A 136206-nucleotide genomic window follows, 5' to 3' on the forward strand; every position below is an offset into this window, starting at 1 on the left:
AAATGGTTTAAATTTATGTATTCTAATTTAAATCAACACTTACATTTTTGTTTGTTTTACATCTCTCAATTTTTTTACAGTATTATATCTTGCATATTAAAATTTAGTTCGTTTTTGAGGTGTTTTCGAGAAATGGTAACTTAGATATAATTAATGATTTGAGCATTTAAAGAGTATTTCTACTCTCTGATTATATATTTGACCAACAATATATATAAAGCAAGAGATATCTATAGTTAATTGTTTAAATTTGTATTTTAATTTAAATTAATGGTACTTACATTTTTATATATAGTTTCATTTTAACAACTCTTGTCACTAGGTATCTCTAAAAAGTGGCGTTTTAAATATAACTAATGATTAAAGTATTTAAGATGTGCATGTTATGAGATTATATATTCAATTACCGTTATTATCTAAATTCCGAATCTTATAGAAGCATTTAATTGTTTGTGTTGTGTGTGGAACTCCTTGCCCAACTGATTGAGCATGAGGTGAGAAAAATGAGCAGGCGACTTGTTAAATTAAGTAGAGATGGTCCTCAAATTTCTTATTTATTTTTTGCAGATGATTTGTTATTATTTGCTAGAGCAAGTGGAGACCAAGTTGAAGTTGTTTTGGAATGTCTTGATGTCTTTTGCCACTCCTCAGGCCAAAAGGTTTCAACTGCTAAAACTCGTATGATTGTGTCTCGAAATATTAATCATCATCATGTCATGTATTTAAGCCCAGTGGCTAGGTTTGGATTGACAAGTGACCTTAGGAAATATCTAGGTGTACTTATTCATTGAAGGAAGAAGTGCTTGTATGATTCTTTATTGCAGAAGACTCAGCAAAGGTTAAGTAGTTGGTGAACTGGCTCTTTATTCTTTGTTGAAAGTGTAATCTAGCTAAAACTGTCATCCCAACTTTACCAACATATACGATGCAGACTGTGTTTCTATCAAAGCAAGCTTGTTATAAGTTGGAACATTTGAATAGGAACTTTGTTTGGGGTGGTGTTGATATTACTAGAAAGTGCCACTCAATTGCTTGGGATAAATTTTGTATGCCTAAGAAGGAGGGTGGGTTGGGTTTTAGAGACTTATATCAATTTAATAAAGCCTTCATTATGAAATTGGGATGGGGTATTATTCATGACCTTGATGCTTTCAAGTTTTAAGGAGTAAATATAAATGTTCTGACCTAGTCATCCCCTCCTTACATGTTCCTAACAAAGCTTTTGATTTATGGCGAAGTATTGGTAAGGTTTGGGACTCGGTGGAAAATAATTGTAGTTGGCTTTTGGGAGATGGACGTTATGTGAAATTTTGGTGGGATCGCTAGTTAATTACCTTCTGGTCTTGTTATTGACAGGTGAAATGTTGGTATAGTTGATTATGTGACTAATGAAGGAACTTGGCAAACACAAATTTTTTAGAATTTGATCCCTTGCTAGTTGTTTATGAAGATCATGAGTATTCATCCACTTCACCAAGATTCGGAAGAAGACAAAGTTATTTGGAGATTCACCAATGATGTTATGTTTTCTACCAAATTTGCGTAAGATTTTTACAAAAGGTACGAATGATATGTCCAGTCACTCTATTTGAAATACCATTTGACAACTCATCCTTGTATCCTAGAGAAAAAATGTTCTTATGTAAATATGTTCATGATTGATTACTAATTCGTTTAGATATGAGAGGTACATGGTAGATTGTGAGTTATGTCCTTTATGCAATCAAATGAAGGAAGTGGAGTTACATGTTCTTAGAGATTGCCCAAAGGTGGTTCAAGTGTGGGTGGGTATTTATGTGAATTTGCCATACTCAATTTTCCAGCAAGACTTATCATAGTGGCTTGATTCAAATATCCATGACTCTTGTTTAAAAGTCAATGGTGTGACATAGAATTTGCTTTTTTCAATTACGTTTACTAACATTTGGAAAGTAAGGAATGACCTTGTTTTTTATTCTACAAAATTTAATTTCGAGGAAGTGGATCGCATGTCAATACAAAAGTATGTACAAGCTTTGCATGATAAGAATGTTTTTATTCCAAGGACAATATTCCCTCTGTTTTTCTTTTCATTTTCTTTAAGGTTATGCATAAGAATTAAGATAATTATTGATATTTTAATTTTTTAAAATATTTATTACATATTTTTTTGTTATACCTTTTAGGTAGTTGGAGAATAAATAATATTAGAAAATGAATAGACACATTGTTTAATAAACATGCATTAATTATCAAGGGTAAAAATGAAAAAGAAAATTAATAAGTCATTGATTTTAGGAAAGTGACAATGAAAAAAAAATAACAAAATCTGACAAAACGACTATAGAAAAAAAAATGGAGGGAGTAATTGATAAATATTAGAGCTGTTAAAATATGTTAGTTTGACTCGGTCCACCTTAATCCACTTTTTATGTGGGTTGATCCGATCCAACTCACCAATCTTAATGTTCAAAAAATTTAAATCTGGTTCGATCCATCATGGGTTGGTGGGTTAAACGAGTTGATCCACCAATTCACCTAATTTTTTTAAAAAAATTAATTTAAAATAAATTTTGATATAAAATAATCTATAATCTAAAGTAAAAATTATCAAACTAAATATCATGTATATAACAATAAACTTAATACAACTTTAAATAATCAAAACAAAAAAATGAAAATCCTTTTATAAGAGTGATTATTAATCAATATTAAACTTCATTATAGGTTTGAGTAAATAAATTTATAGTAATTTCATGTTGTTTAACATTAACTTTATCTTTATCGACAAAAAAATGACAGCTTGTTAAAATAATCCATATATAATAATAAATGGGTTAAGTGGGTTGGGTTGATGGGAGTGTAAGTAAGTTAGGTGGACATTCCGACTCATCACGGGTTCAACCCGGATGGGCTAGGTTACATTTTTTGACCCATTACTAAAATTTTCATTTTTTTGGCCCACCTCGACCCGTTTTCAAGGTGGGCCGAAATAGACCAGAACCTATATTAACAACTCTAATAAATATGCCTATCAAAATGTGAAATGGTTTCCTCCTTAACCTAGATGGTCTAATGCTAATTGTGATAGCTCAGTTAGACAAGGTGAGAACCGTGCTTCTTGTGCTAGGTTGTAAGGGAAGAGAATGACAATCGGAAAGGTGGATTTTGATGATTTTAGGATCTACTAATGTTATTATGGCTAAGTTATGGGATATAACTTATATTTTTCATGTAGCTTGGAGTAAAAGGATAACATAGCTTATTATGGGTGTGATTCTAAAACTGTTATTCACTTTTTCAATCATATGTGGGAAGATTGCATCCCTATTGGTATTTAGTTTAATTTATCAAAAGCTAAACACAAAGACAATTGGAAGTTCAATATATTCATGCTTTTAGGAAGGCTAATTTAGTGGCTAATAACATGACTTCTTTGGCTTATTTTTATGATGTAAGATTTCATTTGTTAGATAATCTTTTTGTGGGATCTTTGCATTTCTAATGAGAGATGTAATGGGTCTTACTATGAATCTTTGTATTCTAGTATAACTTTTCCTGAGTCTTGGCCTTCCTTAGTATGAAAAAAAAATAATTCTACGTACATTTATAATCTCATTGTATAACTCTTCACATTAAAAAATTGGTCAAATTAGTTATAAGGTATATCTAAATAGTGGCAACTTAGATATAGCAAATTATTAGAGCATTTAAGGTGTGTCTATGCTATGGAATTATATATTCAACTAATATTATTATCTCAATTCCGAATCTTATAGAGATATTTAACTTTATGTATTGTAGTTTAAATTACTTGTACCTTTATTTTTATTGATTCACTCTATAGCTCTCCACGTATTAAAAATTATACCAATCATGAAGTATCTCTAAAAAGTGACAACTTAGATACAACTAATGATTAAAGCATTTGAGGTGTATTGGGTTATATATTTGACAACTATTATTATCTCGATTCTGAATCATGTAAGCATATTTAAATTTATGTATTTTAATATAAATTAATGGTATTTAATTTTTTATGGTTTCATTTAATAACTCTTTATATTAAAAATTGTCTCAATCATGAGGTGTCTATAAAAAAATGATAGTTTAAATATCGCTATTGATTAGAGCATTTAAGGTGTGTTTATGTTATGGGATTATATATTCAACTAACATTATTATCTCAATTTTGGATCTTGCAAGATATTTAAATTTATGTATTTTAATTTAAATTAATGATACTTACATTTTGTAAAAATATGAGAGCATGGCACCCAATCTAACATAAACAAAAGGCAAGCTCTAATATTACATTCTACCAGAGTATAGTACCCAAGCTTTTGCAAAAGAAAGCTTAAGTCTCTCCACCAACACCAACATCTAGTTGATTTTTACTTGAAAGATGACATTCAGTTCAAATACAAACAAAATATATAAAGAAAAGGAAGTTAAGTACACCTCACTCATATTTCAGGTGTGAAACAAAGACCAGATAACCTTAAATATAACAATTAAAGTAAGCACAACATATAATACATTTCAAATGCAATACAAAAAAAGAATCATGTTATGACATGGTCTCGTGTCATAATGTAATTTATGCACATGGAACTACGTTTGAAATTTCATCTCAAAGAGTGTACCTTAGGAGTGCATGTAGGTAGATGGAGCCATTCGACCCAAGTGTTCGATAGCAAACACTCTCACTAGGAAGAAGATACATTGATGACTCATCAATATTACAATCTTACGCTCAATTGACCCATACTCATCATAAAGTGTGATTGGGTTTCCAAACCAAGTTGACCCCGAGGTTCAAATTCGAAAAACCTTTATGTGACCTCACTTACATATATAGGATTCCACATTGATACCTCAAAAACTCAAGTTTAATTATTCATGCATGTCACATGTCAAATATGACTCATACAATTCTCATTATCTCATTACTTGATTCAATTGTTCTCATGACAAATTTCATTCATCTAGAATGGTTCTGCTTACGACACACCTCATGGTGCCTCAAAATTCTCATAAAGAATCATTCATATCTTATAGCACAAAGTACTTAAGACATGTTCATATTCAATAGATAAATATTTTAAACCCAAAGTTATGCAATATAATGTTAAAAATAAGCAATCATAAAAATAGTGACCAAATTACAATATATAAGATCATTATTGTCATTACATTTTTTGCTTAGTGAAAAAGGTCTCTCCCAACTAAACCTTTTTATTTCGCTCAACCAAAAGTTTTTGTCCAACCAAAAGGTTTCACTCATCTAAACATCTCTATTTCACTTAGTCAAATGATTTCACTCAGTAAAAATTGATTCATATGGGTCTCATGATTCTATAATGACAATTCACTAGTTAACATGATTTAAGCAAATATTCCTCAATTTGCCTAATTTAATTCATATGGTATAATATGATTCTGTAATGACAATACACTAATTAACAAGGATTTAACCACACATTCCATAATTTGCCTAGATCATCATCAATTTGATCAAGCATTCAAGTATTCCTAAAATACAATTTAAAAAGCAACAAAAAAATAAGAAACATAACATACTAAACATTTAAAAGTAGGGATTATGACAGAAATTGAGAGCTTCAGGGTATCCACAATCCTTTTTAAAGGAATTAAAACAAGAGCAAAAAAATTAAATGAAAACCTATGAGGTTGGGGTCAAACCCCGCTAGCTACAATTTGATTTACACCCATTAGTGAGACAACTCTTAATACTTTTTTTTGGAGAAATCTCTTGAAGGTAAAGGAGCAACAAGGTTATCCTCCCCTTGAGTTGCGTGCTCCTCCACATGTGCTTTTGATGACAATGATGTTTCAAGAGACAATAAGAAACCAAAAAACATTATGTTAGATCTAATATACTTTTTCAATTGAATAAAAAAAACTTATTGAACCAATGAGGACAAAAGTCCAAAAACTTTAAAATATATTTTCTTTTAATAAAAGTCTTTTTCTTATTTTTCTAAAATCTTTTTATTTAAAACCCATTTAAGACAACTCAAAAGTTTTATCGATAATTAATCTCTATTAAAGAATTTGACTAATCACCTTTAGTAAGATCTTCTTTCTTGACTATATTTTTTTCATACATAAAACTCAAATTCGAGATCTTAGTTAATAATAATAATTGTCTAATACTAGTTAGAATAAAGACTTGCTAGTATTATAAATGATAAATTAATAATCATGTATTGTTAATATTCATTTTAAAATTAATATTTTAGATATATTGAGTTTCATTTTTATTCTCTAGAATTTGTTTATTGTTATGATTGATACACTCTATTTTATTTCTATTATTGTATGTCATATTTTGTTATTTTATAGTATAATTGAGAACGTATATTTTTATTTTAGTTTATAGTATTTAAAATAATTTATTATTGTATTATATAAAAGTTAGTATGCTTTAATAATTGTTATGCTTTATATTTTACAAAGTTAGTAGCTCGTGACTTACCTATTATGCCCTCCACTCACCTAATATTAAATTGGCCCATCTAACCTAACCAAAAAATATGTTTGGTTGTGATGGGCTACCCAAATGGACTAGGTTATGCTCATTGACAACTCTTAAATTGATCCGTAATTTTGACTTAATTACTAGAGTCAAAACAATACAAAGCTCATGTGAACTTGAGAAGTAAAATAATAATAAAAAAATATAATAATAATATTTAATATATTATTTTTTCTCCATCACACCATACTAGTTTAAAGGCTTAATTTTTTTTCTCTCAAATATAATAATTATGTAATTTTAGTCTCTTAAATTTTAATTGAATAATTTTAGTCTCTTAATAATTACAATCATACAATTTTAGTCCTTAATTTTTAATTGAATAATTTTAGTCCTTAAAGTATTACAATTGTATGATTTTAGTTTTCAAGTATCACAATTATACATTTTTATTACCAATTTAAATTACATATATTAATAATTTTAATAATAATAACTATATATCATTTAATATCCAAATGAAAATTAATATATATATATATATATATATATATATATATAATTCAAATAGGTCAAAAAATTTATAAATGAAACAAAATTGTATAATTATAATATTTGAGAAATTAAAATTGTTTATTAAAATTTGGAAAATCAAAATCGCATGATTACTACAATTGAGAGACTAAAATTGTTTTTTAAAATCTTAGGTACCAAAAACCCACTATTGTAATATTAGAAGGATAAAAATATAATTGTATATATCCTTAAAAGATTTTTTTTTATAATTTTATTAAAAATTATAGTATGCTTTTAACTTGTTGCTTTATTTATGGATTAAATCTCCAGTAAATATAAAGTTTTAGGTCTTTAATTTAAAAGTGAAAAGTGCTAGAAAACATATTTTTAATATAATTTATTATTGGTTAAAATTTATTAAAATTAAAAAATTATGAGTGAAAAATAAGCAAATAAGAAATGAAATTCACCAAAATTTAAGATTTTAATAAATTTCAATTAATAATATAAAGTGTTCCTAAAACCATCATTTCTTTTTTATCTATTATGATTGACCAATTAATAAAAGTTTAGAGAGTTCGTACAATGTCATGAGTTAAAATTTTGTTGATATTATTATATACCAAAAATATAATTAAGGGTCTCTTTGGAAAGATTTTTCAATTTCAAGTTTTAAAAAATTAAAAAATTATAACTAGTTTTAGTATATTTTGAGTTTATTTTTTTTTAAAAAAATTATATTCAATTAAGACTAATTTAAGAGTATGTTTGTAAGATAGTGTCAATAACAACGATAATACTAATAATAATGACAATAACAATAATGATAATAAATATGTTGGTTGCAATAGCAACCACAGTGTTATTATTAGTGGTAATAATGATGATAACACTATTAATAATAATGGTGTTGATGTTAATAATGGTGATGTTGATGATAATTATATCTCTTATATTCATAATAATCATAACAACAATTTTGATATAAGGTAATAATGTCAATTGTATCTATTATATTCACAATGGTGATAACATATTGACATTGGGTAGTGATGTGAATGTAGATGATGACAATAATAGTGATTGTAATAAGGATTATAGTCAAATGTTGCAAAAATTATTTTTTTAAAACAAAAAACTGAATTTGCAATTTTTTCTTGGTTAAAAATGAATATAATAGTATTTTAAAATTGACTTCATTTTAGCTAAAGATAATTTATTTTAAAAATTATATCAAAATAAATATAAAAAACTAGCATCTACTTTGTACGAGTCCTATGTTTCTATGACCAAACATAATAATAATAATAATAAGCATAAAATAAGTAAAGAATTTACATGATCGTTTCAGAATCTATTTAATTATTTTAAGCATAAATTTTTTGAGTAAATAACATTATACTCTCCTAATATATATAGGAGTGTTATACGGCATTCACCTATCCTCTAATTATATTAAAATTTATAATTTAATATATATATATATATATATATATATATATTTTTTTTTTTACTTCAGTTAAGTAAATTATTCTTACTATCTTCTATGAGTTAAAACGTAAAAAAAAGTATTTTTTTTTTCTTGAGATATGCGAGCATTATACTAACATTATTTTATTATATTAAAATATATAATTTTGTGTATTTAACATACGGTATTTAAAGAATATTTATTATAAGATTTTAAAATATAATTTTAATTAAAATATATACTAAAATATTTTAGTTTATTAAGTTGTAATTCACTCACTTGATATATTTTTTTTTGTAAAATATATAATTAAATTTAAAACAATTTATTAAAAAAATTTAAAAGTACAAATTACGAAATAATATATGTACTGTCCGTACTGCAAAGCCGAGCTCCGAACTCGGCATCACAACGCAAGATGACCTCAAGCACGCGCTACGCGACGTCAGCTCGACATTTAAGTAGATCATAACTGATCTCAAGGGATCTCGCTCCAGATGAGATCCCTTATCTAATCTTATCATATCTTTTCTCAAGATCTTATCATATCTTATCTCAAGATCTTATCATATCTTATCTCAAGATCTTATCATATCTTATCTCAGGCCCAAGGCCCAAAGCAACCCTAATTCACACTAAGGAACGTGCATTACTTATACGAGATTCATACTCCCACAAACACTAACTTTGGCATCGGAGTCTCTTTTGCAGGTACCTCCCCCATCTTGGAGCACCAATACATTAAGCAAAGGAGGCTCACCGATCTTACTGGACGGGTCACCTCTACGACCAAATTCCGGTAAGAACATTTGGCGCCCACCGTGGGGCCGATCAAGACCAGCTCTTATCGGCCATTCTTACGGTTTTCACTAGAAGCCATAGCAGACACGTAACAGACGACCTAGATCGCTCAACTACCATGGATAGCGATGCAGCAACATTGAGGAGGCTGATCGACCAGGTCGAACAGATGCGGCAACAACACGCCGCCGACCTACAAAGCATGCGTGCCAAGCACGAAACTGATCTAGCGGCAATGTGTACCGCTAATGAAGTCGGCCTAGCGCGTCGAGAACGAGCGCATTCACGCCCAACTCCCTCGGCGTCCCTCAGATCAATCCCCTCCGCAGAGTAACCTGAATAAGGACGCAGGGCACTCGGTTTCACAATCGCCAACAGCGGCTAGGGCACCGACTCCCAAGCCTCCCACACATCGGTCTCATGCGCCGACGAATAGGTCGGCGCACGACGTCAGCAATGCCCCCGCCCACGGCACGGGGAATCAGACGACCTCTCGCCGCCGTCCTTTCGTGGACGGTATCATGGAGACACCTCTCCCCTTTGGGTGGAAGCCTTTCCACCTCGATCGCTACGACGGCACAATCGACCTGGACGAGCATATCGATCTATACACCACCCAGGTAAACCTCTATACTAATGAGGATGCTATACTGTGCAGGTTTTTCCAACCTCGCTCAAGGGGGCTCCACTCAACTGGTATACCCAGCTACCCGCCGAGTCAATTAACAGCTTCGGCACCCTGGTCAGATAGTTCACAGCACAGTATGCGACAAGTCGGCCTCATCACATAACGTCAGCTGCTCTGGCCAGCCCCAGACAGAGCGATGATGAACCACTACGGACGTTCATGGAACGCTTTGTCAGCATCTCGGTGAAAACTCAAAATTTGAATCCTGAGGTCGCCCTACACGCCATGCTCATGGCACTCAAGCCCGGACCGTTTGTCGACAGCCTATGTCGTGAAGCTCCTCCCGACATGGATGAGCTACGCACCCGTGCTGCTGGATACATCCAGATGGAAGAATACTCCGCCTTCCGCGACCAGGTTTGCGGAAAACCACAAGGAAAGCAAGACCAAGGTCAGGCCACAAACATTTAAAGTTGGCGACCTTGTTTAGTGGGGTGAGAGAGGCAAGAATAGATCCCTCCGAAAAGAAATTCGGAACTTGGAATGTCACTCACCTCAATTTTTATTTCTCTTAACTTGTAAATTCAGGTGATGTACTCTTTTTCCTCCTCAGCCTTTTTCCCACTCAAGAAAAGGGTTCTTGGCCAAGGAAGGTTTTAACGAGGCACACCTCCGAAATAATCAACAAAACAACTCCATTCCCATACATTTTCTTAAATCAAGGTCAAATTCGAACCTTGACACTTCCGTTAAAGGTCGAGTCTGAACCTTAACCAAAACAATTTGCCTAAATCCGAGGTCGAATTCGAACCTCGACACTTTCGTTAAAGGTCGAGTCCGAACCTTAACCAAAACAATTTGCCTAAATCCGAGGTCAAATACGAACCTCGACACTTCCGTTAAAGGTCGAGTCCGAACCTTAACCAAAACAATTTGCCTAAATCCGAGGTCGAATTCGAACCTCGACACTTCCGTTAAAGGTCGAGTCCGAACCTTAACCAAAACAATTTGCCTAAATCCGAGGTTCAATTCGAACCTCGACTCTTCCGTTAAAGGTCGAGTCCGAACCTTAACCAAATCAATTTGCCTAAATCTAAGGTCGAATACGAACCTCGACGAGTTCGAACCTTGTCATCTACGAACCTCAACACTTCCGTTATGGGTCGAGTCCGAACCTTAACCACATCAATTCACCCAAAATCGAGGTCGAATACGAATCTCGGCAAAAATATAAGGTCGAGTACGAACCTTAACATCCGAGGTCGAGTACGAACCTCGCTAAAATTCGTTTCACTCCAAATTGAGGTCGAGTACGAACCTCGCCAAAATTCGCCTTACTCTAAATTGAGGTCGAGTACGAACCTCGCCGAAATTCGTTTTACTCCAAATTGAGGTCGAGTACGAACCTCGCCGAAATTCGTTTCACTCCAAATTGAGGTCGAGTACGAACCTCGCCGAAATTCGTCTTACTCCAAATTGAGGTCGAGTACGAACCTCGCCAAAATTCGCCTTACTCTAAATTGAGGTCGAGTACGAAACTCGCCGAAATTCGTTTCACTCCAAATTGAGGTCGAGTACGAACCTCGCCAAGATTCTCCTTACTCCAAATTGAGGTCGAGTACGAACCTCACCGAAATTTGTTTTACTCCAAATTGAGGTCGAGTACGAACCTTGCCGAAATTCGTTTCACTCCAAATTGAGGTCGAGTACAAACCTCGCCGAAATTCGTCTTACTCCAAATTGAGGTCGAGTACGAACCTCGCCAAAATTCGCCTTACTCCAAATTGAGGTCGAGTACGAACCTCGCCGAAATTCGTTTCACTACAAATTGAGGTCGAGTACGAACCTCGCCAAGATTCGCCTTACTCCAAATTGAGGTCGAGTACGAACCTCGCCGAAATTCGTTTCACTCCAAATTGAGGTCGAATACGAACCTCGCCGAAATTCTTCTTACTCTAAATTGAGGTCGAGTACGAACCTCGCCAAAATTCGCCTTACTCCAAATTGAGGTCGAGTACGAACGCCGAAATTCGTTTCACTCCAAATTGAGGTCGAGTACGAACCTCGCCAAGATTCGCCTTACTCCAAATTGAGGTCGAGTACGAACCTCGCCGAAATTCGTTTCACTCCAAATTGAGGTCGAGTACGAACCTCGCCGAAATTCGTCTTACTCCAAATTGAGGTTGAGTACGAGCCTCGCCAAAATTCGCCTTACTCCAAATTGAGGTCGAGTACGAACCTCGCCGAAATTCGTCTTACTCCAAATTGAGGTCGAGTACGAACCTCGCCAAAATTCGCCTTACTCCAAATTGAGGTCGGGTACGAACCTCGCCGAAATTCGTTTTACTCCAAATTGAGGTCGAGTACGAACCTCGCCGGAATTCGTTTCACTCCAAATTGAGGTCGAGTACGAACCTCGCCGAAATTCGTCTTACTCCAAATTGAGGTCGAGTACGAACCTCGCCGAAATTCGCCTTACTCCAAATTAAGGTCGAGTACGAACCTCGCCGAAATTCGTTTCACTCCAAATTGAGGTCGAGTACGAACCTCGCCGAAATTCGTTTCACTCCAAATTGAGGTCGAGTACGAACCTCGCCAAAATTCATTTCACTCCAAATTGAGGTCGAGTACGAACCTCGCCGAAATTCGTCTTACTCCAAATTGAGGTCGAGTACGAACCTCGCCAAAATTTGCCTTACTCCAAATTGAGGTCGAGTACGAACCTCGCCGAAATTCGTTTTACTCCAAATTGAGGTCGAGTACAAACCTCGCCGAAATTCGTCTTACCCCAAATTGAGGTCGAGTACGAACCTCGCCAAGATTCGCCTTACTCCAAATTAAGGTCGAGTACGAACCTCGCCGAAATTCGTTTCACTCCAAATTGAGGTCGAGTACGAACCTCGCCGAAATTCGTCTTACTCCAAATTGAGGTCGAGTACGAACCTCGCCAAAATTCGCCTTACTCCAAATTGAGGTCGAGTACGAACCTCGCCGAAATTCGTTTCACTCCAAATTGAGGTCGAGTACGAACCTCGCCGAAATTCGTCTTACCCCAAATTGAAGTCGAGTACGAACCTCGCCGAAATTCGTCTTACCCCAAATTGAGGTCGAGTACGAACCTCAGCACTAATAAACCAAGGTCGAACCCGAACCTTCACGGAAACACTTACTCAACGGAAAACCAGGGTCGAGTTCGAACCCTGACTTGGCCAACACAAGGCAAAGGCATCACCACATACAAAATAAACAACAGACATCAAACGACCGCCTCAAAATGGGCAAAAGGCAAGAATCAAGAGCAAACAAACGAAGCAAGGTCGAGTTCGAACCTTGATATGCCAAGGTCGAGTTCGAACCTTGTTACGCCAAGGTCGAGTCCGAACCTTGAGACTACATTTTCTTAACTAAGGTCGAGTTCGAACCTTGTTATGCCAAGGTCGAGTCCGAACCTTGAGATCACATTTTCTTAATCAAGGTCGAATTCGAACCTTGATATGCCAAGGTCGAGTCCGAACCTTGAGATCATATTTTCTTAACCAAGGTCGAGTTCGAACCTTGTTATGCCAAGGTCGAGTCTGAACCTTGAGACTACATTTTCTTAACCAAGGTCGAATTCGAACCTTGATATGCCAAGGTCGAGTCCGAACCTTGAGATCATATTTTCCTAACCAAGGTTGAGTTCGAACCTTGATATGCTAAGGTCGAGTCTGAACCTTGAGATCATATTTTCTTAATCAAGGTCGAATTCGAACCTTGATATGCCAATGTCAAGTCCGAGCCTTGAGATCATATTTTCTTAACCAAGGTCGAATTCGAACCTTGATATGCCAAGGTCGAGTCCGAACCTTGAGATCATATTTTCTTAACCAAGGTCGAGTTCGAACCTTGTTATGCCAAGGTCGAGTCCGAACCTTGAGATCACATTTTCTTAATCAAGGTCGAATTCGAACCTTGATATGCCAAGGTCGAGTCCGAACCTTGAGATCATATTTTCTTAACCAAGGTCGAGTTCGAACCTTGTTATGCCAAGATCGAGTCCGAACCTTGAGACTACATTTTCTTAACCAAGGTCGAATTCGAACCTTGATATGCCAAGGTCGAGTCCGAACCTTGAGATCATATTTTCTTAACCAAGGTCGAATTCGAACCTTGATATGCCAAGGTCGAGTCCGAACCTTGAGATCATATTTTCTTAACCAAGGTCGAGTTCAAACCTTGTTATGCCAAGGTCGAGTCCGAACCTTGAGATCACATTTTCTTAATCAAGGTCGAATTCGAACCTTGATATGCCAACGTCGAGTCCGAACCTTGAGATCATATTTTCTTAACCAAGGTCGAGTTCAAACCTTGTTATGCCAAGGTCGAGTCCGAACCTTGAGACTACATTTTCTTAACCAAGGTCGAATTCGAACCTTGTATGCCAAGGTCAAGTCCGAACCTTGAGATCATATTTTCTTAACCAAGGTCGACCTCGAACCTTCAAATTTGGGAGCTCCTCAGAAGCCCCTTCGCTCTTACATCACTCGGGGCTTGGGGGGGCAAGTGTACTGGCCAGCCAAGTTGCCGACTTGTCCCTCACCAACCCATTGACTCAATCAAAGGTTTACCAGCCTGACCAAACAGTAAACTCATCATTGCCGAGTTCCTCAGCTCGGCCATGAAACATGGACATCGAAATACCACATCGGCCCAAAGAGGCCACGTCATCAAACAGATAAAAATACAATCTTGTTACCACGCCGCCTGCACGTTCTCGAGAACGAGGCGACAGTTGCAACACATGGCATCTTGACAGGTAAGCATGCGCGAAAGGTCACTCCCCTCCAGCGAGCTCGGTCTTAACTCCTCGACCTACGGTCTTCGGAGCTCAGGGGGCTAGTGTATTGTCCGTACTGCAAAGCCGAGCTCCGAGCTCGGCATCACAACGCAAGATGACCTCGAGCACGCGCTACGCGACGTCAGCTCGGCATTTAAGTAGATCATAACTGATCTCAAGGGATCTCGCTCCAGACGAGATCCCTTATCTAATCTTATCATATCTTATCTCAAGATCTTATCATATCTTATCTCAGGCCCAAGGCACAAAGCAACCCTAATTCACACTAAGGTACGTGCATTACTTATACGAGATCCATACTCCCACAAACACTAACTTTGGCATCAGAGTCTCTTTTGCAGGTACCTCCCCCATCTTGGAGCACCAATACATCAAGCAAAGGAGGCTCACCGATCTTACTGGACGGGTCACCTCTACGACCAAATTCCGGTAAGAACAATATATATATATATATAAGTATTAAATTCTTCAATAGTTTTTTTTTCGAGGGGAATTCTTCAATAGTTATATTTTATTTAATAATACATTTTTAATATAAATGAAATAATTTAAAAGGATATATGTTTAATTAATGTACATGTATCAACAATATATTTATTAAATTAATAAAATTTATATTTAACAAATATAATAATTAACACTATATAAGAAAAATGAAAGTCTACTTAAATATTTATAATCATACTATATTAATAACATCAATTAAATACTACTTTAACACTTAGATTTGATTTTTCCAAAAAAAAATATGTTTGATTTTATTTTACTCATATATATACATTTTTTAAAAAAAAATTTGATTTTTAAAATATGTTTTGTGAAAATAATTTTTTAAAATTTATTATTAAATTTATAAGAACTCATAATAGTTAATGAATTAATCACCTATACAGTGTCAGTGTAAATTTTTTTTTTACACTGGTAACCAATCAGATCTGTTAATAGTGCTATGTCATTTGCTCATTTAATTAAATTAAAATAAAAAATATACAATTAACAGATCTGATTGGTTGCCGGTGTAAAAAAAGTATATAGATGATTAGTCATAGTTAATTGTATAAGTAAAGTGACAAATCATTAAAATGTAAAATATTTGCATTTACTAAAAAGAGGAGATCATGTGAGTTTTAATGCAGTTAGGAGAAGTCCTGTAAAAAAAAAAAAAAAAAACTAAAGCACATTTAGGAGAAGTAGTGTAATGTTTGCATCAGAAATGTAGTATGAAAGGTGTTATGGTAATAATTTATTTTTAATGGAATCTAACCGAACTTTAACGATTTTTTATTTGTATTTTAAAAAGAGTAAAATGTAATATGTGAATTTAATATAAAAGATAAGAACAATGTATTTTAGTAAAATTTAATAATCGTACAGAGTAATTTAGTTTTTGAAAAGAAAACATAATTGAAGTTGATGGCCATGAGTCACATAATTGTGACCTATCATAGGACTTTATTTGCTTCACAAAGTTATATCGTCCCTGACCCTGGCCCAACATGCACGTTGCCATTCATTTTCTGCAACCACACCTCAGTCCTAGGAATCCTATGCCTACCCTCTCTTAGTTCTTACTCACTCCTCTTCCCTTCAAACTTCCACTATGCCACGTTCTATTCTATTGCATTACTGGATCATCATATTATAAACACCAACAACATATATAACATATTATATAAACATTGTACATATTTAGATTGTTAAAATATCCATCCTAATATGAAAAGGAAAAAAGAAAGAAAACATGTTTGATGTTTCTTTCCATGCCTTCTTGGCATTGAATTTAATTCATGATACCATATGACAACAAATTTAGGAATGCTATTATAACATGATATCGTAAACATGACATATATGTAGATTGCGTTAAAATATGAATCATATATGAAAAGGAAAACAAAAAGAAAGAAAATATCTTTCTTACCTGGCCACGCCTTCTTTATATTAAATTTAGTTCGTGATTAGATCACACACAAATTTGGAAGAAAAAAAAAATCAATATATCATTCGTGTGTTACGCGGTAAAATTAAATTAGAAATAATTAAAAATCTAAAATATGTTAAATTATTTTTGAATTCTATGAAGAAAATATTATAAAATTAATAAATAAAAAATAAAACATATTTATAAATTATAATACTTTTTAAAATATGATCATCTAAAGGAGATTATGTAATATATTTCAAGACAACAAATTCCGGCATTGAAGCCTATAAAGTTTCAATCGAAGAGAATTGTTCTGGTAGGTCAGTAGGGTTGGTTCGAGTAAGACAAGAAATGGGGCCAATGGTGGTTTAAAAAACAAATGGCGTAGCATTAATTGTATGATATTTCAAACAATTGTGTGCAAGTAATCAATTAATAATAGCAATTAAGCTGTCAAGGTTAATAGCAACTATTTCTCTCTTCTTCTTTTTTTTTATCCTCTGTATCGGAAAATTATACTATACCTTTAAAACCTTTGAATTGAATTAGTATATATATTTTTTTATCTACAAAAATTACAATAATCAGAATTCGACTATGCATATTACTAGAGTTTTAACGATTCATTATGTCAATTCTAGTGATTTTATTTAGTAGATTTATTAGTATATTGATGATTAATAGTAGTGATCACTTAATTTGTTCCCTTCATTATTTGATATTTTTTACGTGCTAAGGGTAGAAGAGGGGTTGAAGCTGGACTTGCTAGTTTTGGAGGTTGTTGGAAAGATATTTTCCATTTTTCCTTGCTTGCCGGTGAATGTCAATTACCAAGTAAAACTTTGAGATAGACATATATGTAAGTGTGTGTTCATATATAAAACTAATACTTAAAGTTAACATGTCGTTTAAGAGATGAATTCCACTGGAAGCAATTTTGTGTTGTTATTATGGTTTGTAACTGGGTATTTTATATAAGCGTGAAACATGAGGGTGATTGGTTTGAAATAGTGTACGTGATCATGATCTGGTGCCATTGAGGCATTGACCCACATTGTTCATTGGGATACCCTCTCTTTGCCTTCTTCTCTGTTACGGATTGAAGCGAATCCATCTCCACGCACCCTTATTGGAGCGTGCATGACTGCTTCAGCATGTTAATGATTGCTTTGCCATTTTAATTACCATTCTCTAGCTCACAACTCTCATAGTCACATCACATAAGGAAAGGCCTCTTTAATTTGCCTTCTGCTCTTAAATATGTAGTCAAGATTTTATGTGCTTTCATATCTTTCTTTCACTCTCCATTGGAATATTATTTATCTTAAGTAAGAAAATGCTTTAATTTCTATGTATTTTTATTATAAAAATTTTAAACAGTTAATTAATAAAAAAAAGTTACATAATATCCCTTTTAAAATGATTACTGATTAGTATAATAATTCATTAGTCACATTTTTTGTAACGAGACTTTTACTGTATTACTCTATAATTTATTTATCAATTATTTTTTTGAGTAAAAATCCTACTACCATCCAAATTCCAAACAAAAATCAATATATATGATCAGTTTTTTTTTTTTTTTTTTTTTAGATTAAGGGTAAATAAGCTATCTAATCACAAAATTATCACAAACTCTACAACGAAAATTATCTCATACTCTTAACTTTACCATAGCCATCTTTGCCAACATTTGTTAAGGAAAACATACATACAATGATACAAAACTTCATATGCAGCAGAAGTCAACAAAACAACAATCAAAACTCACCCTTGAGAGAGATAGATGGATTGAGAGACACCCTTTAATGCTTGCTTTTACTACTGAGACACCGAAGGTGGCCCTCCATCTATATTTCTAGTTTTTGTACCTTTCCTTCTTCCATTACTATTCTCTCTCTTCTTTTTCTTCTTCTTTTTTTTTTTTTTTTTTCAAACATAAGTGAGCTGATTCTGTGTTTTTCTAATAGGATCTTTGAGGCCAAACCCCATTTCAATCAACCCTGTATTCTCTCTTACTACCTTGAATTTTCTCTATTCTTTCTGTGCAATACTGCAACCTTTATTCTTATAGAATTGATGTCTGGTTTGTACAATCAAATATCTTCACCTTCAACTAGGGCCAATTCACCAAACATAAACATGAGAAGCAATTTTGATGTTGAAAGGTAAACGGATTGGGGTGATTATTCTGTAATTTGTTGTGAAACCGAAAATTTTGATTTTTTAGGTACCTATGTTATATGTATACCTATATGTTTGAGGTCAGGACTTGAATTAACTTTTTTCTGGGTGGGTGTTTGTTCTTATTCATGTTTTTTATAGTCAGTACTTAACGGAGCTGCTAGCAGAACACCAGAAGCTTGGACCTTTCATGCAAGTCTTACCCTTGTGTACTAGGCTCTTAAATCAAGGTTGGTTATTATAAATCTATGTATCATAAAGTTTTAAATTGTGGTTGCGATTGCGATTTTTCCATGATCCTTGACATTGCGGGAAATTATGGAGAAATACAGCTGATACAGTCACAACTGCAGCCAGGAGAGTAAAAAATAGTTTTGATGTTGCTGTCTAAATCGCAGTCGCTGGCCAATTTTAAAACCTTCCAAGGTTTCTGTAGTTGAGAATTTCCTCTTTTTGTTGTTCTATTGGTTTCAACTTATCTCACCTCATTTCAAGTGAATTTGGCCTAGTCATTAACCCAGTTTTCTGGCTACTTGGACTAGTATATCTCATTTTCCTTTTGTTTTGAGGATTATTATCTACTTCAAATTGCAATGAATTGTCAAGTTATGATCTTGTCACCTGGTTGAAGTATAGTAAATTTACTGGTTGATGCTAAACTCTGTCATCGCTGATAAAATAATAATTGCTAAAGGAATTAGAAATCTATATTGTTGAACAAAATACATGTGAGTGGAAACCAGATTGGTCTCCTGTATGTGACCAAAGCAAACTTCAACATGGTTCTATAGAATTTCTATCTGTTGATAAATTCATGAAAGGGAATCAATCATATTAGTTGGTGAGTTTCAGATAATCGAAAAGAAAGAATGAACAAAATGCAGGGAGGAAAACAATCCTTAAAGGGTCCTAAATGATGGTCTCCACATCAATATGTGTCTATATAATTATCTCTGTTCATTTTCAAACAAATAACAGAATGTTTAGTTTGATTGAAGATATACTCCACTACAGTAAAACTGTAAAAGAAATAAAGTATGCATCTTCTTTTGGATGGATAGAGCAAACTTTAACCGATCAGCTTTACTATTAAATATTAATGCTTGATAGAACCTTTTGTTTCATTTTCATGGTTTGAATTGTAAGTGTTTGCAGTTTGCTAGTACCCCTTCATGTTCATATTTGACACCTTACAATAGGAAGGTATCTTCCTTTATACTCGTTCTTACATTCAGTGTTACTTTATTATCAGAGATTTTAAGGGTTTCTGGAAAGAATGGATTGATGCAGAACCAAGGGTTTGGTGACTACGACAGAGTGCAGTTCGGAAGCCCCAAACCCAATCTCATGCCTTCTTTAGACATACAACCAAATTTTACAGGCTGGAACAGCTTATCACATGAAGTAAGTATTTTACTTTTCTGTTCTATACTGTTTTATAGATCATTCTCCAGCACTCATCCATGTTTAGTTTCTACTTTTTCTTGCTTCATTGTTAATCCATAAGCCATCCAATATTGTTCTAATTCATAGCTTATCACAACTTCAGGTACTTAGATGACTAGATTATCTGTTTTCCACTATGTATGGGCTGACAATAGTTAGAAATATAATATAAAAAACATTCATTTGTTTTCACTCTTCATGTAACAGTTAAGCTTTTGGAATCCTTTAATCATGACATATTATTAAAGCCTTTATAACCAAGTGGTTTAGAGTTTAATCATTCCTACTCCACTCTTTAAATAAGAAGTTTAATTTCGGTACAAGGTAGGTGAACCTTATGCATTATCTGTGCTCTCTTGTGTAAAGAGGCATGTGTCTTCATCTAACTGCTTAAACTTTTGGAATTGTTAGTTTATGACACTGATATTATCTATATTTGTGAAATTTCCATCGGTTCCTTTAATCTGCTTCTCTTGAAACAGAGCAACTACAACTTGATTTCTTTGTATCATGTATCACTATTCCTCTCCCACTTTATTTCATCCTTTAGTCATTTCATCTGCTAAGAGGTTAAGTCCATTCTTGCATCAGGGGTTAACTGGAGTACAGGGACTACACGTGGATTGGCAAACAGCACCTAGTGTCCCCAACTCTCACATTGTGAAGAAGATATTGCGCTTGGATATTGCTAATGATAGCTATCCAAATGTAAGAACTTATGTATAACTTTATAATGAATTTTGCTGTAACCTTATGCAGGTTCATACCATGTATTGTTCTAATACTTTTATGGTGTTCTTCTGAGCTTTGAGTTACTAAGCCTAGCTTAAATTTCAGTTCAATTTTGTTGGACGGCTTCTTGGCCCTAGGGGTAATTCATTAAAGCGAGTGGAGGCTACCACAGGTTGCCGTGTATATATAAGAGGAAAAGGTTCAATAAAAGAACTTGATAAGGTATCATCTCTTCCAAAGTGGATTTTCTTTCAAGTTGCAACTCCTCAGAACCTTATTTAATGTCATAGTTGCTTCTCCTTTCAATTTGTTGAAAGAGTTATGTTTTTTCCTGGCTACCTTTTAATCTTGACTGTCTACCTTTTATGATCTAAAGGAAGAGCTGTTAAGGGGAAGGCCAGGGTATGAGCACCTGAATGAGCCATTGCATGTTTTGATTGAGGCTGAATTACCTGTCAATGTTGTTGATATAAGGCTGAGGCAAGCACAAGAAATCATAGAAGAGCTACTTAAACCCATGGTATCTCTTTATAGTTTTAACTCTGATGCTGAAATCAGAATACTACTTACCAATGACATATTGTGGGTCTACTTTTCTCCCTAGACATTTTACACAAGGTGTTGTCAATTATTACATTGTTTTCCTTTAGTTAACTGGAAGCTTTTTATTGGGAAACTCCAACAGCTTTGGAGATTTTGGTAGTTACTCTGATTTAAAAATTAAGAAAAGCATTGTCAGGTTATCAGAAAACTGTTTTCCTTCCCACTCTTCTGCTGTTTCTTTACTTCACTATTCTTTTCTTCACAACACTTGAGATAATCAATTAACTAAAGTGTTTACTTTCTTTGATATGCTAATAAATTAGCTGCATCATGACAGAAAGTGGGTTTTCTATGGAGCAAAATGTTCCACGAGTCAAGTTGTAAATCACTAAGCAAACTGACTTTAAGGGTAAAGTCTTGTGTAAAAGTATTTCTCATTCTCCTCCATTTCATGCACAGGATGAGTCACAAGACCTCTACAAAAGGCAACAACTAAGAGAACTTGCTATGCTGAATTCCAATTTTAGAGAAGAGAGCCCTCAACTCAGTGGTAGTCCCTCTACATTCACCTCCAATGAAATAAAACGGGCCAAAACTGACCAATAGTGTTTTTACATTGCAAATTGTAGCATTTGATGTCAGTTCCTACATGTAAATTCTGTGAAGCAGCAATTGTGGGAGAGGGAGGTACATATTTATTGTCACAATCAATTGCATCAATACAGTTGTAAAACTAGGACAATTTCATTATTATATTTTGACCGGTTGATTGGTATATACATCTGTAATGTCCGTAAATACGACACTGCTGGGACTTATAAGCTGATTATTATTGTTGGTTCATGATTGCATGGAAAGAAGAGTTTGATATAAGAATGTGTACTTTACTGAGCACAATAACACCACGCTTTGTTATGAATTATGATGGCCATATCTTAAGGATAATGTCTAATGTTCGTAGGGCCACTGAGGTTAATGCTGACGTGGATGTTGTTGTCCGTAGCTCTACTGAGCCAAGCTAATCTTCTTTTGGCTTGACTAATTAACGCATGTCTTTGTAAAGTGGGACCATTCTAGATTTCTACAAGTCCATCATGGGGCCACCATGTCCCTAGCTATCACTAGATTCTCGATTTCTCTGCCAAACCCCATTTACACCTTATAAAGATGAGCTTAAAGTCTTATTTATAACTGAGAGGAGTTAGATAGTGTGTTTAGTCGAACATGTTAAATATGTGTTGTTAAATCAATATTTGGTTGATTTGAGTAGAGCTAATTTTTTATTAAAGAAGTTTCTGATTAAATTTTGTAGATGAAAAAAATATAATTAAGAAAAAAAATTATTAGAAGTTTTTGTTGATCAAGTTTTTCTCCAAAGAGTAGTGATCTAAAATAAAAATATTTACAAATATGATAGTTACTCGAAGAAAAGAATATCACTAGTATACTCTATAGCTAAATAGGCTCAATAATTAAGGTGAGTTGATGTATCATCATTATATTAGTATTCTCTTAGTTGTCCCTGACGATGACAGCATAATAATACACTGTATATCTAATTATCTGAATACGTACGCTAGCTACTTTATTTCTATGGATTTTATTTTATTTTAGTTGTTTCATAAATGAATTTATTATTTAAAAGAAAGACCAATAATTGAATTGAGGGCAATGTTATTAATTTAATTATGGTTGAGTCGTAATTAAATTGAATATATATATAAATAAATCAATAAGAAAACATAAAATGATAAAAGTTAAAAAATATTTTTAGTTGAATAAAAAATGAAAAACAAAAATTTAAGACAACTGGGTTAAACGTGTTTGTATGTTTGGTTTACATCATTTTCTTTTAGAAGTTCTTTTAAGAAGTTGAAAGAAAATAATTTCCTAAAATGTTGAACCAAACATGAGTAAATAAGTTGAACAATTTTTTTTTTATTCGTATTGACCTTCAAATTAACCACTTATGATTTCTATAGGAGAATTAATTATTTATATTAGATGGACATGTATATATCAAATTATTCAATCTTGTTGAACTCTTTACCAATTTTCTGATTAAATCAACCAGTCCATTTTTTTTACTATGACACAAATCATTGTGATTCTCAAACTAACTATACAAGTGACTCGTTGCTTCATCATAACTTTTGTCTAAAGCCAGCCAATGGAGCAATAAAATTCTAGTCATTGTTTTTTTTTTTTTCAATGAAAACCCAATCCTTACACTCGGCTTATATCAAGAGCAAAAATTGGATATAAAATAAGAATAATATATATTATTTTCTATTTGGTTGATATTTATATATTTTTTTCAATAAATATTTATAGGGAAAATAAAACAAAAAAAATTTCTCTTGTACACTAAAATTATCTTATGTATAAATTAAAATTATCTTATGAAAAAGGTGAATGAGAAAATTTTTACATAAATCACTTTCATTTATAAAAGAACCTTATTTCATTTTACAATATTATTTTCTTCTTTTATGTGTTTTTATTGATAAGTTTATTCAAACAAGAGTTAAATTAGGAAAGAGAAAAAAAAAGTGAAATCACGTAAAAGTTTTTTTTTTTTTTTCAAGTACAGGGAAACTTCATTTTTTTTAAAATATTATTACTATGTATCTGTTTAAGGGCATACTAATAATTTTCTCGTAATCTGAAGGTCGAACGAGAGCTCCGAACAAATATTCCGATAGAGGAAGGTACTTGCAGAAGACACTCTGACACTCAAGTCAGGACAAACACAAATATTGATAATAATAAATGAACAGTAACTTTATCTCGAGATATAAACTATTTATACTGACATTAATGGACTTAATTTTCAATGGCCCAGTACCGAGGTTACCAAATTAGGTAATGCGCTTGGCAATTTACTATGTCTGTTGATTAGCTATTATCCACCAATTAAGGCTTACAGGGAGCCCAACCTCTTCACCTAATCGGTTATCGAAGGTGCCAAAAGGATTTCAGCTACCGAGAGTGTCAAAAGGGTTTCGGCTACCAAGGGTGTCGAATGGGTTTTGCCTACCGAGGGTGCCGAGTGGGTTTCGGCTACCGAGGGTGTCGAAGGAGGTTGCATGTCCTTGGAAGGTTTTCGGCCATTGGAGGTGCCAAATGCAACTAGGCCATCGGGGGGCCCGATCGAAATCGACTGCATTTATGCCGAGGGGTATGCCCGAAAGGCCTTCCTCGTACAATATATTTATTGAAATTCTCTTTTAATGCGAAACTCACTTGATTCTTCTCATTTTATTAATGATAAAAATGAATTATATCAATTACTCATTTTTTTATTTCATTGTTTTAAATTAAAAATAATCATAGAATAATTAGTAACAAGTGATACTGTACTTGAATCATTTAAGTAAGATTTCAAATTTGAATCATTGTAATCGTGGATAAAAAAATGTGGTTGGAAAAAAACCTAATGAAGATAACTACTCAAATTCTGTGATAAAAATTAGTCGTTGATAATATTAATTTATACTTATAATTATTAGTCATTTTACATTAATAACATCAACGTTTCTTTAACTTTTAGCTAACTTAGCCTTATTTGTAATTAAGTGGAATGTAATTACTATTACTTAATTATACCACTAATCCCTATTTGTCGGCTAACATTTGATTAGAAAGTGGATTTGGAGCAAGCCAAGTAAGAGGAGGCTTTTAAGATTTTGAGGCAAGTGAACCAAGTCTTTGTAATATAGGAAAAATACAGGTTGCCAAACCTCAAGAACTTGAAAAATAACTACGATTTCTCTTATCATTGCTAATACTTGTTTAAGTAAAATTTGCAATAACTTGAGTCATAAACTTTGCATACAACAAAAGTAATTCAAACACTAAGAAACACATAAAGATCCTTAAAACAAAGAAATATCAATATATTAAGTCGTTGGAATTAAGTTTCATAGATCTCACTCTTATGCATTCCTACAATTCTTTTATATCTAAATTCTGTTATTTGATACCCTTGAATTCATTAAGTTCATTCTACATCAATTCTTTGAATTTAGAAATTTTAAGAAGTCAAACTTAATAAATGATTTCTCACTTTATTAAGTCAAAGATCTTGTATTAAGAGTAAGAACTATTTCAATTGAAGTTCTAAATCTATTCCCAACCCTTGAAACTATTAGGTAATTTGATTCACAATTAGATTCATAAATTTTTTTTCCAACCAAAATCTTAATTAAGGATCAAAGATAAGTGATCAATTTATCTCAGCAATAAGAACATAATCAAAATTACTAATACTAAATAACAAATCATTATATATATGAATCAAAAGGACTACATAAGAGTTTCATGATTACATTTAATCTCAACTAAAAAAGAAGATCAGATCCTCATGATCAAGAAAACTAATCTATAAAGTATAGAGAATGTGTGTAGAAGAAGAAAGGGAACCCTTAGAACCCCTGTTCCCATTTGGCTTTTAGACCTCAGACACGTTCTTCAACTCTATTGATTTGTTCTCTACGTTCTTTATTTTCTCCCTTTTGTTTCCCCCTCAAAATTTTTATATATGTGTTGAAAATTAAAAGAAAGCATGGAGGAGAAAGAGGGAACCACTTAGCCCTTTGAAAACGGTTGAGCGATTGAGAGAATGCTTCAAAATGAAGTAACTCCAAGAGCTGAGCCCTTATGAAACCGTTGAGTGCCTTGGACCTCGTATCTGAAATGCACCCCTAGGATAAATCCGCTTAGCCCTTTCCAACGACTAAGTTATTTGGCCCCCTTGCTCCAAAGATGCTTGCGGCCATGAAAGCACTCAACCCTTTTCAAAGGGCTGAGCCATTTGACTCTTGAGTTCTTCAAACTCTTAACTTCCAAGGCTTGAAAATAAGGAACAAAGATCTCTAATGAAAACCATCAAGTCCCAACAAAATAGCTTAATCACAATACAATAAGTGTTACAACCAAGATGAATAAAATTAGGGGATAAGTTGAAGATTTTTTGTTAAAACCAAGATGAATAAGTGTTGAGTTAAACATGATATTCAAGTAAAATCCACACTTATCAAGGGCACATGAAAGTGAAAAATAAAGATTTTTGAAGACCATCTTGAAGATTCTACGGCGTCGAATGTCACTTTACACACGTTCGACACAATTTTGGCAATAAGTCTCTATCTTGTTTGCGTTGAGTGCCACTCTACTCATGCTTAGCATGATTTTGGCAAAATGATCCTTTTCTTATTTGCATGCTTGTGCTCAACGCGAGTTAGCCTATGACGACACCATTTTAATTACATGACATATTTAGTTCATTTTATATTTTTCTTTAAGACTTTGGACATCATTTCATCAAGGATGAGTTTAAGGTCTTCTAAGGACTGTTAGGACTTCCTTCATCACTTTGAAGCTTCTCCTTACCTCACAACCTTCCATGAATTAGTTGTTGACAAAATCAATGAATATTTCACACCAATATTATAATGATAATATATAAATAAAAATAGAGAACAACTCAACTTTTCATTTTTATACTACTTTCTTCTATAAGTATAGAGAACTTAAGTAGGGAGAAGAAACTAACAAACATGAAGGAACTTCTTACCCTAAATCATAAACATTGATATTTTGGAGATTTAGAAGGAGGAGCACAAATATTTAAATAAAAATTATTAAAAAATTAAATTAAAAAGTTGTTATAAGCTAAATTAACAACTAAGTATTATTTAAGTAAAAAAATAACTAAGCATTTTTTTTTTGGGTTTATGGTCATGATTTTAAAGTTGACAATTAAAAATTTAATTTATACTTGTGAGTTATTAAATGACATGAAAAAAAATACATATTTTTATATATTATTGAATAATAAGTGAGAGGACATTGAAACATGTTAACTATACCATGTATAAAAGGAAAAAAGAAAAACCATTATACATGTATCAGTAGGGATGAGAATAAATCAGGTTAGATCATACTTTAAATATATAGGTTGAACTTGTTCTACAAAAGTAAAGCCTAAGGCTGACCTATTATCTATCATAGATTTTTTTTAGATTTGACCTAACCTTTTTAAAGTTTGGTATGACCTATTAGCCTATTTAAAAGTCTATTTATATTAATAATATTAATTAGACTAATAAACTTAATTTTTAAAAAACCAATTTTTTTTAAAAAAATATAATTTATTCAATATTATTAAAATTTAAAAATTTAAAAGAAATATAGGAAAAAAGTGATCATTTTCTGTTAAAAGGACAATTCATGTGTAACTATGTATATTGATATACACTCACGCATATATCGTGAGAAATCATAAGCTTATAAACCTATAATTTAAAAAAAAATAATTATATAAAAAATATTTTAAATATTGATAATTTATTTTTATTTTATAAATTTATTTGTTTATTTATATTTTAATAATATATGTATATTAGTTTTTATTATATTATATAAATAAATTTATTTTAAAATATTATTTACTCAATAGTAATAAAATTTAAATTTTAAATGAAATATAAGAAAAAAAATGAATCATTTTCTATTGGAAGGACAACTCATACTTAATCATGTATGATGATGAATAGAAAGATAATTCATGCATAGATTATAAGTTTATAAACCTATAATAAAAAAAGAAAATTGTATAAAAAATATTTTAAATATGATTAATTTGTTTTTTTTATAAATTTATTTATTTATTTATATTTTTAATAATATATGTATATTATTTTTTTTATTATATCATACAAATAAATAGGCTGACTTATTAGATCTAATATATTTTTTATAAGATCAAACCTAACCTTTTTATACAAATAAATTTTTTTAAAAATCTAAATTTAACTTTTTTATTAAATAGACTAGACCAAACTTTAAAGAGGTTAAATCATAAGTTTTGTATTTAAGATTTGAACTATTCTCATTTTTATGTATTAGTATATGTTCCCAAATATCTATATGAAATAAAATAAAATAAAAAAATAAATAACTTTTAAATTTTAATAATTATGATTGATAAAATTTTTAAGAAGTTATTGTTAACATTTTTTTTATTACTCATGATTTTTAGCAATTTAAGGGTGATGTACAGCTGTTTATAATGTTAATAGATAATTTAATTTTTATAAATTAATGAAATACTTTTTTTAGTTATTAAATTAATAACATATTTTTGAATTGTATTATATATTTTATAAAATAAATCATTTAAATATTTTATTTTACATTACAAAAGGAAAAAAAAAACACACTTGTAAATGACACTTCCATATTTTTCTAGATAAACCGTGACGTGGAGCGTCTGGGAGACAGGTAATTGCTATACGCAGTCGTATTGGACTGGACTCGGCACAGAAGGAAGATCCAATTCCAACGGAGGAAGTGTGGACGCAAATTAAAATTTAGGGTTCCGATTACATTTCAGATTCGCATTCGTTTGTTTGTGTGGCGTCGTTGTGCGGTAGCGAAGAAGATGGGGAAACAGATTGTGCCGGTGAAATCAGTTGTCTACGCTCTCTCCCCTTTCCAGCAGAAGATAATGACCGGTCTCTGGAAGGATTTGCCTACCAAGATTCACCACAAGGTCTCCGAGAATTGGATCAGCGCCACTCTCTTGCTCGCTCCTCTCGTTGGCACCTACACGTAAGTCTCTCTCGATTAGGGTTTCCCTCTATCTGTTTTACGGAGCACGTGATTATTGTGTCTGCTTGTGGTCGGAAAATCAAACGAACAACGATGAACAAATAAGTGTTTTATTGTTGATTTGGTAATAAAGTTGACCGGAACTGATCTGAAGATGTGTCGAAAGAGGGCTTTGTGTTCTGATCTGTTTGAGAAAATGGAATGGATCTGTTTAATAAATACCGAATTAGTTTGTGATTCTGTTTCCTTTGATATGCTTTTCAATGGGTTGGTGAATTTTTTTTCCCTCTTAATTTTTATATGTGAGAGGAAATATTAGGTCCTTCTTCAGTTTGTTCTTGTCGATGAAGTTTCTTGTTGGAATCTTCCTACAAGGCTTGGTTTGGATAAACTTTTCTATACGCACTTATGAGTTTCTCACATTAGCTAAAAACTTTTATAGAAGCTTTTGTAGAAGCGCGTTCTTCTAACCTTTCAAAAAAAAAAAAATGAAGTGCACTAGTTGGTTTTAGCTTAAAGAAGAAAATTCAATTCATTTTATCTTATTTTCTTCTCAAGTATTTATGGAGAAATTTATCTAAATGGGCTTGACAAGCCTGTTTTGGCATGTGTCTTGGCATATTTTATCTGTCCTTGTGTTCGTGTGTGTCAATAAGAGTGTGATGCGCTGGTCTGTCGAATTGGCCCTGTATAATCATGTTAAATTATTTGCTTATAATTAATTTCTCTCTGTGTGCTTTCCTCCATGTTTTTGTTGGTGTTGTTTTGAAATTAGTGACTTTGGTTGTTGCAGAAACCAATTTTCAATATCACAATACAAGGTTATGAGGTTGAGATCGGAAGTGAGGATAAACACATAATCAAATCATAAGATTCTACCTTAATAAATTCAAACATGCACACAAATACAAATGATGTACAGTAATTAAGTTAAATATCCTTAAAATTGCAACTAAACTTTAATTAAACTCAATTTATCATCTAATAAAATTTATAATCAATAAAATAGAAGATATGAAAAGTTTTTTACACAAAAAAACTAGAATGCACAGCCAAAATATCCACAAAACACAATCAAGACTTGTGGGTGCTTTCCCGAGGGTTAAAGATTGTAATTATATTGTAGTTTTTGAGCATTGACCCTTATGTTAGTTGAAAACAAAACTGTGGGTGTTTCAACAGAATCTAAAGACAGTCACACCCCCTCCTCAATGAAACATCCACCCACCAGCCACAAGTCAACAGTTTTGATGCATAATAGTTCACTGAAATACATTGGCAGGGAGTGTTCCACTAACAGAGTCATGGAAATACTTGGTGTCGCAGCACCACTAGTGCAGCGGATCAGTGTTCTAGAATCTCAAGGGTAGAAGTTGACTAAAAATCCTTTTATCAATCTTCCATCTAATCTATCTATAGGAGAAAATCCATTCAATCCATCTATTACAATAAAAATAAACATTGGATCGGATTCAATCCATTAATTTAATTTTATGGATGGTTAAAGATTTATTCACTTTTTTTATTTTTATAATCTATTGGATTACAATATGTGATGTTTATTAGATTAAAATTTTAAAAGACTATTTTGACTTAAAAAAGTCTTGTAAATTTTAAAGGACTATATATGAAAATAATGATTTATAAAGAAAGAATAGATCAAAAAAAATATTTCAAAAAAAAATATTTTTTTTTTAATTTTCAAAACATTATTTTCATGAATGGATTGAATATCCTTCCATTAAAAAATTGTTAATAGATGGAAATAATTTTAGTTGGTGGTAATAATTGAATTGATGCTCGCACACAAAAGTGCATTCCTTTTAGGAAGATTGTGATCTTAACAATGGTGCTATATGTTACTATTCACTATGCAATAGCGGGATTTTTGTGGTAATGAAGACAAAAATCGAGGAAGGAAAAAAAAAAAAAGTTTTGGGTGGAACGAATGGGTTCATTCCATTTCATCCTATATTAAACAATTATAACTAGTGTACTGTATGTCATTCTATTCCACTGCATTACATCCCCTTCTCTCAATCTGATGTACCCTCAGCAGCCATCGTTGTAATTTCTATCTATTAGAAGATCAAAGAAGACGAAAAAAAAAATAATTTAGCTAGATATTTGATTTGGTATTTATTTTCTTGAAATAAGTATGTCAGTTTAGCACTAGTTGGTAAGTAAAATAGGCACTGGAATTGAACTGAAATTAGCTACATTAGTTCTCTGGAGAGGTTGAGTTGAAGCTGAGAAAATAAATGCCGGATTTGTTTATTTATAATATAATATATCCTGCCATGTATCTCAAAGTGCATCTGACGGTGAGAAGTTCAACGCCACTCGAGTGATTCACCTCTGGATAGAAATACACATTAGCTAAGTAACTTTGACTGAGCAATCTCTCTTTCTGGGTGGTTAAATTGTATGTCTGATTTGGCTTTTGATGAATGCAGCTATGTTCAGAACTACCTGGAAAAGGAGAAGCTGGCCCACAGGTACTAAGCTCATTCTAGAGTTGATTGGATAGCCTTCAAGTTTGTTGCCTTGCTCATGTTTAGCCAGCCAATAATGTGACACTGTTGAAACTTGCTCTTACCCTTTGGTTTTGAGATATTTTAAGGTTTTTCAACTTTGATAGTCTTCTTCATTTTCCCAATCGTTATTACTTTATATTATAAAAGACAGCTTATGAGTTGTCAATAATGCCAAAATGAGTTTGTCATAATGAGTTACAAAATGAGTTGTCACGTAACTCAAGGTTGGTTGATTACTTGTTTAAATTCAAACAATCATTCTTACATACTCGCAAAATTTTGACGAATTTTATATGCTTCGTATCTCTACAAATATATATATATATATATATATATATATATATATATATATAGAGAGAGAGAGAGAGAGAGAGAGAGAGAGAGAGATTCAATGTATAAAATGATTTTATGATTATGATTATGTGTTAATTTGAATTAATGAAATGAAATATTAAATTATTTTTAAGTTTTTTAAAAATTTGTAGACTTGAGCAATGGATTTAAATTCAAGAGTTGGTTTGTTGAAATTTAATATAGAATATAAGTTATTAAATAGAATAATTTTAGATAAATTTATTCTTGGAGTAAAGGATTTTTCTTTTAATATATATTTTCAATGTAGTATTTTATTGCTTCTTATAAAATCAGTCGTCGAATCCTCACTTAAAAGGTAGTTAAATCTCAACGGGCATTATTATTTATTATTTAGACGACTGATAGTTAACACACCCTAAAAAGTTAGTGCAAGTGATCTTTCATATCCTCCGTTCTTTTATTCAGAAACCGTTTAAGATATTTGTGCGTTTACCGAATTAGCTAATTAGAATTGTTGAATGAACAATTGATTATGGGATAGTCGTATTTTATATCCGTAAACTAGACTTAAAATTAATATTAAAGATTTGAGTCATCTATTCTTCATCTAATAGTTCCCACTTGTTTATAGGGTGAATGCATGGAAATCTGACTTTTTTATGCCATTCAATCTTGAAAATGGGATAGCTGGTATAACAAGCAGGCTTTTCAAACAAGCCCGTCGAATGTAAAGATTTAGATGGGTAAATGATAAAATTTATACTTAATTGCTATTTCATTTTAAATTAGAGAACTATTTAGCTATTTTAAATAATTATCAAATGCCTTAGCCAAGATAAGATTTTATTGAATAATAACATTTTTATTTTAATTTCTCTAATTTGTAATCTATACTTTACCCTTACAAAGCTTTACACTTGTTAGCAAATATTACACTGTTTTTATTGATAAGTGCCCAATCTTCATCGGTGGGTAAATACAAGATTATGTTCAATAATAGTGATGAGAAAAGTGCGAAAAATTATGTTATCAGCACTTCTATCAGATACAAGCCTTTTTTGTTTTAGCCAATGAAATTTGAACCTAAAGGAAAAGGACAGTCTCTTTAGCGAATGGATGCACTTAAAAAGTGAGTACAATTATAGTTGTTGATTTAAAATTGATGATTAATATTATAATAAAAAAAAAACGCAAGTATAACGATTTATGAAGTTGTTAATAAAAGGAGCTTGAGTTTAGAAAAAGGGGGAGCTATTTCCATACAACATGGTAAGTTGACGTTCAAATTAGAAGATATGTCCATTATTCAGTATATTTTGAATATTAATTTAAAACTATATTTAACAGAAAAATACGTGTTCCAATAATTTTTTTCTGTGAGTGTAGTTTTTTTTTTTTTTCCAACTTCAACTGAGTTTAATTAAATTGATTTTTAAACACATCCATAATGTCTATTAAATTAATGTCTTTGAAAATTGTTGTAATCTCAATTGTTATTTTTAATCAATATTTATAATTAAATATTATTTTCTAAAATGCTTCTCGTAACTTTAAAGAACCTAAGTTTAAGAAGGAAAATAGAATAAGTTAACTTCTAACCTCAAATTTATAAAGTGCATGTGAAATTAAATTGAGCTGGCACATTTGAAATTAAAAAATTTTAAAATAAAGGAAAATATATTGTCGTTTTGGTTTTTGAAAAATTAGAATTGATACTACGCTAGCGTCTGCAAAGTGCTGACAACTTAGTTTTTTCAAGAAATTACATATATTTAGTATTCAAAATGAGAATCTATTGAACGACAGATTGATAATTTTATTTTTATTTTTATTTTTTATCATGGGAATCAAATTCAGGACAAAGAGAGTTTATAATAACTTACATTACTCAATCCCCTTAGTTGGACATCTTGGTTAAAGAACGATCATTCTGATGTCAATTTTTTTATAATTAAGAGATTAAATTGATGTCACTTATATAGTGAATCAAAGTTATGTTAGCCTAATCTTTTGGAGACTAAATAGATGTTTATTTAAGCGAGAAAGTTTACTTGGTCATCCGTTGTTAGGTTCAACTGCAACTAATAAAAGCTCATGTGAGAACAAATTACAAGTCAAACCTTCAAGTTTTAGTAGTTTACAACCTTGCAGTGCATTGACTCAGTTTGGATAAACTTTTCAAGCTTTAATAAACAGCAGCAAGAAGCAAGATGGGTGGTTTCTTTAAGGGCTGTGGTAACGTTAGTTACTTTACAGAACAAAATCTAAAGACTACATCAAGTGTTCAATTTAATAGCAGTAACCTTGTTTAATGTTTAGTCATTTATGAGTTGCAATGTTGCATTATATTATGCCAGGACAACTATCAACGAGAAAGTTCTCTTCTGAATATTTAACAGAAATATATATTCAAGACTTAAAATTGATACTTAACATAAATATATATTCGAGACTTAAAATTGATACTACTGAATAAATTGGAAAAGTTTCATACTAGTTAATCTACACAGTCGAGCGTTGCATATGTATTATTGGTGCATGGTTGGCCACTACTAGGTAGCACTAGTACTAGCTGTGATTGCAATGAATGGGAATTCAGGTTCAATGCCATTACTGGGGAACCAGAACCATGACGGGAACTCTTTTAACACGCTAGAACAGATTTCTTGTCCAAGCTTCCTGATAAGGTCCGTTTTGGCTTCGACTCTGAGTCTCCTTTTGAGTTTGATCACCATTTTTCCACTACCAGCAACTTAAGTCAAGGTATCTCTCTCTCTCTCTCTTAAAGTTAAAGTTGTATGGAACTATGGCTTAGTGTTTTAACCATACAATGGAAAAAACCTCTCAGTAGATTCAATGTTGCATGACTAAGTTGGATTATGAAATGTACTTTTATATCATGATAATAAAATTAATCACATCAATTCAAGATTGTTTTATATTTTCATCACATGGTTTTCTATCAGTGTCACTCAACCTCCGCATCTTCATTGGTGCTAATAGAACGAAGTCGCACACAAACGTATATAATTAACTTGAAAATTTGAAAATTATGGTTTTCTTCCTTGAAAAACTGCTTATATTCGTGCTAAGACTTGAGTCATTTCAAGTTAGTATCGAAATTATGAAAACTTTAGGAACAAGCTTCCAAAATAAAAAAAATTGAAAGCCATAACAATTAGTCAACAAGTTTCATTAGATATTGTGGACCTTGTGGTAAAAATCAAACATAAAGGAATTTCAAGGGAGTGTCTGATGCTAGACAAATGCAATACTTGGTGAAATTGAACCAAAACCCTATTACTATCAACTAATCATACTAATGTTTAATTTTGGTGCACTTTTTACATTTTTCTTTTACTATCAACTAATCAAAAATCACAATTGATATGACTTCTAAGATAGTTATTATAAATGTTTATAGTGATGATTGTGACTGTATGACTGTAAGTGCATACGATTTTTAAAACTCAATTTACTGCTTTGTTTGAATACTTGATACAATACTTTGAAAATGTTCAATACACATGGAAGGAGTTGTTTCATTATTTTTTTACTTTTTAGGGTGCTTGATTCTTTATTCCTGTCATAGAACCCTGATCTGTGTCCAAAGCAAAAACTTTTTTCTTATTTGAAGTGACATGTTTCAATATTTATAGGAGAGATAAAATACTATGAAAGACAATTTGCTACTCTGAAATCATTTGAAGAAGTTGACTCCATAGTAACATCGGACTGCACTGATGTAGAAGACATTGAAAAACAAGCTCAACATGAACGAGCAATGAAGATTTCAAATTTTGCAAATGCAGCTTTATTGGCATTGAAGGTGATATTCATAAGATGTATATATTATTTATTCGTGGAACTTCGACTAGTAGTTCTAAATAGCAGAGCATTTTATGAATTTCTTGAAGTAGCCACTAAGTTCAGGTATTAGTTATAAACCTATCTATCAAGTATTAATAGAATTCAGTTCATGCTAGTGAAACTTCATATGAAGCAGTTTCCAACAATAGATCACTTAAGCATTTTTTATTTTTAGTATAGGCTCCCTTAATGTTTGTACTTGTATGTATCTAGACTTAAATATGGCTATATACTTTCTCAGTTAAATAACAACATTCATGTATATCTAGATTTATGTGACTATAAGGAGTGGGTCAATAGCTGTTGCAGCATCAACATTGGATTCTTTGCTTGACTTCATGGCTGGTGGCATACTTTGGTTCACCCACCTTGCAATGAAGGATATAAATATGTACAAATACCCAATTGGAAAGTTGAGGGTGCAGCCAGTGGGTATAATTATCTTTGCAGCTGTCATGGCAACACTTGGTAAGTTGAATTAGCCTATTTCCATGATTTCAAACTGTTCATTTATAGTTACTTATTCAATGCCATTATCGAAAATATTTTCCTTCTCCTGGGAGGTGCACGCAACAAAGTTTGTTTCATTTATATTATGTTTTCAATTTTTCATCAAAATTTCATTTTTTTTTTTCTGTTTCCTTTGATGAGTATGCCTGATGCAGATTACAATGATGAAATTATGCCAATTTTTCTTATGTTGTAACTTCAAAATTCAATTTTCATATGCATATACCTTAAGATTAATGCAAATATTTACAAAGAAACATTATATGCCTCAAATTTCAAAGCTATTGCTGCTGTGCGTAGAATCTCACTAGTTGAAAGTTCTAATGTGGTTAATAAACTCAAAGAGCGTATTCTTTTGTCAACATGTTCATTTTGCTTCATAGAATTACACTATACATCTTTTCATTAAACTAGAATCTAATTTTGTAAGATATTCAAGAATAGATTATATTAGAGGACAGCACATATTCATTTGGAAATATGGATAAAAAGATTTGATATAATCCATTTTGATACAGGCTTTCAGGTATTTATCACGGCTGTGCAACAACTAATACTAATAGAAAACAATCCTTCTGAGAAGATGTCTTATGATCAACTAGCATGGTTGTACTCCATCATGATATTTGCAACATTGGTGAAGCTCAGGAAACAAAATTGTCCGTGCATATGCAGATGTATGTGTCCTTCTTTGATAATAACTACCTTATGAATTGAGTCGAGAGACTGTCGCAACATCTTACAAATGCCAACTTGCAGGATCATCACTTTGATGTTGTAACAAATGTGATTGGATTAGTTGCGGCTGTTCTTGGTGATAAATTTTACTGGTGGATTGATCCAGTTGGTGCCATTTTACTTTCAATTTACACTATTACAAATTGGTCTGGCACTGTAATGGAAAATGCAGGTAATTCAGATACTATATCCGTGTCAAAATTCCCATTAGTTATGCACTTTGAGACTGTTTGGATAAACTTCTCTTGAAATATTTCTGAGAGGAAAAAATTGAAAGAATGAATGAAATAAACTTCTCCATAAACTATAATTAACTTATGCATAAATTAGTTTGTGTATAAACTAGTTTTAACTTATGGAGAAACTTTTTATTTTCCGCTGGAAGTATTTTTTGAGAAGTTTATTCGAACAGTTTCTTCCGCTATTATCTGCTATACCTTTCATTACCTTATATTTGAATGGATGCGGAGATTTTTATTTTTATAAATTTGCAGTTTCCCACAGTGGGACAATCTGCACCTCCCGAAGTTCTGCAGAAGCTGACATATCTTGTCGTAGTGCACTCTCAAATTAAGCGCATTGACTGTTGGGATTCATCCCAAGTCCCACATCGGTAAAATGAAAGAACATTGATTACAGGTGGACTAGCGGGCCCTACAATTGACACTGTCCGTGCCTACACATTTGACTTTCTATACTTTGTAGAGATATGTATATATTTGTTGGGATATATACTTTTTATGATTGAGAGACCTTTTAAGTGATGACTAAAAGTAAAATCGTGAGAATTTAGGCACAAAACAGACAATATCTTAATATTGTGGAGGCACAAAGCAGACAATATCTTAACATTGTGGAGTTGTGTATGAAATAATTTTATAAAAATAACTCTTATAAAATATTCCCTTAGACAAATATCATTAAATAATTCCATCAATATTAAAGTTACATTCTAGCAGCATTAACTATTATTAAACTGCTATATTAATATTTTGGTTATTTAATTTGACCTTGTAATGATAGATTACTTATGTAAGACTAATCTTAATTCCCCATCCACTCTCCTTTTTGTATTTCTGTTAACTTTTCATAAAACATTCTCCCTGAGAAATACATTGCAGTTCTTCCCAGGGCTATGTTTCTCTAAGTTTTTTTAGCTAAGTCTATGTACATAATACAAGGGGGTGTGCAAATTAAAACTTAAGGCATAGATTTTAGTATAATGAAACGGGTTTTTCTTCATTAATTTTGAAGGGCAGGGCCTCATGCCATGACAAAGAAAAGATGTTATAATTTTGGTTCTATTGGTAACAGGTTGACATTGAACTACAAGAGGATTTACCCTTAAAAGAAGCAAATGCCATTGGAGAGAGCCTACAAATAAAGCTAGAAAAACTTGCAGAAGTTGAGCGAGCATTTGTTCATCTAGACTTCGAATGTGATCACAAACCAGAGCACTCAGTTCTTAGCAAACTGCCAGACAGTCACCCTTAACAACATGTACAACGAGTGTAAAATTCTCTAGTTTAACTTTCATTTTTGACTTGAACAAAAAGAATAAAAGATCATTACAAACTTGTATGCTTCTATTGAAATGTCAAATTATATTTCTTACATAAGCGTAAAACAGGACAAACATATTATTGACAATCTATTATCTATATCTATCTGTCATATAAAGTAAAACTGGGAGTAGTGAAGTCTATACTCTTATTAGTTTTTTATTTTTATTTTTTATAGATAAACTATACTGTCATGGGTTTATTTTGGAATGAAAGATTATTAAATAGTTATCACTACAAACATAAATAAGAAAAACATACATTCTTCGAAATTTATCAATCAAAAAATTCTCCAAATTTTTAAAACTTTAAAATGTTAAAATTAAAGAAATATTTTAAATAAAATTGTTGACAAGTGTGGATTGTTGAATGGTTCAAAGATGAGTTTCGGAGCATAAGCATTTCTCATGTCATAACTTTTGGCGGATAGCGAAAAAGATGAACTCATTGAATTTTGTATGAGTTTAGTACTTCTTGTATATGAAAGGTATAATAAACATATAAATAAAAAATTAAAAAATAATTAAATACTAAAAGGAAAACAAACCATTTATAATATAGGAAGAGAGAGGTTAAATAAATTTAAGTGAAATAGTTTTGTATTTTTTAAAGTTTTATAATTAATTAGATAATGAAAATACTTTGAAAATAGATAATGCTCCTTAACGTGTATAAAGTTGCACAGGATAAAAAAGAAAACAATTATATAAATTAATAACTTTAGTAAATTTTCACCTTATATATTGATATTATTTTTTGGTATATCTTGCTTTTTGTCATAATTATTATAGACGTGTTTGAATATCCATTTTAAGGTATTGAAATATATGTTTTCCCTTTCTAAAATTAAGTTATTGCTTTAAAGTAAAAATAAATTAAGTAGAACTTAACTTTTAAATATATACTATATTAAATACCTAATCGTGATTATAATCAAGTTCAACTATATGTTTGAGATTTCAACAAAATTATGTATAAAAGTTTTCTTATAAAAGTCAGATATGATTTTCATTAAGTCTTACTTATATGTCTAGCTTATATAAAAGAGACAGATTTTTATGTGAGATTAAATTTAACGATCTAAATTAAAAGATTAAAAAAATTTATTTGAGAGAATAATTTACACTAGAGCTATCAACGTGGGCTCCAGCCCGTGGTTCAACGCAGCTCACCTTGAAAGCGGGTCTAGCCGGGCCAAAAAAAATGGAAAAATTTATGATGGGTCAAAAAATGTGACCTACTTTCGACTTGGCTCACCCGGGTTGAACCCGTGGTAGGCCGGACCCACTTATCAACCCATTAACCTAACCCACTAACAACCCACTAAAAACTCATTTAACTATCTTTTATTATTATTATTATAATATATATATACATATATTATTTTAATAAGATATTATCTTTTTATAGATAAAGATAAAATTAATGTTAAACAATATGAAATTGCTATAAATTTATCTACCTAAACTTTCAATAAAATTTAATATTGATGAATAACCACTCTCATGAAAGAATTTTTATTTTTTTTTTGTTTTGATTGTTTAAAATTGTACACTTTTTAATTTAAGTTTAATGTTGTATCCATGATACTTAGTTTGATAATTTTTACTTTAGATTAGAGATCATTTTATATTAAAATTTGTTTTAAATTATAAATTTTTTTAAAAAAATTAAGTGGGTTGGTGGGCCAGCCTGTTTAGCCCACCAACTCGTGATGAGCCGGGCCGGACTAAAAAAATTTGCATAATAAATTTGATAGATCAGGCTGGATCAATCGACTTAAAAAATGGGTTGAGGTGGATCAGGTCAAACAGGCCGGACTAACTCGTTTTGACAACTCTAATTTGCACCAAATAGTTCGGTTCATTTATTTGCACCGAATAGTTATTAAAAGATTAATAACTAGATTGATTTATCCTCGGTTAGAATAAATCTGAAAAACTTGAGGGAAGTTATTTATTTACGTTAAATTAAGCTTTTAAAAATAGTTTTATTTTTCAGTAAAAAAAAATACGGCTAGTTTATTTTATATTTTTGTTAGGGTTTGCAACTTGACATTGTAACGATGGGAAACTAGTTCAACAGAACGGTAACCCGATATTTGAAAATCAAATTGGCACTTTCACACACTTCCCGAAAGCTAGTTCATTTCACTTCACTGCACCTTCCTCTCATTTCAGGTAATAAACATTTTCTGTCTTTTCTTTCTCCATTTTCTGTTGCTGCGATTCTTCAACTTTGTGCTGTGTCGGGTGAGCAAAGTTGCACTCTTTCATACATTTCACAACCTCCCAAGATATCAAAAACTGACATTGTCCAACTTAGAACATGAAAAAGTTTCTCTTCGCAACACTAATTTGTGCTGCACCCATTTTAGTCACACTACTGTTAAAAAGGCTTTTATTATTTTTTTATAAAAAAATAAAAGGAAAAACTGAAAAAGTTTTTAACGTCTTTTAAGACCTGCCATTGAAAAACATTTCACATTTTTTATTTATTTATTTATGTGAGATAGTAGACTAAATAGTTGCTGAAGTATTTGGTGGCATTTTCTGTAAGTTATTGTATTTTCTGTCAAGGATGGTGTTCTTTTCTTTTTCTTGTTTCCCCTTCCTTGTGAGCATATAAGGGAAATTTGATATGATATCACATCATGACATGCTTGAATCCATCTGTCCACTAGCAGATGGCAAAGGGTTGCTCCAACAACGAGTACGAAAAGGCTAGAAAACAAAGACTTGAAGAAAACAAGAAGAGGTTTGAGGTAATCACCATTTTGTTATAGATGATATACTATGTTAGAATTAATTAGAGAAAAAATAAGGATTCATAAAACACATATACTCCATTGGTTAGAAACTTTTTGGATGATAACTAAAAGCAAAGGTTTAGGTCCAAAATGGACCATATCTTCTTGTGGAGGTGTGTGCAAGTGCTCTAAAATAATAAATAAACATAAGAAAGATATAATCCTCATCTCGATAAATATATCTCAACAAACATATACCGTAACAAACCTATTAGTGGTATCGGAGTTGTTGGTTGGATTTGGTGACAATTAATAACTCAGGTTCCACGTCATTAGAACAAGAGGATAAATAAGGGTTTATAAACCTATTATACCGTTTTATCAAAAGTAAAATCATGAGAATTTAAGTTCAAAGCAGATAATATTTTACGAGTTTGTGTGTGCAAATAGTAAATAACAATATATAAACTCGTCTTGATAAAGAAATATATCTATAACCCAAAATACAATGACCAAATAACCATATCACTTTTTTGTTTGTTTATAAAATCTTATACTTTGTGAGCAACATATATGCATGTGTTGATGGGGTTATTTTATGGTATTTGTTTGAGGGGATATTTTATGAAGGTTATTTTTATAAGATTATTTCACGTAACTCCACAATGATGATGGGCCTCTCAATCAATGGAGTATGAGTGTATTTTATAAGTTGTTATTTTTTCTCTTATTTTATTGATGTGTGATTTATTTGTATCCCAGCATGTGTAAATACTTTCGTCTTGTTTGAAATGAAATGCCTAACTTTTTCTCTTACAAATGTTGGTCAATATGATGTTCTATTCTGTTTCGAATTTTGATGACCAATCAATTTACTTGGTTTCACCTTTTGCCTTCAAGGATTTGGGAATTTCAAGGATATCAAAAAATTTGACTGAAATCACAAGTTCTGCAAAGAAGACACTGGTAAACTTGTATATATTTGGTTTCTCTCAGCTAAGAATAGAGATTGACTTGATTCATTTCTGCATCTTGCCTTGTGTAGCATCATCTTCCTAAACTGAAACCAAAGAAGACAAATGGTGAAGTGGAACCTAGGCGATCTTCTCGTGTGCGAAACCCAGTTCCTTCATACCGTGAAGATGTAAGTAATATTGTCTTTCAAACTACCATAATGCAGGATCAAACAACAAGCATGTGACTCACGAAAGATAAAGAATCAACTTGGGTTGGATAATGGATTATCTAAAGCTAGTATCATAGAATATAATAGAAATATGCATACTAGGAATACGTGCTTGAATTGATTTGTTCTGTTGGCAACATATAGTTGATAATGGGAATACATAAAAGCCACAAAGAAAATAATGGTTGACGCATGGTAAATGGTGGTTTGTGAAAACTTAAAAATCTCACTACTCTCTAGGTGACTATTAATGCTTGGAGATTGAGTTGGATGGGTTGGATTCTTCAACACTTTAACAAGCTCTCTCTATAATGGTGGTGTGATTTCTTGCAAAATATAAATTACTCTTCAAAAATTGGCTCCATATTCTTTCAAAGGTGAATGTAGATTTTCTTTAGAGTCAAATTTAACTTTCATTTATTAAGCACCTACTATATAGGAAATAGAGTTAACAATAAATTAAAGGTATAAAAGAAATTTATCCCTAAATAACTTAAAAAAATGATTGATTATTGCTTATAATTAGGACAAAAATGTGTTGCTTATATTTAGGACCACAGGTTGTATAAAATAACGTGTCCTTTTATGTTTTTTATTTCTTTGTGATTTCAGTTGCATCTATTTTGTTAGAAAGCCACTTAGTGCATCTTTTTAGCACAATCCAGCACTGAAGCTGAATATTGGAGTTTGGCAAACACAGCTGCATAAATACTTTGAATTCCACCTCTTCTCACTGAACTAAAAGTTCCCTTTACCATTCCTGTTATTCTGTGTCAACCTAAACACTGTTTCCCTATCTCACAATCCTGTTTTGCATGTCAAAACAAAACACATGGAGCTTGATATCTTCTTATTCCTTACAGAGAAGGTTCTAAACAGAAGCCTCATTCTCCAGCCCATTGCCGCTCTTCAGCGGAGTGCTTATATTCTCAATAAACTGCTTTAGTCTCTTCAGTTCTTGACTTTGCGAGACAAGCTCAGAGTAGTTGACAAGTTCTCACTTACTCAACCACCCTGAGTTTGAGTGGGGAATGGTAGAGATAAACAATGTGTCCTTTTATGTTTTGTATTTCACTGTAATTTCAATTGCATCTATTCTGTTAGATAGTCAGTTAGTGCATCTGTTAGTTAGTAGTTGATGACTCAACAGTGAGTCATGGGGCTCTTCTATGTAAGATTTACCCCCTTTACTGATTCTCTTAATGATAATCTCATAGTTTAGTTTCTCTCTAATACTTTTTTATGTATTCTATCATTTATGAATGATTAGGTGTGATAATAAGTACCCAAAACAAAATATATCTCTATCTTTTTTTTCAATGCGTTAGTCTAGTAGAAATTTGTAGTTGACAGTATATTTTTCTTTCTATCACAGGTGAGCATAGATCTTCCACCTTTGCGGAAGAGGTCGAGGTCAAATTCTTCAACATGGGGAAGGTTGTTAACTGTTTAATGAATTTTCTATATTGCTCATGAAATAATAATAACACAGTTATGGGACTCTCAGTTACGTTGCCAGACCACTAGATGAAATCAAAGAAGCAACAGAAGAGGAAAGACTTCGTGCTCTGCAGGCTGCAGAGGCACTCCAAATCAATTTGAACTCTTCAAACCCATCATTTATCAAGTCAATGGTTCGGTCTCACGTTTATAGCTGCTTTTGGTTGGTAGGTTGTAGGTCTCACGTACTTAAGTTGCTGCTGGCTCTTTTTGTTTAGATTATGCAACACAAGTTATTCTTCCTGCTATATTATTTTATCTTTGTTCTGCCAGGGTCTTCCTTCTAAATTTTGTGAGGAACATCTTCCAAGAACCGTATATGGCATGGTTTTAGAAGATGAAAATGGCTCAGAATACGAGGCTGTTTACATTGGCAACAGAAGTGGGATTAGTGGTGGCTGGAGAGCATTTGCATTGGATCATAAACTGGATGATGGTGATGCCCTTGTTTTTGAATTGATTGAAGGTTCAAGATTTAAGGTAATTTATGTTACCATCCCTGTTACCCTCTTTTAACTTCTAAGCTCTAAAATTGTTATACTTGCTCTAATATCATTATTTCATTTATTTGAAGAATAACCAAGGGTATGTTTGGGTAAACAACTTATTAAAGTGTTTATTCAATAAACTTCGAACATGACAGTTTATGCCATAAGTTTTACGTAGAAACTTATTGAAATAAATGCAAGTTATTTTCATAAAGCCCAAATAAGCCATGTAGAAGCTCTTCCACCCCTAAAACTAGCTCGGTAAAAATGTCGGTTGATGACAAAAAAATTGTTGGGATAAAATCTAAGTCCTACATCATTATAATAAGAGAAAAGATAAAAATTTATAAAATACATACATATTCTATTGGAAAGAGGTCTTTTGAGTGATGATTAAAAACAAAACTATGAAGATGTAAGCGTAAAGTGGACAATATCTTACTATTATTGGGTTGTATGTGCAAATACCCCGATAAACAACTCAAGATATAAAACTCCTTGATAAAAATATATATCCAGACAAACAAATACCATATAAGGTTTTATTATATTTTTAGTCCTTCAAATTTGAGTAATATATTTTTTTTGTCCTTAAAATTTAAAACTTGTGTTTTTAGTCCCTAAAATATATAAAAAAAAAAAATTATTTTGATCCCTCAAATTTAAAACATTTGTTTTTAATCCACAAAATATATACAAAAAAATATTTTAGTCCTCTGCTCAAATGCCATTATTTGTAAATCTATTGCACAAAACTATTCTACTAGTGTCATTGTTAGTGAAAACATCACGTTAAATCAATTGATATCACAAAATTTTTTTAATCTGTCGTTGTCAATTATGTTATTAGTAATCATGAGAGACTAAAATAATATTTTGAAATTATAGGGACATAAGATAAATTTAAAATTTGAGAGACTAAAATAATAATTTTTATATTTTGGGGACTAAACACGTTTTAAATTTGAGGGACAAAAAAAGTATATACAAGGGTTAAAACAATATTTTTTGAAATTATAGAGACTAAAATCACAAATTTGAAATTTGGGAGACCAAGAAAATAATTACTCCAAATTTGGAGGGCTAAAAACATAATTAAGCACACACATACTCCATTGGAAAGAGGTTTTTTGAGTGATGACCATAAGTAAAACTATGAGGATGTAAATGCAAAGTGAAACTATCTTACTATTGTATAGTTGTGTGCAAATACCTTCATAAACAACTAAAGATATAAAACTCCTTGATAAAAATATATATTCTGACAAATAAATATCATAAAATAACCCTAATAGGTGGAAACAAAGTTGCTGGTTGGATTTGATGACAATCACTAACCCATAACCCATACAAACAAACAACAATAAGGATCCAAAAGGCCTTTCAAACATTGAAGTATGTGTGTGCTTTATAAATTGTTATTTCTTTTTTGATTTTATTAATGTAGGATTTGTTTGTATTCCAATAAAACTAAGTCTCACTTTAGAAAAAAGTAAATTTTAAGTTTTGATTGTTGGTTAGAGGAAGATGAATACTTTGAAATGGACTACCACTAATGAACTCCTAATTAAATATTTCTTGAATTATTTACAACTCTCACCTTTAATTTGTTCTTGACACCAAGGTTTCTTCCCAATGTTATAAAAAAAATCTTAAAATCTTAAAATTTTAAAAATCTTAAAATTTTAATTTTTTTAATTATCTACAAGTTGATCTTAAGCCTTGCAATGTGTTAGAATCCAATCCAATTACAATTTAGTGTGGGGTTTATAAGGATCCATTCAAGCCTTGATCATACTTCTTTTCTACTAGTTTTGACCTCTCAATTAAATTTTATTGATTTGAGAATCTAATAAACATTGATTATCAATTTACGAACACTATTTGTCTTAACTTAGTAATTAGATTTCTGAAATCAGCTTTTGGGCTTTATTTGGTAAATATTGTATGTGATGTGAACTGAAATGTGTCACAATTCTGCTAATTGTTTCTATAGATAATATATTAGCAGTAAATAATGAATCTAACATGTTATCACCACAGATTTATATTGTTAGAGCATTTCCAGATTCAGTTGAAGAAAAAGGAATGGATATTTTAGAGGAAGAAGGAAATATGCATGAAACCAAAGTATCAAAAGCTGCCTGTAATATTGAATCAGAATCCAAGACAAAAAAACCAAAACAGGCAGCTGTGTATAAAACTACGGAACCAGAGTTTTCTCAGGAGCATCTGCCAGATGGGGTAAATCCAACTAAGAAATCTAAATCTTCCCAGAAAGAAATGCAAAAGACATCAAAAGGGAAAGTGCAAATTAAAACCGACAAATCCAAGGCGGCTGTAAAGCTTTCAAACAAGACAAGGAAGCGAAGACAAGGTATTACAAATGAAATTGGTGACTTAGGCAAGTTAGAGAAGAATGGGTTTGTTCAGGATGCAGCTGATTGCAAATTGGAGAAACTTGAACTAATTCAAGAAGCAACCAAATGTGTGTCACAAAAAGCAAGAAAAAAACCAGCTCCAAAATATTTCAGAAAGAAAGCATAATCTTGGAGCTGATGAGTGGTAAACTATTGTTATGAAATGAATGACTATATTATGGTAGTTGACAATATTTTTCTGTTATGGATTAATGGATAATATGCTGTTGTAAAACATCTAAAAGTAAGGTGTATGTTTCTTTAATCCAATTTTTGACTTATATTGTGATTTGATATCTATCGGTGGGTATGTTATCTAGTTATAAACATAAAAATAAATGTATTGTTAAGGTGTAATTTTGATGCTTTCATCTATAAATACTGCAAGTTGATTGAATTTACATTATGGTTTTATTGTTCAAGGGTTTTAAAAAATGTTGATTTTAATATTTTTATGATAAATAAAGCAAATAATCCATGCTTAACCTTCAATCCAAACACAACATTCAATTGAAAGTAACTGGTTTGCATTAACTACACGACTGTGTTACAAAAATAACAAGCGAGTTACGAGGAATTTGTACTTGGAAACAAACTTCAACATGCCTTTAGCTTTCAACAACGTGCAAAACAAGTGACACACTGAAGCTGTTTTCTGGATCAAGCCCTTGCAATAACAAATCAGGGAGTGAGTTGCAGTTGAAGTCGCCAATTTAAATGTGTAGGGAGTTTACAAACATGTCACCTATCAGTTGTGCCTAGAAAGAGCAATTGAAAATAACAAGAGTAGCAAATTAGAATATTTATAGTAGTTCCATTCTTGAAGCTTTATGAAAAGATTTTGTCATCGAGCAAAGCTTAACAACTTCATAATAAAGTAAAGATGTGAGAATTTTACCTGGGTATAGATATAAACTTGGAGAATATTTAGGACAATCCTTTATGGTTTGATTAACATCATCTTTTAACTTAAATTCTTGGTGAATGTCTTTGAAGTTTGGCAAACTTGCAAGCTTTATATCTCTCAGGTTTTGTAGTAGTACATGTTCTCCTTCTTGACCATCATCATCAGTTTCACGTTCAAAAGCAAAAGCCTTGTCTAACTGAGAGCACTCTTTTATTTCCAAAGTGGTCAAAATGGGAAAATCACTTGCCACAAAATTATAAAAAAGGCATCTCAACTTGTTACATTTTTGAACTTCAATGTTCTTGAGTTTTGGGAAGCACACTTTTTGGGAACAAGTATGTAGGACTTTTTGTTCTTGTGCATCACCTAAATCAAATATTTGCTCCAATTTCTCACAGTCAAATATTCTGAGGTCGGTTAGCACTGGAAAGCTTCTAACAATGGTAGGGGAGAAGATGGTTTTCAATTTAGGACATGCGCTCAGATAAAAATATTGAAGCACTTGGAGGCTTAGAAAATTTGTCGGGCCCTTCCATATAAAGTTGAGCTCAAGTAGATCTGTCAAGCTGATATGTTCTAGATCCATGTTCAAGGGAACTAGTTCTATGTTGCTCCTAGGTTCTTCGATTTGGAATTGAAAAACACCTTTTATTCCAATACAATCAAGGAAGACAACTTTAAGTTCGAAGGAAAACATCTGATCGCGCAATTGGTTGAACCCAATGGTAATCGGCCATAGTATCTCCTTCTCCTATTTAGAAAACAGAATTAATTGTAGTTAATCTGTTACATGCAATAATTCAATATAATGAAGTTTTCGATCTAAAGAAAGAAAACACCAATAAAATGAAGTTATTTTTAGTACAAGGATATACACTTTTTTTTTTAATTCTGTTTGTTGAAATACATATGCACTGATCACCTATTATATTAAATATAAATGGAGATCTTTTATATATTTATTTTTATAAAAAAAAATATTTTTATATATTGCTAAATTACACATCACTTAAGTAATGATAAGTTGGTGTAAAAAAAGTAGTGATAAGTCATACGTCAACATTATAATTTATCAGTTGATGGATTTCAAATTAACAATAAATTAAAATTCATATTTTTAATATTAAGAAATTAAATGTTTTTATTCTAAAAACAAGTGATCAAAATAGCGAATTGTAAAAATAGGAATAATAAAAGTGTAATTAAGCCAAATTATTTTTATTTTATTCGTATGTGTCACATCTTTAAAAATTATATAATTATATGATAATTGTGACTATAAAAATTATGATAAAAGATTAATACAATGTTATATTTGTTCTTGGTGCATCTAGACACCAATTAAGATTTTTTTATCTTCTTCCTAAAACATGTAGTGTAACTTATTAGTAGAGAACATTGGTGATTAATACAATGATTCAAAATAGTACTCGAAGCAAATGACTTTTTTTTTTTTTTTTACAGCTCAAAGCAAATAACTTCAGCAATTAACTTATTAAGGTTGTAATATTATCTGCACATTTTTGCATACTTATGATAAGCATAAAATAGAGTGAATACAGAAGACTTGAGAATACCAATTTCAAGTATTATTCTAACAAAATATCTAAATAATTAATATATATTATAAATATCACTAAACCAAATTTAAATGAACAAGAAAAATAATTATTTCAAAATTGTATAATTTTTAATATTATATTATTATTAATTTATTTATTAAAAGAAAACTAAATACATGCACGACACACAAGTTTATATATATTATTTAACTATTCCTCACTTATCTTGCTTTGTAAGGAATCTTTTTCTGAAACTAAGGAGTGGGAGAAATGAAAGTTTGTACGTTAATGATAAACCACGATTCTTTTTCGTAACAAACATCTTAGACCATAGTGCATAAAACTGCCACTTTAATTCTTCGGAAAGAGGTAGAAAGAAAATTCAAATTAATTAAAGTGAGCATATATAGAGTAGTTAGGACTCTAATCATATATAGCTAAACTGACACAGTTTAGCTAAACCTCCCAAAATGCAACAAATTAATAAATAATAATATTTTAAAAAAATCATCTAAGAATGAGCTATTAAAGAATAAAGAAATAATCATTTTTGAGCAATATATTACCATTGTAGTTGTGTCTCGGTGCAAAGCTGAATCATTCGCCAACTTACGCACAGTAGAGTCAAACAATTTTGGACACGCAAAACATTGTAACCTTTTCGTATTTGGTAAACGTGAATGGTAGTAATCAGGCCAAATGTCAATGAGATTTGGTAAGTTACTCAACTCGAGATAATCCAAATCAATAAGATTTATGTCAATATCAGTTTGATGGCTACTTTGGTGCTGGTTCACTGAAGCATGATGTTCCCTTTCACTTCCAAATACATACTTCAAGTTGCAGTTGTTTATGATCACCAAATTTTCCAAGCTTGCTAGCCCTGTACTGAAACACGCATGGAATATATATTCCAACCTGTGGCAGTTATCAACATTAAGATACCTTAACTTTGGGAGCGTCCAAGAGGTATGATTTTGATTTCTAAAGTAATCAACATCCCCTTCTTCTATTATGTGCTTCAATTCACTACATCCAGATATCTCTAGATGTTCCAATAGCACTAGAGTTTGGATAATGGATGGCATAAAGAGAGAAGCTAGCATTGGGCATGAATCTATTCTTAATTCTTTAAGATTGCATAGCTTTGAGTTCCTTGGAAAGGATATGTTGTACAATTGTGGACAATGACTTATGTATAACTCTTCTAAATTTTTGAGAGAGCATCGATCATGAAAAACTTTATAAAGACTATCCAAAAAATATAGATATATGATAACTAGGCTGGAGAACACAACTTCAGTCTGAAGCATATAAACATTGGTGTCTGTAGTGATAGTACTTTCAAAGAGACATTCTATGTCTCGACAACGACTTAGCATTAGGAGAATCAACTGATTCATGCCTTGCGAATCCATAGATGGGATTACATTTTTGTAACCTCCCTCAAGGTTGCTCAAACAAAGGATATTTGCTCTTACAAACAAATCATTGATTGGAAGTGATATAAAACTTTGAGCAGGAGCATTAAAACCATCTATGCATAAAGCTCTAGATGGTCTGTGCTCTTCCAAATAGTAAAGTAGCTGAGAGAGAATATCTGTATAATTGTGTACTACAACATACTTCCGCAATCTACAGAAGAAAGAGACATCGTGTGGAAAGTCCTCTTGAGGTGACACTAACCACAAATACAATTCCTCTAGCTGCAAACATTCTCTTATAACCTTATAAGAATTATTTTTCTTAACCAAACAACCGTACAAATCCAAAAGCCTCAAGTTCTTTAATGCTACAATTCCATTAGGTAATTCTTCTAAATAAGAACCACGCAAGTCAAGAATCTCAAGTGCTTGTAGGCTTTCCAAAATGGAGATGTCACCTAATTCAAATCCTCTCAAGCACAAAGTCCGGAGATTTTTTAGTGCCTTCATTGATTGCGGTAGTGATAACGAAAAAAAACCGAAAGAAAAAAAATAACATTTATAGCCAAATTGTAAGAGTGCTAGGATTTTAAGCATTTTCGACCTTTCAAGACAAGCATTTGATACTTCAAAGCCAACCCTTTGAGAATGAAGCAAGATAATTTCAGTTGTTGGACAATTCAATTGATCATTAAGAAGCAGACCATTTTCTAAATCCCACAAGGATATTGCTTTTTTATCTTTTATGGTTTCATCCTCTACCAACTTACTTGGATCCATTGTATTACTTGCCAAAATTGCTTGACCTTTTTCAGATGCTATCCACAAGGCTACATCACGAACCATGTCATGCATTTTCACCTTTTCTTTTTTATTGGCACGCAGCAACAAACAAGAATCCCTCAGGATATTAACAGCTACATGAATCTCTATCCTTGCTTTTTCCATTGTTCCAAAAATTCCATTTAGGCCCAGTCCCCTTCCAAAACGAAATAAATCCTCCAAATCAATTTCATGATCCTCTGGAAATATAGAACACAACAGTAACAAGGACTTGGCTAATTCATTTTTCAAATTATCATAACTTAATTTGAGACATGCATGAGTAGTTCTTAAGCCATCAGGAATATCTAGTGGAATGGAATCTTCTAGTCTTGATAATGCTGACTTCCACTCTTGAAAAGTTTTCCCCTTTAGCGTGCTTCCCACTGTAACAATTGCGATAGGCAATCCCTTGCATTCATCGGCAATTTTTCTTGCCACATCTTTCAAAACATCTAGAGAGTCATCAGTTAAGTTTGCATACTTTTTGAACAAAGTCCAAGATTCCTCATCAGTCAAGAGATCGAGCTCAATTATGCTTTGGCATTGCATAGACATGCATACTTCTCTTTTCCGAGTTGTTAGGAGTACTCGACAACCCTTGCTGTTCTCATTATTAAATGGAATACCTATAGCTTCAAAGTCTAGCTTTTCCCATACATCATCCAAGATTACAAGAGTTGTTCTTTCCCTTATTCTTTTTGATAGTCTTTGTGCTCTACCTTCCTCTGATTCTTCTTTAAATTCTAGGCACAACTTATCAGCAATTTGAGCTTGGATGCCTCTGATATTTGGAGTTTGAGAGATTGTTGCCATGACAACCTCCTCAAAAAGTTTTAACTCCTCAACTTTCTTCCCAACCTCTTTTGCCAAACTAGTTTTTCCTGAACCTCCCATTCCAAATAGTCCAATCATGCAAACGCTTTCATCCTTTAATGCTTCCAAAAGCTTGTTGTAAGTTGATTTTGTTGAGCTGAAATAAACAAAATCTTTGGAAGAATAGTACTTCATGCCTGGAAGTTCAGTAATTGAAGAAAATGGCTCAAACCGACTATTACGATTCAGTTGAGTCATTATTTCTAATTTTCTTGCTATTTCTTTTGCAAGAAAATATTGACACCGCCTTCTAAAATAGATTTTGCTTGCTTCCAAAATTCTTCCTTCAAGTAGTTGCACTTCTTCTAAGACTTTCTCAACATCTTTCAGCCACTTTTCAACACTTGGTTCAATTTTTTCAGTCCTATTAGTGGCTTGTCTAACTCGTTCCTTCACGCTGTCTCGAGTCAATTCCAATTCTTCTTTAGCAATTGGAAGATTCCCAACAAAGTTGTGGAAACAACACAGGTATCGACCATGGTGTATAATCGAACCCACTGTATATTCTGCAATCTTTGCTGCAATGGAAAGACAAATCTCCATTTTGAAATGACACAATCCTGATATGAATGAGTTCATCAATTTTTGGACAAAAAATATTATGTTATGTAAACTAGGATCGTGCTGGTGCAATTAAAGGAAACAAAAACATAATAATGTCTTTTACATACCTTTGATGGGTGTCCTTGTTGTTGCAAGTTGAACGCTTTTTCGAAATTTGAGAAAAAGTAGCATTAGAATTGCAATGACAACAGAGAATTGCAATGATATGTGATATTTGTACACAGCACTGAATATTTGTAGTAAAACATAAATTGCTTTATGAATTCATTAACAATATGTTTTAATATCTAAAGAATAATTAAGTTGTACAAGTATGCTAGGAAATGATTTTTGAAATTATATATCTTGTGTATTTTGGCCTTTCAAAAAGTGAAATATGAAAATACATGAAAAATATGTATATAATAACATTTTTTCATATTTCGTTAATAGAATTGCTTATCTTCCTTTTTCAAAAACAATTAACACTTTAGCCCTAACAAATTGTATGAGATAAATAGTATATATATATAATCATTTATTTATGTAAATTAAATTATTTTATTACGTTTTTTCAACTATTCAAATTAATATAAAAATATTTAATATAATTTAAATTTAAATATAATAGCATAATTATAACATTGATATTTTGAAAATGATAGAATTTAAAGTAAATTAAGATTTAAATTAAATTTAAAAATAATGTCCAACGCAAGCCACATTTTGCAAGCATAGATTAATCATTAATTATCAGTTTTGATAAATTGGTTGAACATGTCGATGGACCAATTTTTATTTTTAAAAAAAAAATAGCATGCTTTATAACAACAATAATTAGTATAGTTAAATTTAAGTTTAATTCCTTATTAAGCTGACCATGTGTATCCATTCAAATGGCCAGCTAAATTACTCATTATGTAACACATAATATGCCAACTAATGAGTTAACTAGTAGCGTTAACATTCTATTGACAACATGGTCCAACTTAAGAAGTGATAAAAATAAAAGTTGAGGATTAGCGTTCCCTCCTTAATTTGGAGACTACTTTAAGAGCATCCCACAAAATTAGAGGTCAAAGTGGTACTATATGTAACACCCTAGGATTTCTCTAATTATTAATTTGAGGAGTAATAATTATTTTATTTTATTTATGATTAATAGTTTTATTTTATTCATTTTTAATAGATTTAATTATTCAAGGGAGTATTAGAAATAATGAAGATAAGAGGGGTTTAGAGAAATATGAGTTATATATTAGAAGAGAAGGGAGAAAAGAGATATTATTATTCATTTGTTTCATTTCATGTTCTCTGACACTCAAATGCTCTTAAGAAAATACATCTCGAGAGTAAGGGGAAGGGATCGTCGTAGAAGAGGAAGAAGATTAGATTTGTACATTGCATCACTCCAGGTAAGGGGGAGTGAGAACACTCATTTCTGGGGATTGGGTGTATGCATGAAGGGTAGAGAGATTGATCCCTAATCCCATAAGTTTTCTGTTTGATGAAATGATATGTGCATTTAATGTGATTAGTCGAGTCGATTCTGAATATGTGATTGATTTGATGATCAAATGTTTTATAGTAATTAATTGAGTATTTTGTAGAAAGAGGTTAGAACCCTAAGACGAGAAATTCAATGAAATTAAGGAATAAAAGTTGTAGATGCTAAATTGATAAATTTCCTGGATGAAAAATGAATTTCTGGTTGATATAAATTGGATAAATGATTTGGGTGACATTTGTTTCAAGATCTTACTCTATATTGATGTGTTTGGCTGTCAAAACGCACGCGGTGCCGAGCTTGGATGCTTGATGTCGGGCATGCATTCATGTGCATGAAGGCATTGCCTAAATGTGTTAGCGTCAGGCATGGAGATGTCCACATTAGGCGCGAAGTGACTAATGTGCTCTTTATTATGGCTTAGCACCAGGCGTAGAGATGTCCACACTGGACGCAAAAATCATATGGTGCTATCTGTTGTGGCTTAATGCTGGGCGCGAGGTGTGACACCAAGCATGATAGGATTTTGGTGCTCTCTACGATGGCTTAAAGTTAGCACAACTTGGGAAAACCAAGCACGAGAGACAACAAGTGCTCTTTGTCGTAGCTTAAGGCCAAGCGTGGGTTTCCAAACTCGACATGGATGGTTAGAAGACTTATTATGATGTTTCAAATGATGTTTTTGATTGTTTATATGATGAAGAATGTATATACATACTTAATGAATGATGATTATTATTGTGATGGATAACCTTGATGTGGATGGATATAAATGTCAACAAACGATGAATTAGACGATGATCATGATGTATTAGTATAGAAGCATTTGACATGGTTTTAGCATGCATGATACTTGCATGTTTTGTGGTTCTGGTGGGAACCTATTTTGTGGTTCTAGTGGGAACTTGTTAGTGTTCTGGTGGGAACACTTTTGTGTTGGTAGCCTAAGGTTCACTTGGGACTTAGGCACCAACTGTATATTCTTGATGATGATGATGGTCGAGTACCTCATGCATTTAGATGTAGGTGCATGTTGCATTGCATTTCTAAGTATGTGTTTGTGGATGGTTGATGTTTTTATTATAGTTTGAAGTATTGTATTGTTATTATTATATTTCTAAGTATCAATTATTATTAATATATTATTTATCGTGAAAGGATGGGATGCCAAGGGTCGTAACTCATTCCTATAGGGTGAGATTATTCTCACTTCCTGTTTGTTTTTGGTGTCTCTCTCATATGTTTTGTAGATGAGGATCCCCAATCTTGGGAGGAGTAAGGAAAAATCTAAGTGGGTGTGAACTTTGATGCCAATGTGACATTGAGGGTTTAGAGTAATTTAGAAAATTACAATACTTCTTTGTCATCTCAATATTTTTGAATTCACAAATTGTCTACTACTACTCGGTTACTTATGTCTCAAATGATCTGAATTATTTTATTTATAAATTGGTACGAGGATACACTACACCAAAATTAATTTTTTGTGGCAATTAATTTATTATTTAGCGGCTATATAAATGGTCATTATTCTTTTTACCAGCATTTAAATAAAGGTTGGTGTATCCAGTGTTGCTAATACTATTACCGACATTTATATAAAATGCTGGTAAAGATCTACTAAATTGTCGGAAAAACTTATTTTTTTTTGTGACAATTCTAGTAGCCACTTTAAAGGCTATTAAAAGTTATTTTTTTCAATTGTCTCATTTACTTTAAATAATTTATTCCTATAATTTCCTTTTCTAAATTCATAACTTATATACTTTTTTTTATCTCTACTCGATGTGGAATTTGTAAGATGATGGTTATTTTTTATTTATATATTTTTAATTGTCTTGTCTCTTAAGAAATGTGAGATTTATAAGGTGAAAGTTGTTTTCTAATTATTTTATAACACTATTGAATTTGGTAATAATGTGTGATTTGATACTAATTTAGAATAGTGAATTAGGAGTTAACCCTATAAAATGAATCTGTAAGGTGATAGTTATTACTCACTTATATACTATTTAATTATCTTATCTCTAATCGATGTGGGACTTAAGTTTTTTCTAATAAATAATTGTCGCTAATAATAAACTTTAGTGTAATATAAATACATTTTTAGTGGCTATTATATATTAGTCATTAATGTTTTTATATATGGTGGCAATTAAATTATTGTCATTAAATAATTGTCGTTAATAACAAATTTTGTTGTAGTGATATAATTGAGATTTTATGCATTTGATTGGTACTATACTTGGAAGTAGATGGGTGTCACTCTTTACTCATAAAAAAATATATATTTTGGTGACAACACAATAAAAAGATTATGTATTTAATTTTTTTTAATTCTAAATGTTGAACTTTAAATCATTATGAATTGAAAAAAAGTATATTAAACTTGATTTATTTTAAAAAAATAAAGATGTTGCAAGATATCCATACGGAAGAAATTCATAGTCTACTATACGTATTGCATTATATCAAAAGATTATACTTTTTTTTTCCAGTTTTGGTGCATTGTTATTAAAATATTAATGACAATGCTTGTAATTTTTGTTGTCGTTTAAAATTAGTTTTTGAAATTAAAACCATGTCAAAGATTATCTATATGTCAAAGAATAAGTTGAAACAAATTATCATTTTTATATTTTAAAATTAAAATGTTAGAAATGCTTAATTATAAAAAAAAATACATTAGTAAATTGACAATAAAATAAATTATAAAAAATTATGTTAAATTAATATTTAAATATAAATTTTGTTTGAGGAATTTTCTAAGCACAATTTTACCAGTCAGACTTTTTAAGATATAAACTAATTTAAAAACTTTATAAAAGCCTATTTGATTAAAAAAAAATAGAAGACAAATTTTAGGTATTTAAAAAGATTTTTAGACTAAATAGATTGACTAACTTATGTAAATGAAAAATAATAATATTTTTTTAGTATTATTATTACATTAATATTTATAAAGTATTTAAGATGATATTTTTTGGAATTTTTTTGAATAGTTGGGACAAATTTTGACTAGCCAAGCTTATAATCTTATTGGGGAAAAAATTTATATCCTATTAGAGGTATTTTTAATAATAATTTTTTAAAAAAATTATTATAAAATTTATATTAAACCTTATAAAAAAAACTTATCATAAAATAAATTATTAGATTAACCCCTTATGAAGTATAACCTATTTGACCTGTTTGTTGATCAGACTATTTAAAGTTACATCGACATACCTATTTAAAAAAATTAAAAATGAATTAAACTTTTAAATAAATTAATAATTAAGTTAGACTAAAAAAAAAAAAGTATTTCCGGTCTATAATGTGTATCAAGTTAAGCTCAAGTCTCGATCAATTTTAAGCAAAGTCTTGTTCAACTTGACTTATTTTCAGTCTTAGGTTATAAGAGCAGAATTCCAAATTCTTTTATGCATTTTAGAAAATTAAATTTAGAATCTCAAGCCTGATTTCATAAGAAGCAAACCAAACATATTCTCCCAGAATACAGGATTTGGATAGGCGTTCTCACAAATTATAACTGACATGAAAAACATACACGCAAATGCCATCATTAATATGATATGCAATCATATATTTTTTTATTTATATATAAAAGACACAGATAAATAACATATTTTCAATAAAAGTTGATAATATATTTAAAAGTGCAACTGTATCGATATAATTCTATACGATCAACAACTTTGGGATTTGTTGTATATATGATTGACATGGATGTAAAACATGAGTTGTAGAAGCTAAACAAAATCTAAACTAATTTGGAGATTTGAATTGTGATGCGTACCTCAAAATACGTGTACAGCAATAATGTCAATAAGAAGAACAGTGAAGAAACAACCTTATTGTGAATCACAATATTGGTTGAATGATTGTAACAAGTCTCGCATCGAGGAGGTCTCCTCACCAAGAAGTCTTTATAAGGCGGGAGGTTCTCCAACTTCTTGGGCCGGTTTTTGAGGGATGGTTCCCCTCGTTAGCCTTGTGCTCGTTACAATGATGTAGAGTTGCAATTCTAGGGAATGAAAATGATTGACTTCAGAGAGTATAAAAACATGTATTGTTAACTGAGAATAAAAGTTCATCCTTCCTCAGTTCCCAAGTAAGGTATTGAATTGATAATAGATGCACGTTATTCCATAACTTTTTGGGAGTTCATGAATAAGAAGCAATTATTCTCAATTTTGTCGTGTTTGTGCTTTGCATTGTGCACAAGTTAGTATGTGCGAAACAGATACAAGAAATGAGGACATTAAATATCCCTATTTGACCTCACATATATATATATATATAGGAAATCTATATGGTAAAAAAATTGAAAAATAAATACTAACATGCACCAAGAAATAATTTTTCCTGATCACTATTTAGAATACCATGCATGGTTTGATTATTTGTGTGTTTTGCTGTGCATATTCTATCTTAACCGCTGAATTGTGGCCTTGTGGGGGCATCTTTCATGGTTTCAGGGTAGAAGCTTTCGAAGAATTCAGATGCATTGAGATTCTCAAGAAGTTATTAATCTCATGATTAAGGATTTTAAGTATTCACAATACTTGTTATAATTTGGTGTGTTTGGATGAAGAATTTTATAAATTCAAGGAATTTTAAATTCTTGGTATTTGAATTACTTTGATTTCATTTTTTATCATTCTTAAAATATTTTGTTTGGATAAGTCAATTCAAATTTATCAAATTTTAAATTATTAAGTTGGATATGATAATTTGATCCCACCATAGTAAAATTAATTTTAAAAATATATTTATATGTTGAGAATTTTAAATTAAATTTTATAAAAATAAATATTAACAAATTTTTAAATATTTAATAATTTTAAAAAAAATTAATATTATATAATATTTAATAATCTTAAAAATATTTTTGAATATTTAATAATTAAAAATATGAAAAGATAAGAGATAAGATAAAATATATAAATGAAATAAAAAGAAGAAAAAATATGAGGAATTTCAAATTCTTACTTTTTCGGGAGAATTTAAAATTCTACTATTTCAAAGAATTTCACAAATACTTGAATTTCAAATTCCTTATAAATTCTTCATCCAAACAAAGTATTTCACCTCAAAGAATTTGAAATTCTTCAAATAAATAAATTACTCCATTTAAATTCTCCATCCAAACACACTATAAATGTTATTCAAGAAATTCATAACTATGACAGACGCATTGCTTGGATGCATGTTCAGAAGCTAATAAAGGGGCACACCGTGCTGTATCTTCTAAAATTTTAAAAATAAATATAAAAGAAATTTTTAGTGAGGTGTGATATTTTTATTTTTATTTTAATCCTTAAAAAGACTACAAGAAGAATTTGATTAAGGTGGCTAGCTTTGGTTCTAAAAAATTTAGTGACTACCAACCCAATTCATTTAATTAATATATAATTGACTTAAATTGTTTTTAAGTATATCTTTAATTTAAAATTATATACTAAACTACTAATCACTTCATGTAGTTTATCCAATATTTTAATTGAGTCTAGCCTGAGTTTTAAAACACTATGTCAGAGTATTAGGTAGCATTAGGAAATATATATTTTTCACAAAAAGAAAAACCTTATATTTGATCTTATTTTTCAATTAATCTTATTATTTCATTTATTTTAGCTAAGTAATTTGAATTTAAATTGATTAGGGAATCTTCCTTCTTTATACTATCATCAACACTGAGATATTATAAGGGTATAATCATTATTATCGTAGTCACCATATTGTAATATTATTATTATTATTTTGTTATTTTTTATCAAACAAGACATAAGATTAAGAAGATTAGTGTTAGATAATGTTGAAGAAAAAGCCCTCTGTACTAGGGGTGTATATATATATATATATATTGAGCATGGTGCCCTACAAGTTTATTGGCAAGCTTCCTTACAAATGGCTCATACCCAAGCCTCAATTGCAATAAGCCCTGCAAGTGGCTATTGCATCAATGGTGCATTTGCACATAGTCTATTCTCTTCCAAGTTCCCTATGAACTTCAATTAAAAGGGTTCAGGAATTCCAATTAGTCAAATCCATTGATTCATATCATGACAAGAAATTATTAGCCTAAATTAATAACACTTAATTATATGTTATATACAAACAATTAAAGATACTGTGGTTTAAAACCATAATAATTTATCCATCACTATCTTTGCCAATTGCCATCTGTCTAGGATTCTCATTGATATTATGGAGATCAGAGAAACAAACTACAGTGTCCCAAAAGTCTTTGCGATGAACCATGCCCTAGCAACAACAACTTGCATGAGAAATCCAATGGCTAACCTACCTCCTTTATGATTTGAGAGTTGCTCTCAAACAGCTACCTCTTCTCTGCATTTGGTTTCCAACTCCATTTTCCATGAATTAACAAAACACATTAAATTGATTGTCATATTTTCGTGGGAAAGCGCAATAATCGGTGAATTGGATAACCTTGGTCTTTCTCTTTTTCGAATCATAAATTCCAGAATTTAAGCAAATCCTCAAAAGAACCGCAAAAATCAAGAACCTCAAATCCTTAATTATGGCCTCAAAACACGTGATTTGTACTTCAAAAGTGGTTGGAATGCACCATTATTCATAAGTAACCTACTCTCTGTCAGTGTTACAAAATGAATATATTAATTACAACCAGCAAGCCAGTCCTCTGTCAATTTATCTTACAAATAGTAGTACAAAAAGAATTAATGAAAATTAGTAAATATGGTTTCATTCTTCAATTCACAGGTACTAACATTCTCAGATTCGATCAACCATAATTTCTAATGCAGGTATATTTTTCAACTTCTATCTTGGCTTGATGGTTGGTATACTTCCACTAACAAGATCACTACCCGACACATCTCCTGAAATGAAAGGAGTCTTTATAGTAGATGATGAAGGTTGTGAACTGAATATTGTACCAGAAGAATCACTTGTACCATATTCAGTTCCCTTGGTATCTGACTCAGGTAACATAGAACAAATGTATTCAAGCTCTCTAGCTACTTCTGCCATTTTAGGCCTCTCATGTGGTGAATCTTTGCAACATTTTAAGGCCAAAGTCAAAAATTTCTCTGCATACTCAATAGGGTAAGACTCAATGCGTTTATCAACAACCAAAGATATCCCACCAGATTGGTATGCCATATTAACCTGTAAAAAAATAAAAAATAAAAATATTTACGTACTGTTTGGATAAAACTTCTAAATAAGAATTTTTAGAAAAAGAAGATACGGTGAAATAATGAATTAAACTTCACTTACAAGTTAAAATTATTTTATGCATAAGTTAAAATCAGTTTTTATAAAAACTAAATAAGTGAGCTTTTTAAATTAATTTATGCATAAGTAATTTTAACTTATGAGAGATGTTTAATTCATTTTACCTTTCCATTCTCTTCTCATATAAGTACATGTCGAGAAGTTTATGCAAACAAGGTCTTAAAAAATGTTGTGTATTCTTTTATCTTCATATCTTAGAGATAAGGGACGATTAAGGAACATATTAACAAATTATTTGGACATTATTGATGTTAGAATATTTAGTATACTATATTTATGTTGATCAGGCAACAAGTTAGCTACTAATTACAAGTTTGTGCTTAGCTTCTAATTAACCCCTTGATTGCTACATTATTTGGTTGTAATCAAGTAATAAATAACAGATTAAATGTGCAGCCCATTAACACAATTTCTCAGAATAACTGTCTCTTTCAATCGAATTTGACTCAACCTGTGTCAAATACTAAGTTCTGTTTAGACCAAAACCTTAGATTAATAAGATAATGTCTGAAAACTACAGCTGCAAACACTGTTTCTAACCAAACTCAAAGTATATGGATGAGAACAATGACAGGAAGACATAAATGCTTAGCCTCAGTCTGCAAATTTGTCGAAAATAGCAAAAATGAAAAACTACACTCACTTTCCTAATGACAACCCGGGTAAGATTTCATCATAAACACAATACCAGTGTTGAAAATGAAAAGCTAAACAATCTGAACACAATTGTTACCCCGGTTCGATCAAATCACAATTGTCAAGAAGAGAAACCAAACGATACCTGTCTAATAATATTTTCGCCATGGAAGATTGGTGGCCTCCCAGTCACAAGTTCCAGAAACACAACACCAAGACTATAAACATCACTCTTGTCGGTCAAATTGCGAGTTAAGAAGTACTCTGGATCAAGATAACCCTGCATGTTTTAAACAAACAATAGAGAAATTAAATCGATGAACAGATAAAATTAACCTTAACCAATATATAAAAATAATTTCCAATCAATTAGTAAGACACTTTCTATTTCGGTTTTGGAAATCCAGAAGTCATATTTTTAAATTCTCTCTCGAAGTATAGTATATGACTTAATCCAGGTATACTAGTAGACTGGTGATAAGCCTAAACAAGATGAAAGTCATTGATTGCTATAAAGTTCTAATACCATGCTATCCTTTACTAAACAATACAACAAAAAATTTCCAAGAGGAACATAAACCTCAAAATCTAGTCATAGAAACCTTATCTTTTAAGTCTTTAGGTTTGAATTTTGATAGGGAAATATTGAACCTTGAAAAATTGAACCTTGATTTGGTGAAATTGTTCTACAGTAATAATTAATTGGTATTTTCAAATTCACATCCTCAGTCCACCAATCTTTAGGTCATAAAAAATTGAAAGTAAAAAATTTTAGCCTTAAACATAACCACTAATTGACCTAAATAACTAGATTAGAGCCAAGGTCACAGTTAAGTGCATGCACAAATACATGAAATATGTTTTCATAGACTAGGTCCTTTCTTTCTAGTGTGGAATTAAATACAAAATTTCTGGGGTACCTAAAAGAGACCGATCATCACTCCTAGCTCTAATCCCACAAAATGGTCAGTGCAAAAAATTACAGTCATACAGAGATTTCACAACATTATGAACACATGCTGATTCAAACACGCCTTGGAAGATAAAGATCAATCATTTTTTTCCATTAACTATTAACCATTGTTTATATTATTCTGTATTAAAGAAAAGTAGATCACACTCCATTTGTTTCAAATGTGTTTGCAGTATACTTGAGTGTATGGATACAAGCAACCACCACTACCTTCAGAGATGGAACTTTAAATTTAAGACATGGAAGTATTTGTCAAATATGGAGTATGCAGTTTTTTTTTTTGCTAGGCAAAATGAAATATATTAAAAGGGAGTACAAGGGGTACTCCAACTCATAAACAGTTACAAAAAATAACCAAAACTAGATAGACAAATCCAGTTTCTTAAGTAACCTACAAGGTATAACTAAGAAAACTATACCAAAAGTAATCCAAAACAAACAAAGTCAACCAAAATCACTAAGAAAACCAAAAATCTAATACTCCAAGACCTCACCATCCAACTACCGAGCATAATTGTTGCCCTCATTCCCCCACAAACCAAATAATAAAAACTAAAAAGTCATCAGGCTGCACAACAGTTGAGATTTATGTGTATCAAATGATGGCATCCTAATTCTTTTCCTATTTTTCACAACTGAAGGGTACAATTAATGCATTGTTCAACATTTTCCTTCTGAAATTTTGTAGAATGGTGTCTCATATCTATTACTATTAATAATAAAAAATTAATAAGATTTCTAAGCTTATCCTGAATGTACACGTGCTCAATTTTAGCAAAAGTAATTCCAGTTATGAAAACCATACCGGGGTTCCCTTTACCACTGTTGATACATGACCAGGTACATTTCCTTCAGTATCAGGAACTGGGGCAAGCCGTGAAAGTCCAAAATCAGCAACTTTTGCTGTGTACCTAGAGTCCAATAATATATTACTGGCCTTGACATCTCGGTGGAATATTGGAGGATTAGCTTCTGTGTGTAGATATAAAAGACCTTTGGCTGATCCTAGAGCAATCCTCAACCTCATGGAAAAACTAAGAGGTTCTTTTGAATAAGCTGTCATAGTACATAGTTATAAGTTAAAACAAACAACAGAGTCCTCAACCTTATGGGAACATTAAAGTATATAGAATCCTATTGAAAGTAAAAAGATACTCGGATATTTTAATTTTTTTGATAAAACAAATGTACTTATTATACAGGCAAAACAATATTTTTTGTTTCATCATTCATGACTGAGTCAATGGTAAAATGCAATGGAGTATGGACACTATTTAGCTAATAGACAATGTAGGAAATTAGATATCAAGAGCTCAAGATATACCAGAAAGGTGATCCCTTAGTGTTCCTTGTGGCATATATTCATAAACCAACATCTGCAAGCACAAATAAACAAACCAGCTTACATCCTCATTTTAAAGGAATATTTTCATAGACATATTAGTAACACACTCTTTTAAACACCCTTATTATTGAATAAAACTTCTAGAAAATAACAAAATTTTGTCTCACTTCTTATTTAAATGAGTTCTATGGATGATTTTGTAGTTTTCAATAAATTCTAACTAATAGTAGAGAGTGTGTTAAAGATTGTGTTGTTTTGCTAACTAGCACTCCTCGTAATTTTATTATCAGCTTTAATCAATATCCAATCTTAGTACATCATGTCCCCGTGGAATGAATCAATCAACATGAGACAGCAAGGTAATGAAACTTGTGGAAAATAAAAATTCCAAAAATAAATCAAATTGAAGATAACTGACAATTATACTATAACAAATTCTTTTGAGTCTAGATTTTTGAACTTCAAACCAAAAGTTACCTGTTCACCCTCTTCATCACAGAATCCTATCAGCGAGACAAGGTTGCGATGATGTAACCTGGATAGCAATTCTATTTCTGTAAGGAACTCCCTCTGACCTTGCAGTGAACCCTCCTGTGCACGTTTTATGGCAACAACAGTGCCATCAGAAAGATGACCTTTATAAACCTTTCCATAGCCCCCTTCTCCAATTTGAGCAGACTCACTAAAATTGTTTGTAGCCAAGGCCATTTCTTTGAAATCCAATGATCTCACACCATCAACTTTTATCAATATCCTAGATGCTGTGAAAAATATAGAAGCCTTTGCTTAAGATATATTTTAACCAGTTCATTCTTGACAAGTTCACAACCAATCAGATATGGTTAGCATCAATGAATTTATTGTTCCATATAAGCAACAAAATGGACTTTCTTTCAATGAAAATCCTATTGATTGACAAAAAGAATAAACTAAAAGGCCAAATGTAATGGTTTGAGTAGAAAGCTCACATCTTCAGGGTTCTTTATTGAATAGGGATGTTATCACTTATCAGAGTTCATGGATGTTTCAATTTTTGAGTTCTATTTCTTGATGTGTAGAGACTAGAAAGCCTTGTTTATGGTTCTTTCATGCTCCTTGTAACTAGAATTTTCTGTTTTTTTAGGATATGTTATCTTCCCCATAGCTGTAATTACCATTTTTTTTCTAATAAAGTATCTACCTAAGGAGGGGGGGGGGGGGTGGCAAAGGGACATAAAACAGAGAATATCATAAGGTACTTACCATTACGCCGTTTGGAAAGTGTACGATAATCTCTCAATCGTATTCTCAAAATAAGAATGGAAACAATTGCAGATAATGTAACTGCACAGGCAATTGCACCTAAGATTATTCCAGCCAGTGCACCTTTGCTTATCCCTGAACTTGGAGAGCGGGTAATCACTGAAACAATAAGCAGTATATGAAAAAAAACAAGAACAACCATACATCCTTTAGCAAATATAACATTCATGCATGAATGACTGTGATTTATAATATTATACAGCAGCATGTTCATTTATCAGTCCTAGTGACATTAATCCAGCTTAGAGTTGCTCTTGACTTGACAGTTGACACCAACATATAGCATATAATCCTGAACATATAGCAACTCATCTAACATAATATAAATAGATAAATGTTGACAAAATGTCCAAGTATTTCTAGACAGTAGACACTAGACACACTAGCATATCATAAGAAGTTTCTGTAACTTACCATCCCTGTAAGGATCCAGTAGAATGAAGTTCAGAAGTTCATAAGGCCCAAACAAGTCATTGTCATCAATGTTCCATTCTCTGAACAAGTCTCTGATCCGAACAACCTCACTTGTGTTGAACACATGAGAACTTCTATTGTCAATATATTCAGGAAAAAGCTTCAAGTTCATTCTCAACCGCCCTTCCTCCCAAGCAAAACGCTCAATGAACAGCTGATTACTATGCACATTAAGACCATCTGACAAGAAGCTCTCAAATGAACTCATGTATGCGTTGAAATCTGAAAATCCTGGACTCTTCAACCGATAATGAACAACCAACGGGGCAGCACAGAAACACTGCACAGTGTATTCATAAGGAGGGGGGCATGCTTGACTGGGACAGTCAACATTGGAGCCTCCATTCAAGCCATTGTCACTTTCAGGTCCACAGAACGCAACTAAGGAGTTATTATTTTTGCATACAGGATTTCCCTCAAGCCTGAAAAAAGTAATTTCCAATAATGATGTGACAAGTTATCTAATGCTCAACAAGCTTTGACCTTTGTCATAAGGGTCGGTATTATTATTTGAACATGCATGAAAAGAAGAAAAAAGATGGAACTCTCCACTACACTGGCTTTAGTACATCTTCAAAATCAGTTTAGAAGCTTACATGAGTGTGACATTTGGAGGAAGATTTGTAGTGCCTGATATGCCTGTAAGTTGATTATTTTGCATGTCCCTGCAAGATCACCAACACATGCTGAGCAAATGAAAACAGCTAAATTAAATATCATCTACGCATAACAAAACACTTATACAAATACAGGATGCCTCAGAGAATATACAGACATATGCATGTCACACACATGGTATCAGATAATTCAGATGAAAATGCTCCCAAATACAAATCTATGTGAGAAAAATAGTGCAGTTATCATATCAAGTCTTACAAGATAAGTTGTTCTCTTCCATTTAAAGTCCTCTCCTGCCAAATGGTAGAAGGAACGATGCCACTCAATGAATTGTTTGCAATTGACCTGTCATAGGGAAAGATATGTCTTGAAAAATCGTTGATTTTATAACATATTTAATAAAATTAAAAATTAAGGGGGGTGTATTGGTTTAGGATTTCGTAGGATTTTAAAAGACTTTTTTTGAGTAAAAAAATTCATTGGTATTCAATCGGGATTTTATGTCACTTAAAAACAATCCAGTGGTATTCAATCTGGATTTTCAAGATTTTTTAAAGAGTCTATTAAAATCCATTAGTATTCATTTGAGATTTTTTACGACTTAAAAACAATTCATTGGTATTCAAAAATATAAGGATTTTAAAGGATTGTTGTGTGAGAGGGATTTTGAAGGACTTTCTAGTGTTATCTATAAATACCAAATTCATAAAACAATCTCATCTAAACCCATCGGATTTTGAAGGATTGTTTGTCATCTTTTTTTTTCTATGCTCCTGTCTTTTCCATTTTTTCTCTGCTAATAATACTGCACTATTGTTCATTGCTCATATATAATATTGTAGTACTGTTCTCATCGCATTTCCTTATTTTGTAAAACTCCGATATGTAAATGATAGTTTCATTAATTTGCTCTATTTTTTTGTTCGTTCTCTTTAATTGACTTATTTTATTTTATTCTATGTAGTTGAATTTGTCCATTTATATAACACAAAAAAATGCTTGAAATTTTAACTTTTAAGTGGTAATTTTTTTTATAACACACGTCAAAAAAAAGGTGAAAGATGAAATTGATATCATAATCTCTACAATATATATATATATATATATATATATATATATATATATAAGATGAATTTGTTAGGATTTCTGTTAGTAGAATGAGATGAAAATGGATCTTAGTTGGAGGAAGAACTCTCTCAGCATAAAAACTGTGATTTATCTCCTTCCTTTAAGTTTGTTACTCTTATCCCCTCTTTTTACGACTCAACAATTATTTTATTTTTTTTACTATGAATTTTTCTTTTTATTTTTATATTGTGAAATTTGGACTTTTTTATATTTTAAAAAAAGAAAATTAACATAAGACATTGCAGTATCTAATTTTTTAGGGTTTAGGATTTATGTCTTCTTTAGCTTATTTTTTAAAAGAAGAAATATTGTTAAAATATTTGTTAGAATAATTTACATTTATAAATATCATTAAAAATTATCATATAATATATAACTAAAATAATATATATATATATATATATATATATTCTATATATCTAAATGCTTATTCTTTAAATAATAATAATAATTATAATAATTATTATTATTATTATACTAATATTATATATATTGCATATGTAATTAGGTAAATATTTTTTTGGTAGATTGTGGATTTCCTAATCGACTCCAATTTTTAGCTCCATTTCGAGGTGTAAGATATCATCTACAAGATTTTGCAGGTCAGGGTAATGACCCTGAAATTGAGAAAAAATTGTTCAATCTTCGTCATGCGTCTTTAAGGAATGTGATCGAGAAAATATTTGGTATTTTTAAATCAAGGTTCACAATTTTTAAGTCAGCACCTTCATTTTTATTTAAGACACAAGTAGAACTTGTGTTAGTATGTGCAACACTACTTAACTTTCTACATAAAGAATGTCATTCTGATGAATTTTCAATTGAAGCAGTGGATGAACCTTCATCTTCAACGTTACCAATTAATGAAGATCATACTTTTGAACCTATTATTCAAACCTAGGAGCAAGAGCGAAAAGACGCTAATGCTTGAAGGACTAGTATAGCTATGGATATGTGGGTGAATACTATTTAAGAGAATAAGATATTATAGAGAATTATTATTATTATTATTATTTATCTATACATTATTATTTTTTATTATTTTTGTCTTTAACTTTTTTTAAATTTGAATGTATGAAATTTTTTTTGAAATCTTATCAAATGTCAAAAATTCACGAAAATTCTACAAAATCCCACAGAATCCATTAAAATCCTGATTTAAAAGTCTTACAGAATCTATTAAAATTCTGATTTTAAGTATTGTAGAATCGTGTAAAATCTTAAAAGTCATGAAAGGATTTTTTTTAACTAAAAAATTCCTTTAAAATCCTAATCCAATACACCCCCTAAGAATATGTATTATTGATAAAGTAATACACCAAAATACAATTCACAAGTAAGATATATTAGGGGGATGTTATGGTTTGTATTTGTCTAAAAGGGATATATTTTTATCAAGAGGAGTGATATTATGTCTTATTGTTCTTATTGGTTATTTAGAACATTGACACACACATCTCCATAATGGTAAGATATTTACCACTTTGGGTCTAATCCCTCAGTTTTGGATTTAATCATCACCTAAAAGGCCTCTAACCAATAGAGTATGTGTGTGTTTTATAAATCTTTATTTCTCCTCTTGTTCTAGTGATGTGGGATTTGGTTTGCATCCCAACAAAAGGTGATAGACTTTAATGTTGTTTGATTTACACTTGCAGTATACACTACAGTTTGATGTGGAAGAAGAAAGGGAGAAACAAAAGACTACTTACAATTTCTGAAGCCGTGGAAGACCAGAAAAGTTGGATGGAATTGTTCCATTAAGATTGTTCTTTGATAAGTCACTGCACACATCCCCGTAGGTAAAACAAGAAGAGCATATGTAGTCCATATAATATCCATAACGGCAAATATCCATAACGGCAATCCAATGATTGAATGCAAGACCAATAAATTTGTACATTATTTAAGTAATAGAGGTTCTTACATGGTTGTGATATTGTCTGACAGTTTATTGGTCGGAATTGATTCATTCAAATGATTCAAACTGAGGTCACTGGAAGTGGAATATAAACAAACAGAAATTAGTTGAAACAGTTGCAAACAGTCTTAGACCATCTTTTAAACATGTACATGACATCTAAGTTAGATGTACTATTCTCTTGAATCTTGATATACAATCCAAAAAAATCAATGCGTAAACTGATGGAAAGAAAATGAGATAACTAAACTTACAGATAAGAAAGGTGTGGTATCTTACTGAAATCAGGAATTGGTCCTTGTAAGTTGCAGTTCCTAAGACTCCTGATAAAACCAAGTAACCGATAACAACATATAGATGGCCAAACTAATACTCCTAACATTTATCCTCTCGAAACTAAATTTGTTTGAGACAAGAAGTTTTGTTAATTAAGTAGAGTAAAGTGGAAAATACTAGGATTGATAATGTGGTATCCTCCAAAGTACAAATAAAGAAAAAAATAAAATAGAGGAAATAATAAAAAAATTCCAAAACAATTTGGACACCAGGCAAATGCAACTTTAACAGTTAATGTTGACAATAACTGTACACTCATTGAATTTGATGGGATTATTTTTATGGTGTTTGTCTGGGGAGATATTTTATGAGGGTTGTTTTCATAAGGTTATTACACAAGCATATTCTACAATGATGAGATATTGTCCGTTTTGGACCTTAGTCCTCACGATTTTATTTTTGGTCATCACCCAAAAGGCCTCTCGATCATTGAAGTATGTTTGTGCTATATAAATTGTTATTTGTTGTCTTATTTTATCGATGTGAGACTTGTTTGTATTCCAACAGAATTTTCTGAAATACTCATTTGAAGAGAGCAAGAAAACCATGTTATACTAACTGAACCAAACAACCATGTCTGTGTATGGCATTCTTTTCATTGATGTTTTACAAAGGGGCGAACTGTCTAAATATCATTTCCATGAAACAATATTTATAATTGTATTTTTTAAATGTTTTGACCTTTATTTTTAAGCTCCTTGCAATGTTTTCTCCAATTGAAAACTCTATATACGAGAAATCACAAAGGGCTTTATATCTTAAATTGATATTCCACACCATACCCTAAAATATAAGCTGAAGCAGCTCAGTTCCACTCCTTGTAAAGGTAACATACTTGCAAGTTACAAACACGGATCACAAAATGTACTTACAATTTCACCAATCCTGACATGTTGCCATAAGATTCTGGAATGCTATTTCCACTGAAGTTATTGTTATCAAGTTGACTGCAAGAACAAAATCCAAAAATTACTTTTAAAATCTATTTATCAAGCAAGGTGCAAAAAAAATTTATTGATTCAGTTAAAATTATAGAAACAAAAGCATTAATATAAAGAGAAAAATGATCCAAAAGCTCTACAATGACAAAAACAATAACTTTTCAATATCATGATATATGACACACCTTTGGCAAAGCATTCACTTCTTAGTTTTTTAATAATCAACTTTAGAAATTCTCTTCTCGCAATACTTATTTGTAATGGAAACAATAAATGGCCACACTTCACATAGGCTTTTGTTGTTGTAGTCTGCCAACCCACAGCTTTACAGATCTTAATTACATTCCACTTAATTCAATTGCATGATTTAAACTTGTATAAATCCGTAGTTTTCTCTTTTTTTCTTGGATCCAAAGGAGGTCTAAAAACAGGTGTGAGGAGGCCAGAGCCCAGAGGGAGAGGGCAACCTAAAGTGGTGGCTAGGCGATCTAAGTACAAACTGATCCCAGATTCCCCATCTATGTACTTTCTGACTCACTCTCTCTTATCCCCCAACAAACAAAACATATATTGCCACTTTGTTAACACTTTTCAAATTTTCCTTCACCAATTTTTCTTCCTTTTATACATCACCACATCATATTTTATTAATCACACACTGTCCATGCTTCTTTTATTTAACAATCTCTAAGTAAATCAGTTCTCCTTGTGTTGAATTGAAGCACACTTCAGTTAAATAACCAATGGCCAAACTGTTTAAAGATGGCATGGGTGCATCATAACATAAATTTGTTCTAATTTCTAAATATTGCATTTGTTAAAATTTTCCATGGACAAGCATATCTGAAGAATAAATTTAAAACAAAGTAATGAATTCTAATGGTACCTTACGTTTGAAATATGAATATAACTAATTTATTATACAGCCTAATGTGCAAATAAGCTAATTTAATCACATAAGGAAGAATCTCAATATAAGGGAAAAGAAAGGACAGAGGAAACAAAAAACCAACTCAAGTATTTTGATATTTAAGAATAGACCCTCTCATGTCAGCTTTTCACATGACAAATCAAAAGTGAAGAGAGATACACAAAACAATCCTAAATAGGACTCCACAAAAGTGAAGAGAGCCCCAACGGCAGTGGATTCCTATAAAGGTTTATTGTGTTTACCTCTCTCTTCACACCTTATCATGTAAAATCCAAATGAAAAGATCATTTCAGTCAAAATCATTCATGTTATAATAAAGAACGAAAATGTCATAAAAACCTAGAGGAAGAGAAGTGAAATGTCACGAACATGTATAAAGAATACGTGTTCTATTCATCAAAAACAAAATGAAAACTAAATGAGCTTATAGACATGCATATAAGCATATTTAAGACAGAATAATAAATCATACAGTATCATTAAGCTTGGCATCTCAGAGAGCTCGGATGGGAGATATCCTGTTAAGTTATTGCTGTCAAGAAGACTGCATGTCCAAAGGTACCGCTTGTTAACAAAATATAAACATGACAATGAAAGATTAAAAAAAGCCAGAAAAATATGGCAATGACTGCAATCATGTCCCCAATAACTAACTTACAGGTGCATAAGGCTTCCTAATTGGGAAAGCTGTGGTGGGATTTGTCCAGTAAGTGAATTGTTGTTCATGTGACTGCTCCATTGGGGGAAAAGATGAAACATTATTTCTTTCATTTTCATGGTAAGAAAGTCTAAGGTACAGAAATAAAACAATTCAAGTAAAGTAGCAAGAGTGGTAAGGGCATGTTTGGATAAACCATGTAGGAAAGAAAAACGAAATAAGTTTTTCAATTTATTAAAATTAGCTTATTTATAAGTTATTTTGTAAAAGCTCTCTCGAATTAATTTTTTCAAAATCTTAGTTTTAGTTCATGCATAAGCTAATTTTATCTTATAAAAAAACTTATTTAAATTTTCTTTACTATTTTTTTTCTATTAGAAGTGTTTCTGAAGAAATTTATCCAACCAGACTAAATTTTTAGACTTTAGTAATCACCATAAAGAACCTTACAAGTGTTTTGTGCTGTTCAGGTTTGCAAATGATAATGGTATGGGTCCTGTTATTTGGTTCTCGTCAATTTGTATTCTGTCCAACACCGGAAGATGGCCAAGCTCTTCTGGCAGATGACCAATTAGTTTATTTCCATTCAGGAGTCTGCAAAAAAGCAAAAACAATCATGTCAAAATACCAACCGATTATTTAAGCAACCATTTGAATTCCTTTTTCAATCCTACGGAAACAAGTATTTAACTTCAACTTCCTTAGAAAACACATTCTGATTTATTGAGATACAAACAAGTCCCACATTGATAAAATAAGACAAGAAATAATAACTTATATAGCACAAACATACTTCAATGACAAAGAGCCTTTTTGGGCAATGACCAAAAGCGGACAATATCTCATCATTATGGAGTATGTTTGTGTAATAACCTCATAAAATATTCCCTCAGACAAATAACCTCATCATGATTTTATGCATTGATGTGTTTGTTCTTGTACTAATATGTATAAATGACTCGAAAATCAGAATATATCAGGGTGATAAAACTACTAAATATATTCGACCACATGCCTGGTATACTGACCAAGATAGGTAATTCGACTTACAAAAGTTCCAAAGTTTTGATATTACCAATCTCCTTTGGTATACTCCCACTTATGTTATTCCACATAAAGTCCCTTTCAAGAATGCAAATTAAAAGCATTATTAGAGGAAGAAAACAATTGCAAGCTGCTACAGAATGTAAATATTCAAATGAAGCAAATCTGCTATATTCTTGAGCAAAAGTGGAATCTAGCTAGCAATTGCAAAATTGGAAACCGTTCATGTGTAACAGGTTTGCATTAGGAACATCAATGCAGCTACAGCCTTACAATATTTTTAGGTGAGATAAGTTGCCAATCTCTGGTGCCAAAGTTCCAGACAAGTTCAAATTCAGTAGTTGCCTACAGACAAAAATAAAAGGTTCCCAAACAGTCAAAATAAGTATTTAGGGAAAGAAGTATTCCCCAGTTATTTGTAAAAATGCAGTCAGGACTCATCTGAATTTGAAGCTTACTTGTTTATACTACTTGACATTGGATTATTATGCAATGCATTAAGTAGCATTGACTATAATAGTAAATTAAAGATAGTTGATGAACAAGGTAGATAATGTTGGGATTCATCCCAAGTCCCACATCGGTAAAATGAAGGAACATTGGCTAGTTTATAAGTGTCCACCATTCCACATAGTATGAGGCCTTTTGGGAAGGAGCCCAAAAACAAAACCGTGCGGGCTTGGGCCCAAAGCGGACAATATCATACTATGATGGTGGAACAGGTGGACTATCGGGCCCAACAAGTGGTATCAGAGCCAACGGTTCGTCTGGGTTTGATGCGGGAAGACCCTCAGTGTTGTGCCTCGCGATGGAGATTCGAACTTGGTGCCTTGTGTCAAAAGTCTTCCTGATATTGTGGTGTTCAGGCGGCGTGTCCCGTAGAGTTAACGGCGGTACAAGATGGTGTTTGTTGGGATTCATCCCAAGTCCCACATCGGTAAAATGATCGGGCCCAACAGATAAGTAGTTAGTTAAATAGAGATTATGCTTCAACTTCATGATTTCTGGATTTGTCAACATACAATGAAAAATATCATCATACATCATTCTGTAATAACTTTTCTAATATTAATATAATCAACTTCTGCTTAAGAAAGTTTGGGCTGACAACAACCATTGGAATCTATTTAAACCTTGAAAGATTAAAGGGAGAAAAAAAATAAAAAAGGTACCAAGAATACAGGCAATGTTGCCTATAAAAAAATGTGGAGTGCAAGATTAAAAGTCATACAATTGTAGAACATGCAGGTAGCGATTGTCTAATGTTGTATTGGAGCACATAACCCCTGTCCAGTTAGATGTACATGGGTCTCCACGATCCCAGCTGCTCAAATTTCCATTAATATCAATCAAACTGCTCTTTATGGCTCTCAATGCGTCAACTGCATGTTAATGCAAATATAATGATCACACTATACATAGTACCGAATGAAAACAACATCACATTATAAGCATATTATTTTGACAAAATGAAAACAATATTGCGTATTCCAATTTCTAAGATAAAATAATATTATTTGACTACAATACCCTCATTCCATATAAATGATTAACCACACTTTTGCAGCTAAAAATCTACTTGGTGCATTTATTTCTTGAGGGTATTATTGAAAAAAACATATATTTTTTCTTGATATTCTAGAGTGACATAATTTGAGACAGAAATATTCTAGAGTGACATAATTTGAGACAGAAATATTCCAAAAATAACAAATGAAATAAGACTGGAGGAGTATTATTTTACTAAAGACAAATACAATGTTTTCATATTTTGCTAGATTTATTATTTATTGATAATATATGCATAATTATATGTATAGAAACAAGTCAATATATTGATAAAACCTATTTGGTTCTCATCATATAGACAAAAAATTATTGATACCAAGTTCGATTCCGATAAACATTTGGTAATACATATCTATGAGATCTAACACAAAGAATTCCATAATAGAATAAGAGTCATAAAAAAAGTGCAGCAGCCACTATACCTACTATACCACAGGGGAAGAGGAATATACCTTCTGTGGGGTCAGTGACCTGACCGGCAGCCAATAGGAAATAGCAGCAAAACCACAAGCAGAGAACAACTTCACACCTACAAACCTTTGAAAGATACATCCCAGGAACACAGAACTCACCAAGCCTCTTGATTGTCTCTCCTTAACTGAGAAGGGTTTTACTTTTCTTGCCCTGATAACAACAAAACCGGTTAGAGAAAACCATAACACTTACATGCAATATCATATATATTATTTGTATTGTATTCTCTAATCAGAATTTGAGATCAAATAGCTTCGAAAAATTCTCTGTTTGCACTCAAAACCACCACCCCCATATATGCTTCTAACTCAAAAAACAAAGATAGCTATCAAACTAAAGTAGAATATAAGAATACCCTTTTGAAAAGCAACCTCGTGTATGCATATATATCCAAGTGCAAAATATCCCAGAAAGCTATCAAACCATAAAAGAATACCCTTTTTACTAAAACTTCTAGGAGAAGCGAAAGAATTCCACTTGATGGAAGAACACAACAGAACCCATCCCAAAATGCAAAAAGATTGTATATATAGTAAACTGCAAGCAAATATTATATGAGAGAAGCAACACGTGGGTTAAACTTAAACTTTGTACGCCGAGTAACAAAGAAGATTTATTAGCTAGCATTGAATAAACTTTGTATATAGGAAGTGTGGTAAATGCAAAATTCTGACCAAGTCACCAATGCAACGTGGAATTGCAGGTGTAGTTTAGGAATGATGACTAGGGCCATCACTTTCATGTTTCATCACTGTGGCTAATGTATAATTATCAACGTAGGTGCATGCGTAAATAGCAACATTAAACTAATTATAGGGAGAGAACTTTTCTTCAATGGAGTTAGTCATTTTAACTTGTGGAATCAAACATAAATGGATTCATATTATAATTAATTACATTTATTTATGTAGTAGGTCGTTTTGACTTTCTGAATCAAATGGGAAATGGTTAATAATATAGAATAGGTCGTTTGTTTTAAAATTACTTTTTCAATAGGTATTGTATAAAGATACGTAAATAATTTTATACTTAATTTAAACTGTTTGATGGATGAACTGGACAAGAGCAAAGCAACCACTAAGGCAATAGAAAAAGAGCTTGAATGAGCAAGGGCAACCTCTTCATGAGGACGTGAGAGGGGGACCCACTTATATGCTTGAATTAATGTTCAAACTTCAAAGAATAATTGCTGAATTGTACCTTTTTTCTCTCATATTTCACATTTTTACAATTTTTTCAAACTTTTAAACTTACATATTTTGTCATTTAATTTTTAAAAATTTATGCATTTATCTTGTTATATAATGAGTATTCATATGTCTTTACATTAGTTTGATAATGTGTACTTTATACCTAAATTTATATATTTTTATCATCACTCAAAAGGTATTATACCAATAGAGACTTTATATCTGCTTGTAAATTGATGCTTATTCTCTTGTTATATAATAACTAGACATTAACTAGTGCATTGTACAAGTTAAAAAAAGTGTAAGTTATATTATGAAGAGAATGAATTATATAAATAATTTAATATTATATTAAAATTTGTAAAATATTTATGTGTAAAATATTCACATAAAAAGATTAATTTAATTCAAAAAAAAATAATAATAACATTTTGTTACACATTGTTTAAGACTATTTTGAGTAGAGAAAATTAACACCCTAATAAACATAAGATGCAATATATAAGTGTGTTCAATAACGTTTATGAATAGGTGATAAGAGACGATTAGAAGGGGTCAAGATAGTTGGAGAAGAAATATTTTGTTTCACATTGTGATATGGTTGATGATGTAACCTTTTGCAATACGATTTGAAAATTTGTTTTCTAGCCAATATAGTAAGAACGAAGGGAAGTCTTATGCAAAAATTATAAGACCTTGTTTGCTGTAAGCATTCTTTTTTTCATTTTTATAAAAATTAGAAGGAAAAAATAACGAAAATATGTATGATTACATTTTAGAAAATATTTCTTTTAATAATCAACTAAAATCTAAACTTAGAATAAAGTTGTTTTCAATTTTTGAACGAAAAAAGAAAACACGGTAGCATGTGATATTATTTTATTAATATTTACTTGTTCTTTTCTTTTCAAAATATGTTTCGTTTTTATAGTAGAACAATTTTACTTGTGATTTGGGTGTTCTTGTTGTTCTTGCCCTATTTTTTTTGTAACTTTTTAATTTATATCATGCAAGTTATTTGCATAGATTTTATTTTTGGTTTGTAATGTTATTTTCTCCTTCTTTTTTTTACCATTAATAGATGTAGCACATGAGACACCAGTTTCTCTCTTTTTTCTTCAATTTGAAACATGTTCCACAGATATTTCCTTTTCCAATTTTAGCTTATTCCAATGTGATGTAAAATTAATTTCTTGAGTAGGTCAAATCTGATAAAAAAAGGTTAAAAAAAATAAATCTAAAATATTTACTTCGTCCGATTCTAAAACTAAAAGAATATAAAGTTAATTAAAAGATATGCAATTTTTAATATTAATATATATATATATATATATATATATATATATATATATTTCAATCATAATCATAAATATTATAATTATAATATGAATATGGAATACAACCATCTATAGTTGTTTTCATTTTGATATTCTTCTATTATTTTTAATTATTTTTTAAGTCAACTATTAAGAAAATACATTATTTTAAAAAGTTTATTAAAAAAATATTTTATAGTTAAACCAAATACGTTTTTAAATATTTTTTTCATTTTCTAAAATTAAATATTGAGAAATTAAACTATTTTCTTAATTTTAAAATTAAAACTAAAAAATACTTTGTAAAATAAAACAATCCTTAATTTTCCTGTATCCAATGTTTAATTCATAAGGTGAATGCTAATAATTAACACTAATCATAAAGATGCGCGTTACAAAAGTTTTAATATAATTATAATGATATTTTATTTGATTCCTTAATTTTAGTTTCTGTGAGTATATTGTGTGAAGAATAATGTACTAATTACATATAGATGATCAGAAATATGAGATAAAGGACGACACATTAGATTATAATTTATATATACATGTTTTTTAAATAGATGTTGTTTATATGATCTTTAACATTATTTTTAACAAATCATGCAAATCTTAAAAACATATATCAAATTATCATCATCACAAATTTGGGAATGTCCTAATTACAAATAGTTCATTAATCTATGCATTCATAACTGGTGAAGGATTTTCACAATTAGAAAATGGACCAAACTTTTTGTAGTAATTTAAGATATTGGGGTTTAGAGATATTATGTAATTTTTTTCCTAGTTCAATTTGTATAAATAACCATACGTAATTATATTGAGCAAATCATGCAAATATGATAAGTTGCAAATGAGATGTTTAACAAAATATTGATTCAAGAAGTGATTTCTAAGCAAGAGAGAGATTGGAGTTAAATGTACTTTCACAACACTTATGTTTTCCAATGAATCTTCTATATGAATTCAAGTTTTTGTATTTCCACATTCATATAGTCACTCAAACTGATTCCTCAAGCTTGAATATATCTAAGGGTTAAACCTTGAAACATGATTTATCAATGATAAAGATTAAATCCTTGCATTAAGAATAAAGATGAAAATGGCTAACAAATCCAAGTCTATTCCAAGCACAAGTCATTGTTAAGTGAAATGATCCAAACCAAGTTTAGAAAATATTTTCCAACAAGATTCAAAACTATAGGTTAAATAATGAGTTATCAAATCGACTTAACACTACAAGAAAAATGTAAATTATCGACGAATAATTTTCGACGGATACAAATCCATTGAAACATTTATATTTCCGACAAATTTTACTGCGATGGAAAAAAATTTAGTAGGAAAAGTTATATTATTAACGAATAATTTCCGAAACGGATACAAATATGTCAAAAAATTTATATTTCTTACGGATATGAATCTATCAAAAAATTTATATTTCCAATGGGAAAAAAATTCATAGGAAAATTTATATTATTAATGAAATATTTCTGAAAATTTTATATTTATTGAAAATGTAATAATTTTTGACAAAAATTGACTATCATATATTAAAAAAGATCAATAAAATTTTAAATGTCTATATATATATATATATAGAGAGAGAGAGAGAGAGGAGGAGGAGGAGGAGTGATCAAATAACTCACAAAGTAACTCTTGGTAAAGTTACTTCGTTCAATAACTTATGGTGTATGTTGAATTTCATCGATCCAATTGTTAAATTAAAAGTTATTAAATTTTACTAATAATTAATATAGAAAAAAATTAATTAGCTTTGGAATAAATTATTTGCTAACAATATAGTTGAAAAATTAATTATTTTAAATTATTTAACTAGAATCTTATTGACAATTTACTATATCATCTTGATAATTTTGTATAATTAATATTTGATTTTAAAACTTGATATAAAAATATTATGATATAATTAGATAAGATTTTAAATTAGTATTTTATTAATTTTTTATAATTAGAAAGTAAAACAAGGATAAATACATTTTTTAAATTTTATATCTTAGATTTAAGATAAATAAATATATTAAGTTAATTAATAATTTATTTAAAATATTCAAATTTAATTTATAAGTATGTAATCAATAAATATTTATAATTTTATAAATTATATTACCATTATAAATTATAAAATTAATATTTTAAAATATATAAATTATTATTTAAACTTTTAAATTTATAATAAATAATTTAAATTGTATTATATTATTAATTTTAAATAGAAATAAGTAGATTGTTATAAAAGTAAGTATATATATAAATAAAGATTAATTAAATATAATATAATTATTATTATTAGTAATATAATTATTAGTAATATAATTATTATATATATTATTATATTTTTATAACGGTCCGGATACACCAGAATGAGAAGGATCCAGAGATAGTACAAGTATGAAATTGTATAGTTGATGATGACTTAAATGAATTAATTTATACTACCTATACTAACAACATACATCTACTTTTAAAATGGAGTAATATAGGGATAGGTAACTTTTTGGGAAGTTTCCTAAAAATTGTGCAAGTAAAGACAAAACATGTTAAAAAGTGAAGAGTCGTGAAATAAAACCCTTGAAAGGTCAAATATGAGGAGTGTTACATTAATAAATTTATTAAAATTAAATAAAAAAATTTCGACGAATTTATCCTTCGGAATCACATAAAGATTTTCAAACAATTTATGACAGATATATTCGTCAGAAATTTTTGACGAATTAAATTATTTTTGACGAATTTTTTTCCAACGCCCTTTTTTTGACGGATATTCCTTTATATTGACGAATTATGTCCATCAGAAATTTACGTTTTTCTTGTAGTGTTAAAATTAAGATCAGAATCACAATACCAATATTATAAATTGAATATATATATATACATACATATATATATATATATATATATATATATATATATATATATATATATATATATATATATACGTGTGTGTGTGTGTGTATATGTGTGTGTGAGAGAGAGAGAGAGATTCAAAAGATTACACAAATGTTTGTAGTTACATTCAAACTCAATATTCCAAGCTCATGATGAGGACTCTAGCTGATACAAAGATGAAGAATACAAGAAGAAAGAAGAAGAAAATGGAGAAGCTAACACCATTGTTCCCAATGGATATCAACCTTCCAAAACCTCCTTCAAAGCTCCTTTCTTTCTCTTAGAATTTTTCTCTTTATCTTATGTTTTTCATCCTAATTTTCTCCCCCTTTGTTTGTTATTTATATGATCTTTAATAAGGAAAAGCTAGAAATTTTAACTCCATCACTACATCTATGGATCACCACTATAGTAGTGAGAAGTCCTTTAGAGTGAAAAAAGCTCCCATAACTTGGGTGTTAATTAAGCATTACAACATTGAGATCCCATGTTCTTGGCCTTTAGATTCTCACTGCTATAGTTGTAGACCAACATTATAGTGTTGATTCTCTAACTTGTTCATTCCTTCTCCATTCTTCTCAACTACAACCATGAGTGAGTATCATAGCGCTAGATCTTTGACTTTGTTATTTTTGCTACACAAAAGGAAAAAAAATTAATTAAAAATTCATCAAACACATTTTAACATTTTCCTTTGTTACTAATAAAATTATAGGAGAATTGTACTTAAATGTAACCAATAATGTTATAAAGAGCGCTAAATGTCCAATAAAATCACATATTTCATGCACTCATCAATAACCAAAAAAAACACTCCAATATACAATATTTTTCATCAAGATAATAGTAATTTACAATAATAATTAAGATTTGAGAATGTGCTAATTACAACATTTATACTCACTACAAAAAAAATAATTTAACTATTTATACACAATAATATATCAATTCTTTGGTGAAGCATATCACCATCAGAAATACAATCCAAACATATTATTTTTCAATTGCTATGTTAATTTGTAATCAAATAAATAACAAGAAAACAAAGGGGAATTAAAAACATAGATTTGCTAAAAAAATAGCTAACACCAAAAAAGTATATTAACAGCTAACTAGTGTTAGATATTTTAATGGGTTCGAAGAATGGGTAGGGGAAGGGAGGTGACAAGGGATATTACAAGCGAGGGAAGACTGGTTGTCATGCTAGCTGAGGAAGACGAAATAGAATGGACCATCGAGCATAGTGAAGAGGTCACAATGATGATGGGGAGGATGTTGACACAAAAGAAGAGACAATATTAGAGTAAACGAGCTTAAGTGCGGTCTTGGTGTGGACCACAAGGTCCAAGGTGTCATTTGAGAATGAGAGGTTGATGACAGTGTCACCTTGAAAGAGATGAAGGCAGTGGAAGAAAGGAGGATGGGTGTGTCATAATCAATATATTAAATCCACACTCAACAACAGTGATAGGCTAACAATAGTGCTAGACAATGAAAGACGTGAAGGCAGTGGAAGAGAGGAGGATGGGTGTGTTTTAAAGGTGTAGGTTAAAAATTTGTTTTCCTGATAGGCTTGAGTTTTAAAAAAGGAAATTCAATGTTTGGCTCAAGGGGATAACAAGTGTTAAAAACAACAAAAAATTTTAGGTTGGCTTTTTGACTAGTGGCTTAAGCAAAAATTTAAAATTGCCTTGATTATATCTTAACACACAGATAACTTCATACAATTATAAGATTTAAGCAAAATTAATTAAACAGAATAGAACGCGGACACTTGTTGAGATTTCCGTTGAAGTACTTTTGTTATAATTGAAATTTAGTTTAATTCTATCAACGGTCTCAAACACGGCAAGTATACCGGCCGTTCAAGTAGTAAAAATATCGTATCCACAGGGATTAGAAGGTAAAATAAGCATTTATTGACTATTCGTGACTAAAGAATAATTCCAATTTCATAGTTTGTGCAGTGAATTCAAAGTTGTGACTATTGGAATGAAAGCTGTAAATAAATATTGTTTTGTGAGTGGAAAAGGTAAGGAATGGTATTGTGGTATTGTGAGGTTGTGGGGGTCAGATTTCACCAAACGTAACACTAATGTATCTTTAATCTCTTGTTGAATTCATTGCTTAGTCAACCCAAGAGTTTACTCAAACCTAATCCCTTAGAGAAAGAGCCTAGGTGCGGATATTGAATATCAATCCCTTGAGTACCCAATATCTACATCCGCATTACGGGCTAGGGTTTAAGACTACTAATGGGCTAAGCTCCATTCCTAGATACATTTCCCACTAGGCATTTGTTTCAGAGCTAGTTTCAAGGGTTATTTTCCAATACCCAATGGAACCTATATCATGCAATGAGATTAAATCCAAAGCAAGCATTAAGAATAGAAACATAAACAACAATGAATGAAACAACATGTATATATATCATAAAAACCGTAAGGATTACAATAGAATTCGTTGGTTACATCTAACCCCACAAAAATGGGTGAAACCACTCAACAAAGAGGGTAAATACAAAATAGAGATGAAGGGAGAAATGAAGAACCGAAGGAAAGACCCACACACGAACGGCTCCAAGCTCCGGGAATCCCTTCCACAGCTCCCAAAACGCGCCCAATGTGTGAATGGGGGTTTCTCCCCCGAAAATGGCTTCAAATACGAGCTTGGGGAGTCAGATTAGGGTTTCGCGCCCGGCGCATAAGTTTTCGCGCCCGGCGCGGGGCCTTCCAGATACTCTCTGCCTTAGGACAAGCCCAGCGCAATTCACATTACGCCCGGCGCAATGGCTCCCAGAGGTGAGATACTCTGTTTTGCTCGCCTGGCGCGGATCACCTTGCGCCCGGCGCAGAACCTCTTCTCTGCTCCTTAGCTTCTTAGATTTCCAATCCTAAGAGTCTTCAACTTTCCACTCTTCCTCAATACCTGCACAAAAAATGAGGTGGATTAAGGTATTGTTAGATGAATTTGGGTTAGTTATATCTGCACACAAAATGAACCAAAAAGAGAACAATTATATTGCAATGGTTCAAAGGATGAGTGGAATTTGTTCAATAAGTCTCATCCAAAAAGAGGTAAAATTGAGACTTAACAACTCCCCCAAACTTAGAACCTTGCTTGTCCTCAAGGAAAAGGTAATTAATCTAGCAGATAACAAGCAATGCAAGTGAGTCAATTTCTACATCCTAGTTCACTTGTATCTTCTTTTCGCAAGCATGAACCTCAGATGAATTTCCAATCACAATTATTGCAATAGAACATGACAAGGTGCAAACAAAGGTTTCAAAAGAGATCAAAGAGCTGAGAAGAGTAATGACTATCTGTGTATGCATCCTCACTAGGAAATTGTTTCTCTCTATGCACACTAGTGTATCAGGGTGAGTGTTTCTCTCTAGTCTACTACTCACGCCACATAATTCAACTTTGCTCTTCGTTTCCAAATGAAACCAGTGGTAAAACAAATGCAGACACTTATCACAAGGTCTTTATTAGGGCAATCTGGGTCAAGCAGGGTCAAGCGGTAGCAGTTTTATGGTTTTTCAAAGATTGAAGGTGCTATAGCTTAAGAGAGAGCAAATAAGATTTTACAATGATGTCCCTCTCCATACCCCATTACAACAATTAAGCACATGCCCCTAACCGGATCCAAGCCATTAGCCTTTATGAGATGCATATTTACATTTTTGCATCTTAATATTTTTGTTTTTGTTTTGCTTTGTTTTTCTCTTTTTTTTTTTCTTTTTTTTTTTTTTTGTTTTGTAATGGCTGACCACATACTTTCTTCTTCCCAAAATTTCCCATTCTTCAACTCCCCCAAACTTATTTGATGTCATCAGTTTGCTCTCTTAACCAAAGCAAGGGTTATGGTTAATTTTTCATGGTTTGGGACAAGTGGAAGGTGTGGTGTTTAGGCTTAGAAAGGTATGGGTCAAGTGAAGAGTGGAGATGGCTTTTTGGCTTAGATGGTTAACAAAAGATGGAAATGTGAATGCCTTGATCATATAAGTGCACAACATAAGCACACCACCAGGGAAACTCAAGCAAAGTCTATCATGCAACCTAAGCGTAGTTCACTCATAGGTATTTAGGCTCAAACCTCACCCGGCTATGCATCCACAAACTATCAAACTCAGCTCAGTTCTATGATCAACATTGAAACCCGTATGCAACTAGTCATGAACTAAAGATCTAATGTGACTTGAAAATGTCTAAGGTACACACACCATAAACATCAAGCAAACTATAATCCAGAATCGACCACAAGCAAAACAAGTATCAACAAGATTAAAAACCATGCTAAGGCAGACTATTCACAAAAAGAACCAACAGAGTAATCACCAAAAGAGATAGATATAAAAATAGTTAAAATACTGAAAATAAAAGACAGAAAAATAAATTGCAAGAAACAAAGGCAAACTAAGGTGAGCTCCATCTGCTTCCATCTATGGGGTCTGGTCATCATCATCTTTAGGGGCTGCTCCACCATCAACGGCTCCGTCTGCATCAGCAGCTCCACTCCCCCAAACTTAGGAGCCTGGTCCCCAGGCCAACCAGTATATGCCTGAAAGTCCTAGAAACCAAGAGTGGTCGCGGAGTATAAGCATGAAAAAGAATGGTGAGCACAAAAATGTATACATAGTGATGACCAAGCAACTATAACACAATGGAGAATATCCTTAGACCAAAATTAAGCACAAAATGCATGCACACGGAAATGAACTATAACAATGCAACATAAAGCACACAAACATACAACATACAACAGAACATAAAGAAACATGATTGAAAACAGATAAATATAGGCTGTCAGGAATGTGGTGCGCTGGGCTTAACACAGATGCGCCGGGCTTAATATCAGTAAAAATCAACGAGGTTTCAAAATCTGATATCGCGCCGGGCGTGCGCTAAACGCGCCCAATGTGTGAATGGGGGTTTCTCCCCCGAAAATGGCTTCAAATACGAGCTTGGGGAGTCAGATTAGGGTTTCGCGCCCGGCGCATAAGTCTTCGCGCCCGGCGCGGGGCCTTCCAGATACTCTCTGCCTTAGGACAAGCCCGGCGCAATTCACATTACGCCCGGCGCAATGGCTCCCAGAGGTGAGATACTCTGTTTTGCTCGCCTGGCGCGGATCACCTTGCGCCCGGCGCAGAACCTCTTCTCTGCTCCTTAGCTTCTTAGATTTCCAATCCTAAGAGTCTTCAACTTTCCACTCTTCCTCAATACCTGCACAAAAAATGAGGTGGATTAAGGTATTGTTAGATGAATTTGGGTTAGTTATATCTGCACACAAAATGAACCAAAAAGAGAACAATTATATTGCAATGGTTCAAAGGATGAGTGGAATTTGTTCAATAAGTCTCATCCAAAAAGAGGTAAAATTGAGACTTAACAACACTCAATACTCATTTTTTTTTATCTCTCACTCATTAGTTAGCCTTTTTTTAAAATATAAACGCTTTTGTCAAATTTTCTTGTCTTAAAGGAATAAACACAAACATTCAAGTAATTTCACACCCACTATTACCACAGAAAACTTTACTTTTAATGATTAAACAAATAATTATTCATTTTATCAAATATGAAATTAAAATGCTAGAAGAAAAAAAAAAGATAGATAGAAACACTTAGCCTCTTAAACAAGCATACTTTATTAAATGAAAAGCAAGGAGAAAATTACACAATTCAAGTAGCTACCTCAATCTTCAACAATAAAGAACTTAGTCACTCATGATTAAGGATTAAGACACTAAAAGAACCTTCAAACGATGTGATTACAATAATGATCTCACATAAACTTTTTCTAATCTCTTTAAAATTGTGCTAAGAAAAATGTTTTACTACTGGAAAATTGATATAAAGACCTCTAAAAATCCTAAATTTATAATAATTTATAATGGGCTTTTGGGTTTGATCCAAACGTTCAAAGTGCCTATGTAACTTGTTCTGAGTGACCATGTATGTGCGTTTAGGGGTGTTATCTTCCTTCATTTGCTCAAAGCAAATTTGTGGTAGCTTCAAGCTAATTCATCTCATTCAAAGTGTCATTGTATCTCGCTTTAAGTGACCATGTATATGCTTTTAGGATTGTTCTCTATCTTTACTCGTTCAGAGCACATTTCTAGGTAGTTCTAATGAAATAGTTTGGGTGATAATTCTTTTTTAGACTTGTAACTTTCTAAATTGTGTTCTTCCTATGATATTTCAACAAATAAAAATATCACAAATACCTAATATTTAAAAAATTAAATTCTAAAATAAAATTATTTCTTATCTAAGTATTTTGTGATAAAAACAAGACTTAAAAGTAATATATATATATATAATTACTTAAACTAAATAAAATATAGATGCATATTTGACCATTATCATTTATCAATAATCGTCTATAATGATATCAATAGTTACTTATAACTATTTTGTGTATTTTATCAATTATAACAAATATTAAATGTTACTTGCAATTATTTTGTGTATTTTATCAATTATAAAAGCTGGTGTAAAAAAATGGTCAAATATAAAAGCTATTACATTTTATCACATAATTAACACAAACGCGAGAGAAGCAAAATAGGATAAACACAAACACGAACAAATTAAAGGTCTTTTGGAGAAACAAGTCCGTCAGAAACAATGTTGACGTCGTTGATGTTTTGTAAAAGGCAATGGAGGATAATTGGTGGCAATGGGAAATTAGTTGTGTTCGTACCAATATCATAATTTTTAAAATATATACTTTTTGGAACAGTTGTTTAATTTTTATAAATCAAATCAAATTATACTGTTATATACGGAGACAGGAAATTTATTTTAGGAGTAAGTTTATTTAAATTTATATTATTTAATAATTTATATTTTACATTAAATTTTGACGATCTAATAATTGAATCTAAAATTTTTAATACATAAGTCAAGTTTATAAATTTAAAAAAATTTAAAAATCATTTATAATTTGTGTTATTAATTCAAATCAATGTATAAAATAATTTTATGATTATTCGTCAATTTAAAATTAATGAAAAGAAGTATCAAATGATTTTCAAATTTTAAAAAAAAAATTTAGACTTGATCTATACATTAAAAAATTTTAATTCAACTGTTATATCGTTGAAATTTGATGTACAATAAGTGTTATTGAATGCAGTAAGTCTAGATAGACTAGAACAAGTCTATATAAACTTACTTCATCCAATAACTTATGTTTTATATCGAATTTTAATGATCCAACCGTTAAATTAAAAGTTATTAATCATAAATTAAGTATGCAAATTTTTAAAAATTTTGAAAATCATTTGATATTTGATTTCATTAATTTAAGTTGACGAATAATCATAAAATCATTTTATACGTTGATTTAATGAAACAAAGTATTAAATGATTTTTAAATTTTGTAAAAATTTGCAGACTTGATTTATACATTAAGAACTTTAATTTTAACCATTTGATTGTTGAAATTTAATATAAAATATGAGTTATTAAATGGAGTAAGTTTAAGTAGTCTTACTCTAGAAATAAATAAATCTCTCTATATATATATAGAGAGCGTATAAGTGAGAGAAAAATTATTATAAGAGATGAGAGGGTTAAAATATAACCCTTAGATAAATTTTACGAATCCCCAAATTTCAACATATAAGTTAGAAAAAATTAATCTAAGAGTTATATTTTAACTCTCTCATCTCTTATAATAAATTTCATCTCACTTGATATGCTCCTCATATATATATATATATATATATATAACAAAGATCAAAAGCCAGAATGCACCACTTTAAATCATTTGAAACGAATTCAACTTTAAGTTGATGAATATATTTGAAACAATGTATACGTGGTCGTTTTTCAACTCGATAATTATACAATTGAGGTTGACTCTATCAAATAATAATATATACTCTAGTCAAGTTTGACAAATTAATCCTTAAACTAGTGGACGATTTCAAACGATCCAAGCTTTTAGCTTTAAGAAAGTCCAAATCTAATCTTTGAATTGAATGAGAAGTTCCTTTGAGAAAAAACTATTTTAGAGATAGGTTAGAACTCCTTGTCATAATTAAGTTGCCAAATTTGAATAATATGATGAAAATGAATAATGGAGATTGATGTTGCACCGATACAAGCCAACTTTCTTTCTTCTTCTTCTTCTTTTTTTTTTTTTAACTGTACATGCGTAACTTAAAGCTTAATTAAATGCTTGGTCATTAATATATTTTATGTTTTCTTTCAATAAGATTGCGTGCCCACTAAACAGCAAGTAGGGATGGTAAAGTGGGTTGTGGCCCGCGAGTTGGCCAGTTGGCCAGCCAAAAATTGGCGGGTCGGGCTCATCATTTCAACCTGCCAAGCATGTCGGCCCGTCACAACCTGCCGGCCCGCATATATATATATATATATATATATATATATATATATATATATATATATATTTTTTAATTTAATTATTTTTATGTTTATTTTATTTTGATGTAGAAGATGATCAAGAAAAAGAGTAGAGACAACTTCTTCCAAGAGAGCTTCTAATATTCTTAAAATAAAAATTTAAAGTTAATTAATTGTATTTGAACTTGTTTTGTGGACTATCAAAAAATTTAGTTTATAAGTAATTTGTAAGTTTATAATTTGGTTTTGATTTTGGTGTAAGTGGACTAATTTCTATTTGATTTTGTTCTAAGTTTGTAATTTGCTTTTGTTGAACATATATTATTTACAATATATATGCATTTTTAATTTCATATGATTATATTTATTTATTTATAGCAAAAAAATTTTATTTGAACATAAAATATTTTTTTTCCTTTTTTTATATTATTTTTTTGTATGCGGGCTGGCCCGCCAACCCGTTAGTCAGTTCTTAGGCGGGGCGGGCCAGCATTCCCAGCCCATTTTACACTGGCGGGCTGGCTCGACCCGACCCATTTTTTGCGGGCTGGACCAAAACGGGTCGGGCTGACCCATTTTTCCATCCCTAACAGAAACAACGTATGTTCTTCATGGCAACATCCAATTCAAAGCATGGGTAAGTGATTTTTTTTATTTGGTATGGTGGATAAGTTTTAAGGCTATTATAGGATATTTGTTGTTAATATGTGTAATAATGCATTAGCTGTTTAAAGGTGTTTATGTTAATATAGTTGTTTGTGTTATAAATTAATGTGAATTTTATATGATGATGTTATTAATAAGTTGAAAGTTGTTATGTTGAGTTGCATTAAATGTTGATTAAGTTGTTTGTGTTATATTATTGCAAGTTATTGATGTAAATGTTATATTGGTTCTTTCCTAAGTTTATTCTTTCTTTCTTTGTAGTTGGAACTATAATGGTCATACTTTATATGAAAGAATGACAGGATAAGTAGGATAATTCAACTAGTGGAGGTCCCACTATTGATGACCCATTTTTTTATGATGTCACTCTGATGTGACATAATGATTGTATAAATGTTTGACTGGCGATTAAGAGCCTTTTTTGTATAATAATGTAGTTTATATATATTTTATGTGCATTGAGTGTATATAGTCCTATAAGAAAATTTATATTTTCAGTATTATACTTACTATCTTGTGCATGTATATATTATATGAATGATTAGGTAATTATTCTATGAGAATTTTAAAGTTGTTGAATTTTCATTACATAGAACTGTACTATATTAAATATAGTGACTTGTTACAAAAAAAATGACTTTTCTATATATTTATAGTCTTCTAAACAACTTTTTTAAAACAAGAAAAATAAGATTTAAGTGATACTTTTGTAATTGTTTATAAATAAAATTAAAAAATACATTTTTTCTAAACTAAACAAGCATTTACATCTTTTATGGTGAAAACCAGAACTAAATATGTTGTAACTTGAAGAGAAATACTTTTTTTATTATTAATCAAGAGAAATACTTTATAAAAATAAAAGTAGATAATAAAAATAAAGACACAAGGATAAATATATATATCTTATGCATTTGTACTATAACAAAAAAAAAATTGAAATATCGTATGCAAGATCACCATGATAGAATCTATCGCAAGGTGTCAAGGACAGTGGTGGACCTTCTCTATGACAGGGGGGAGCCACGACTCCCCCAAACTTTTTCAAATTTTCATATATATATATATATATACATATATATATATATATATATAATATAATAGGATTTAATCAAGTGAGAGGAAATTAATCTAAGAGTTATATTTTAACCCTCTCATCACTCATAATAAATTTCCTCTATATATACTCCTACCTATTTTTTAGTTGAAGTATGTTAGTAATCTACACTAAAATTTTAGGGGAAAAAAATTACTCATTTATTTTGATTTGGTTAATTTGTACAAAGGATATTATAGTAATTTAATTTAATGAAATGAAAATAAAATATTTTTTCTCTCTTATTAACTTTATTCTCTAAGTCGTTTATATTTTTTTATTTGTTCAGAGAGGGGAGACATCATGAGAGATGCGAGAGAAATGAGTTAAAGAAGGAATTTAATAAGAGAAATATAAATAAGTTAGAGAAAAAATATAATAAGAAAGAACGAAAGAATTTAATAGGAGAGAGATAAATAAGTTAGAGAAAAAATTTAATAAGAAAGAGAAGTGGGTTGGAGAAGGAATTTAATAAAAAATAGAAACAACTTAGAGAATGAAGTTAATAAGAAAGAAAAAATATTTTATTTTTATTTAAAATTAAATTAAATTACTATAATATCCTTTATATAAATTAACCAAATCAAAATAAATGAGTGATTTTTGGTCCTAAAATTTTGGTATAGGTTGCTAACATACTCCAACTAAAAAATAAGTAAGAGTATATTAGCATTCGTCATATATATATATATATATATATATATATATATATATATATATATATATATATATATATATATATTAATATTATATTTATATATTATTATATTATTAATTATAATAAAATTAAAAAATTGAGTAAAAAAAGAAAAATTCTATTTTTTTATTTAATAAAAAATTAATTTATAATTTTATATATAAAAATAATAATTTGGCACCTCCAAACTTTTAATCCAAGTTCTGCCACTGGTCAAGGATAAAAGAAAAATTCAAAAAAAAGTTTAAAAATGAGAAAGACAGAACACCTACCGTGCGAGAAGTAATAAAGATACCCACTATCATACATTTATAATATAACTTTTCCACTGTACCCAAAAAAAAAAAAAATACTGCAACTTTACTTTTCAATTCTTGTCACAGGAAAAAGAAAATCAAGCTCCTTTGAGGATAAAGAAGATAAAATATTAATTATACATTATCAAAATGTATTTTACGGTTTGGTATTATTCTATTTGGTTATTTTATAGTTTGGTATTATTCTATTTGATCATTATTTCAAAAACTTAACATAACTCCTAAGAGCTAGAATTAGATTATTAGGAATAAATAAAAGAAAATAAAGAAAAATTTGTCTTTACATAACTATCATTTTATATTGACAAAACTTTATTTTATCATTTGTTAACATTAACACCACCAATATTATGCTTTGTTTGGATGAGCGTTGAAATAAAATAAAATAAAAACACGAAGAAATGAAATATGAATGATAAAAATAGAAGAGAAATCGTATGGAAAATTAAATTATGCTGTTTCGATAGATAGAAATAAGAAAGGAAATGAGAGAATTTTTCTTTACTTATTTGAATGAATAGAAAAGAGTGTAGAAAAAATTATATGAATTATATAAAAAAAATATAAAATATTTAAAAATGTAGTTTTTAATATAACTCTCTTAATTAAAGTTAAATTATTTATCATTTTAAAAATATATATTATGAAATTAAACACAAAAAAATTGAGAAAAGATAGAGATCAATTTCCTCCCATTTTATTCATATTTTAGAGGAAAATAATTTATAGTTAGTCTCACAAAAAAAAAATCTATTTCTTACTTCAGATGAATAGGAAAAATGTAATATTTCTATCTTATTTTTCTTCTGCTTATTATAATGCACTGTCGTTGTCTTCTAACAAAGAAGGGGTTTGTAATAGGGGTGGGCAACAGCCGGGTTCGATCGGGTTCGGGTGAAAAATGTTCAACTCGTTGTAAATTGACTTTAGAAAAATGTGACCCATATCCGAATGACTGAGCTTTCGGTTTGAGGCGGTTCAGGTTGCGACGGATTCGGATTTGGGCGGGTGGGTACAATCAAGTTTGAGATTTTTTGTGGACCAAGTTATTTTAACGAAGGTGAAGCTTAAAATGGTAAAAAAATATTTTTAAAACAGTGTACAAAAATAGAATGAAGGTAACAATAGATGATATAAGTAGATTCGTAAATGAAACATTTACAAACTAAAGAAGCAAAAATAAAAGATAACAAAATTCATAGTTGTTACATGCAAAAGAAATCTAAAGTTAGATTACAAAATCTATAAGAAACCACTGTCGCACAAGTTGTACTCAAAATGGAGATAGGAAGATGGAAAAGAAAGAAACAAAAAAAAAAATCTAAAAGTAGACTAGTGTGTTGAGAAATTGAATGAGGAAGGAGAAGACAAAAGAAATATCTAGATTATGAGAAAAAGAAAAAAAAAAGTTACAAATTGATGGCTATATTATACTTGAAATAAAGACTTTTTGAGTTTGGACCATTGTTGTTTAGTTATACAAAAGTAATAAAAATATAAACTTATCTCATTTTCAGTTGGGTTCGGTTTTTAGCGGGTTTAAAAATTTAAAACCGAACCCACCCAATATAACCCGTATAAAATCAAAATTTTAACCCGATTTACCCGTAAAACCTACCCGAACCCACCCAAAAATAATATTTTTTATTAGATTTTTCGGGTTCGGTTCGGGTCTCGATTTTATGCTCGCCCCTAGTTTGTAACATCATGGACACTGTGTATATGGATGGGCCTTGTTTATATAATTGCTCATATCTCAACGACCCAATCGTCGGTCCAAACGGGTTGTTATTTAGGAACTATCAAAATTGGTGACTAATTCGTCCCAAAAAAAATCTGGAACTTTTTTTAATATATTCTTCTTTTGGCTGAAAAAGAATGTACACTTATGTTTCTATATTCTTCATATCACTGTAAAAATATATCTCAACAAAATACTATTTATACAAGTAATTACTTGTTAGAATTATCATATCGATATCACAAAAAACCATGCAATCATTAGTTTTTTTATATAAAAATATTAAAATTTTAATATTTTGCCTTAATTATATTATAGACTAATTTCCTTAAAAAAAATATTATAGACTAATTCAATCTCTTCTTTGCATTCCCTCTAAAATCAAGATATTTATGGATAGGATGCGTTCATTCAAAAATCATATTAGAATGTCAATATTAAAATTCAGGTTCATTATCAAATTTATCATAAATCAGTAAATCACTACCAGTTTAACAAGGCTGTTTCACCTAAACCAAGAATTTCTCTTAGTTAGATATTTGAATACTAGTAATCCAAAGCAATATATATTAAAATTTTAGGTCAAACAAAAAGAGATAAGGTGAATTAATGGAAAAAAGAAGGGTATAGCAATAGAGGCCAAATTTTTCCTAGTTGGAAGAGGCACTACATAGATGTCCCCTGCCCAACATGTTCAACATCAATCTCTGTCCAACTTGCGCTAGGAAAATGAGAGGGCCTAATATTTAGTTACCAAACAACGTTGTATAAGAACAAACAAGTATTTGTGGTTTCAAACTCGGCAAGTAAAAGAAATTAAGAACAAACAATATCAGCCAAACCAATGGTACCAATAGGACAAGACTCAAGAGGAATGCCCTAACGCGTAACCAAGTCACAACAGATAGCTCGATAGGTTGACATAAAAGTTAAACATAGTATAATTACACATTATAAAAATAATTTTTTAATAAAAAAAATTCGTGTTTAATTCTGTACTGTCTCGGTTACAATCCGACTTTACCATCTATTCGGCCAAGGCAGGGTATCTCGGTGCGCACTTATCTCAGCCTCTTTGCCTCATGGGCTCGAGGCTGGAGGGCAACTGTACTGTCTCGGGTGATATCCGAGATGACCTACAACCCGATCATACCTTGTAACACCTCGAGGTCGGTGATGACTCGATAGAGCGTTTGAGGTGAGTCCCTTCGGTCGGAATCCGACTAGGCAATTTGAGTCCAGTTTAGAATCCTCTCACCTGTAAGGACTGAGGAGACCACTCGGCATTAACCCGACTGGGTCCTCGGTATGAACCTAGTCGGTCAGAACCCGACTACACTTGTTCCTTTCAACCCCGCACCATCAAGATAAGAGCGGTTAGGAAAATCCCTTCATTCTCGGGGCCCAAAAGGCCCATGAACGACGTGCCATAAAACCCAAAACCCTAGAGTTGAGAGGACAGATTACACGTTTGAATGCTCTGGCTTCGCGGCTTGACCTAGGAAAAACCCTAGCGCACCCCGTGACCGGAACATTTTGGCGCCCACCGTGGGGCTACGGTAAAACTGCTCCTACGCCCCGAATCACAGAGAAGAACCAACGGACTACCATGGTGAGAGGCGGCAACCACAACAATGCACAACCTCCTACAATGGAGGAGATGATGGCCATGATCAACGGCTTAAGGGAAGAGAACGCGCGCTCCAGGGAGAGAGAGGAGGCTATTCAACGTGAGAATGAGGAGCTCAGGAGACGAGCGGATGGGATGGAGGCCAGGTTGGAAGCTAGTGTCAGGACGGTAGAGGAGGATGTCATGATGGAAGTCCCTAGGGATTTTCGACCTTTTTCGGAAGCCATAGAGGCCGAGATCATTCCCAGGGATCTTCGCACACCCCAAGTGGAGCCCTTCGACGGGACCCAGGACCCCGATCAGCATTTGATGGACTTCCGAGCTCAAATGCTGATCTGTGGAGGAAGCATGGAAGCGCGGTGCAAGTTATTCATGGGCACGCTCAAGAAGGCAGCGCTGGACTGGTTCAGCGGACTCCCGGACAGGTCAATCACCGACTTTGACGTGTTTAGTCGGCTCTTCATGGCGCAATTCGCCGCTAACAAGAAGAAGCCACCGATCACGTCGGACTTGTTCGACCTAAGGCAGCAACGCGAGGAGTCACTGAAGGATTTCCTGCGAAGGTTCAACGAGACCGCGCTGAGGGTGGCATCTTTGGACGAGAAGATGGCGGTCATTGCATTTCAGAAAGGTTTGAGATCGAGAGCTTTCGACATCGCGCTCGAAAGAGCGAACTGTCAAACGATGTCGGAGGTGAGGGCTTTCGCTCTGAGCCACATCAAAACGGAGGAGAATCAGATCATTAAAAGGGCGGCCGAGAACCGAGAAGCAGGGAGCAGCAATAAGGAGGGAAACAAGCATCTTCGACCGCGCTCAGACTGGAGTAAACGACATGACCAATACAGCAGGAAGGAAAGTAATTACAGGCAGACCGAACAGGGTAGTCGGGCAAGGGGCGAATGGAGGCGCAACAATGAGGAAGAAAAGTTCACTCCACTTACTGTTCCTAGGCGACAAATACTTCACGATGTCAACAATGCATCGTTTTTTGAGTTTCCAGAGGCGACGGAGCGTCAGCTGGGGCCCTCGAAAACCGATTGGTGTGAGTTCCATAGGGCTCACGGACATTCCACAGAAAACTGCTTCGTCTTAGGAAGACAGATCGAACGCCTGATCAAGGAGGGACGACTGAGGGAGTTTGTGGCGAGAAAACAAGAAGGAGGGTCATCCGACAGGCGGTCTAAACGCACACATGACGACGCAAGGAGGGATAGACGTAGAGAGAGATCTCCTCCCAGAGATTCCACTGCAAAGGTCTCGGAAGCTCATCAGCAGCCCATTCATGGGGATTTCAACACCATAGCAGGAGGTTTTGCCGGGGGGGTCTACTTCTGCTGCCCGAAAGAGGTACACTCGGTCGGTACTGACAGTTTCGGAATTCAGGCGACCGTCTCAGCCTGAGATTTCATTCTCGGATTCGGATTACGAAGGAGTAGCGCCTCATGAAGATGACCCCATCGTCGTGTCGGCGATCGTCATGGGGTACAATGTGAAGCGCGTGTTGATTGACCAGGGAAGTTCCGCGGATATTTTATTCTGGGAAACTTTTGAGGGAATGAAAATTCCTAACGATCGACTAATTCCTTATGCAGGGACTCTAGTGGGTTTTGCAGGGGACCAAGTCATCGCAAGGGGATACGCCGATTTGGAGACGACCTTCGGCCAAGGAGCTCAGATGAAGACGGTGGTTGTTCGGTACTTGGTTGTCGACGCTCAGTCGTCGTATAGTATACTGATCGGCAGGCCGACTTTGAACAAGCTGGGAGCGGTCGTGTCTACCCCCCATCTGAAGCTAAAGTACCCGTTGCCAAATGGTACTGTGGGGGTCCTCAGGGTGGACCAGGAGGTCGCTCGAAAATGCTATGGGGATAGTTTGAAGACACGAAGACGACTGTACACTAAGCAGGCGCAGAGGGGGGTCCATTCCGTCGAGCTAGATCCCAGAATGGGTCAGTTTGACCACCGACCCGCCCCAGCAGAAGACGTCAAGGAAGTGGAGGTAATGGAAGGGAGAAACGTAAAGATAGGCACCTCTTTGACTCCAGAAGATGAGGAGAAATTAGTGAGGGTCTTGAAGGATAATGTCTTGGCATTCGCATGGCATTCCAGCGACATGCCTGGAATTGATCCAAACTTTTTGTGTCACAAGTTGGCCATAGACCCTAGTGCAAAGGCAGTAATTCAGAAGAGAAGGAAAGTCGGTGAGGAGAAGCGAAGGGCTATCGCGGAAGAGACGCAGAAACTACTGATGGCAGGACACATTCGGGAAATCCAATACCCGACCTGGTTGGCAAACGTAGTCATGGTGCGCAAGAGCAGTGGGAAATGGCGAATGTGTACGGACTTCACCGACCTTAATAAGGCCTGCCCAAAAGACTCGTACCCGCTGCCGAACATAGACTGCCTGGTGGATGGTGCGTCGGGATACGAGTTACTAAGCTTCATGGATGCATACTCGGGGTACAATCAGATCCGAATGCATCCCGCAGATGAGGACAAGACCGCCTTCATGGCGGATCAGGCCAATTTCTGCTACAGAGTCATGCCGTTCGGTCTGAAGAACGCAGGGGCGACTTATCAGCGACTGATGGACAAAATCCTTGTGAATCAGCTCGGTCGGAATGTGGAAGCTTATGTAGACGACATGGTGGTGAAGTCGGAAAGCGTCAGTCAGCACTTTGGCGACTTGCAGGAATTGTTCGATACCATCGGCAAGTTCCAGCTGAAACTGAACCCGGAGAAGTGCTCTTTCGGCGTCCAGGCGGGAAAGTTCCTCGGGTTCCTGTTAACTCACCGCGGCATTGAAGCGAACCCGGACAAGTGCTCGGCGATCATCGACATGAGAAGCCCTTCTACAGTAAAGGAGGTACAACAATTAACGGGGAGGATGGCCTCTCTCTCCCGATTTATATCAAGAGCGGCTGACAAAGCCCTGCCTCTTTTTCAATGTCTGAGGAAGAATGACCGGTTCGTTTGGACAACCGAGTGTGAAGAAGCCTTCTCCGAGCTCAAGAAGTCGTTAGCATCCCCGCCGATCTTAACAAAACCACGACTAGACATGCCCTTGTTGGTATACATCTCGGCGTCCGACCGTGCTGTCAGTTCAGTTCTGGTTCAAGAGCGTGAAGCTTCCCAAGTTCCTATTTACTTTGTAAGCAGGGTTTTGCAGGGAGCAGAGACAAGATATCAGAGAATCGAAAAACTAGCCCTCGCTATACTGGTCACTGCGAGGAAATTGAGGCATTACTTCCAGAGTTACGAGGTGATAATTCGTACTGATCATCCGATTCGACAAGTCTTGCAAAAACCCGACCTGGCCGGTAGAATGATGAAATGGTCAGTCGAGCTCTCTGAATTCTCCATCAAGTATGAGCCGAGAGGAGCAATCAAAGCCCAGGTATTGGCCGACTTCCTGATGGAGTTGACCCCTCCAGCCAAGGAAGACACGGTCGGTGAAACCCAATGGATTTTATCAGTTGACGGTGCGTCAAATATAGGAGGAAGCGGAGCTGGAATCGTCTTGGAGGGCCCGGGTGGAATCCTACTAGAACAGTCACTACGGTTTGAGTTCAGGGCAAGCAACAACCAAGCCGAGTACGAGGCGTTATTGGCAGGAATGAGTTTAGCCAAGGAGATGGGTGCGACGAGTTTGTCAGCCAGAAGTGATTCCCAATTGATCACCGGACAAGTGGCGGGAACCTTCCAAGCCAAGGATCCTCAACTGGCCAAGTACTTGGAGAGGGTAAAACTCTTATCGGAAAGTTTCCGAGCATTCACACTTAGCCACGTGCCGCGAGAGCAAAATTTGAGAGCAGACCTCCTATCCAAGTTAGCTAGCACGAAGAAGCCGGGAGCCACTCGATCGGTCATCCAAGAAACTTTAGCTCAGCCGAGCATAAATGAGCCACAGGGGAGTGTTCTTTTCATCCAGGAGGAACTCAACTCGTGGATGGCACCTTACATTGCGTACCTGACTCGGGGGGAATTGCCAGAAGATAAAAGGCAAGCATCGCTGATACAAAGAGAGTCGGCCAGGTTTGTGGTTATTAGTGAGAGACTTTACCGAAGAGGTTACAGCTCTCCCCTCCTAAGGTGTCTCACCATGCCACAAGCAAAGAGAGTGATGGATGAGATTCACAGTGGAATGTGCGGAAGCCATATCGGAGGCCGAGCTCTAGTGTATAAAGTCGCCCGAGCAGGATACTTCTGGCCATCCCTAAAAAACGACTGCGTCAACTGGGTCCAGAAGTGCGACGGATGCCAAAGACACGCCCCTTTGCTCCATTCCCCAGCTGAACGACTGCATTCAATTCTGTCCCCATGGCCCTTCCACAAGTGGGGGATTGATATCCTCGGGCCATTTCCGATTGCAATAAGGCAACTGAAATTCTTGATAGTGGCGGTCGACTACTTCAGTAAATGGATCGAGGCGGAACCAGTGGCGACCATCTCGGCAGAAAAAGTAAGAGCTTTCCTCTGGAAGAATGTGGTGTGTAGGTACGGAGTCCCTCAAATGCTTGTTTCCGATAATGGAACCCAGTTTGCAAGCACAAGGGTTCGTGATTTCTGCAAAGAGGTCGGTATCCGAATGGCGTTCACGTCGGTCGAACATCCACAATCCAATGGCCAGGCAGAGTCGGCCAATAAGGTAATCCTCTCGGGTCTGAAGAAACGTGTACAAGAGTCAGGCGCGTCATGGGTTGAGGAACTTCCCCGAGTACTATGGTCGTACCACACCACAGTCCACTCGACGACTCAAGATACTCCTTTCAATCTGGTATACGGAACCGACGCCATGATCCCAATTGAGATTGTAGAACCATCAGTCCGCACTACGGCTTTTTCGGCGGAGGAGTCTGACCAGGGCAGGCGAGTTGATTTGGATTTAATCCAAGAGGTTAGAGAAAAAGCAAGAATAAACCAAATAGCGGCCCAGAGAAGAGCAGCCTTCAAGTACAACACAAAGGTGAATCCGAGAGACTTCATCGTAGGCGACCTAGTGTTGAGGCGTGCCCAGCCAATGCAAATGAAGAACAAGCTGTCAGCAAAGTGGGTGGGTCCTTACAAAGTGGACGATGTGGTCGGCAAAGGCGCGTATAGGCTGAGGACCTTGGACGGAGGAATGATACCGAGAACATGGAACGCGGCGAGTTTGCGTTTTTATTATAGCTGATCTTTTGTATTAGGTGCACTCTTTTCCTAACTCAGTATTTTGTCCCCGTAAAAATTTGAGGGGTTTTTTGCTGAGAAGGTTTTTAACGAGGCATCACTCTTTCAATTTCAATAATACATGTCATGTCATTTTTTCGCTATTAATGGCTCCTTAACCTTTGTTATTTTGAAGAAGCAAAGACTCGTCACTGATCGGTAAAAATCCGACTGGCGCGAGTATAAAAAAGCAATTACTCGTCACTGATCGGTAAAAATCCGACTGGCGCGAGTATAAAAAAGCAAAGACTCGTCACTGATCGGTAAAAATCCGACTGGCGCGAGTATAAAAAAGCAAAGACTCGTCACTGATCGGTAAAAATCCGACTGGCGCGAGTATAAAAAAGCAAAGACTCGTCACTGATCGGTAAAAATCCGACTGGCGCGAGTATAAAAAAGCAATTACTCGTCACTGATCGGTAAAAATCCGACTGGCGCGAGTATAAAAAAGCAAAGACTCGTCACTAATCGGTAAAAATCCGACTGGCGCGAGTATAAAAAAGCAAAGACTCGTCACTGATCGGTAAAAATCCGACTAGCGCGAGTATAAAAAAGCGCCAGACTCGTCACTGATCGGTAAAAATCCGACTGGCGCGAGTATAAAAAAGCAAAGACTCGTCACTGATCGGTAAAAATCCGACTGGCGCGAGTATAAAAAAGCAAAGACTCGTCACTGATCGGTAAAAATCCGACAGGCGCGAGCGCTGGTGCGACTAGACGACGGCGCGGTTACCTATGCCTCATTTTACCTTTTAAAATTTCCTAGTTCGTCAGCTCACTTCGGAATTTGGTCGATTTCTTCACCAATAACTTTCAAGTTGTCTCCTTCGGTCGGCAATTAGACGACTCTTCCACCCATTTTGTTTTAACAGAAAGTACTCATATTATTTCAATCGGCAAAAAGGCGACATATTGGTCGTGATTTATGTTTTAAAATTAGAAAATTTTTTATTCATTTTAGGTCGGCAGCAAGGCGACATATTGGTCATCATTTATGTTTTTAACTTAGAAAAATTTGCAATCATTTTAGGTCGGCAGGAAGGCGACATATTGGTCGTGATTTATGTTTTAAACTTAGAAAATTTTGCAATTCATTTTAGGTCGGCAGCAAGGCGACATATTGGTCATCATTTACGTTTTTAACTTAGAAAAATTTGCAATCATTTTAGGTCGGCAAAAAGGCGACATATTGGTCGTGATTTATGTTTTAAAATTAGAAAATTTTTTATTCATTTTAGGTCGGCAGCAAGGCGACATATTGGTCATCATTTATGTTTTTCACTTAGAAAAATTTGCAATCATTTTAGGTCGGCAGGAAGGCGACATATTGGTCGTGATTTATGTTTTAAACTTAGAAAATTTTTTATTTATTTTAGGTCGGCAGCAAGGCGGCATATTGGTCATCATTTATGTTTTTAACTTAGAAAAATTTGCAATTCCATTTGTTGAACCTGAAAGCTAAGTATGCTGGGAAAATATTCAGTTAACTTAGGAAGTTTTTTGTGCGTTTTGGAGTTCGAGATTCAACGAAGTATATAGGGGAGGTACTCATTCGCATTGCAAATTTCTGAACCTAGAAAGCTTTTTCTTATAACAAAAACATGAGCATGAGATGAACAATAAGGACCAAAAAGACAATACTCCATAAATGTTCTACAGTAGAGACAGCAACCGATAGAAAAACAACAAGTCCAAAAGCCTTGAGGAGTGACGATTAATCATCCTCAGGGGGGTCCACAAGCTCCCCATTTACAATCTCCTTGAAATAGCCAAGCCCTCCGAGATCGATATCAGCATGGAGAAATTTCACTTGAGTGGTGGCAGCGTCAAAACCTTCAACAAACTTGTTCAGCGAGTCCATCTTGGCGGCCTGGAGATCAACCTGCAGCTTCTCGGTTTCCGACTTCGCGACGGCCAATCCGTTCTCAAAGACTTGGGCCGCGTCAGCATTCTTATCCCGCGCGAGTCGAAGCTCTTCCAACTCCTTTTCAAGGGCCGATTTCTCAGAAGCCCAAGTCTTCCTTTCATCATCAAAACCACGCCGGTTCACGAGTAGCTTGTCCCGCTCCGAGGTTACCCAGGCGAGATCTGCCTTACCTTTCTTCACGGTCTCTTCAAGGGAACTGATCTTCTTCCCCTGCAGTTTGATTTCTCGTACCATCCCACGAACTTTGTCCTCATTGATGAGCGACAACGCGGACAGGCGGTTAACCAACGATTCGACCCCCTTTGCAATCGAAAAAGGGCTCATTTTTTCCAAGTCATCTTTGTCGCCCTCAAGCAAATCAGTGTGGCGAATATGTGAAGCGTGGTTGAATTTCTCGTCCCAGAAAGACGGAGCTTTGCCCAAGTCGGGGCCGTGATCTACGGGCTCCCAATTTTCCCCGATACACATACTCAGCGTCCGCTCAGCTGACTGAACCTCGACGTCTTTCTCCAGCTCCTCCCCCCCGATCTCGGTCTCGAGATTCACGAGGGTGATGGGATTCTCGGTCTCCCGGCGACGCTTAAGGGGACTCTCGGCGACGCTATCCTTCTTGGGAGGAACTCCCGCACCACTTGTCGCCACCTCGACGGCTTTAGAAGCTTCTTGCTGCTTCCATAATTTCCTCATCTCGCGATTGCTCAAGCTCGCCATTTTCTCTGCGTAAGAGATGAACACACGTTACTATTAAAAGAGGATGTAGAAATAAAATGAAAGAAATGACAGGGGTATCGGCGAGGAACCGACTACCTATATAGATTTTCAATTCACTGGGTCTATTTTCTAAGTCTAGAAGTCTAGTGGTGTTGAAAATCGTTTTGAGCTCCTCAAGTTTTCTAACATCCTTTCGGTCCCCCTCGGCAACTTGCTCCAATGACAAACCACCATAGGATACCGTTCGCCGGTTCCAATACAAAGGGTACCCGTCAAGCAGACTCTCATTACCAGGAGTACAACGAAGGCGAAAATACGATTTCTTAAAATCTTTGTAGGACGACTGGAACAACGTCAGGAGCCCTCGCCCATTGACACCACCAACAGACACCCAGCTAGTACGTTTGCTCACTCGGGTTTCAAAAAAATAGAAAAACTTATCTAAGGAAGGAGAAATACCAAGACCCATACACAAAATTTCAAACCCTCGAACAAACGCCCAACTGTTTGGGTGAAGTTGGGTAGGGGCCACATTCAGTGTCTGAAGCACCCCTTTTTCACATTCAGAAAGGGGCCACCTTACCCTAAGCTTTGAAATCAAGGTAGTATAGCAAAAGGTGAATCTCTCGGAGGGAGCCCCTTTCACGCACACGGGCTCCTCATCGACACAGGGTTCGCAAATAATCACACTATCCCCCCCCTCACACACCACATGCTCACTACAGAAGCTATCAACCATGGCCCACGAGTTCATACAAGAATCACAACGCAAGACATCATCTTTAACCCACTCATACAGTTCCCTATAGTTTATGGAGGCCATTGCAGATGAATAGATTAACTTAAGCAACTACTAAGGATTTCTTTTCTCTTTCTGCGAACAAAAAAGGACCAACAGGTTTAAATAGACGCGTACCTAGGGGCACCCAACAACTCTTCCTCACCCAACACCTTCACCGGAACGCCGCGAAACCACCGTGGACCACGGGAAATGAACCACCGCGAAGGAGATGCTAAGCCCTAAAAATGAAGGAAGTGAAAGCAAGGACCAAAGCAGCGAGGGACCTTAGTATATATAGACAAGGAAAGCGTACCAAGAAATTCACCTTTTGAAAACGCACTGTTTATCGAAGAGACGCGCGTTTAAGAGTCACGGCGCAAACCAGGAACGTTACAACTTTCAACAGTAAACCCCCCACACGTTTCAAGACACGTGGCACTAATACCATCGTTTCTCTAAAAAGCCACCCCGCAATAAATGCGCATCGCAGCGACGCAACATGAAGGGACGTCACTCGGACAGCTCGGCCAAGGCAGGGCATCTCGGTGCACTTATCTCAGCCTCTTTGCCTCATGGGCTCGAGGCTGGAGGGCAAGTGTACTGTCTCGGTTACAATCCGACTTTACCATCTATTCGGCCAAGGCAGGGTATCTCGGTGCGCACTTATCTCAGCCTCTTTGCCTCATGGGCTCGAGGCTGGAGGGCAACTGTACTGTCTCGGGTGATATCCGAGATGACCTACAACCCGATCATACCTTGTAACACCTCGAGGTCGGTGATGACTCGATAGAGCGTTTGAGGTGAGTCCCTTCGGTCGGAATCCGACTAGGCAATTTGAGTCCAGTTTAGAATCCTCTCACCTGTAAGGACTGAGGAGACCACTCGGCATTAACCCGACTGGGTCCTCGGTATGAACCTAGTCGGTCAGAACCCGACTACACTTGTTCCTTTCAACCCCGCACCATCAAGATAAGAGCGGTTAGGAAAATCCCTTCATTCTCGGGGCCCAAAAGGCCCATGAACGACGTGCCATAAAACCCAAAACCCTAGAGTTGAGAGGGCAGATTACACTTTTGAATGCTCTGGCTTCGCGGCTTGACCTAGGAAAAACCCTAGCGCACCCCGTGACCGGAACAAATTCCTACCCTATACAAAAATATTTCAGATCAATAACAATCATAACATCATAAACGAGATTAATATCAAACTTAATGAGAAAAAAAAATACTCGTGACAATATAAAAAAAAATGTGCATATACATAAGCGCTCTTATTTAATTACTTAAATTTTAATATTATACCGTTAAAATTCCCATAAGGGTTAATTATCGGAAGGTTTGGCTTATGATTATTAAGTTACACTTTTTATATACATTAAAAACATCTTTCAACCAACAATTGAATTAATCTAACTTTTTTGAATTCTAAGATACAGTCAAAGTGAGTTTCCTTATTAGTCACACTTCTACTTTATTCACCTAGATATTTTTCATCATATCTTAAAACAATATATATATATATATATATATATATATATATATATATATATATATATGTAAAGTAGGGACTAGGCTACAAAATATTTTTCATCATTAAATGATATATTTTGTATATTCATAAATAAATAAATAAATCAGGTCACGTGCACACCTCTTTTTAAATGAACCATAATCCTAATGGTGTGTTTGGATGAGGAATTTTACAAATTTAAAGAATTTTAAATTTTTGGTATTTGAATTACTTTGATTTCAATTTCTATCATTCTTAAAATATTTTGTTTGGATAAGTCAATTCAAATTTCTCAAATTTTAAATTGTTGGGTTGGATATGATAATTTGATTCTACCATGATAAAATTAATTTTAAAAATATATTTATATGTTGAGATTTTTAAATTAAATTTTATAAAAATAAATATTAGCTAATTTTTAAATATTTAATAATTTTAAAAATTAATATTAGAATAATATTTAATAACTTTAAAAATATTTTTGAATATTCAATAATTAAAACTTGAAGAGATAAGAGATAAGATAAAATATATAAGTGAAATAAGAAGAAAAAAATTATGAGGAATTTCAAATTCTTGCTTTTTTGGGAGAATTTGAAATTCTACTATTTTAAAGAATTTCACAAATGCATGAATTTCAAATTCCTTATAAATTCTCCATCCAAACAAGATATTTCACTTCAAAAAATTTAAAATTCTTCAAATAAATGAATTATTCCATTTAAATTCTCCATCCAAACATACTATAAACCTCATAACTCTGTTAAAATTTATCTGATATAAAACTTTGGGTTCCGCCACAAATTCATGCTATAAAAATTGTCATTTATAACTTTTTTTGACTCGAAGAAAATAATCTCTAATAAAAATAGAGTTAATCACTTATATACGGCGGTCAGTATAAACTTTTTTTATACTAATAGTCAATCAAAGCCGTTAATAATATCTTTTCATCTGCTCATTTAATTAAATTAAAATAATAAAAAAAAGTATTATTAACGGCTCTAATTAATTGTTAATGTAAAAAAATTTATACTAGCAGTATATAAGTGATTAACTCATAAAAATATAAGTGTGTATAACTTTCATAGTTTGCATCACAAATGACAATGTATGTGAATCTAATAAGAGATTGTTATCCTCCAGTTGAGATGGGTTTGGAAGCTAGAATTTAGAAGAATAGAGAGAATAGAGGGGCTGGACAACCTTTCGTACTCTTGAGTACCCACCCGATAATTATTGACCACACTTTTTTCATTAGAACTTATAAGTTCAAAATCTGTCTTTTATAACAATAAAAGAAATTACTAGTTCCATGGAAGAAACGAATTCTTTGTTTGAGATCACTTTGAGAATAGAGAAATAAATAAGAAAAAGGTGCGAAAAAAAATGAACTTTTTGCTGTTTAATTAATTAAAAAAAAAGGAAGATAAATGGAAGAAAAGAAAAAGAAAAAGAAATCGCCGGGAGCCGTGTTTTAAAAAAATCAAAAGTAAAGAGATTCATAAGGAAGAAGTACAAAATTTTGAGAAGCAGTTAAAAAAAAGTTGAAATAATGTGTTCATTTTTTTTCCAATTATGTACATATATTTCTTTGACACTTTTCTTGTCTTTTTTCTATTTTCTTCCTTTCTCTCTCTTCTACTTCTTTCTATTACACAATTTATATCCTTTTTCTCAAATTTCTTTGACACCTAAATAAAGCATAATTGTATATTTCATTTTTTTAAATGGGGAAAAAAGTTATTTTTTAGATTGTTTGATAAAAAAGAAAAATTAAAAAATGTATTTTTCTTATTTAATTATATAGAAAATAAAAGAATATATATTTATATGATAACATAAATATCTTTAAACAATATATAAAAATAATATATAACTTCATCTTCTTTTTTAAAAAAAATACACTAATTCCTTCGCTTTAGGCCCACTTTAGACAGACAATTTGGAGACAAGCCCGCCATTTATCTTTCCTCTCTCCACTTCGTTTAACCGGCTTGATAATTGAAAAGTTAGGATAAATATATAAAAGTTAAATTTATTTTTTACTATTGTTGATCGAATTAATCTTTTCTATTAATAAAAATAAATAAGGTTAGAGTGTCTTCAATGACTTTGAGAGACGGATAACTTAAAAATAAAAGGGTTTTGTTTTTATTCCTTAATTTAGCTTTTAACTTTTATAATTTAAAATAATTTTTTTCTTATATTTATCTTTTTAATTTCTATACTTGCAAATTTTTAATTATTTTAGTCTCTATTATTAATTTTATTGTAAATATTATCTCTTTTTATTGACATGATAAATATATTAATTTAACTTTGGGCATTTTATGTCAAATTTATTTTGATTGAGTTATTTAAAATTAGGTTTCTCCATGTTTAATTTGTATATCTTTCATATCTTCACTTATTTAAGGGTGACAAAATAAATCACAGCCAATTATTTTGTCAAAAATTGGCAAACTGGGTTAAGTATTCTACCTTGCTAGCCCATTGGGCCAAATAATGGATTGGTCTGGCTATTTTTTGAAAATATAATTTATTTATTTATTATTTTTAATGTAAGTTTAATTAAGTTATTGAATATTTATTTTGTATACAAACTTTGTTTTGTTGTGCAAAAAATTTGTTGTGTATTTGATTTATTTTATTATATATAATTTGATATTTATTTTGAAATAAATCTATTACAAGTATGAATATTATTATAATTACATTTTTTTTTGTGTAACAAATTTGAGTTTTATTGTGTCGCAAATCAAATCAAATCAGTTGTAATTTAATATCTTTTTAATTATTTAGATACACTACACTTTAGATATTGAGAAAAAAAATGTTAAAAAAGTTACTCAAAATAAATATACAAAGTTGTTTTCATTTTTTCCCTTTTTGTTGTTTTTTCTATTATTATTTTTTTTTTAGGGCAGGCAACATGTCTAATCTATTTTTGTTTGATGACCCAATGGCAATGTGGGCCTAAATAGTTTGGATTAGGCTGTTTTGTCATTTCTATATCTGCAACATTCATTAAAGAGATAATTTTTTTTTTACAAATTTGAAAACTTCTATCATGTAACACAAAATAGACAACATTACAAAAAGTAAATTAACGATAAAGATTAAAAACTACAAATATAGAAATAAAAAAAAAATCATCTTAACTGTAAGGACTAAAAAGTAATTAAAAATAAATATAAATACTGAAAAAATCTATTTAAACTATATACATTAAAAGGTAAAGTAAGTATAATTATAAAAATTAAAAACATTTTAACTAAAATAAAATTTAAATATAAAACAATTTTATATTATTTCAATTAAAGTTAAAAGTATAGATTTTATTAATAAAATTTAGAAGATATAATAATAAAATTGGGACTTAAATACTTCTGCCGACGCATATATCTTTTCAGTTAGTTATTTCAAAAGTCAATATAAAAATTAAAGCAATGAAAGAAAAACGGTGCTAAAAGAAATGGTGGGACAGTGTGGCTGACGTGGCGAATCTGTATCCTAGTATGGGAGCTGCTGTCACTGTTGAAGCGTCACAGCCACTCGTTCTTTTGAGTGGAAGAAACACGCTGCCCTAACACAACAAATACAAACAACTTGTTCAGTTCAGAATCAGATACATGCACATGCACATGCTTCTCATTTCAACTCCTCCCATGCACTTCACGTCCCATCGCCATCTTCACCCAATGCTTCATTATTATCTTCATATCAAATACTTTTACTAACACATTCTTTGATATATTTTTTTTATAAAAAAATTAATTTGTTTAAATTTATTAAAAAAATGTAAAACTTGGTAAATCTTGCACTTTAATTAATAAATTTGTCTCTTAATTTTATATTTTTAATAAATTATAACTAATAAAAATAAATATATTAAGAAATCACTAACATTTCACTTCTCTTATATATTTTCTAAATTTAAAATTTATTATTAAATAATTAATATGCATATTGATCACTTGAAATAATTTAAAGAAATTAATTTTATTTAGGTTTGGAACAAACGGGTCCTTAATCAATCACTACTCCGACTTTTTTTTTTTTACCTTATTCTTATACGCTTTTTCGTCGCATTATTGTTTATTACGGTATCAGAGTATGATATTATTCATACAAATTGAAATCTTATATAATTTTATAAAATAGACTTTTAATGTGACAAATTGATAATTATTAAGATAGATTTTGATAACATTTTAAAAAAATGTTCAACATTTAAAATCAACTTATAAAATAAAGATTATTTTTTACTTAAATATACTAGTACATACCACTAGTTAATATATGATCTCTAACATGTTCCTCATTTATATACACTGTTAGTTTGGTTATTACTAGATGATATGCAATCTTCATCGGTATTTCAAATTCTTTTATACTTTCAATTTTCAATTGTTAATAAAACCTATTTTTTATTTATTTTTTGAATCAACAATCCGAGTTACTCTAATTTAGGCAAACAGTATTGAACAAAGTGGATCATTTGGAAACTCCCAAATGCAAATTGTGCGAGGAAAAGCTACACGACAGAAAACCTAAACTTGAAAGAATGAAGTCTAGAAAGTTAAAAATAGAAATGAGGGCTGAAGAAAAAGGAAACAAGATATAGAGCGAGTGAAAGAGGGGAAAAAAAAGCATATAGAGGCGGTGTGTGACAAGATCCAGCATAGCAAAGCTAAGGAAGACATTGTCACTGTTAAATGTCAATTTTAAGCTTCGCACTTGTACGGAAGCAGGTAGCGGATGAAGCGTGGGGTTTGGTTTTGCGGCCAATAGGCTCTGAACATGCGTTGAGTTGAGAATTCAAAGATCAAATAGTTGATCGCTTCTCACACGCAGTGTAAGCATTGGACTTATCGCTCAATAATGTGACCCTCACCGTGACCGTGATCGCTAACCTAAATACACGCTCAGACATGGAACAATATTATTAGCTAAGAGAGCTAGGACAGAGATCCTCTCCAGTTTTTCACAAACCGCTGAAATATCACTCATCTTTTATTTTAAATATTTAATAGTTTTAATACATGAAATGCATGAATAAATATAAAGAGATAAAAATGTTTTAAAAAAATCTTTAAAAGCATCAATATTATTGGTAGAGTATTTACTAATTTTTTTTATAATTAACCTTTATCAAAAAATTTATCCAGCGTTCTTAAAAAGATTGTAACTCTTCTCTTCAACTATTTTTTTTATCCACATGATTTGAACTAAGATAACTGTTCAAAATTATATAAAGAGACCTTTTTATAATTTTTTTAAGAAAAAATATTTCTTACATTAATTAATTTTTGACCAAATATTTTACAATAAATATTATAATTTTGTAAATAAGTGGAGTGCTGGTCAAATATTCTCTAACATAATTATCCTAGCATGCTTTTTTTTTATTGATTAAAATTTATTAAAAACTACGAAAACATAAGACATGTTTCTTGACAAAAAAAAAATGTGAAATCGTTTTTTTTGTGTGTGATATTAAATAAGTTTAAATTAGTTTTCAAAAGAGTACGTAGAAAGTGTACTCGTAACATTTTTCATAAGATAAATTCGTTCTCTTATAAAATTCCAAGAACATGATTTGAACACTTTAACCAATTAAGTGGAAAATAACTAAATAAAAGGAATAAGATTATGAGTTAAAAAAAACTTTATTAATATTATTTTCTTAACTTTATGTTATTATATCACATCATATATGTCATTGATTATAATAATGATATTGATTTACTCCTTTTTGTGTGTATAATAATGATAATAAGGATCCACTCTAATCTCCATACGTTCACTTCAACTTTCACCGCTGTTACACTCTTAAGTCTTAAATTAGAGTTTATGGGTGAAAATATAAAAGGAAAAAAATGTGAAATATATATATATATATATATATATATATATAACAAAGAAATAAAATGAATGTAAATATATGTATTCAATTAATACGTTTAAATTCCTGTTACCGTTAGGAAGAGACTCTATGTCTTGACTTGTCTGCTGTTTTAGTTTTCATTCTTTACAAAAAAAAATTAATACGTTGAGATGTTGATTGTAATACCTATTTTTTTTATTATTATTTATTAATGACATTTTTGCATTTTTATTAAAGTTTGAGGGGTAAATAGGTAACTTGGAACGGGCCGTTCCAAGCAATAAAAAGATACTAAATTTTAAGTTGGGAACGGGCCCAGAACGGGCCGTTCCAACTAGGAGAACAGTCCGTTCTGATTTTAGAACGGGCCATTCTGGAGGGAGAACGGGCCGTTCTGGAAGGAGAACGGGCCGTTCTGGATGAGTCCTGGAACGGGCCGTTCTGGTTTCAGAACGGGCCGTTCTGGTTTCAGAACGGGCCGCTCCAGTTCTAAAACTTACGTAGATTTTTCGGGCCCAGAACGGGCATTCCGCTTTTTGGAACGGGTCGTTCCGGGTTAGGCAGGACAAAACTCTATAAATAGGGAGTTGGGGGTGTTGGAAAAGGTGGATTTTGGTAGAAGGTCCTAGAGAGAGAAAGAAAGAGAGAGGAGGGGAAAGAAAAGAGGAGAGAGAGGAAGAGAAATCCAGAGAAGGAGGTTCTGCCAGGGGAAAGAAGAGAGAAGGGAGAGGGGGAGGTTCTGCCCTAGTTTCGATTTCTGCTTTTCCAAGTAAGGGTAGTACTTATAAGACGTAATCTAGTATGTATGAGCATGATAGGGGTAATATAACTTTTAATATGCTATTTTATTTATATGAAGATTGTCATGTGTTTAAGTTGATGGTTATTTTAGGTGTTTAATTATTTAATTATTATATTGAATGATTTGGCATGGTTATGGAAAAGTTTGTATGTAATTATGGAATATGCTATATGTGTGTGGTTTGGAAAGCTAATAGAACTTAGAGGAGTAAGGTTAGGGTATGGATTAGATCTCTTGGTGAGATCAGGATATAATCTTTGGAAAAATATGGAATTTGGGAATCCCATGGTGAGGATTCCAATATGGAACTTTTCCAAAGGTTATATGATAAACCACTTCAGATGTTAGGTAGATTCTGAAGTACTCCTCTAAGTATTCTATTTGCTACTGGTATGGGTCCAGGCCGAGTCATACCGATGGATGAGGTGGCCACGATCACCAGGGTTACGTGACGACGTAATCCAACTGTATATTTCCCATGAGAGGTTAGGCGTGAGACATGGGTTGATGACATGTTTCACCGTATCAACACTTGGTTTGGATGTGTTGAGGCCAACATTTGGTTTGGATGTGTTGGTTACATCATGGATTATACAGTGGTGTGACTTTGTTTTGGATGTGGAATATGTATACATATGGTATGGATTGTATACATTGGTTATAGATTCTTTATTATCATAAAATATGTATGCGTTGGCATGGATGTGTATACATTATATTTTGGATTAGTCTATATTTAGCTTGGAAATGACTTGTTGGTCTGGATAAATACTGTGGATAAATACTGTGGATAAATATCTGATTAATGATATTTTATTATGATGTACTATGATTGGTTTTATATGTGCTAACCCTTATATTTCCATGATGGACTGTGATGATCTCACGATGTGGGGGAGCAGATCAGGTATGAGGCCTTGGGATAATAAGGAGTCTTTTGGATAACTGCTTTAAGAAGTGGTTAGGTTTAGAGCTTGACCAGCACCTAGGGTGTCTTATTTTGATGTCTTCATGACGTTGTAATTATATTACCTTTTTGTATTACTGTATAACCTTACTGAGGATAATGACTTTATTATAAAAATATGTTATATATTTTGGAAACAAATTTATATATTATTGTATATTTACATTCTAGCGTAGCTGGCCCTTGCTCTATTTTCTTTATTCTATATTATATTATTTTGTTTGGTTTTAGATGTGACGGCCTAGGATGAGTCGTTACATTGATAGTCAATAAAATTGGTTCATTTAATAAGATTATTGATATGAAAGCTTAATTTGTGAGTGAGTAATACATAGAGACGTCTAAATACTCTTTGAACCTTGAGTATTATACCATTTTAATGAATCTAATTGTGTTTGGTATATAGGAGAAAGAAGTGGAGGGAAATGAAAAGAAAAAAAAGTGTAAGAAAGTATAAAGAAATAGAATAAAAAATAAAAAAATTATTTGCTAAAGAAGAAATAGATATAGAAAATAAAATAAAATATTAATTTTTATAAATAATTTTTCAAATAATAATAATAATAATAGTATTATTATTATTATTAAAGGTGATAACTAAGGGTGCATGGTGGGCCACTTTTGGTACTAGTCCACATAGAATTCATCTAATAATAATAATCTTGACATAATATTTTACCATGTAACATCCCTCATCTAAGTCACTCCCTCACCCAAAATTAGCAGACTATCACTTATCGTAGCTGCAATGAGATCGTGGAGTATTATTAATCTACATATTAGATTAATCTGATGGTGCAGAGCAGCAACAAAGTGCGAAGTCTGAAAGGTGAACCATATTAATCTACATATTAGATTAATCTGATGCAACATTTGATCCACCAAAAATTTTATTTTTTAAAAAATTTGATGTTAATAATGTTAATTTTTTTTTTATTTGATTTGTTACTTAAAAATAATATTTTTAGAAAATATTGTTTTTCAAAAATAATTTTTGTATAAAATTTTATAAAATTATTCTCATGTATGAGAGATGTGGAAAATTAACTTTTTCAAGATAAAAATAAATTTTTAGTATATTAAAAAATTTATATATATTATTTTCATTTACTTATTTAATTCAATAAAAATTATTAATTTTTATATAATATTTAAAAATATTCTCAAAAATATTTATGGTCAATCAATCAAATTTTATGTTTTTTTAGGAATCATAATTCACAAACATAAAAAATTTATTATGTACCAAACTTTTGGCTAAAAGGACGAATATTATAGTCTTCCATACACCACATATAATATTAGTGCAGTGCGGCCTACATCTTATTATATTATTATTGGAAGTTAAATTTTTATAAATAATTTTATTTAAAAAATATTAAATATAATTTATTTTATTGCTATATTTATTATATATATAAAGAGAAATTTATTTATTATAAGAATAAATATATCTAGACTAACTTCACTCAATAACTCATAATATTAAATTTTAAAATCTAAATTAAAATTTTTTAATGTATAAATTAAGTCTTTAAATTTAAAAAAAAAATAAAAACAAAATTATTTGATATTCTATTTAATTAATTTAAGTTAATATATAATCATAAAAATATTTTATACATTAATTTAAATGATGAATGGAGTATCAAATATTTTTTTTTTAAATTTACAGACTTGATTTATATATATTAAAAACTCTTAATTTATCGATTTAATCGTTAAAATTTAATATAGAATTTGAGTTATTAAGTGAAGAAAATAGATCTCTCCTATATATATATTGTCCTATCTTTACAAAAATTATAAATTTCACACTCTTTCCCTCATTTTAGATCAAAAGTTTTACAAGAAAAATCATACATTTTTTTTCCTTTTCTTTCATATGGAACACTTTTTTAATCTTTTCTTCACTTTTTCACACTTTCTCCCACTTATTTTCTACTTTCCTCAAAATAAACACACCCTAAAACTCAATCTACAAACTTTGATTTACTAAAAATAATAAATATTTAGATGTTTATAAATAATTTCCAACAAAATGTTTAAAAGTTCTTTAATATTTGTACCATCTCGACATTTTGTCGAGAGGTCTTAGCCAAGAAGGTTAGTCAAAAGGTTTTGTGTTGCATGATGCAACTTAGCCTCTATGTCTTTCATGTTTAAGATTCGTGGACTAGTGTACCTTCTTGACTTTTGGCTGAAAGGGTTGGTCGAGTACTTGCCAATCGTATTCCTAATAGACCAAGTAAACTTGACTCCCTAAAGTATGTTTGAAAAAATCCAATCTAAAATTCATATTTAGAACAAAATATTATCTTTATTAATCAAGATTGTATACTAATAAATAAATACTTCATCAAATTTTAAAATTATCAAGACTCATAATATGTATTTGATTTATCATTTGAAATTCATTCAATAAATTTTTACACATTCCAATGCATCAAATGAAGAAGTTATTCTTTTATCCCATTTAATTAAACGCAAGTTACGTTGAATATTGAATATAACCTTTTCACAAACACAATTATAAACTTATAATAATCAAATATAAAAACATAACCTTAAAATAAAGATAAATAGATTAAACTCTTAAATATTCTAACTTTCGTCACTCACCTAAACTAAACTCAAATCCGAACCAAAACAATATTGTTTTTTTCTTGTCTATTAGAATTACCTGTATCATCACTTCTCTTTATATCCATGAATTTCCTAAAAATTTATAGAGTATGACATGTGAGCTTAAAAAGGAATCACTTTAATGAAAGGATAAATAAGATAACAACAAGTGAGACAAAAGAAAACATGACAGATTTGGACCACCGTGACAAACTCAACTCATAATAAGAAGATAAAAATCATAATTATGATGATGAAATGAATGAACAGGTCCAAAAAACTTCCTTATAACAACTAAGCACGCACACCATAAAACCCGCTGTTACTCTCAAACCCCTAATCCAATTCAGACCACGAAAAACCAACTACATCAGTTCATGGCGACCCCCAACCCCACCAGATTCTCCCTTGCCATGGAGAGAACCGGGCAATGGTAAACACCATTCCTCTCCTTCATTTTCATACTCACGCTTAATTAATTCCTCTCCAATTCACGATTTCATGATTCAATTCCTCACATATTTTGTTATTACAGGGTTTTTTCCCCACAAATCCCAACCGATGTTATTGTTGCAGTTGGAGAAGACAACTTTTCTCTCCACAAGGTACTAAAAATTGCACTACAATGCAACCAACTTAATTCTTATTACTCTCCCATTTTGTGTTCAATTAACTTTGAATGTTGAACTTGTTAACACAGTTTATTTTGGCGGCAAAGAGCAACTACATCAGAAAGGTGATAATGGAATCAGAGGAGAGTGACCTAACCAGAATAGACCTCACGAACATACCTGGAGGCAAAGAAACTTTCGAGAAAGCGGCGAAATTCTGTTACGGCGTAAACTTCGAGATCACCGTTCACAACGTCACCGCGCTGCACTGCGCCGCCGTGTTCCTTCAGATGACCGACGAGTATTGCGACGGCAACCTCGCCGGAAGAACCAACGACTTCCTCTCTCAGGTCGGCCTCTCCACTCTCCACAGCGCTGTCGCCGTCCTCAACTCCTGCAGCCAGCTTCTCCCCTTCGCCGCTGAGGTCAAGGTCGTTGACCGCTGCGTCGACGTCATCAGCTCCAAGGTTTGCAGCGAGGCGAACTTCCCGAGCCAGTCGCCGCCGAACTGGTGGACCGAGGAGCTCGCCGCGCTCCACGTCGATTCTTTCGTGAAGGTGATCGCAGCCATGAAGCAGCGCGGCGCGAAGTACCTAACCGTCGCCGGAGCGTTGATCACGTACACCGAACGTGCGCTGCGGGAGCTGGTCCGCGACCAGACCGGCGGCGGGAGAGGAATCCGGTCAACGAAATTCGACGATTCCGATTCCGATTCGGAGTCGAGAAGAACCGAACAGCGCGAGCTTCTGCAGTCTATCGTCCCTTTCTTCCCGACGGAGAAAGCGGCGTTTCCGATCAACTTCCTCTGCTGCCTCCTCCGGTGCGCGATCTTCCTCCACGCGTCGAGCGCGTGCAAGCGCGAGCTCGAGAAGCGCGTGACAGAGATCCTGGAGCACGTGACGGTGGACGACCTCCTCGTGCTCACGTTCTCCTACGATGGCGAGAGGCTCTTGGATCTGGACAGCGTACGGAGAATCGTCTCCGGCTTCGTGGAGAGGGAGAAGAGCACGACGGTGTTCAACGCCGGCGTCAACTTCAACGAGAGCTTCTCCGCCGCGATGCTGCGCGTGACCAAAACCGTCGACACGTACCTTGCCGAGATCGCTGCGTACGGCGAACTCTCCATCTCTAAATTTAACGGCATCGCCATCCTCATTCCCAGAGGCGCAAGGAAATCCGACGACGATCTATATCGCGCCGTTGATATCTACCTCAAGGTACACCATAACATAATCACGTTTCAAAACCAGATTAACCGCACCATTTGGAATGAAACTCCCTATCTATCTACTACTCATTTTTTAATCACCTTAATTAGGAACTAACTAATTAGTAATTAATTAAGAAGATTAAAGTATTCCTAAGTTTGGATGTTTAAGCCATAAGTCAACTAGAAGACTAATTTTCAACCTAAAATTTAGACACACTTATTTTTGACTATTGCTACTGTGCCCTTTTATGTTATGTGAAGGGGTTTCAATGCCCCCCTTATGTAAGGAACAACCATAGATTGATATGTAGATTCTATAAGCTGATTCATTGTAAACTGGTCAAGGGATAATTTAGGATTTTGACATATGTGAAAACGATCCTGAACCTGGTTCCTGAAACCCGTCTGGAAACCTGTTTCTCGAACGACAAAGCAAGTTTGAAGATCTGAAAATTCCATCTTCTTCTCCAATGAAACAAGTTGGTTTGTGAGCCTTAAACCCTAATCATCTCCAACGAAGCAAGTGACACAAGTTCCCAGCAACTTTCTCTGGAGACAGCGTCCCGTCACGCACAAGTTTCCATTCGTGGCGTTGCTAGCATTCCCTGCGTAAGTAGGACCTGAGGCAGTGCCAGCCCCAACAGTAGTAATCCATGGAGCCACATCGGAGAGACTATCGGAGGTAGGACCCACATTCCCAACGAAGCAAGAATCCAAAATCCCTTTCTCCATTGCAGAAAAAGCTCCGATAGCTACATGGTCTCTGAAATAATCAGCCACTCCACCACCGAGCGACAACGAAAAACATTAAGTTGTCCGTTATCACCCTATCAATCGTGGCCAGAATGTTGGAGTTGAAACACCCTCCCTTCCAGCAAACCTTGTAAACAACGACTCTCAAACGCGTGGCCATCCCACGTGTCGTCCCGGACTCGTAGCCGAACAAACTCGCACCGGAAACCACCAACCCCGAGGCAGTGCTAGCGGTGTAGGTATTGTGGTTGTCGTCGTCATGCGACGACCTAGAATACTCCTCTGTTTACAGTAACGCCTTGGGTGCAAATTACCCAATTATCCCTTGACCATATGTCAAAATGTCAAATTACCCCTTGACCAGTTCATAATGAGTCAGTTTATAGAATCCACATGTCAATATATGATTGGTCCTTACATAAGGAGCACCAAAACCCCCTCATATAAAAGGTCACCGTAGCAATAGCCCTTATTTCTATGACATCCAGAAATTAATACTACTATACTTCTCTTTTATTTTATGTTTTAGTTTCTACAAGAAAAAAAATTGTAAATTTTTCATACGTTGTATCAAAGTTAAGTTTTCTTTTTTTGGTAACTGATCACCTTTTTATGGTAACTCGAAGTTAAGTTTTCTGTCCATAAGGCGCACGTTAAAAAGAATTTACAGCGAAAAACTGTCACTAATAATCAGTGGGGCCAAGCCACGGTGTTTTTATATATTATTTAAAAATTTTAAAATTAGATAAAAATTGAGATTAAATAATAAAAATATTTAAAAATTGATAATTTGAATGATTAGAAATAAGTAAATATAAGTTAGTATAAGATGGTTAATTTTTAATATTATTTTTTATTATTTAAAAATTTAAGAGTGAAATATTCTAAACAAAATATAGAAAAAAAAATATTTATAAACCTCATATATTTAAGTATAAATAACTTTTTAAGTATATGAGTATAAATAACTTTTTAGTGATAATAAGTCATTATAAAAAAATTGTGTAAAAATTAAAAGTATAGTTTTTTCTTGTATATACCAGAGTTTTAAAAAAAATGTGCATAAGTAAATTGTAATTAGTTTTTAAACTTTAAATTTTATGCAAAATAATGAAACCTTATATACTTAGAGAGTGATCCTAAGATTAATTAAATTTAAATGAGAACATGTATTAAAAGGTGTGCAAAAATAATATTTTAGAATTGGACGAAACTTATATGTAAAATTTTGAGAGTAAATTTAATCATTTTCCTAGAGTTTGTTGAGATTGTACATAACTTTTTAGCTTTTGTTTAACGTTTACGATAACTTTTTTTTTACAAGTTGTAATATAATTTGTTTTCGATAATTAAAAATTTATGTAATACTAAATAGTGTTAATTTAGTATTTCTCAAAAAAACAATTAAAGTAATTAGGTTGGAATATGTGCAATTTCTCACAATTTTAAAGATTCTTTATGTAATTTACTTAAAAAATGTAAACTATTTCGAGAAATATGTGAATATTTTTTAAAACTAGCATTCACTCATATATAAATATTAAAGTTGTGAGTGATTAATATTATTTTACAATTATATTGTATCATATTTTTATTAAAAACAATCATGGAATTATTTTTATAAAGGATTTGACCATACAACATATTATCATATACCTTCTCATTCTTTTATACAAGAAATAAATAAATAATTCATAGAAAGATAAAATTTGTATATAATTCTTTAAGTATAATTGATATTATTTTTTAATAAGCGTTAGGATTTTATATGTGCTTGTATTTAATGCATTTCTTATTAATATATCTTATTAATATATATTTAAGTATATTATTGAGATAAAATTTAACACAAGCACATAGTTCATGCATCTACTAACACGAGCAATAAAAAAATTAATAATTTATATTTCTTAAATTCTCTAATAAAAATTGATGATTATTTTTTAATAATAAATACTTTGTATTAATATTATTATTAAAAAAGAATAATTAATATTTAGTTCTTATAATTAAGTAAAAAAAAGCTAAGCTGTATTTGTTTGTTATTTAAAGGAAAAGAGATACTCCCTCCGTTTTTTTTTTCATAGTCGTTTAAGGTTTTGCACGGGATTTAAGGAAATCATTGATATTTTAGTTTTTAAAAATGTTTATTACTTACTTTCCAATTTTATTCTTTATTTTTTTTTGCATTTTTTAGACTGTTGAACTACTCCATTAAATAGTTGTCCCTTTTTTTGTTTTTTTTATAGTATTTTGTTGGGAACATATTGCTCTTATAAATGCACATTAACTTTATATGAGTAGTTGGAGAAAAATTAGGTAGACATTAAAAATAAATACATATATTGTTTAGGAAACATGTATTAATTATTAAGGGTAAAAATGGAAGAAAAAAAATTAATAACTCAATGATCTTAGTAATATGACAATAAAAAAAAAATAACAAACTCTGACAAAACGACTATGAAAAAAAAATGGAAGAAGTAGTAAGTAATAAATAATAATAGGCACGCACTGGCGCGTGTTGTTGCAGGTGCACCCGAACCTGGACGAAATAGAGAAGGAAAAGGTGTGCAGCGTGATGGACCCGCTGAAACTGTCATACGAGGCGCGTGTGCACGCGTCCAAGAACAAGCGGTTGCCATTGCAGATTGTGCTTCACGCGCTGTACTACGATCAGCTACAGCTTAGGAGTAGTACGGCGGTGGAGGCGATGGCGGAGAGGAGGCAGTTGCGGGCGGACGTGTCGTTGGTGAGGGAGAACGAGAAGTTGCGGTCGGAGCTAATGAAGATGAAAATGTTCATTTCCGATTTGCAAAAGAATGTCCACGGAACGTCGTCGTCTGGGAGGGAAACTCTGGGGCCCACCAAAAAGCCCACGTTCTTGTCTTCCATGTCCAGGAAATTGAGCAAGCTCAACCCCTTCAAAAATGGTTCTAAGGACACCTCCCATATTGACGATGCACCCCTCGAATTGACCAAGCCCAGAAGGAGAAGGTTCTCCATTTCCTAGATTCCTTTTCTTCACCAAATTTCCATGCTTTTTTAGTTTAAATATATCCCTTCGTCAAAATCTTTTTTTATTTTTTTTATTTTTAAAGTAGTTACATTTTCTTTGTTGATTGCTATTTTTTTTAATATTTTTTATGAAGATGTCATTTTGTTATTAAGAAAGAAACAGGCGTGATTTGATTTTATCATATTTGTTTGTCAAAATAAATTAATGCTGTGATGCACTTTATCTGAGTAGGATGAATTAATGAGAATTATAATACAAAGGTGTCATTCTTGCTAACTTTTAATCTTCTTCTGCATATGTTAATTATTTCACGCTCTTGTATCTTTTGGACTTTGGTATTGGCTATCTATCAATGAGTACTAGATAGATACTAGAAGAAGAAAAATTTGCTAAGATATTAGATTGTTGATAACATATAGTTTAGCTATAAAAAAAAAGGAGGGAGATAACAGAAGATTTAAAATGGAAACGAGAACCTGTAGGGTAGAAATTTGGAGAAGTTAATTATAGCTAGAGACTAAATAATAGGGAAACAGAGCTACTGAATTCAACACATGCAATGATTGTGCAACTACCATCATTTTAACAATTCAACATCCTTTTATTTTGTATTTGTACTTGAATCAATGGGTTATTTGAGAAAAAAAATTATGACTTTTTTTCTAAAAAAGAAAAAAGACAAGCATTATTATTATTTTTTACATTAAAATTTTTTATTTTAAAAAAATTGGTGAGCAATTTCATTTAACCCATCAACTCACAATGAGTCAAGCTAAGTTAAGATTTTCTTGACTCATCAAAAATAAATAGAGTTGAACTATCTTATTCAAAGTCCTAACTCATAATGAGTCAACTCAAATAAGTTGAATTAATTATTTTGATACTTCTATTTCAATGATCAAAGTTTTCTTATTCTAAAAGTCTCTCATAGATAAGTGAACAATAAGTAAATAATACAAGTAAAAATTAACAATTAATAATTACATATTATTTTAATCCGTCTTTTTTGGATGAGCAGAATTATCATGTTGAAAACCTTCTATTTTGGATAGAGAATTAGAGATCATTGCACGATATAAACTTATAGCAATGATGTACCCTTTTTTTTATACGAAACAAAAGAAGTAGACGAGTACATACGAGATGGGCCTCATCTTAAGTTTCTTGGACCTTAGTATTGCTCAAAATAAAGGGCTCATATACACATCCCTCTCACTCTTTTTTTTTTTTTTCCTCATCTTTTCACCATCCCCAGAGTTTTTTTTTATTATTTTTTTTATAATTTCTATTCTACACGTTCCCTCTCTGACACCCCAAATTGTGTATCTCACTTTCCCATCTTTTCATCTTCTCTTTTAAGCATTGTTTCTTTTGCCCTCCATTGTCTTCTCTACCTGAGTTTTTCCACATTTATCTTCTCTAGCAACGATTCATTTTCTTTTTCTGCATGTCGCCAATTTGACAATAACTAGTTTTTCCATTATGTCAAAATACAAAGATTTTCATCATATATCTTTTGTTGTAATTTATTGGGCCTTATTTATATAACGGTGTCTGGTCCCCTGGCCTGCGAGGGGATAATTAATATATGGGACCATTATCCATGCTTGGAGGACCATGTCCATGTCACTCTTCATCTTTTAACAAATAACAAAAACAACGCAACTCTCAAAACATTTTACCTTTTACCTAACTCTTCTTAACATTGCTATTTGTGAAGAATGCCACAAAAAAAAAAAAAAAAAAAAAAATTCTCTCACTCGGTTGTTGATTTTTCCTAACCTTGTAACAAATCGTTTCATTCCCAAATATGTATTTTTTTTTTAAGTTATTTCTATACTATGTTTGACTAAAAATACTCCTTCATAATGGAGAAAAAAAAACCTCATTAGATGATAGAAATTTATAAATTTAGCTATTGATAGAGATATGAAGATACCGGCTTCGATTATCATCTAGAAAAGAGTTGTTTCAGTAGTTACTAAATGATTGATTGCATTAGCATGTAGTGGTAGTGTAAGTGAATGGTTTATGCACTCAGAAAAAAAAAAAAAAAAAGGAAACATGATGTGACATTCGACATTAATAGAATAAGCCAAAGTAGAGTGGGGCTTAAAATAAATAGTCTTCGTCTTCATCTTCATCTATCGTTGTAGAGTTGAAAGTTGAGTTTCATGCCGTGCACTACATAATAGTTGTGTCTCTAGTATTCAATATTCATTGCTCTAGTCCATAGTTAAATTCAAATCAGATCAATTAGATTGACTAGAAGTTGGTCAAGTTATTAATCCGGATAACTTAAAAAAAAAATTGTAGAACGAAAAAAATCAGTCAATAAATATAAATAGCTAACATCGTATAGAAATCGGCAGTAAAAAAAAATTTAAAAAAAAAAACTTTGAAACCTTTCTTTCTTTTTAAAAAAGAAAACTCTTACTTTTAAATTTTTTTTATTTTAAATCGTATTTGAAAAAAAAATGCTATGTATGAAGTGTTTATATGGGTTGTTATTATTTAGGTATTTATTGTGATTTTTCTTTAACTTGGGAAACATGTTATATGATTTTTTAATTTTAAAAAAAATCCTAAAATAATTATATTAATTTTTTTTATTTAATATATACCATAATATTAATGTACATATTCATATATCATAATATTAATTTTTTACTCACCAATGCTGTAATCTCGCTTTTGCCTAAGAATACTTTTTTCTTATATTTGGGGGTATAATATCAAGGATACAAATCTTTTCCTCAAATCTCTCTTTTAGAAATATGTGTTGCTTCCCTTTTTCATAATCAGATACAAATCTTTTTTTTCTTCTAATCTCTCTTTTATAAATATATTTTGCTTCTCTTTTTCATAATCATCCTATACGCCGCATCTATACTTGTAATTAAATTTGCATGAGAATTATGAGATTACGATCTTAACTAATCTTAGGGGAGTGTATTGGATTAGGATTTTAAAGGACTTTTTTAGTTAAAAAAAATCCTACGGATTTTAAAAGACTTTGCAGGATTTTCATGACTTTTAAGATTTTGCAAGATTCTACAAGACTTAAAATCAGGATTTTAATGGATTCTGCAAGACTTTTAAATTAGGATTTTAATGGATTCTGTGGGATTTTGTGGAGTTTTGACATTTGATAAGATTTAAAAAAAATTATACATTCAAATTTAAAAAGAGTCAAAGATAAAAATAATAAATAAAAAAAATAATGTCTAGATAAATAATAATAATAATTCTCTATAATATTCTATCCTCTTTTTATAGCATCCACTATCAATTGTAACAATTCATCGGAATCATCCTTAATCCAAGCTTCATAGTTTTCTTTCTCTTTTCATTTTTCTTTATTATTTCCTTGTGAATCTCCCATTTGAATTACTAAAACAATATATGTTAAAAAATAGTTATATAAATAATTACGGATAATAGACAAAATCAATAAAATTATATTATTATTTTTAGAAGCACACCATCATACAAGATCGAATATATTTTTGCTATCCAAATGGATCAAATACCTCAGTTATTATAAAAAAAATGTAAAAACGAAAATATAGAAACATAAGATAATTTTTTATATAAAAAAATTAGTATATTCGATACTGAAAAAATATTTAGATATATAATTTTTTTTATATAAACATAAGTATTTAGATATAGAGAATATATATATATATATATATATATATATATATATATGATAATTTTTAACGATATTTATAAATATAAATTATTCTAACAAATATTTTAACAATATTTTCTTTTTTAAAAAATAAGTTAATGAAGGCATAAATCCTAAACCCTAAAAAATTAGATATTGCAATGTCTTAAGTTAATTTTCTTTTTTTAAAATATAAAAAATCTTAATTTCATAATATAAAAATAAAAAAGAAAAATTCATAGTAAAAAAAATAAAATAATTGTTGAGTCATAAAAGGAGGAGGGATAAGAGTAACAAATTCAAGGGAAAGAGAGAATTCGCAATTTTTATGCTAAGAGGGTTCTTCCCCCTACTAAGATCCATTTTTATCTCATTCTACTCACAAAAACCCTAACAAATTCATCTTATATATATATATATATATATATATATATATATATATAAAATAAAATAAAATAAAATAAAGTAAGTCAATTAAAGAGAACGAACAGAAAAATAAAACAAGTCAATGACACTATCATTTACATATTAGAGTTTCAAAAAATAGGAGAATGGTATGAGAATAGTATTATATATGAGCAATGAACAATAGTGTAGTATTATTAGTAGAGAAAAAATGGAGAAGACAGGAGCATAGAAAAAAAAGATGAAAAACTCACTTGAAAATTCTTAAAACACTTGAAAAATCATTTCAAACAATCCTTCAAAATCCGATGGGTTTGGATGGGATTGTTTTATGAATCTGGTATTTATAAATAACACTAGAAAGTCTTTCAAAATCCCTCTCACACAACAATCCTTTAAAATCCTTAAATTTTTGAATACCAATGGATTGTTTTTAAGTTGTAAAAAATCTCAAATGAATACCAGTGGATTTTAATGGACTCTTTAAAAAATCATAAAAATCCATATTGAATACCACTGGATTGTTTTTAAGTGACATAAAATCCTGATTGAATACCAATGGACTTTTTTACTCAAAATAAGTCTTTTAAAATCCTACGAAATCCTAAACCAATACACCCCCCTTAGTGATCATTTTGACAAGGATCCTCTGAGTAACCCTTAATTTGGCCTACTCGGTCGAGTATCGATCTGAAAGATACACGATCCTCCATGTTCAGTCATTAAAGGCGTGAAGAGTCTCTATTCGACTTACTCGTTTTATTAGATGTTGGATCCTTAATCCAACGTTGGCCTTATATGTGAATAATTATATATTAAAGACACATAATGCCAAATTAAAGTGATATAATAATGTATAAATTATTTTGGCAGTTATGTATCTGAAAGGTTATGGGACCTTTAATGTGTGGTAACTAAAGGGTAATTCTATTTTGTGATGGGTTAAAATAGAAATACCAAAAGACCTTATGACTGTCTACAAATAGGTTAGGTCCCCAGATCACACGACGTTCTTTTCTTTTCTGACATCCCATTATCAGAGAGAGACAGAGAGATAATTAAAGGGTTTTCTCAAGAGAGTACGTGTTGATCTGGAAGGCCAAACCACACCGCTCTCTTATCATCATGAATTCAGGTATGCTTCCGCTTATTGTTTCTAGTGATTAACATGATAGAATTTATTTTTATATAGATGATGGTTTTCATCAAAAGGTTAAATTTGGTTCTAACAATTGGTATCAGAGCCATTTATCATGTTTTATCATTAGGAATATTTTGGACATGTTTCTTCATTATAGTATTATATAAATTCACCATGCATGTACAGTTGAAAGAAAATCCAATATATGTATCTTCTGAATATTATAGTAAGGAGAAAAGGACTTTAATTGTTGGCTGATTTATTTATTTATATTTTTTTTGAAATTCCTTTATGTAATTTGGAAAATGGATTTTCATATGCACCGTAACAAGGAATGATAGTTGTTTATTTGGAGTTTGCTTCCAGTAAAGTTTATTTCTACAATTTGTATTCATTACTATGGTTGAATGCAATTGATTGGATTGGTTTCAGTTTCAATTTACAATTTTAATTAATTTTAAGGTGATATATTGCTTATTATGTCAGACGCATATTATATTTAATTAGTCTGAACTTTTGATTTGCGTTTGATACATAATATTTGTTTGATATATTGAACATTTGCAAGCATGTATTGAATTTAGTAAATTATATTGTATGAAAAGGTATGATTTTTATATCAATTATATTGTATGAAAGGTATGATTTTTATATCAATTTTGGGATTTACGACTAATTGGTTATGAAGAATCAAATAATAGTCTTTTATATTTTGACATAAATTTCTTGATGATTCTCACAGATTATGTAGTCAATTGATATATTATTATATCTCTTTATGCTAATTGATTTCGATTTCAATTACGAATTAAATTCATTTTTAAATTGATATGTTATATATTGCAATTGATTTCGAATTCAGTTACGAATTTAATTCGTCTTTAAATTATGAATTCATTTGGTTTTAAACTGATACATTAATATATATTATGTCCAACGTTTAATGTATTAATTATTTTTTATATTGAGAATTCATTTGATTTAATATGTTTACATTATTACAATAATAATTGATTTTATAATCAGTTTGATTTTTATATATACACACGGTAATATTTTTATTTATTATTAAAAAAAATGGAACCTACATATGATTACAATAAAGGTTGATTTGTGTGTATATATAAATTTAAAAATATTAATTAAATTCAAATACTAAAATAGTAAAAATAAAGGTTTATATATATATTTTAAGATTAATTAATTTAAACAACATGTCACCAAAGTGACCTCTCTTGTGAAAATTAATTTATTTTAAAATATAAAAGGTTGTGATCTTGTAACTTATGTGTGTATTAGTCGGCCCAAAGGAAGGTTAATATTTTACATAATTACATGTGTACTTGTGGTGATAAATGCGTAATAATTATTTGGTTTTTTTTTTACGTGTAAATATTAAATCAGCCCAAAGGAAGGTTTATTATTTGACATGTTCTTATTATTAGCATTTTATTATCGCATCAAGGTATCATTGAATAGTTAAAATTTTATCCAAAGATAAAATATTAATGTATTACCGGTATCTTGAAATGGGATTTATTTGTATTTGAATTTTATTTTTATTTTTTTTTAGACTAATATGAGTGTATTTTGTTTGTTGTTCTCAATTCAGTTATGAATGATCCTGCCAATATTACTGCTAATGTCAACTCTATTCCTATATTAAATGGTTCAAACTTCAAGTCCTGGAAAGACAATGTCTTAATAGTTCTTGGAGTAATGGATCTTGACCTTGCGTTAAGGATAGACTCACCCCCACCTCTTACGGATACAAGTACCTCTGAAAATAAGAGGGAAATGGAAATGTGGGAGAAGTCAAATCGCATGAGTCTAATGATCATGAAGAAAGCCATTCCAGAAGCATTCCGAGGCACAATATCTGAAAATATAAATACAGCTAAGGAGTTCCTTGCAGAAATTGAAAAAAGGTTTGTTAAGAATGAAAAGTCTGAGATAGGTACACTTTTGGCAAACCTAATTTCAAAGAAGTATATGGGTAAAGGCAACATTAGGGAGTACATCATGGAGATGTCTCATATTGCTTCAAAACTAAAAGCACTTAAGTTAGAACTCTCTGAGGACTTGTTGGTGCATTTAGTTCTGATTTCTCTTCCAACACAATTTGGTCAGTTTAAGGTGAGCTATAATTGTCAGAAAGAGACTTGGTCTCTAAATGAGCTCATCTCACATTGTGTTCAGGAAGAAGAAAGATTGAAGCAAGATAAGACAGAAAGTGCTCATATTGCCTCTACCTCAAAATATAAGGGCAAGGGATTGAAAAGGAAAAAGGATAACGAAGTTGCAGTTACAACACCTCAAAGGAAACAACAAAAGAAATCAAATGAATCTGAAGGAAGTGGTTGTTTCTTTTGTGGAGTTGTAGGGCATGTGAAGAAGCATTGCACTAATTATCACGCATGGCGTGCTAAGAAAGGTATGCTTCTCAACTTGGTTTGTTTTGAGGTTAATTTAACTTCAGTACCTAGACACACATGGTGGATAGATTCTGGTGCAACAACTCATATCAGTGTGTCTATGCAGGGTTGCCTGAGTTACCGAAAACCAAATGATGGTGAAAGATACATCTATGTGGGTGATGGCAAGACGGTTCAAGTTGAAGCAATTGGAAAATTTAGATTATTGTTAAAAACTGGTTTTTATTTGGATCTTGATGAAACATTTATTGTACCGTCTTTTAGACGAAATTTAATTTCTATTTCTGTTTTGGACAAATTTGGTTATTCTTGTTCATTTGGAAGTGGAAAATTTAGTTTGTTTCATGATTCAAAATTGGTTGGTTCAGGTTTTTTATCAGGTTACGATAATCTTTATTTCATTGATATGATTGCTTCATTTAATGAATCTTTACAATTAAGTACTCGAGGCATAAAGAGAAAATTAACTAATGAGAATTCAGCTGCGTTATGGCACAAACGATTAGGTCACATCTCTAAACGGAGAATAGAAAGACTTGTGTCAAACGAAATTCTAAACCCTTTAAATTTTACAGATTTTGATATTTGTATCAATTGTATAAAGGGGAAACAAATCAACAAAAGGAGATTTGAGGCCAATAGGACTTTGGATGTCTTAGAACTTATACATACAGATATTTGTGGACCATTTCCTACGGTAGCATGGAATGGTCAACAATATTTTATAACGTTCATAGACAATTTTTCAAGATATGGCTACATTTATCTCATTCATGAAAAGGCAAAGTCATTGGACGTGTTCAAAAATTATAAGGCTGAAGTTGAGAATCAACTCAACAAAAGAATTAAAAGCGTCAGATCTGACTGTGGTGGTGAATACTATGGTAGATATGACGGTTCAGGTGAACAACGTCCAGGACCATTCGCTAAATTCCTAGAGGAATGTGGCATCGTCCCACAGTACACTATGCCGGGTTCGCCCACTATGAATGGTGTTGCTGAAAGACGAAATAGAACGCTTAAAGATATGGTAAGGAGTATGATTAGTCATTCTACTTTACCAAAGACACTCTGGGGAGAAGCCCTTAAAACTGCAGCATATATCCTTAATAGAGTTCCAACAAAAGCAACTGGAAAAACCCCTTATGAACTTTGGACAGGCAAAAAGCCTAGTTTAAAACACTTACATGTTTGGGGTTGTCCAGCTGAAGCAAGGCCTTATAGGCCAAATGAAAAGAAACTGGACTCAAGAACTATAAGTTGTTATTTTGTTGGATACTCTGAAAGATTAAGGGGGTATAAATTTTATGATCCCACAACTAAGTCGATTTTCGAAACAGGAAATGCTCAGTTCTTTGAGGATGTAGATTTTGCAAGGGGAGATATAATTAAGGACTTTGTATTTGAAGAGGAATATGTTGATATTCCCACAGGTGTTATTGACATTGTTCAGGATCCTCTTCTTGACTTTGTTCAAGACACAACAAATCAAGACAATGTCAAATCTCCTATGCAAGAAGTTGTTCCAGAAGAACAAACTCTTCCTCCTCAAGAACCTATGCCATTAAGGAAATCCACTAGAGAAAGAAGAAGTGCAATACCAGATGACTATATTGTGTTTCTCCAAGAACATGAGGTTGGAATTGGATTGATGGAAGATGATCCAATTAACTTTCATCAAGCCATGGAAAGTTCTAATTCTCAAAAGTGGATTGATGCCATGAATGAAGAGATTAAGTCCATGAAGGACAATGACGTTTGGGATCTTGTTCCATTACCAGAAGGTGCGAAACCCATTGGTTGCAAATGGATATTTAAGACCAAGAGGGATTCGAAAGGTGATGTGGAGAGGTTCAAGGCTCGTCTTGTCGCAAAGGGATTTACTCAGAAAGAAGGTATTGACTATAAAGAAACTTTTTCTCCGGTTTCTTCTAAAGACTCTTTTAGGACTATAATGGCATTAGTGGCGCATTTCGATCTTGAGTTACATCAGATGGATGTAAAGACAGCGTTTCTCAATGGTAACATTGATGAGACAATTTATATGATGCAACCAGAAAACTTTATTTTGAAAGATTCAAAGAATTTGGTTTGCAAACTTAAGAAATCCATCTATGGGCTTAAGCAAGCATCTCGACAATGGTATTTCAAGTTTCATCATGTGATCACCTCGTGTGGTTTTGAAGTGAATTTAGTTGATGATTGTATATACCATAAGTTTTGTGGGAGCAAGTATATTTTTCTGGTTTTATATGTTGATGATATTTTGCTTGCCAGCAACGATATAAATTTATTGCATGAAACCAAGAAATTTCTATCTAAGAACTTTGAGATGAAAGATCTTGGTAATGCATCTTTTGTATTGGGCATACAGATACATCGAGATCGTTCTCGAGGTACTCTTGGGTTGTCTCAAAAAGGTTATATCAAAAAGGTTCTCAAGAGATATGGCATGCAAGATTGCAAACCAGGTAATACCCCTGTGGCTAAGGGAGACAAGTTTAGTCTCGCTCAGTGCCCTAAGAATGACTTTGAAGAAAAGGAGATGCAAAAGATTCCTTATGCATCAGCAGTAGGAAGTCTTATGTATGCTCAAGTCTGTACGTGTCCAGATATTGCGTACGTTACAGGGATGTTAGGCAGATATTTGAGTAATCCTGGATTGGATCATTGGAAAGCAGTTAAGCGAGTCATGCGGTACTTAAAGAGAACAAAAGATTATATGCTCATATATCGGAGGTTGGATCAGCTTGAGATCATTGGGTATACTGACTCCGATTTTGCTGGATGCCAAGACAGTATGAAATCTACATCAGGCTATATATACATGCTAGCTGGAGGTATTATTTCATGGAAGAGTGCTAAACAATCTCTTATAGCCTCTTCTACTATGGCAGCTGAATTCATAGCGTGTTATGAGGCATCTAATCATGGAATTTGGCTGCGAAACTTTGTCACAGGCTTGCGTATAGTAGATGGCATAGAAAGACCACTCAAGTTATTTTGTGATAATAAATCAGCAGTTTTATTTTCCAACAACAACAAAAGCTCAACAAAGTCTAAACACATAGACATCAAGTTCCTAGTTGTTAAAGAAAGAGTTCAAAGTAAACAATTGTCTATAGAACATATTGGCACAAACTCCATGGTTGCGGATCCGCTTACTAAAGGATTACCACCCAAAATGTTTCTTGAGCACACTGCTCATATGGGTGTTATGTCTTTAAGTGATATTCAGTTTTAGTGGGAGTTTGTAATTTTATGAATGCTTCTATGACATAGACATATTTTTCAATATATGTATGGTTCAAGTATATTTTCTGCAGAAATAAAGTTTTGGTATATTGAAACTTTGATTTTGTCATGGTTTGATCTCACTAAGGTTTAAGGAGGACCTATTGGAATTAGGCATGTTAAGATCACATTACATGAAAATTCCATACTACACATCCATATCATGATTCATGTTATTCATTTGTATCAATATATGTGACCATTGATGGGTTTAGTTACGACAAATTAAATGTAACAAAGACTACTTTGATCCTATGTTGGTATGATTGATGAACCGAATTGGTAAAAGATGCATTTTATAATTATATAATTATAAGGTTACACATATAGTCCAAGTGGGAGATTGTTGGATCCTTAATCCAACGTTGGCCTTATATGTGAATAATTATATATTAAAGACACATAATGCCAAATTAAAGTGATCTAATAATGTATAAATTATTTTGGCAGTTATGTATCTGAAAGGTTATGGGACCTTTAATGTGTGGTAACTAAAGGGTAATTCTATTTTGTGATGGGTTAAAATAGAAATACCAAAAGACCTTATGACTGTCTACAAATAGGTTAGGTCCCCAGATCACACGACGTTCTTTTCTTTTCTGACATCCCATTATCAGAGAGAGAAAGAGAGATAATTAAAGGGTTTTCTCAAGAGAGTACGTGTTGATCTGGAAGGCCAAACCACACCGCTCTCTTATCATCATGAATTCAGGTATGCTTCCGCTTATTGTTTCTAGTGATTAACATGATAGAATTTATTTTTATATAGATGATGGTTTTCATCAAAAGGTTAAATTTGGTTCTAACATTAGAGACTTAGAGGATGTAGTGTCCAACCTTGTGCATCGATAATATGGAGACCTAGGTCGGTCGATTGGTCCATTAAAAACTCAGAGAATACAAATATAAATATATTTTTAAATCTTGTAAGTAAAATATTTATTTTTAGTCTCTCAAAATAAATGTCTCATTTTCATCTTTTAATTTCTTAAGTGCATGAACTTTATTTAATAAAATAAGATTTTATAAAGGACAAAAATCATAATTAACACATTTTTGAAATAAGGAGTCAAAATGAGACCATTACATTTTAAAAAGTATAGTTAAAATATTATTTTATCCATCTAAGAACTATTTTGAAAGGAGTAAATTACAATTTTCATTAAATAAAAATTGAAGCCATTAAACATACCAATCCTGAGAGATTAAAAGAATTAAAGCTTTTTTATATAAAGTTTTTAATGCTTAAAAGCTAATATAATTCAAACATAAACATCATATCAATTTGAATGTCAACACCGAGGACAATAGTAGACATGATTGGTCTACATGTTTGAATTTGATATGATCATGGCATCTCATCTTATATGATATATGGAATTGACTCCTCTCCTTCTCTTTTTTACTTACAGTGAAAAAACGCATCATTTCCTTCTATACCCCACTCACATTTATAACATCACAAGTTTATCGGACCAAATATTAGCATAAATTGATGCAATGAAACTTAGGAATCTCCTGTCCATTACTTTACTTCCTCCTCTCCACAATTTTTATATTTAAAATACTCCTTAAAAAAATATTTAATACTAATATATGTTTAATTTAAAATACTCTCAATCAATATAATGTGTTATCCCCTGAACATGTAATTAAAAGTTTGATTTCTATTTAATGTGTATTATAAAAAATCTTTTGAAAGATGTCAACTCTTTTAATAGATTTTAGTATTTTCATAAATTAATTTTTAGCTATTGGTTAGGGGATATCTTAGTTTATCCAAAAATAAATAAATAACTTTAACAATAATAGGTATGAAGTAGAAATAATAATTCTTAAATAGGAATATATGTGAAAAAAGTTAATTAATATTTTTTTTTATAAAAATTATAATAATAATAATTTGATTAAAATTTAAGATTATAAATATACTATCTTAATCCTTTATTACTATGTCCATCAAGTGGTTAAAAGTTAATTAATATTACTTGTGCAAAACATAAACATTTTTTTGAACAAAAAGAAAACTTAAAGCATAAACATCTTTTTACCAGAAGACATTTCAAAATAAAAAATTAATTTTTTTTTCCAAATATAAAAATCACCCCAAAAAAATCATTTTTTTCACATCGTTTCCAAATTAATCGTGGAAAAAAATAATAATTTCACATTAATTTTAATTGAATTTAATATAAAAGAGTTTATTTACATTAATTAAAATTAGAACCGATGTAAAATGACTTTTATATTTTAACCCTGCTCTAAAAAATATTTAATAATCTATACTCAAGTTTTGTCCATATAATTTTTACATTTAGTATAATCAACATAAAACAAAATATCTATCACCTCTCTTTCTACATAAACCGACCAAACAAAATAATATAATTTGTATTATTTGTGGAAAATCAATCTTTGTTCGTGGCAACTCTGAAAAATGAGTACTCACGTAAGGAATATTACATGTAATGACATATAAAAAGTGTCACTATTTTAGTATTGATTTTAAATAAAATTTAACAAACATATTTTATGTATTATTATAGTTTATATCTACACTTTTTAATAATATACTAATATATATTATAATTATTGTATGAATAATTTTTTTTTAATAACATGTATAGTATTATTATAGGGTGTGTCACTATATCCCTCTCTTGTAGTGATTTTACGTTCTCACTACATCATGTATGAATGATTGATATAAATAGTAGTTGGGTGAGTGGTGGAATTTTTTGCCTTGTGCACCTAATTGTGTCCCATTGGTCCATTATTGTTTAATTTTATGAGTTTTAGAAGTTCAGAGTTGATTTATGTGGCAATAAATAAATATGGAGATGGATCCAGATCCAAAAAATTAGGTCCAAAGTGGTTGCCAAATTGTTCGATGCAGAATTGTGTTCTTTTGGTCTCTCTTCTGTCATATCTTACAATACTTACAATCAAACATATTAT

At 32.0% G+C, this 136206-nt stretch overlaps 6 protein-coding genes, 1 long non-coding RNA gene and 1 pseudogene across 22 annotated transcripts; 6 read left to right on the forward strand and 2 right to left on the reverse strand.

The window, feature by feature from the left end:
* The first annotated feature begins 18350 nt into the window (after positions 1-18350).
* On the forward strand, positions 18351-22482 carry LOC109817709 (KH domain-containing protein At3g08620). Of its 8 annotated transcripts, XM_020383038.3 has the most exons (9): positions 18351-18496; positions 18629-18663; positions 18779-18826; positions 18984-19072; positions 20095-20246; positions 20880-20996; positions 21126-21242; positions 21397-21540; positions 22023-22482. In XM_020383038.3, exons 3-9 carry the CDS (start codon positions 18801-18803, stop codon positions 22167-22169), a joined length of 792 nt encoding a protein of 263 aa, XP_020238627.1. In that variant the 5' UTR covers positions 18351-18496; positions 18629-18663; positions 18779-18800; the 3' UTR covers positions 22170-22482. The 8 variants fall into 8 exon arrangements, 7 of the variants coding, with proteins under 7 accessions (XP_020238627.1, XP_020238623.1, XP_029124525.1 ...); XM_020383034.3 differs by having other exon boundaries at positions 18629-18826; XR_002241367.3 differs by lacking the exon at positions 18351-18496 and having other exon boundaries at positions 18503-18826; positions 21397-21602; positions 22023-22113; positions 22193-22482.
* A 6372-nt stretch (positions 22483-28854) lies between these two features.
* Positions 28855-31985, forward strand: LOC109817717 (cytochrome b-c1 complex subunit 8). Its single transcript, XM_020383049.3, has 2 exons — positions 28855-29180; positions 31637-31985. The coding sequence occupies exons 1-2, from the start codon at positions 29011-29013 to the stop codon at positions 31683-31685; spliced, it is 219 nt and encodes a 72-aa protein (XP_020238638.1). The 5' UTR covers positions 28855-29010; the 3' UTR covers positions 31686-31985.
* A 123-nt stretch (positions 31986-32108) lies between these two features.
* Positions 32109-38739, forward strand: LOC109817701 (metal tolerance protein 4-like; annotated as a pseudogene). The gene is made up of 6 exons (XR_014429597.1): positions 32109-34795; positions 35692-35861; positions 36172-36370; positions 36931-37089; positions 37172-37322; positions 37645-38739. The product of XR_014429597.1 is annotated as a metal tolerance protein 4-like (transcript).
* A 2158-nt stretch (positions 38740-40897) lies between these two features.
* On the forward strand, positions 40898-47353 carry LOC109817712 (putative B3 domain-containing protein At5g58280). Its single transcript, XM_029268689.2, has 8 exons — positions 40898-40964; positions 41399-41476; positions 42362-42427; positions 42507-42605; positions 44023-44084; positions 44155-44314; positions 44421-44627; positions 46679-47353. Exons 2-8 carry the CDS (start codon positions 41399-41401, stop codon positions 47180-47182), a joined length of 1176 nt encoding a protein of 391 aa, XP_029124522.2. The 5' UTR covers positions 40898-40964; the 3' UTR covers positions 47183-47353.
* Positions 47354-47487: 134 nt separating this feature from the next.
* Positions 47488-59380, reverse strand: LOC109817714 (putative disease resistance protein At5g43730). Of its 4 annotated transcripts, XM_083063578.1 has the most exons (5): positions 58496-59380; positions 53318-53352; positions 50091-53206; positions 47954-48713; positions 47488-47722 (listed from the first exon to the last, which is right to left on the reverse strand). In XM_083063578.1, the coding sequence occupies exons 3-5, from the start codon at positions 53187-53189 to the stop codon at positions 47664-47666; spliced, it is 3918 nt and encodes a 1305-aa protein (XP_082919704.1). In that variant the 5' UTR covers positions 53190-53206; positions 53318-53352; positions 58496-59380; the 3' UTR covers positions 47488-47663. The 4 variants fall into 4 exon arrangements, with proteins under 4 accessions (XP_082919704.1, XP_082919703.1, XP_082919702.1 ...); XM_083063577.1 differs by having other exon boundaries at positions 50091-53352; XM_083063576.1 differs by lacking the exon at positions 58496-59380 and having other exon boundaries at positions 53318-53424.
* Positions 53641-55495, forward strand: LOC145951707 (uncharacterized). The gene is made up of 2 exons (XR_014429598.1): positions 53641-54604; positions 54945-55495. It is a non-coding gene; the product is annotated as an uncharacterized LOC145951707 (long non-coding RNA).
* Positions 59381-61280: 1900 nt separating the features above from the next.
* Positions 61281-76971, reverse strand: LOC109817711 (putative LRR receptor-like serine/threonine-protein kinase At1g06840). 4 transcript variants are annotated; one of them, XM_020383041.3, is made up of 21 exons: positions 76773-76971; positions 76315-76486; positions 75525-75675; positions 74567-74638; positions 74300-74371; positions 73700-73843; positions 73250-73321; positions 73064-73135; positions 71592-71666; positions 70638-70706; positions 70390-70458; positions 70175-70246; positions 67593-67679; positions 67313-67381; positions 66657-67138; positions 66183-66341; positions 65418-65701; positions 64920-64971; positions 64401-64651; positions 62768-62902; positions 61281-61857 (listed from the first exon to the last, which is right to left on the reverse strand). In XM_020383041.3, the coding sequence occupies exons 2-21, from the start codon at positions 76412-76414 to the stop codon at positions 61510-61512; spliced, it is 2835 nt and encodes a 944-aa protein (XP_020238630.1). In that variant the 5' UTR covers positions 76415-76486; positions 76773-76971; the 3' UTR covers positions 61281-61509. The 4 variants fall into 4 exon arrangements, with proteins under 4 accessions (XP_020238630.1, XP_020238629.1, XP_029124521.1 ...); XM_020383040.3 differs by having other exon boundaries at positions 76692-76971; XM_029268688.2 differs by lacking the exon at positions 74567-74638 and having other exon boundaries at positions 76692-76971.
* Positions 76972-116965: 39994 nt separating this feature from the next.
* On the forward strand, positions 116966-122524 carry LOC109817715 (root phototropism protein 2). 2 transcript variants are annotated; one of them, XM_083063102.1, is made up of 4 exons: positions 116966-117137; positions 117240-117309; positions 117405-118532; positions 121786-121974. In XM_083063102.1, exons 1-4 carry the CDS (start codon positions 117082-117084, stop codon positions 121834-121836), a joined length of 1305 nt encoding a protein of 434 aa, XP_082919228.1. In that variant the 5' UTR covers positions 116966-117081; the 3' UTR covers positions 121837-121974. The 2 variants fall into 2 exon arrangements, with proteins under 2 accessions (XP_082919228.1, XP_020238634.1); XM_020383045.3 differs by having other exon boundaries at positions 116978-117137; positions 121812-122524.
* The last annotated feature ends 13682 nt before the right edge of the window (positions 122525-136206 follow it).

The sequence above is a fragment of the Cajanus cajan genome, chromosome 9, assembly GCF_000230855.2.
Source record: "Cajanus cajan strain Asha chromosome 9, NIPB_CcT2T_4, whole genome shotgun sequence".
NCBI classification, from domain to species: domain Eukaryota; kingdom Viridiplantae; phylum Streptophyta; class Magnoliopsida; order Fabales; family Fabaceae; genus Cajanus; species Cajanus cajan.

What these genes read in the sequence shown, in the direction of transcription:
- LOC109817709 (XM_020383034.3), top strand. Translation starts at nt 18,738, where the DNA reads ATGTCTGGTTTGTACAATCAAATATCTTCACCTTCAACTAGGGCCAAT. An exon ending in AGCAATTTTGATGTTGAAAG is followed by an intron (nt 18,827 to 18,983) that starts GTAAACGGATTG and finishes TGTTTTTTATAG; the next exon opens with TCAGTACTTAACGGAGCTGC. An exon ending in CTAATGATAGCTATCCAAAT is followed by an intron (nt 20,997 to 21,125) that starts GTAAGAACTTAT and finishes CTTAAATTTCAG; the next exon opens with TTCAATTTTGTTGGACGGCT.
- LOC109817717 (XM_020383049.3), top strand. Translation starts at nt 29,011, where the DNA reads ATGGGGAAACAGATTGTGCCGGTGAAATCAGTTGTCTACGCTCTCTCC. An exon ending in CCTCTCGTTGGCACCTACAC is followed by an intron (nt 29,181 to 31,636) that starts GTAAGTCTCTCT and finishes TGATGAATGCAG; the next exon opens with CTATGTTCAGAACTACCTGG.
- LOC109817712 (XM_029268689.2), top strand. Translation starts at nt 41,399, where the DNA reads ATGGCAAAGGGTTGCTCCAACAACGAGTACGAAAAGGCTAGAAAACAA. An exon ending in AAAACAAGAAGAGGTTTGAG is followed by an intron (nt 41,477 to 42,361) that starts GTAATCACCATT and finishes TTTGCCTTCAAG; the next exon opens with GATTTGGGAATTTCAAGGAT. An exon ending in GTTCTGCAAAGAAGACACTG is followed by an intron (nt 42,428 to 42,506) that starts GTAAACTTGTAT and finishes TGCCTTGTGTAG; the next exon opens with CATCATCTTCCTAAACTGAA.
- LOC109817714 (XM_083063576.1), bottom strand. Translation starts at nt 53,381, where the DNA reads ATGCTACTTTTTCTCAAATTTCGAAAAAGCGTTCAACTTGCAACAACA. An exon ending in ACCGAGACACAACTACAATG is followed by an intron (nt 48,714 to 50,090) that starts GTAATATATTGC and finishes TTTTCTAAATAG; the next exon opens with GAGAAGGAGATACTATGGCC. An exon ending in AAGTTTATATCTATACCCAG is followed by an intron (nt 47,723 to 47,953) that starts GTAAAATTCTCA and finishes TGTTATTGCAAG; the next exon opens with GGCTTGATCCAGAAAACAGC.
- LOC109817711 (XM_020383041.3), bottom strand. Translation starts at nt 76,414, where the DNA reads ATGTATCTTTCAAAGGTTTGTAGGTGTGAAGTTGTTCTCTGCTTGTGG. An exon ending in TCAGACAATATCACAACCAT is followed by an intron (nt 70,247 to 70,389) that starts GTAAGAACCTCT and finishes GGATGTGTGCAG; the next exon opens with TGACTTATCAAAGAACAATC. An exon ending in GTGATGAAGAGGGTGAACAG is followed by an intron (nt 64,972 to 65,417) that starts GTAACTTTTGGT and finishes TTGTGCTTGCAG; the next exon opens with ATGTTGGTTTATGAATATAT.
- LOC109817715 (XM_020383045.3), top strand. Translation starts at nt 117,082, where the DNA reads ATGGCGACCCCCAACCCCACCAGATTCTCCCTTGCCATGGAGAGAACC. An exon ending in ATGGAGAGAACCGGGCAATG is followed by an intron (nt 117,138 to 117,239) that starts GTAAACACCATT and finishes TTGTTATTACAG; the next exon opens with GGTTTTTTCCCCACAAATCC. An exon ending in CCGTTGATATCTACCTCAAG is followed by an intron (nt 118,533 to 121,811) that starts GTACACCATAAC and finishes GTGTTGTTGCAG; the next exon opens with GTGCACCCGAACCTGGACGA.